The sequence below is a fragment of the Paralichthys olivaceus genome, chromosome 1 (genome assembly GCF_024713975.1).
Source record: "Paralichthys olivaceus isolate ysfri-2021 chromosome 1, ASM2471397v2, whole genome shotgun sequence".
In the NCBI taxonomy this organism is placed as follows: Eukaryota; Metazoa; Chordata; class Actinopteri; order Pleuronectiformes; family Paralichthyidae; genus Paralichthys; species Paralichthys olivaceus.
In genome coordinates, this window is record NC_091093.1 from 27,763,933 (window position 1) to 27,908,111 (window position 144,179).

At 41.7% G+C, this 144,179-nt stretch overlaps 4 protein-coding genes and 1 long non-coding RNA gene across 11 annotated transcripts; 1 reads left to right on the plus strand and 4 right to left on the minus strand.

Moving 5' to 3' along the window:
• Positions 1-40,017: 40,017 nt before the first annotated feature.
• Positions 40,018-46,046, minus strand: LOC109637219 (N-acetyllactosaminide alpha-1,3-galactosyltransferase-like). Of its 3 annotated transcripts, XM_069526861.1 has the most exons (7): positions 45,290-46,043; positions 44,935-45,029; positions 44,083-44,151; positions 43,141-43,224; positions 42,937-43,017; positions 42,150-42,287; positions 40,018-41,971 (listed from the first exon to the last, which is right to left on the minus strand). In XM_069526861.1, exons 3-7 carry the CDS (start codon positions 44,103-44,105, stop codon positions 41,287-41,289), a joined length of 1,011 nt encoding a protein of 336 aa, XP_069382962.1. In that variant the 5' UTR covers positions 44,106-44,151; positions 44,935-45,029; positions 45,290-46,043; the 3' UTR covers positions 40,018-41,286. The 3 variants fall into 3 exon arrangements, with proteins under 3 accessions (XP_069382962.1, XP_019954994.2, XP_069382953.1); XM_020099435.2 differs by having other exon boundaries at positions 42,937-43,224; positions 45,290-46,046; XM_069526852.1 differs by lacking the exon at positions 44,935-45,029 and having other exon boundaries at positions 45,290-46,042.
• Positions 46,047-46,150: 104 nt separating this feature from the next.
• On the plus strand, positions 46,151-47,348 carry LOC138410509 (uncharacterized). Its single transcript, XR_011243219.1, has 3 exons — positions 46,151-46,603; positions 46,783-46,859; positions 47,160-47,348. It is a non-coding gene; the product is annotated as an uncharacterized lncRNA (long non-coding RNA).
• A 654-nt stretch (positions 47,349-48,002) lies between these two features.
• mapk8ip1b (mitogen-activated protein kinase 8 interacting protein 1b) lies at positions 48,003-83,178 on the minus strand. 5 transcript variants are annotated; one of them, XM_069526802.1, is made up of 12 exons: positions 82,998-83,178; positions 70,590-70,701; positions 62,580-62,837; positions 57,816-57,897; positions 55,496-56,617; positions 53,828-53,903; positions 52,648-52,829; positions 52,300-52,403; positions 51,712-51,828; positions 51,366-51,436; positions 51,097-51,195; positions 48,003-50,503 (listed from the first exon to the last, which is right to left on the minus strand). In XM_069526802.1, the coding sequence occupies exons 1-12, from the start codon at positions 83,072-83,074 to the stop codon at positions 50,431-50,433; spliced, it is 2,373 nt and encodes a 790-aa protein (XP_069382903.1). In that variant the 5' UTR covers positions 83,075-83,178; the 3' UTR covers positions 48,003-50,430. The 5 variants fall into 5 exon arrangements, with proteins under 5 accessions (XP_069382903.1, XP_069382893.1, XP_069382911.1 ...); XM_069526792.1 differs by having other exon boundaries at positions 53,828-53,910; positions 55,494-56,617; XM_069526810.1 differs by lacking the exon at positions 82,998-83,178 and adding an exon at positions 78,069-78,298 and having other exon boundaries at positions 53,828-53,910; positions 55,494-56,617.
• A 2,025-nt stretch (positions 83,179-85,203) lies between these two features.
• Positions 85,204-88,414, minus strand: LOC109637220 (guanylyl cyclase-activating protein 2-like). The gene is made up of 4 exons (XM_020099437.2): positions 88,026-88,414; positions 87,754-87,903; positions 87,306-87,417; positions 85,204-87,199 (listed from the first exon to the last, which is right to left on the minus strand). Exons 1-4 carry the CDS (start codon positions 88,410-88,412, stop codon positions 87,057-87,059), a joined length of 792 nt encoding a protein of 263 aa, XP_019954996.2. The 5' UTR covers positions 88,413-88,414; the 3' UTR covers positions 85,204-87,056.
• A 955-nt stretch (positions 88,415-89,369) lies between these two features.
• LOC109637237 (guanylyl cyclase-activating protein 2-like) lies at positions 89,370-91,728 on the minus strand. The gene is made up of 4 exons (XM_020099457.2): positions 91,378-91,728; positions 91,128-91,277; positions 90,134-90,242; positions 89,370-90,010 (listed from the first exon to the last, which is right to left on the minus strand). The coding sequence occupies exons 1-4, from the start codon at positions 91,573-91,575 to the stop codon at positions 89,883-89,885; spliced, it is 585 nt and encodes a 194-aa protein (XP_019955016.1). The 5' UTR covers positions 91,576-91,728; the 3' UTR covers positions 89,370-89,882.
• Positions 91,729-144,179: the final 52,451 nt, after the last annotated feature.

A 144,179-nucleotide genomic window follows, 5' to 3' on the forward strand; every position in this document is an offset into this window, starting at 1 on the left:
CGACTTAAAAAGCGAAGACAGAAAACAGCATATGTTACGTTTTAAACAGCAGGAAAACTCCTTATGAGTCGACAATGTTTTCTTTGTGTTGTTTGTTGATGGAAAACAAAGAAGACTCTCAAACTGTGAACCGGAGTGGGAATCGAGGCAATCTGATATATTGGTTTGGACCGAGTCATGTAAGACTTTATGAAAAACAAGTTCCAGGACGTTAAAATCGATGCTTCAGGAAAAAAGAAAAGCACTGAGAGGCAGCCAAAGCAGGTGTGATGTGATTATTGTGTTTTTGTCTTCGTCAGCAGAGGCTTTCAGCACAAGCTGTGCTCGGTGCATTGTCTTCTCCTCGTGGGCCGAGAGTGAGAAAAGAGAAGCACAGGCCGGCTTTGTTCGATTTCTTTTTATACATCCATCATCTACTATCAGGAAATAAGAAAGTCTCCATTGCAGGACTGAGATTACTTAAGATTATTGCCTCAACCAGTGCACATGCAACTCATAGCAAAACAAACAAATAAGTATATGTTTTAGATTCCATGGTATTAAAGTCATCTTTCATTCATCTCTGGTTTGAGTTGGCTTCTCGTTTTCATCCTGAGATATTTGTTTGACTCCAGTTTCACGTCTTGTCACACGTTAGAATGGACATTTTATTGAAAATGAACAGGGGCTCGCTCGGACATTTTACCAGAGGACGGGCAGGAAAATGTTTTCATTCCCGCTCACAGCCCATCCGGACAATATCAGGAAAACGTCCTCACTTTAATTCATACTTTAATTCTTCACTCATCTCATGAGTATCCCTGCTCACATTGCATTCACTCACTTGATCTACCGGTAATATCAGAATATCGACTAAGCAGCTTTGAGAAGTCTTTCAAATCTGAAAGTTTAACCTCGACCTTGAAAAAAATCACAGTTGCATTTTATTCTGTTTCGCATTAGAAGAATAAACACAATTTGAAGGAGACAGGGTTGAGTCACACATGAGCAACTTTAACTGACATGTTTTTAATTAACCTGCATTTGCTAAATAACCTCTGTTCTATACACAGCCGGGAACCTGCCCCTCAGGCCACAGAGAGATGCTAATTCACAGTAAAACTCACAGCATCTAACTCATCTTTTTCCAGCTAGTGTCAAACTTGAAACAGATGTTCAGCTCCAGTATTTCTCTGCTGCTTCGTGATGGATGGGAAATACGGCATGTGGAAAAAACACACAAAGTGGTGTTCGCCGCTTGCTTTCACCTGATCGTGTGCAGGAGGCAGAGCAGTCGGACGACACCAGAGACATTTCCACATCTCCTCTCAGCCCTGGGGAAAGAATGTTCAAGCACACAGCGAGATTTATTGTCTTCCTATAACTCGCGGTCTGAGTTTTGGCGAACAAGCTTCTGAAGCCTGACCAGAGTAAAGAGATCGGTTAAACAGGATCTACGAGAGGAGCGGCTCTGACCCCAGATCTTCTCAAGTCTCCCACACAGCAACTATCAGTCATCGTTAAGATTCAAATCCTGCAGCAGTGGATCAGATGCTGTGGTGTAGATGCACAAATACAAAAACATTAATAAAGATTCAGACCGACCACATTCTACTGTGTTGTATATTTAGTTGTACGTGGATATCTAGACTTAATAAAACATAGCGACAAAGTGAAAACATGTTTTCTGGATTTTCTTTACACTAGAAGCAGATTTACAAGGCTGACACATTATCTGAATCTGGCTCTTTCGCGACCCAAAATGCATCTTTCCACCAAGTTTTGTGGTCATTTTTGCATAATCTCGCAAACTAATACACAAAAATATAACCTCTTAAGCAGGTAATCAAAAACTGAAAACTGCCACTTGATTTATTGCAGGGTTTTAATAATAGAGTTAGATTCAAACCACTGAACAATAATGGTGTTTTGGAGAAGTTTCTCAATGGAACTACTGTCAGAAGAGTAAATGGTCCCTGTGTAAAGTGAGGATGGGAATTAGTTTAAGGGTTCAAGGTTGAAACGTTGATTTAAAAAGGTGTTTTGAAGCTTTCAATTGCTCTTCAAGTATCAAGGGAACAAGGACGTTTGAATTGTCCCAGTGGGGTCATTTGTTGAATCGACAGCAGTATCCACACTCACCTATTAACACACACTCGAGTGAGTTGATGAACACGATGCAAAAATGCAAGAGAAAACAATCTTCATGTATCTCGGGATGAGAAAGTGGAGCCACACACACGTCGAAGACACAGACAGAGACGTCAACTGAGTTTGTGGTGCATGGAGCCGACACCGGTATCGATGTGCTGTAAACACGTGATCTCCACAATCAGAATCTGGAGTTCTAACGGAGGACAGCTCACGTAACAAGCAGTCTAACAGTAGATACACGGGATATATAAAACATAAACATTGACGGTGATTACGTTGTTCTGCCACTTATCACTTCATTAAAGGAAACTAAGGCACAAACGAAGCAGCTGACAACTGATCAGATGTCACGTAGCACAAACTGATTCACTTTTCTGCTTCTTCAAATCAAATCAAAATGTTCTCTCTCATCTGGTCTCTTACTCTGTCACACACACACACACACACACACACATGCAGAAGTATCGTCTTGCTGCAAGTAGTGGAATGAAAATGAACGTATGTGGGGGGGGTTGTTGGGTGGTTAAATCACTGGTTTACTTTCCCTGTACCCTGGTTGGCTAATGGCAGGTTTTAAAAAACAGAACTGGGGATTCGGAAAGAGTGGCCTGAAAGCCGATGCCGGGATGACATCACAAACTCCCGAAACGACACGGAGCTAAAAATGGACAAGGGCCTTTGAAGAACAACAGACTCCAGTAAAGATGATTACCTCCCTGTCCACGCTGATTTAAAGCTGGCTCCCTCCAACCCGATGACTCACGGTCCAGTAGTAGCGAGCAGAGGCTCCTCGTGTGAAACCCTGCCAAGATTCTTCCATCTTAATCGTCCGCAAAGTTGTGCAACGACCTCCAGTGACTCCGGTGCTCGCTGCTCAGCCGGACCAGGAAGTGAAATACGGAGGCAAAAATGATAATAACAAAGCCCTCGGCCAAATTGGTGTAGTTGTGGAAAGGAATTTATGACACATGTGCTAACAGGAGTCTAACCAGCCTCTGTTTTGTTTACGCAGTTCGTCTGCAGAATGACCTCATTGGTTACGACCCTGTTTGTGCCGCGGGGAAACTGCCTCTGATTCCTTCAGTCAATGCGAGGTGTAATAACACCCAGTGTGTTTATAGATTCAATAAAGCTGTTTGACTCTTTTTCCCCCTCATGTCTGCCTGTTTGCAGAGCCGGGGCTGCAACGCCTGTATTTCTCCGCGGTGCTTTTCTCTCGGGGATTCTGGGTGGTTCTGTTCTTAATGGGTGGCTGGGTTCCGCAAGTATATTATCACCATCTGGGCGCTGAGAGGTGACGTGAGGGCCAATGAGAGACAGCTGTCGTTATTGTGATCGCAACAGGCTACCGCTAACATGATGTCAGAAAACGACGGATCAATTACACATCAACATCCAGGAACATGCAGAAGACAGAAGAGCAAAGATCCGCACCACACGGTGAGATCTCAGGAGATAATTTGGTCTTTGGTAGTTGTCTCTAGCGTCCAACACGTTTTTTTTTTTAAACCCCTCTGGAACAGGGATATATCTGTGGAAGCTGGTTTTGTTGTGCAGCAGCGTGGACAGGTGCGGAATGAGTTTTCTGAACTTTTGTTTTGCCTTTATCTGTTTTTTTTTTGTTTGAAACAAGTTGTTTCCAGAGACAGAAAACCTCTCCTCATCACCTCGGAGGACGTTATTCAGCCGGTGCTCAGTGGTGCTCAAAGCTTGACTGTGCACTCCATTAAAACAGAAGTGGCAGTGTTCTCTGCTGGGATGTTGGTGAGGGGTCACGTCTTTGTTGCTGCTCTTGTGACTTCTTCTGGTTGTCATGGATGCCTGCATGGAGTGTGGTTGGATTTTTTTTTTTGGGGGGGGAGACAGAAAACACTGGAGTCATATTCTTTTAGGTTTTGTCCACACAACGTAGAATCCCTGAAAGAAAATGTTCTGACGTGACAATTCATCCTCTTTCCTCTTCCCAAATAATTTCTTAATTAGCCAAATCCTAACTACGAGACGCAACAAGTTTTTGTTTGTTTGGTGTCAAAATATTTTCCTTCAAAAAATCTAACAAAGCAACTAATTAGAAAATAAATACAACTTAAAATAGAAGTGTAACACAAGGGGATGAACTGTATCATACTTGGTCACACAAAATGCACACACTCATAATTATCAATACCCCAAATATGTCTGACTTTCATCAACACACATGAATCAGTCCCTGGGAAAATATCTATCTCATAATGTAAATATAAAGAATGGGGATAAAAGAAAGATTCCTGGTTCCTCCTCTTTGTCCAGATTTAAATGTCATATTTCTGAGCTCATGTCTCAGCCCATCCTTCCACCACGTTTCAGGGAAATCCATTTTTTAGTTTTTGCGTAATCCTGATAAACCAACAATCTTTAAGGGCACTTAGTAGAGTGCATACATCCAACAACCTGCAACAGTCCCCTCAATAAACCACTCCTTAATCTGCTACATCTGTATTTGGATTCGTACCAAATTTCACACACTCAGATATCCGTCCCCTAAATATGCCTGATTCTAATAATTAAGATCCATGAATTACTTCCAAGACATTTGATGAAAGTTGAGGAAATGTGGATGAAAGTGAAAAAATCTGGCCTTTTGTTCTGATGTTTTTGGTTTCAGTTATTTTGCAGCAGTAATCCTGCTGACAACACAACCTCCGTGGCTGTTTTATTCAAGATCAACTTACCTGCAACTTGGACTTTGTCGTGTCCATTTCCGAGAGTAAACAGAGTCAAAGAGGCAGGAAGTGGCAGGATAAGAAGACGATGAGATCAGTGGAGTCAGATGGGGAAAGTGGCTTCGTTTGTCCCCAGACTCATCATCTCTGAGATGGTTGGAAGATTAGATAAGTCCAGAGGAAAAGCAATTGAACAAGTTCGTCCTGTATCCCTCAATCAATTCCACCATCCCAGTCTGACGGAGGGGGGGGGGGGGGAAAGTGAAAACACGTCTGTTCTCAGTGAAAAACAAACACTTGGAGCAGATTCAGAAGATAAGTTTCATTATGCTATAAAGTTTTTTTGAACCATTATGGGTTGAGGTGCGGAGAATAATCACACATGATGCAGGAAAAAGGCATCTCAACGTCTGTGTGTGTGTGTGTGTGGGTGTGTGTGTGTGTGTGAGTGTGTGTGTGTGTGTTCTTTTTATGACGGTATAAAATGATAAAAAGGGTTTTATAGATACAGTAAAAAGAGCCATGATTAAAAGCTGGAAACACTCTGCAGCCATGACTCAATCATCCTCCTCTCTTCTTGGGCCAGATTGTTTCAATGAATCACTCACACACACACACACACACACACACACACACACACACTCACAGCAGCGTTGTCTCTTAGATTTATTGTTCTGCTCTGGCAAAGATTAAAAATTAACTGTTCACTTTCACTTCTCTTCACAAACATGTGTTTGATGTATCCACAGTGAAAGAACCGGGAACATTTCTCTTCGTGGACCGACAGGTGACTCATTCAGTGGACAGCTGGACAGGTGGCTGCACGTCCAGCATCATTAGTCCTAAATGGACCCGAGGGACAGAATCTGAAAGTGTGTTCATTCAATTATCAGAAGGTTGTTCACGATGAAAAGATCCAAATTCTAAAGATGAAGGCCTGAACATGGTTTCCATAAATCAACCTGTAACAAATGCACTTTTTACTTCTGTTAAGTGATTATATTATTGTAAAGGTATAGTGAAACATCTTAGGAACAAATGAGCGGACGCCCCAAAAAGACACTGACATGTTTGCATGTGCACGTGCACGTTGGCACCGTGCTGTCATAAATGTTGGTTACATTTATGACAGCACAGCTCAGTAAACGAGGACGGGGTAATAAGGTGTGAGTGGATTTGGGGGTCGAACAAAGGTCAGACAATATCAGCTGAAGAAGATGCATCACGAGGGTCGACTGGCTTCATAGAATGATCATAGAAATCTTCATCGTCTTCATCACGAGGTCTGGGGGTAGGAAGGATAAAGGTGTTCTAGACAGTCGTCTCCCCAGAGAGGCCTGTAGGATTTCCAGCTCTGTGGCCTGCAAGGAAAAACCTCCACTGCAAGGAGGCGTCCTGATGACGAACCACCTTAACTGGCTCCTTTCGACTACATCCGGATGTCCGAGCTCCTCATACCAACCTCAGGGACAAACACAGCCACCCTACAGCCAGCCCTTCTCACTATGCAGAATTTAAGGCCATAGACTGAAATCAAAACCTTTTCCTTGAGGCTTAATTGACCAAACTGCTCAGAAGCAAAACAAGATAATTTTCAGATGGAAACCAAAGAAGCTGGCAGTGAGTTACCCGTCCTACATGGACCAGACTGAACCACGAGGTTAAAAACACAAAAGGAACCAGACAATGGAATAAAGATAACGAGACAGCGAGAGACAATCACCTCAGTTTGAACAGTTCTGTAATCATGCTGTTGTAACTTCGTTCCTGGTGGTCCTCTGCCTCCGCGATGCTGTCCAGGAACAAAAACAGACCTTGAAACCTGAGTTAATCTGGCAGCCGAGCCGGAGACCTGCTCAGAGTTCCAGCCGCAGATCAATATTTTTACTGTAACTCCATCAACCATCGTTACGGCCACAGTTCGTCGTGTGGACGGAGAAATACAGCTACAGAGAGAAGCTGCGGAACAGTCGAAGACAATTTACAGACAGGCTGAGAGACGGAACCGAAAAAAACGTACAAAAGTACAAAGTTGAGAAAAAGAGAGAGAGTTTTCTTTTCTTTGAGCTAAACTGGGAAAAGTTCAGTTTATTGAATCTTGTACGTGCTCCCTTCCATTCCAAAAACTTCAGAAACTTTGGTTACAAAGCCAGACAGTGTCGTGTGTGAACAGGTCGCTTGTTCCGATGACTTTTTATCTCGTGAGATTACTGATTTTGGCGAAAGGACTCAGCTCAATTTTCCAAATGTCAATATCTATCTCTTGAGCAAATTTTACCAATGTAAGTCCTGAGATCTGTGGATGCTGAGACACAACCGGAGGTCCATAAACTACAGAGTTCGTGACTTCAGAGCAGACTTTGATTCAAAAGAAAGTCCTGCAGCTCGACTGTATAAAGCCAAACGTCCACCTTTGATTATACGTGTATTAAAGGGAACAATAGCAGTCTGACTCATGATGAGAGAAACCTTGAAAACAATGTTTCCAGAAAAACAAACAAGAAGCATCCAAATTGCAGCTGCACATCTTTCGAGGGGAGCTGCACGCGGGGAAGATAAGGCCCCAGTTTGTGCCTCTGCTGTAATCACTGTCATTCTGTGACACTTCAACGTCTACAATTACATTTGAGTCTGAGGAACGAGCGTCGGCTTCTGTCAAGGACCAAATGGAAGCAAAGGCAAGACACAGCTGGTTCTGTTTGTTGGTTCTTGTCCGGTTATCGAGATGCTGCCTCCTTAAAAAAAACTGGTGAGTGAGGAAACGGTTTATTTAAAGTATTCGCACCAACCTGAACTCAAAACTCTGCTTAATAGAGAATATGACGATTAAAATGCAAATAATGTTTCTACAGAGTCATAATCATTGACTGTAAGTATGAACGACACGACACCACTTCCTCCCACTGCACAAAAACAAAGCCACAATATTATGATTCATTTTTCTCAAAGATTATTTCTGTCATTTGAAGTTTCTGTTTGTTCAAGTGCGATGGTTTCCATTAAGTTTGGTTTTCATTAGGACCTCAACGATGCAACCTCACTCTGTTTACAGTGTATCTGCACTAATATGCCAGATGTACTATTCTCAGGGTGTTTTATTACAGAAATAAATAAAACATCAATCATGCTATTTATGAATTGTTACCGTTTAAATATTTGAAGTGTTTAATGATTGTGTTTGAATAAATAGAAAGATGATTAATATTCTAAATGAATCACAATGAGTCTAGCCTTTTGTTATTGACCAGTTTATTGTATCTTGCCGGTCCCAGTGTCAGGAAGTGAAAATCCAATCAGCCCATGACACACCTCATAAATCTTTTTAATAGCTTGTGTTCTTGAGAGGGAAAGGTGCAGTTTTAAAAACACCATAAACGTCACATTACTTCTCCTCGATCTTTGAAAGGTAGAGGAGAAATCCTGTGTGGGGCTGAAATGAAAAGTAACAGAGGCTGTCTTCGTTCCTGTTTGACAATAACTTTGACAGACAACAGCTGAGAGGCAGGCGGCCACACTCCATCTCATATTGATTTTAGCTCAGAACGGCTGCTGTGTGCAGACGGAAGGACGGCGGAAGGAAAACAGGGGGGAGAGGTGGCTGATGGGAAAGATGAGGGTGGGTGGAGTAAAGAAACAGAGCGCTGTGACTGACGGAGGGAATGAGGGCGAGCTGCAGACGAACGACGCACAGGGGAGAGATTTAGTGAAACGTGTTGATGTATTTCAATCCCATAAATGCAGCAATTTGTCATAATAACTTCAGGGGGAAAGAGATGGGATGGATATTTTCTGTGGTTACATTCCACTGCTGCTGCTCCTTAGTAACGCCACCCGCACACTCTTCAGTGAATCGATCAGCGTTTGATTGATCTGCTCAATCTAATCACTCTGTCGGTAATTAAAGTGAACCAGGAGCCGGAGCTCTAACTGATGATCTCCATTCAGATGGAAAAAAAAAAAAAAAAAAACGTCAGCATTTTACTGTTAACCAATAAAGAAAATACAGTTATTCATTATTTCATTCACCGAGGAGGTTTTTTATCCTTGTACGTGCTCCAGATTATGCAAAACTCACTAAACTGATTTTCTTGACGCTAATTTTCCAGGAATTATTGTTTGGATCTGGATGAAATAATAAAAAAAACAAAAAAACAGGCATATTTGTGGGACTGATATCCATCATGCTGCTTTTACCACTGGACAAAAAAAAATCCCACAAACATCTGGCTTTTGTGTGCAATGGGAATGGATTCAATCGGCATTCACTCCCAGGGTCAAGTGACTCTGCAGTAGACACGAGTTTCAACAGGCTCCATTCGGCAGCGATTGAAACGTGACATCCGAGTGAATGCGTTCGTTTTGCCAGACAGCCGGGTGTGAGAGCGCCTCAGTTTCCGTTCATGACGTCCAACATGACGCACTGGGGGGGGAAAAAAACTGAAAGACAAACTCCTCTGTGGGGTTAATCAACTTTTGTTAGCTGGTTTTTCTTTTTTCTTCTATATTTCTGCTATAAGAACGAGACAGTCATAGAGTAGGTTTGTTCAGCCTTTGCAGAAGTAGGCTACGTGCTCCACTGAGTGCTGTTCCAGTTTGGTTTCTGATCTGTGAACATCTAAGGCAGAAGTTTAGCACATTAAATGTCACTATCAATTATGTACGACGACCTACTGCTGCAACCTGACAGGGGATCATCAAAGTCAGGATCCATCCTCTGAGGCAGTGGTGAAATTTACGTGATGTGCTTATGTAACCACAACCTGCATACACACTAAGAGAAACCACTTGCACAAAGACACTGCAAACAAAAAAACAATCTACTCAGGTTTGATGCGGGAAATAGAACAAGAACTCAATTCATCGGAGGTAAACTGAAAAGACAAAGTGGGAAACACGAGGTTTAAATACTCAGACTAACAAGACACAGGTGAAAACAATGAGGCGGAGCAAACAATCAGCAGGGCGCAGGAAATACAGATACAGATGGGTAACAAAATAAAACAGGAAGTAAACTGAAAATGTGTAAAAACAAAAAAAAAAAGTCGAATGTAACGCTGACGCACACAAGGATCTCTTGCCAGAATGTCAGACCACACACTTTGTGGGTTTTAGGAAAGGATTTGCGATTCCAGAGAATTCTCACAGAAACCTTTCTTTATGGTGGTTGGCACCGTATGAACAGGGTGTGTATGGTAAATGAATTTATACAGCACCTTTTCTTTTCTAGTCTGTATATTTCACTTTTGATATTTTCCCATACACATTCACACAGTGCTACTAAATCCAGTGGTTTTCCTGTGACTCACTCCGTTCACAGCTGTAACGGAGAAGTGATATTAAACCTCATCTTGGAGCAGTGTGGACTCCCCTCCGCTCCAGGTCTGGTTGCTCATCTCCAGCAAACAGGCCCCCGAGAGGAGCCTCGGTCTCTGTCAAACCATCTCCCTCCTACGTTTCACGTTTTTGTTCTCGTTCACCAGCTTTTCTTCCCCTTGACTCCCACAGATTCTCAGCCACCGCGCCTCCCGTGGAGCGGCGCTGCGACACTTCATTAGCTTCCATCACCTCAGGCTGCGATAAACCGACAGGTAAGGCGAAGAAAAAGTGACAACGTGTGACAGATATTATTCCCCTTCTGGTGTGGGACCTGTTACACCAAGCAACAGCGTGCCGTCTATATTTAACTGCTCCTAAACAGGCAGAGAGGACGCACTGTCCCCCTTTGCTTTGCTTGATTTCCTTCTCGCGGTGCCTTATTAATCTCTAATGCGTCGCAGATGTGTCCTGCTGGGATCTATACGTCTGACATAACGCTCAGTTAGCTGCTCGTGTGTTCATATGCACAGTGCACGTTCCCACACGTGCTCAGACACACTTGTGGACACCAACTGGTGCAGGCTGCAACATTAAAGGGAATAAAATGAGCGAGGGATGAAAGTGAAGGGAGGAGAGGAATGGATTAAAGGAAAAGAGAAGGGCAGCAGAAGGAGGGAGGGCGTGTTGGGTTTATCTCAGGACAGGGTTTCATTATTTAGTGTGTCGCAGCATCACAAACCCACTTATTACGTCCTCGGCTCATTTTTGCTAAGAAAACACCTTTATCTCTGCTCTCAGGAATCAACAAGTTGTCCCCGTTTCAACACAAACACACATTTCTGCTGCTGAACCAACAACGAGAGGCTGTTTCCATTTTCTGCTGCGACCATGTGGTTCTTGGAAGTTGCTTATTTTTCAGCTGAAATGAAAGGAGAACGGTTTCCTCGGCCAGTGATCGGAGCTGAGATAAACACATGAGCTACATTTCCTCTGTGTTTGCAGCGGCTGGGTTTTAATCTTTGTTTTGACTTTTTTTCCCCCTTCTCCGTTAAAGTGAATTAAACTAATTGGATCAATATTTTTGACCGTGATCGATTGCCTTACACAACGACAAACCAAACAACTGGGCCCTCTGCATGAAGAAGACTTTTCTGGAGCATTGATAATCAATAACACGCCGACTTTAAGGATGCGTGGGAAGCTTGTTTGAGCTGATTTCTTTGTAGCAGCAGATATTGACAGAAAACACAACGGCACAGTGTCTAAGTCCAGTTTATAATTATCTATTGACGGAGATCTCAGCAGAAAGCATCTTGTGCTGATACCGAGGATCAAACGATCGACTGGCTGGTGGCTCTGTGGGAGGGACTGTGATGAATCAATTCATAACCAGTGTTCACTTTGTCACCATAGTTTCCTGAAGTCAAAGTTGTCAATCAAGCTTCTGTTTCATGCATCAGTTGAACACTGTTCAAAAGACGAGTTTTAATTTAATTTGAAGAATATTTTCCTGTTTGTTTGCTAATTCTCAACCGTTGCAGCTAATGTGTGAGTCTGTGATGAAAAAAACTGGTGGTGACATGAATTATTCTTCGAGGAACAAACAATATCATGAAAAATGCAAGTGTCATATGTTGAAAACTTTAAGATTAAGTTTAAAAAAGCTAACTTGATCTCCTTAAAAGTTATGTTCCTTTAGATAATTTGTTTAATAAGAAGATGCAAAAGCAAGAAAGTTGAAAAGGAAGGATAGAACTTGCTCTGTCTGTTCACCTCAACTTTCTTCCTGTGTCTCTCCGCCTCCTGTCAGCTTATGAGGACATGGAGATGACTAGTGATGAATAGTGATGAGCATATGGGACAAATATGTGTGTGTGTGTGTGTAGGGTTTTTAATGTGAAACCTGCAGCCCTCCTTAGTCTCTTTCCCCCCGCCTGACACTCCTGCATCCCTCTGGGAGGAGACATCCTGATTCTGTCAACAGCGCCGACTCCAAACCGTCGTCACCAGAGACTCGACCCCGCCTCCGAGGAGAGGAAGCAGGAGAGAAGGGCATCCAAAGACAAAGCAGGAGGAGAAAGATAAACCGATACAGAGATTTGGCGAAGCAATAAAGGAAAAATAAATTTAGATCGAGAGGGTGCAGAGAGGAGAAAAGCCAAAGGGGGGGAAGAAATATTCAGAACATCTTCAGTCCTGGTTCTCTGCAGTTAAACACAGTGCGTACTACCTTCAGGGGCTTTTGTTTTCCATAAGCTGCTCAGTGCAGCTGTAATTTGCAGTAAACAATGTCAGTGTGGCACTCCACCGATAAACAGATTTTCTGCGAGGCTCTTTTTGAGTCCAAACATTTTGCTTTTAGGATAACACTGCCTTATAAAGTCTCATCTGGGAGAGGATGAGACTTACGGCCCGAGTGCAGCTGGTGCTTTAGCAGCCGAGTGGGGAAATGATTTATAGGATTTCGTGAGATACATAAATCCAATCGGTTAAAAATATGCATGTTCGAGTATCTTGCTGCAGGTGTGTCACGTTTATTTAATGTCAAAGTTTTTTTTTGTGCATATTTCCTTTTTTTCTATGTTTTCTATGGTTGAAATTTGAATATTTTTAGCTCTGATTGTATCAAATTTAGTCTTTTTCTATTAATAATTAAGAAAGTCACTGTCCGAATAATAGTTTCAGGCCTCTGGAACTTTTTTTTTGAGTGTGTGTGTGTGTGTGAGCAGTCACTCCATCATGCTCCAGGCTCTACATGCAGGACTAGTCATACTGGATTAGGCACAAGGCTGAGATATCATTAGTTTCCAGTCACAGAGAAGGTTTTTGTATCAACAGCGCTCATGTTACATAAGCACAGTGAAGCCTTTCCAACTGAGAGGCTCTTTGTTTTTTATCGTAAGCTCGCCTGATTATAAGTGAATCCATTAATCCTCCATATGGACGTGTTGATCATCAGCCTAAATCAAATGCCTCAATTAAATGGTTTAGTGTTTCTCAGCAGGCCCCTTGTTCCTGTAAGTAGGACAGTCATACCTTTGTTTATCTGGATTACAAAGTTTGTGTTTTCGCTCTTGGGAAATGAAAACTCAATGTTTTTTTATTTATTTTTCTTGCAGCAGGATTCACTGTGTAAACACAACGAGATGCACGGAAGCTCAGCGATGAACTAACAAATTTGTGATACTGACATGAGGATTAACTTTTCCCAAAGCTCCAGGGAGCCGTTCCCTAAAATTTCAGCAATCCTCGTCTTTAAACCGATTCTAAACCTTTTCTGGATACAGAGCAAACGCCTCCGTTGTATTTGAAACACGACTCTGGAAAGTTTGTAGGTTGTTCTTTGTCATATAAGCAGCACTTTGGATTCAGAATAGACAGAGAGAATAGATCTGTTCCTCGTTCAGCAGCGATCAGCATGTTGCAAACGCCCAAATTATTTCATGTGGAAATTACTTAGCTGCTAAAGTTTGTCCTGTTAGGTTGCTTTTAACTGTGCACCTGTAAATATCCTGCATCTGTTTGGTGCGTTGGTTGTGCACGTCCTCAAAGATTAACGCCACATGTCTGCAAAATGCACATGAACCGTAGGGGGCAGTGTTGGCGCAAATACTCTCCGTCATCGTGGCTTTTTTGTTTTAACTACAATGGTAACCAGAGGCTGTAACCTCCACCAGCGTCGCCATATTCTTTATTTTATTTGTGGAAATTGTGGATTGAGTTATGTTGTGTGCCCTCTAGTAGAAAACATGTCTAAATAAAGTATAAAGCATAAAGTACAACTCTGACCTAAAGTATTAAATGCAAAGAAATGTAACAGCTAACCAGCAATGAGCAGGTCTCTGTCCAGAAAGAGAGTCTGTGTGTTTAACCATATTCTGTGTGTTTGTATGAACGGAGAAGTGAGAGATCAAGTAATAAATGGAAAATCTAAGTCAGGGAACACAATGAATGTTTTAGCTTTGTTAGGTTGCTGGCAGCAAACTATTTTAACAACCATTTCAGTACAAGAAAAGTTCTATTGTTTACAGGAAATTCCTCGGAAAACACCAAAACTATTTCACCGATACACAGCGAGTACAGAGAGAGGACTTCACTTAATTTACAGTTGGCAGTTTACGTAGAAAGATTATAGATCCCTCTCATTAAGTCATTAAGTACATCCCTGTCTGTACAAGTTAAGTTTTCTACCCTTTGGTCGTCACACATTGACAACAGACGTACCCCAGATAATTGTGGGATTGTTAATTATGGGAATGACAATAAAGTACCATTTAACTTAATTGTTTTAATCTGCTCAACAGACATAAATAAACAGGATTCAATATTTAAAGTGTTGATTTTAATCTGTTCTCTGTCATTTGGAGTATTGTTGTGTTCGGATTACGTTGAACTGTAGAAATCTTCCAAATGATTTAGATCTCACTGATTAAAGAAGAATCACTTCTTTAATTATGTTCGCTGTGATTAATTAACTCGCTCTCCGGTTGTTTTTCGTCCTCATCAAGAGCTTTTTTCTGAAAGCGGGAGTATAACGACTGTGTCTCGACTCTGGGGAGGTGAACCTGAACCATTGACACCTGTATTTCTCTTTAAAAAGAGCCGGTGCTTTACGCTCAGTGATCCATGACATGATGTGACATGACATTCTCTCTCCCTCACTAATAAAAGCCGCTCAGTGTTTTGTTACAGGTCAGTCCACACTTGAATAATCCACTTCCAGGGGAGATCCACCTTCTCCCACCCTCACCCTCCCTGTTCCTCTCAAGCAAAGAAAAACTACCAACTAAGCTTTGACAGCAGCCGCGGCCACTTCTTTTCAAATCAAGCATCCTAATTAGAGCCTTTAAGTAAATGCAGATCCGGCACAGCACCATATGCAGGACTGAATATTCATGTGGGCACTGAGCTGGCTGTCCCTGCTCCGGCCAAAACGCTGCGTTTTCCCTTGCCCTCATTATTTTGATGTGCTGACAAAGAGCAACAAGGCAAAGAACAAGAAGGAGAGAGCAAAGTCAGACTCTGGAAAAAGTTCACTGCAAACTTCACGACAGCGGGAACGAAGAAAAGAATTTATTTAATGTGCGAAGTGCCACTGATGTTGATGTTGGGCTGAAGTAGCCATTGCATAGATCTTTCTTTCTCTACGGCGGCAGCTACGGCTATAAGCAGTAACTGCAGTCAATTGTTTCTGGACGACACTTCCTGAAAGTTGGCACCTGAGCCACGCCTCCATGTGACACAGCATAAAACCCAAAAGGGACTTGAGACGATAGTTGAAGAAAAAATGTTTCTCATTAAAGTAACTTTCTACTGGTTACAGGTGCGTAATATATTTTTACAGTGCCCATGTGTGTGATATGCTTTTATTTATTCATTAATTATGAATGTGCACAGATGTGTGCACGAACGTGTTTAGAAATTTGTGCAGTGACAGTAAAGCTTTGTAATTAAAAGTTAAACACACATGAGGCTAATGTTAATGCTGCTGTTCCTCAAATAACCATTACATCAGAGTTAAGTGCAAACTGTGGTCGACTGTTTTAGTAGTTCATATATTTAAAAATGTTAGCGGTAGGCTAAAGCTTTACCTGATCTCTCTGGCACAAAGGTAACGACTGCTTCATTGAAATGCATTAATGACTGTCCGTGGTTTATTATTTCCCACGTGAAACTCACCCAGTTTGTTTTACTGTAAATGCAAAGACTTAATGAATGAATCTCCTCGGCGGGTTATTGGCCAATGACCTCATTTGAGTCCTCAAACATCTACTGGATGAAAATCTGTAGAAGCAACGAGCATCTCTCTGGATTACTTTAAATTGTTCTTATATCCTGGTGTAATTGCTGCAGGACCAAGAGTGGTTTTCATGTTTGAACTCATTATATACCTCTTAAAAAATACTCTTGTTTATATATCAAAGCACGCGTAAAGATGGATTTTCTATTCAGCAGAGTTTGGAAAATACGGCTCGTGCTATAAATCAAAAGAGTGCATCATATATGAGAAGAAAAGGTAACAACGATTCATGCTGCAAAACAGATTAAATTCAAGATTAACACTCAGCCGGCCATTACAATAAGTTTCTTAGTTCTAAACTTTTAACACAAAACGGAACTAGGTAAGAAAACAGACGATCAATGAGGTCAAAGGTCAATTTGAAAAAGTGGCAAATTTGACTCATTCTTCAAGGATGTGTTTTTTGTACAACTTGGACGTTAGTCTGGTAGTTTTGTTTCGTCTTTGTTATTTCTCACGATAACACTGAACACTGATAATGAGTTGTATCACGTTTGTAATCTAAATGACAAGAGCTGTAAATGACGCTGTGGCTCCATTACAACCGGTCTGATCGTTCCTCACAGACTTTGCTGTGATGCTGCAGGTGGGAGTAGATTGGTAGATTGTCGCCCACTGAATGTAGATGGTTCAATCCCAGCTCCCTCTTTCCTGGAGTATGACACTAAACCTTAATTAGCCTCCCCAAAGTAAGTTGCTCCGGATAAAAGCATTTGCCAAATGAATTAAATTTTTTCCTGGATCCCAACAGTTTTTTTTTTTTTTTGCTCCTGTTGTACAACAGCAAGCTGAACAAAGACTTCCTTTTATTTAAATTTTTGTGTTTGTGTCTATTTATAGTGAAGTAAAGCAGAAAGAAGCTAATGGCTGCAAAGGAAATCTATATAAATGACTGTTATTAAAGTGGTTGGCAGTACATGTGCAGGATTACTGAGGCATGTTGCTGCCACTTTGTGGGTTGAACGTGTCCAAACGTTGTTCATCTCTGAGAGCAAAAATGTTCATTATTATCAGGGCAGATTAATGTTGCTGTGTCACAACTGTCTTTATCATCAGGCAAATAATGAGACTCCACCTCGACTCCGCTATCACAAAAGAGGCCGCGGTGTATGACGGCCATTTTAATTGGTAGCCGGGAAGAAAAGTATGTTGTTAAGTGAAAAAGCTGCGGTCGACACTTTCTCGCGAACACGTCAGGGAGGAGAAGCAGCGGCGGCGGCGGCGGTAACAAGCGCTGGTGTGTGTGAGGGGGTGTGTGTGCATGTGTGGGTGAACGTAGGCTCAAAATAATTTGACGAGTGTCTCAACTGGAGGAGGAATGTGAGGTGAGGAATGAGGAGCAGAGCCGCTCCAGCGCTGACAGTGCTGCCCGTCCTTCACCTCGCTGCTCCGCTCAGTCTTCAACACCTCCAGCAGCCTCTCGCTTGGACGAGCTCCAAGTGCCGCCAAGGTCAAGAGAGCGTTGTCAGTCAACACCGCTGTCTGTGTGTGTGTGTGTGTGTGTGTGTGTGTGTGTGTGTGCGATGTTGGGGAGGGAGGGAGGGGGGGCGAGGGCAGGTGGTGCGGACATGTGTGCAAGAGCAAACACAAGCCTAGACGTGTGTGTTTGTGTATTAGTTGCTGTGGTAACTGCAACAGACAGTAACAATGGCTGCAGCTATGGAGTTTGTACTGTCTTTCTCCTTGTTTAACAGTGCGTGTGTGTATGTGTTTGTGTGTGTGTGTGTCTGTGTGTGTGTGTGTGTGTGTGTGTGTGTGTGTGTGTCACGTCAGAATATCCACCCCTCACAGCCCCACTACAGATCTGGATCGTCAGTCTGTCAAAACATCACGTCGATATCCTGAGCAACAGCCTCCCTGGCATTAAAATAAACAGTAATTATAATAATAGTAGGGTCTTTAGAGAAATCAAACATTTTTCTTAGATACAGGATGAGATAAGTTTTTATATTACAAAAAAAAAACAAACAAAAGAAGATATTTATATTACTGTTTTTCAGTGCTACTAAAATGTGATCGCGTGATCGTATTCCAGCGTTGCAATTTGACAACGTGGCCACCTTTCATTTTTTAAATGTTATTATTCGGTTGGAATATTTCGTATCTCAAATGCAGATGTGGATGACTGCTGTTCCGCTCCAGAACAAGAAGGTCGTAAAGAATCATTTAAACTCCCTGAAGAGTTTTGACCTTCTTTGTTGGCTGAACACTCTGTGTACAGAAAACCTGTCCGACCTTGCTTTTAGCGTTTCAGTTTGACCCGTGGGAGACTTTTCTTTCTTAGCGGGAATTCTGTCTGTTAAGGAATAGCTCAACGTTTTGGGAAAGACATATATATATATCCGTTTTTCTGGGAATTCGATGAGTTACCTTAGGATACCCTCGAATCTCTAACCACAACCGCCACACAGACACTGATCATATCGGGCCGTCGGAAATTGAGCGTCTCCATTTGAACGTCCGAAGAAAGTTCGACCAATTACACGCACTCTGATACCAGCTGAATTTAATCATCACTTTTATTTGAAGACTTTCTGTTTGTCCCAGATAAGAAGCTTCCTACTGTCGAGAATCCTGCCAAATAAACTCTGCTTCCTCCGTCTCCACCATAAACCCTCCGCCGTCTACACAGAGAGTTTGAGGAGACAGTGGTTTGGCAATGAGAAATGATCCTTCTGTTGACCGTCAGTCTGCTCCGCTCCTTTCCTGTCGTCACACTGGAGGGTCGAGTCGAAGAAATACTCACCTCCCTCGTTTCCTGTCTTTTCATAACTCTCCCTCGTCCTCTGGCTTTCTCCCTTCTCTGATTGTCACTCGTTTAAAGTCCACATTTGCTATTCTGAGTTCCTCTGGACTGAAGGCTGAAATTGTTCACATTCATTGATCGCTCGTTTCCCGTGTCTGAGAAGTTCCTCTCTGTCTGATTGTCTTTGTGGCTCTGCAGGAAGCATCTGTCCCTGTGGTGGTGTTCACAGTCTGATTGGATAATGAGGGGAAATGAGAGTTTATCTGCTTCAGAGACCGACGAGGCAGAGAAGAGTCAAACTTCTTCGACTCTGAGCAGGAAAACAAAGCTTAGTTTAACCGTTTCCTTGGGGGCTGCAGACAGATTACTGCTAATGAATGCACGGATTGTACCGCCGGGAAGCTCTGCTGCCTCCATGCAGAGAAATATAAAACTCAAATTAGTATTTCCATCGTTTGAGGAAGGAAATTGTGAGAAAAACAGCACCTTAGTGTTTTGACTCATTTGAGCACACGTCAGTCTAATGTCCGCTCTGTCTCTGACCTCCTCTGACCCCGAATAGATCACGTGTGACCCGGATCCGTCTCGTCCATGTCAGCCACCTTTTAAAAGCAGCTTCGTACTATGTCTGAACTTTTCTCACTTTCATTATCAGTGACAAGACACGCAGGATAAAATGTCCGATTAATTAGAAGACTGCCTCGTTTCACCTGCCTCCATTGTGCTTGTTTGGTTTACGCAGGAAGTCCTATTCTGTAAATCTGACAGTTAGAAATGAGGAAGAGCGAGTGGATTATAAATCTGAAACTTCTTCTCTGAAAACTCGACATGTTTCATGTTTTCACATTTGCTTCGTTGACCTGATTTCTCCTTCTGCCTTATGATCTTTCATGAGACAAAAAACCTTTACACCCACAGACCCGGCATAAAAACCCATTGACCCTACACTGATTTTTAAACAATAACGCCCGAGTGGCCGACAAATACTTGCACAGAAATTCAGCTTTGTCGCATCACAAAAGGGACCAATAAAGGACAAATGGAGTCACATTGAGTGGATCTTCAAATCATCTCCGCTGGTGGATTTACACTAAAAGAATAAGTGACTCTGCTTTGTGATGTGTAACACAGGCCTGATGTTATCCCTGCTCTTACTGACAATAATTCAATTGACGTGTTTACTTGCATACCAAACCAGTACACGCTGAATATTCCCGATTTCCTGCACTCTTGCATAATTTGATTATTGATTGAATGCAGATATGCATCTCCTTTAAAGTGGCTGCGCTCAAAGCCCCTGTTATGAATTTAAAATGATTTCAGCCCCCTGATATTTCAGTGCCTGTGTGCAGCTCCCACATTATTAATCCAGGGGAGGAAATCCGTGCCAACTGTCAACGTTAAATCTCTTCAGTACAGAACGAATGACGTTTAAACGTGCAAACGGTAAATTGTGTTTCATTGAAATGGATGTGATTTGAAAATAAAATGAGATGAGGATGAAAATGAAATGTCAGATGCTCTGTTAAAGGTCCAGTGTGTAAGATTTAGGTGGAAGGGATCTATTAGCATAAATTGAACGTGGAATAATCCTCATGATGTTTTCGTTTCATCTAAATTGTATGAATTGTAGTTTTTCTTTACCCCAGAAAAGGCCCTTTATATTTAAATACTTTAGATTTACATCTAATCTACACATTCTACCTTTAAATTTTGTATCATTCTTTTATATATATATATATAATCTAACAGGAGCCGGTGCCTCAGCTGCAGCCGAGCACAGTGATTTCTGGGTATATTTCCAGGGATATAACCTGAGCAGGAGGTTAGGAAATCAATATATAAAATATGTCAGAAGAGCCAACAGGAGCATGAAGCTTCAATATTGTGTTTGGATTTCCAGGATGATGACATTTCAGGACGATATGTGCGATTTATTCTCAACCTCAGTGCCACAGCTGGAGCGTTTCTGCCGTCAGCGCAGAGAGAAACACACAAATAACTTGCACGGTTTCCTGTTTTACCCTTTTTACTCTCAGTATTTGTATTTGTCTTCTTTCTTGTTTATTCATATTTCTACACGTTTATACTCCTTTCAAGTTTGTATCTGTTTGTCTTTGTAGATATGGTTTATTCATAGGCCTCTCCCTTTTTCTGTTGTGCCGTCATTAATAATGATAATTTGCTGTTGCAGTTGTTTGCTGTTAATGCTAACTCAACACATCCTGCGTCTGTTCCACATTAAAATCCTTCCATCAGTTCAAGGACTGTTTCCCAACTGAATCCTGTCAGAGTGTGTGTGTGTGTAGATCTTAAATGATTCTATTCTACAATTGCACATAATGATGTTATGAGTTAATACATGACAGAATGTTATAAATATCTTTTGCAACATAAATCACGAGGCCCATGTTTATCTTGTATAAACCTGTTTTTTATATTTTACCCTGAATGTGTTGAGTACGATACTGCAGCTCTGTTTCAGAGTAATTACACGTATGGTCTCATTTATTTGATATATTTATTTTTTTGTGAATTAAGTGCTACATTCTTATGCTCGGTTGTCATGAAGGTCGTAGACATGTTGGCTCGGGTGGAGGGCTTTTGGATTTATAATTTCAATTTTATACTTTCTAACATCTGTCCAATGACTGCAGATGAAAAACAGCTTCTTGGCTGATGCTGGTGGATTTACAGCTATATTTAATAATGCGCACTGTCCCCGTTTCATAAATCAAGACATGGATGGTGGACTACAAAGAATTTTCAACTTCGGTCGTTCTAGTGAGTGTTTTCCATGGATCCTCCGACACAGTACAGTTTATCTACTTTCTCCTTGCTTTATATTAGTTTGAGGAGTCTAGCAAACATTTTGGAAGCTTGAATATAAAACAAAGGACACAGCAGAAGATGTAGGTATTATCGTGTGAGATGAAAGATAATATTCATCATCCTCTTGCCTCCTTAACGTCACTCATTGCCCAATTTCCAGCGTTAGAATGAAGCCCAGTGGAGCGTAGAGCGGTTCCTCGGCGAATCGGCTTCAAACAACACTACCCTGTTCATCACAGCTCGGCCCTCAGCTGTCAACACATCACCCAGAGAGGAGGAATAAATAAGTAATCGGGGGGCGTGTTTGGCTGAGATGTTTTCCTCCTTGACGAAGCCTTGGGGCATCGCAGCAAACCCAACCTGCTCTGGACTTCCCCTAATCAGCCGCTGTCCATCACGCCTGCCCCCGCTCCGCTGCGGAGGAGTCAGGCCGATGCGGAGAACAGGTACAGTAGCCGCCCACCCGCCTCCACCAAACTGCTGCCTCTGAATATACACAAATTAGCTGCGTTAGCGAGGCATGCTCCAGGGCAACATTTAATTGGCTGACACTGAATGACATCCCTCAGCTCTGCTTGTTCCTCATCTGGCAGCAGAGGGGGGAAATGTTTGGAAGTCACCTTGACTCAGACCAGGAGCTTCCATCCGACACCATGTGTTCTTGTATATATTTTCATTTATTTTTCATTCATGAACAGCATCTACACGTCCTCACTTCAGGCTGTCTATTTAACCACAAGGGCCTGATGTATAAAATACTGAAAATCTATCTACGTGTCCATGCTCTCTCCCTTACGTATTTCAAGGGTTCGGGTTCTGGCTGTCTTGCTTCTGTACATCGTTGATTTACTGGTTGTGTTAATGTTAAAGCAAAACTTTTCAAAAGAGAACATAACGTACACAATGAAATAATGTATATATTCTCTAAATACAGTGTCGTTTACCGAAATCATTAAATCTCAGTATTTTCACGTTCAGATATCGTAATTTACGACTTAAAAATATTTCTTTGTCGAGTGAAAGTTGTTTTACGAGCGTCTAGCATGAACAGGACCAGACCAGAAGAGCAGGACAGACAAGGAGCCTGGAGAATGGGGCGTCCTCGAGACAAATGAAATACCTCGGTCAAAGCTAACGCCCTCTCTCACCATGCAAATAAATCCTGGATCCACCCATTTATCCGGATCTTCTTCAAAATTGAATGGGTTCTTCCTCGGCTCAAGTCCACAGACAAAGCTTCTCCATTGCTCCTCAGTGGCTGGCTGCAGTAAAGATCATAAATTCAGCCATGTTAATGGATGGGAATAAAAAAACCAAATCTAAATACACGTGAAATGTATTCGACAGGACCTTCACTCCACGTTCACCAGATTCTGGCTTCGAACACGCAACATGGCTTCATTTCTGGACAGTGGGAGGAAGTGGAGACATGAACACTTAGTCTCTATTTGTCAACCCAGTGATGAAGTGCTGACCTGTCTCTCAGCTAATGTCCTTCTCACCCTCAGAGGATAGATAATGGATGAACATTTGCTATGATGGTATTAGATCTACGCTGTATTTAGTATTTTGGGGTATCTGCAGCTTTTTACTTCCTTGTTTTCGTTCTTAGCTTCTTCTGCCTCAGTGCATTTTGAATTCAATACTTACCTTTGTCACCAGGAGCTTTGGGCTTTCACAGCAGCTCTTTATTTCCTCAGCTGTTGTGGTTCATTTGTTCTCACTGCAGCTTTGTGTTTGTGTCTTCTCAGGAAAACACTGTGTATCACTCACGTCTTAAAAGCGCACTGCATCGTGGGACGACTGTGGAGAATCCAGATGCCACCGGGACGGAAAAGACAAACGCATCGAATGAACTGAGCCAAATTGTTAACACCTGAAAACTGCTCCTGGTAAAGATTCTCTATAGTTCTCAGTTGTGACCTCTACGTCCGTGTGGTTAAAGTCTGACCACCTGTCATGGCTTGACGAGCTAATTAAGAGGCCGTTAGCTGATTGTGCGAGCCGCGGAGTAGACGAGTAGCCAGATCAGGGATTGTGCTCTGCTATTAGCCGATAAGGGTTCACTGACTTTACACAATGTGACCATGGACGGAACTGTCCTTTATCCAGAGAGAGGAGGAGAAGACGCCACATTAATGGAGGTGGAGGATTCTCTTTCTTCCCGCCAGTTCATCGCTCCGTCCCTCTCTCATTACTCGTCTGTGGAGTCCCTCATTTGTTTCACATGCTCTTCATAAGAAACAATAAACTGACCCCCTTCTCCTCACCCTGAGGTGCTTCCTTTGGAGGCGACGGAGGGGCCTCTGAAAGACGGGGAGAGCGAGTGTGTGTGACGCATTGTGAGAGAGTGTATTACTGTGAGGGTCTGAGTAATTAAGTGTGTGTGTGTGTGTGTGAGTGTGTGTGTGAGTGTGTATCTGTGTGGTGGCCTGGCCTTGGTCTGTGTGCGTGATTGCACGTGTAAATGTGATCACAAGTGTGTGAGTGTGTGTGTGTGTGTGATCTGTTTTCAATTAGCCCTCTTGTGTCCCCGGTAGCCTGGAGGCATGACTAATGTCTTGGTGGGCTGGAGCCACAGCTGATGTGGCTGAAAGGACCCCCATCTGCTGCAGGAGCATCACAATGAGGAGCTGGATGGTCGGAGACAGAGGAGCACGACGGGGACTAAAGGCAGCGAGCGTCATGGGAATGATGGCGAGGGGGGGAAAGAAGCCATTAGGGACAAATTGTGCTTAGGGGAGTGGGGGGGGGGGGGGGGGGGGGGGGGGGGGGGGGGCACCCTCACAGATACATGGTGCAGGGAGCAATTAGAACTGTCCGACATCCAACGGCTGGAGCGTGATCACAAGGAGGAACTGTCACGCAAACATGTATGAGCTCAAAAGTTTGTCTTAATAAAAACATTCAAACTATCTGCACTAAGGCCCAACAGTCCAAACCAGCCTTGTAAATTCTGCAGCTAATCCGTCATTCGGACAAAGATCTAAAAATACTGAAGATGCATGTAATTAGTTGGAACATCGTCTAGGTCTGCTAGATCCAGATTTTCTTTTTGGATCTGCACCAAACTGCACACGCTAAGATATCAGTCAGATTATTATCATCACGCTCCGTGAATTATTCCCTGGAAAAAGCTGCCTGAGGAAGCGATAGTTGGGCCGTTTTTTGGCCGGTGTTCCGTCTTTCCACCAAGGTTTGTGGGAATCTGTTCAGCAGTGAAAACACGACCCTCCTCATTAAACTTTCTTTTGAGTTATTTTAAATTTTTGGTGTTGTTTTTATTTCAGACCTGCTTCATGTGAAGGTCTGATCCTCGCTAATCATCTCGCACCCAGAGGAGCAATGTTTAAAACCACGTAGCCTCGCAGATGTGACTGAACACATCCACGTCTCTTATTTGTTTCTTCTGGAAAACATTTTTTTGCAGCAACGTTGACACAGTAAGCTCACACGCAACAAATAGACCATAGAAAAATAAAATTTAGTTTCTCTTTTGTAGTTAAAATAAGACGATGGCATATTCAAATATCAGAAATGTTCATTTATTATGATACGAGCGCAGGAATCCCAGCTCACGCAGACGTATCAGTACCTGAGTCAGATGAGTCATCAGTGTTTATTCAAAGATCTTCCGCTCTTCCAAAGAAAAGAAAACTCTTTTATCCTGATCAAGAAGAAAATCTTGTATTTTTAGCAGATTTGCCAAAGAAAGCTTAATAGATAATTCAGTCCTTTTTTTCAAAGCGGTGCTGTGTGTTCTGTTTTCACGACACCTTGTTTCCAACTGCAATAACTGCAGAACGAGAGATTTGGACCGAATGCTTCATTTCTCCCTCTAACACCCTGTCAATCCCCCCCGACTTTGGAGGATTGTGTTTGCAGAGGAAAAAAAAAAGGATTTGGTTGGCAGAGTGTCGGCCTGTTCCACACTGTACTCACTGATTCATAACACACACACACACACACACAGAAAATCACAGTGTGATCTAATCAGTGGTCTGTTATTGTGATGGTTGATGAATTACTCAGATGCTCGGCAGCAGCCTCGGGCACAAGCTGCATGTTCACAGTTAGAATCATTGAGATGGGACCAGCACACACACACACACACACACACACACACACACACACACACACACACACACAGCGAGGTGTGGTTGAAGGCGGGGGATGATGTGGGGCTCTAAAATGATTTAATAATCTAATAAAACTTTTTATTAAAAAAAAGGAAATGTGCATATAATCAAGAACCAGCCAGATCATCCAATTTTAATAATTCCAACCCTGAAATAAAAAGTTTTATTAGCTCCGTACAAACTTTTATTATAACCAAACCCTTGGATAAAAATAATTTCATAGCTTTTTAAGAGTTGGTAAATTTATTTTAATCAAACTTTTTCTACCATAGACTGTAAAAATCAAAGGACGCAGGCTCCAGGTCCAGTAGATGCCTGAAACCTGCAATATCTCAAATGACCAGCAGAGATGCTGTTTAATTGACAGTTAGTATTATCCAATGGGCGCAAGTCGCAGGTGTGGGTGGGTGTGCAGTGTCATCAAGCTTTCAATCAGGCTCCACCCCCTGCTCCATATATGGTTACTTCTGCCGAGATGCCAAGATGGCGCTGTACGAAGTAAATGCTTGAGTCTCAATTATTATTTGTTGTTAGTGACCAAGACAGACATCATCTTTGAGAAAAATGTATTTGACGTGTACTTTGACATTTCAATGTGGTCCATGTCCCATCTGCTAACATGGAGGAGGCAGGGTTTATGACATATACTGCAGCCAGCCACCAGGTGGTCGTTTCGTCCATCTTAATACAGTCGATGTTCCTCGTGCCGGACGAAAACAGCAGTAACACAAATATATATTTTGAACCAATGTAAAGTTAAGTCAATTGATATAAATACATTTATTTGAAAGAACAATAAGGAGATTGTCGAGGTTTGTTTTGTAGAAATGTGTCACTGCGAATACATTAATTATTGATGAAGGTTTTTGGAAACAACCATGACCTTCATCTTAACTTTCTAATAAGTGGTTTGGAGAACTTGTGCTCTGTGTGTGTGTGTGTGTGTGTGTGTGTGTGAAGAAGCCAGCAGCCTGACAGTGATTGATAGATGCCCTCGAGAGCTTTTTGTGATGAGGGATCTGCTGATGTTTTGGGAAATAAACACAGACACACAAAAACACACAAACACACACAGAGCATATGATCCAGACAATTTTTCGGACTCATCAAAGCGTTCAGTGACCTCCTGCGCCCTGCATGGAAGCATAAACACTCACTGTGTTTCTTCTCATTAATGCTGGTGTTTCCACAGACACACACACAGCATGTGTAAGAAAGAGGAAAATGCCACATCCACGTAATTTAACATCTTGTTTTTATATTGTTTATATCGTGACTTTTTCAATTCTCTTTATTTGTCAGATGACAGAAAACCAGATCTTCATCTGTATCTGACTTTTGGTTCCATATTTAAAATAAACAACTATTTTTAAGTCCTCAACTGTCTGAGGCAGCGTTCAAGATCGCTCTGAGGTCACTCACCACCGCAGGACGTTCACATCGCTTCAGGTTTGCTTCGTCACGTCACTTTATTCAGCCGTCAACAACTGAGTTTACTAAATAAATTTTGGAGGCTCGCGATGCCAATGGAAAGTCAGAGTGATCCCAGGAGCAAACGTTTTTTTCTCAGATGAACGTGAACTCTCAGGATGAAATGTAGACATTCATGTTCAGGTTCCACATGGTTGCAAATCTCTTTTTCTCCACGTACAGTTGTTCCAGCTGCCCCTCCGCAGAGGCCCCAGATCTCAGTGTCATTCTGGACTCCACCCTCTCACATCGAATCCATCATTAAATCCAGGCTCTGTTTCCAGGCTCCAGGCAAACGGGACCTTCCCCTCACCCAAGAAACACATGATACCAAACCACATCATTCCAATCTGCAAACAATTCTTTCACTATTAAATTGATGAACAAAGTGAATTCTGTGGAAGCTTATTAATTAAGGTAACTAACACCTCTGCAATGTTGAGGCTTGTGGCTGAGAGTGGCCAGGGGTCTCATTGGGGGAGTTTACGATTGTTGTGTCTTTCTTCCGTTTAATTTAATTTCTGGGGCCTCAGAAAATTGCCTGCTTTGTCCACCCTGTTTAAACGCTCCTGAGTATCTGGACACTTTCAACAAACTTCTCAAAACCCACATCTTCACAAAGGCTTTTGAACATTAGTCAAACTTTTCTACGTTATCTAATTATTTTCTGTTCTTCGTTTGTGTTAGTTTGATCTTCTTTGAGTTTTTACCTTGAAAGGCGATATATACAAATGCAAGTTATTGTTATTCAAGTTATATCAAGTGCTCACTTTGATAAAGGGTGCAACAACAGCATCAAGGAGTGTATCTTTAAAAGAAAATGGAGAGTGAAATGAAAGATGAAGGTGAGAACAGCAATGATAATAGATCTGTTTGGACCAGAGAGACACCTCAGGCCTTGAAACTCAGCAGAAACAGAGAGCTTTGCTTTTGCAGAGTCTTTTGTGTTTGTCCCAGGGACTCGAGAGGTCGTCATGTCTGTCTGAGCGCTTGAACTTCCAGGGACACGTGGGAATGTTTCTCCCAGGTTTCATGCTGCAGGACAAAACTACCGACATCTTCATGCTGCGGCCGACTGCCACCACGGCACAGCCCCCCCCCCCCCGCTGAGCCGAGAGAAGCTCGGAGTAAACAAGACCGAGAGAAGAGAAGTGAGACAGAAACAAAACGAGACTTTCACAACACCTTCAGTGAGTTTTATTTCCTCTGTTGGTTCGTCTTTGGGGCAGCTGCTTTCATTCCATGCTGCTATAATTCTTTCATGTGCTCGTTTTAAAAGAAGACACTTTTCTTTTAGCTCAGCGTGTCGTAGGGACCAGCGCTGCAGCTACGCTTCAAATCCTCTTCAAGGTGTTAAACAACACGCCGTGATTCCACTGATTCCTGATGTCAGGCATCATATGTACACCTGATCAGTTTTCACTATGGAACCGCATGAACACAGCACTTTGAGAAGCTTCAAAAGACCCGGAGCTCTAGCTTAAACCTCTGTGGTTCACACACACACACACACACAGACGCTGATAGATTCTCTTCGCTGATGCAACAACCTGTAAATTGTTAAAACCATGCAGGAGGTATAGATGGATATCCCAGCTGTGAAAGCAGATTTACAGTTTGGAAAAAGCTTGTGGACACGTCTCGGACTCTGAGAAACACGATTATGGATGGATGGAGGTCTGGAGCGAGGGTTATTCCTTCTCTGGGGGACACAAACGAGGCTCGAGTGGACGGACTTCCCAGACACGTTACGGTGCACACGTCCACCGGTGCCCTGCTGGTCACCTGAGAACCTTAAAAAGCAGCCAGGAAATACGTTATTCGTTCTTCGCTGGAGTTGTCAGCAGTGTGCTGTGAAACACATTTACCTCGGTGTAGCGTTACAGTTTATGCAGCGCGAGTGTGTTAAGTGGCTGAGTGTGAGTCTAACAGACAATATTGTCAAGGTTGTTTTGTGTTTAGTGTCCAATGTCGTGTTTATTCATCTTGACAGCAACAGTGTTCGGGGAGAAATTCATGTCAGAAGTTGGAGGAATGAATTTCAACACCTTCACGACTCGAAATAACAAAATGCTTTGCAGCCAGATGTGAAGTTAAAGCTGCTACAATCAATTAATCAATTTAATCTTGTTAACAGTGGGTGAAATGCATGTGAAAGCTGGTGCTCATACCCAGACAGAATTATCACCTGTTTCATATTTTAGCTTCTTTCAGATATTTGATTTAATATTTAGTTTTGTTTTTTTGTGCAAATTTACTACTAATATTCACATTGACCATTGTTATCGCTGTAATATCCACCATCTTGTGTTTTTGATGTCATACCATCAAATAAAAACCAAACTTTCTTGAAACATTCATAAAACGCACAATTTGGCTTTTTAGTTTGGTCCATGTCCCATCCACTCACATGGAGGAGGCAGGGTTTAAGAGCTATTCTGCACCCATCCACCAGAGGGTGGTCAAGATGCATTGGTTTCACTTTTGGGGGGGGGGGGCTTTCAATTCGTTCATCTTTATATACAGTCAATCAATGACGGCAAATTTACCATCATGAGTGTCTGTGGTCAGACAACTGAGTAGAAATGAATTTTAACAAACAGGCCACTGTTTGTGTACGTTTCACATCTGAACTCAGAAGGTGATAATGTGTCAGCTTTGTGTTTCCAGCTTGTTTTCCAGCTGCTGTCTCACATGTGACCTCCATCCATTAATTAACTTTAGAAAAGAAACAGACAGGATTCTGTAAAATCACACACGGAGACATAAACCAGAGCCGAGCTGCAGAAAGTGAGAAGGTTCGTGAACTTTAGCAGAGCGAGGTGAACTCCAGCTGACCCCCGGCTCTGCACTGCAACATGGATGAAGTCGATTATAAAATAATAATCTGTGACTCACAGGCGCTCGGCTCTGTTTTCCAGTGTGCTGGATGGATGTGTCAGTGAGCAGCAGGTTTACAGCAGAGATTTGCTAAAAGACACTTTCACCAACTCCCTTTAGGAAACAGAAGTCTTCAGCGAGGTCCCACCCATCCATTAACTCGACCAATCGTGAGTCGGTCTCAGGTGTCAATCACGACATTTTCCCCCTGTTTTTATAGCATCAAATATCTGATCAAGAACAAACTTACAGGAAATGAACACTTGAACCAACATCAGTGTGATAAGACTGTATTTAAATGACATGAGCATCAAGTATCTTAACTTTTTGTTTTGGTCCCTGTCCCATTCACAAACATGGAGGAGGCGGGATTTATGACCTGTACTGATTGTACATTGAGATGCTTTGGCTTCACTTTGGGGAGCTGTGACATCATGTATCGTCATATATATATTTAGAACTGAATGGTTTAACTAAAATAATATTAATTATTTTCAATGTTGTTTCTAGATGTGGAACTTGAGAAAAAACAATTTCATTCATGAATTTACTTTTATTCTCAAACTTGACTGATATTAACACTTGGTGTGAAGCTCAAACACACGACTAACAACACACACTAAGACAAAGACAGATGAGAGGCCTGTCGGTGATTGTGATACAGAGTGATGCCTCTGGTTTGTGTGTGCAGCCTGGCGTGCACTTTTTAACAATTTCAGTTTTTTCTTGTAAATTTTGTTCCGCAGGACGGTCCAGCAAGTACCCGCTGACACAGACGCACACATACACACATGCACAGAGTCACACACACTCGCAGAAAAACACACACACACACCAGCCTACATAATCCTGCTCCATCCACCAGCCGTCGGGTCGGGCCAATTACGGGGACCACCCACTGCGGCAGCGTCTTTTATCCCTCTGAGGAGGTGTCAAGACTGACAAAAATTAAAGCATCCACACATCAGGACGATGGAGATTTAGGACTGTTATGTTTCTTTAACCTAACATTTTGGAAACTTTTGAATCTGCAGTAACTTTTCTCCCAAAACTCAGGAAACAACAGTTCAAACATGGAATATTTTATATGTGGACTCTTTGTGTGAACTCACAGTTCACATGTGAGGTTCTCCAACTGGTGGATGATGATGTCGTTGATGACGCAGTATAAATAACAGCAGTACGTAATATAATATCCATAATATACATACATAGGTATATATAGGCCAGGCAATATCATGATATGTTCACAAGCAGGTATAAAATCAGGACATTATAGACTTCAGATGCTTCAAAGCCGGAGATATATTTGCTTTTAACTGTACGTACGTCTTTTTGGTGCATTAATTCCATACATTCACAAAAATACGCACGTTGATGTTAGGGGTGGTTTAGAAGTAGATACTCGCTGTTGAGTCTGCCGTGTTGTCAGAAGTACGTAGGCTAACCTCCTCCAGTGCTCTCTCGTGAAATACTCCAGTAACATGTATAGTACACATGTAGTACATATAGTTTAGGCACATGACACATCTGGTTCTCTCAGTGAACATGTGGATAAAAAGAGCGGAGAAACAAAAGAACTGCAGCAAAACATGGGATTTATGGATGACTAGCGTTTAGATTGCTTTTCAGAGTAACTGTGAAAATGTAAATAATGCAAACCTGCTAACTGTGGAGTTCTTTTCTCAGTAACTGGCATAAGTAAAGAAATTGCTCGGTGCATTAATCCGTTGCAAACCTCAGCAAAGCCGACAGTGTATTGACATTAATCTTGCAGCCGCACATTCAACAACCCCGTTTACAATAATTAGCCATATGAGGACGCTTTAATAAAATATTAAACCCCAACGTCAGCTGTCAAACACCTGTGGTGCAACCATGATGACACGTTTTGGCACCGAGGCCGTAAATGCAACACCCCCGAGCTGCCGTCTCTGACGTACGGCGATTTTATACAAACAATGAAGAAAGGGAACGTTTAATTCTGTTCATTTATCGAGCATGTGTTGCACGTGTAAAACTGCAGGAATCTTGATGGAAGAACAGTTTTAAACTTTTATTCCTTCCTCCGCAGCAACGTTTTTCACATTTATTTCCATTTCCTCTGCAACGTATACAGATGCAGATGTGTCGGCACTGATGTTGTGTATATTTGTGTGTGCCGTTTCCCTGGCAGCACCGTAAACACAGATGTAGCTCTGGTAAATACGGCAGAGGAGGTCTGAAGTCAGAGTTCGGCCACCGTCGGGTCAAAGACACCCAGCAGGGCTGATTCTGTGGTTCAGCACACACTGTGTCAGGTACTACACACAGCGGTAAATGGATTGTGTTTACGTAAAGCTCCTCCAGTCTTATTGACGACTACACTACGAGCCACACTCAGCCATTCACACACATTCATACATTCATCAGGGGCAAACTTTGAACCTCCGACCTTCTGGGTAGAAGATGACCAGCTCTTTCTTGTTTGAAACGTTGGAGCGCTGCTGTCACTTTCATCTGGGAATGAATCATTTGCAGTCCTCATTTTTCATAGTTTCATCATGTTGCCACACTTGAAAATAGAAAGTTAGAAAAAGCCACAAATTCAACACAATAAGCTTTTTGTCCGACTGAGTTCTTCTTCTTCTTCTTTTTCTTTGAAGGCTGCATTTTTACATTGCACTTATCTAGGCTTAACAACCACTTCCTTCGCAGAGCATGTGGACTGGAGGAGCCAGGGATCAAACCACCGACCTCCTGGTGAGTGGATGACCCGCTCTTCCTCCTGGGTTCTCAGCCGCCCACGATGTTTGAGTCTGATTTATTACATTTAATGGTACAACCACATAAAATAGTTCCCACACAAATTTTCAGAGGACGTGGAATTTGACTTTAAGAGAAGAGGGAAGATGATTTACTACAACTGTCAGGACCTCTGTGCCAATATTTAAATAATACTTTTATAAAACTTGACATCAGTATCATCATCAACATCACTGAAAATTACAACTACATTCTGGCATATTTTAGAGTGAACGTACTGCATACTCAAAAAACTGTTGACAAATACATGTACTTGTATCAGAGACTGTGAAGTGACTGTGTCATTTGGGGATAAGGGGTCATAAAGGATCAAAAGGCAAAACCCTGGGGCCCTGTAAGGAATATTGATGTTCTGTCGGACTCCATGGATGTATTAGAGTTTTTTGTGGTGAACTGTACATTATGAATGTGACCACAGACAGAGAGGAAACCATTTAATCAATGAGTTTGCCATGCAGTGCTTTCCTTGTGCCGCATTCTGTGGACGTGTGTGTGCTTGTGCGCCTGCGTACGTGTGTCATGACTGGTGGTTTGTGGACTTTCCGACTGTGGCCTTCCCGAAGCCCAGCTGACTCTATAAATACTGTGCGGAGCTTTACATAAGTGTGGTTGTCATTAATGTGGCAGCCTCTCCTCCTCTGCAGCACCAACACACACTTAGTGTCGCTCACAAATAGCTGCTTCTCAAGTTACGGCCCATCCACCGTCACTGGTCCTCACCAGTGAGGTTTTATTTAAAGAAGCACAATTATGGGAAATAAAATGTTCCAGTATTTACAGATGATAAATGCAGACACACTCTCGACTGTGTTCGACTGGTCACATTTAAAGTTGGTAAACTGGTTTTCCAGACACATTCAGTCAAACTCCAGGTAATGAATCACCGAAGAAGTGAAGACGATCACAACTCGAGGAAGTTAGTCATTGTTTCTAAATTTAGGGAAAACATGCACTCTCACAACTGCTGGATTGCACAGGGGGCGCTCAGGAGCTAGTCCAGAATGAATGGGGGCCTATGGAGCTGTAGCCCCGAAGCGTAAAGTTTATGGCAACTCGAGCTGCTTCCAGAGAAATGAAGGCTGAATTTAGGTAGAGAAGTAATGACACACTCACGTTCACCCTTTTGTTAATCACATGTTCTCTGTCTTAAAGCATTGGGTCCAAATGAATTGGACGAAGGAGGTCATGTTTGTGTCTTAGTTGTTTGAAAGATTACACAAAATCCACTGGGAAGAATCTAGTTCGTTTTGGTTTGAATCTGGATCAGGGGACGTAAGTTTTTTCACTTTTAAAATCAATGTTTCAACATTTTGGTGGATTTCTCAAAGAACAAGTCATGGATACTGATAACATACAAGTTTAAGGGACTGATATTTATAAGTGCGTGCAATTTTCTGCAGATACGTCATTATAGTCTTGTTAATAGAAAAATATTGATTGCAACAGTTCAATGTCTCGGCATGCACGCATCGATGACACGATACATTCTACGGTGGAAAAGACCAAAAGGTGAAGAAAACTTAGAAGTAAGGAAAAATAAAAGAAGAGTGAGCGCAGCAGGCAGCAGAGAGATACAGCAAAAAGAAAGGAGACACATGAAAGAGGAGGAGGCCATGATGGAGGAGGCCCCAGGGGGGAGAGGCAATGAAACACCTCTCACACGCTGAACGCGCCTGTCACTCACACGTCAGAGAGGAGGGCAAACCCCTGCTGCAGATTAATTACTCAGAGCCATTCACAGAGGGAATTTGGGGATTTTTCTCCCTCGTCCTGTTTGACGGACACACACCTCTGCCCCGGGGACGCTCGAATCTGTGGGAGCAGCTCTACCCACCCCCCCCCCAAAAAAAACGCTCACTGTGTCTGTTAGAGTGTTAACGGGATGAAGAGAAAATAACTTCTCGCTGGCTTTGAACTCGAGCTCATGAAGAAAAGCTGTTGTTGCCTCAAGGACACGAGGGACACACGTTTGACAGTTTGCAGTGCCAAAGACATTTTTAGTTATAGGCTACTTTTAGGTAATTACTTTTTCCTATTGGTTTCCTTTCCCCCCTCAGAACTACCGGATGAATTTCCACAAAACTTGGAAGGATGGGACTTGAGCCAAGACAGACCTCGTTAAATGGGTCTGTAGATCCAGACAATGAGCCAGGGCATGTTTTTTTATTTTACATTTTCACTGATTTCCCAGATAATAATTCAAGGGGACTGATACCTATCTCACGTTTTCAAATTACGTGACTTTTGGGCCCCGTCTGCTAACATGGAGGAGAGGGGGTTTATGACACATACTGCAGCCAGCCACCAGGGGGCTTTAAGCACAGCCTAAACAGTACAATGAACCCTGAATATTTGAAAGAGGAAACACTGAGCTCCATCTTCTTTACATGATAAAAACAATATTTAATCGTCATAGAGATATTGAGGAAAAACTTTTGAATCAATTGTTCCTTGTTGAAAAAAATCCAAATATGAATAGGTTATAATGCCGCGATTATAATTTATGTAAAAGATAAAGTGTTCTGAAGACGTGAGCTCAGCGGTTCATGAGTAAAGAACTGACAGGTACACACACACACACACACACACACACAGCTCAGTGCATGTCCCCTTCACGGGTCACATGACATAAGAGGAACACTATATCAAGGCTCATCCCCCTCCTCCTCCTACTCCTCCTCCTCTCTTCTTCTCTCCTCATCTTTTGAAGTTAACACCTCCTCTCTGTACAGTGGAGAATCACTTACAGGTGTATTAAAACTGTCAGCCTATAACTCTGCACAATGGAGGTGGCCCAAGGCCAAACGTGCATGTGTGTGTGTGTGTATGCGTGTCGTAGCTTATGGGCTAGGTAGCAGCGAGGATATGAGTCAGATCCAGTTCGGTACAATGGTGCTTTGTGAGCGTGTCAGACAGGAATGTGTATGATGGGAAGGATGAACCGTGCCAGATGGTGCTGTGTGTCGGTAACTCTGGTTTTCCTCTCGCTCTTTTCTCTGTGCTCACTGCTTTTTTCATCCTCCTCTTCAACTCTTCTCCTTCACTTTCCTCCTCCTCCTCCTCCTCCTCTCACGTCGGTGAATCCTTTCACATGTCCTCCACCGTCACAGAGGAATGTGACCCGAGCAGAGTCAAAGTGATACTTTGGAGTATGATGTTCCAGCTTTGACATGTATCCTCAGATGGGTATGCAAGGGTGTGTGTGTGTGTGTGTGTGTGTGTGTGTGTGTGGGTGGGGGGGTCCATTGTGTTTAAGGCTCTGTGAAAGCAACATTCAAAGATTAGTGTGAGAGTCAAAACCTCCAAAAATCTGCCCCTCATTTCACCAAAGAAAGCTTTTATATTAACTTTACATGTGGACGATAATCCACAGGAATTTCTGTGGGCCACTGTGGAAATCTCAGACAATAACTGAGGTCGATTCTTGAAAGTTTTCTGTCCTGAGAAAAGCCTCTTAAAAAAAACGACTTTTTACAACACATTAGAAGAAGACGTTTCTGTCCCCCGATGAGAAGAGGAGCCCACAAATGAGGTTTTATTAATGTTACACAGCAAACAATAAAAATAATCGTGATGGCTTTAATACGTCATTTGAAGTTAAAGCAGAGACACAATTAAAAGGCGAGAAAAATGAATAACAACTCGGGATTCCTCTCTCCCACTACCAGTCTGACCTGGAATCCATAATGGAACCAGTATTTGAAGCCAACCGTTATCGTTTGTCACACACATTAATATTTGCAACACTTCCTGTTTCAAACCCGGTGTAAGGAGTTATTTTTCTACGGTATTAATTTTGCCAATGTTTGGTATCTTTCACATTGCCTTTATGACCAGGTAATCCATTTTTCACTTTGAGGTATATATATTTTTATAACAGTGATTGGAAACTCCACAGGGTTTCGTTCACTGCGTCTTTGCGTGAGCAAACTTTTTAAAATGCAGCCTCTTCAGGGTGGTGAGGGTCTGTTTGTGGCGCAGGGCGCAGAGAAGCAGGACATTTCTGCAAACATGACGTGCATGTGCCAAACTACCAGTGACGAATCCAGATGCACATTCGCTTGGTGCTGACTTCATATTCACCACGATGTGCATGTGCCAGTGGTTTTTTTTTTTTGTTCACCTCCATATTTTCATAGCTGCGTTTCAACATAGATGTCACCTCTTGTAAAACACGAAAGGGAAATGATGTCAGCGTGTCCCAAACCGCTGCTTCCAAACCTGTTGAAGAAATGAGCAGCCTCTCTGGGTGAGAACACTCAACACTATTCAACAACTCAGTGAGGGAGTTTGATTACGGCACAGCTTAAACCAACATGGGACCTTTTTCTTTTTTACCTTTTTCATCGGGTGGCTGTTTTTCTGCTGCTGCGGTTTGGCCCACAATTTTCTATCTGAACTCGTCCAAGCCTGAGACAAAAACCTAAAACTAAACTAGCCCGGCCTAAAACCAACGGGCATTCTATTGTCTGTGTCCGAACCGGATCCAAGCCCAATGTTTTCCACTTTTTTCAGGCAACGTGATCTAAGACTCATTAGTTTATCCATGTCCCAACGTCTAACATGGAGGAGGTGGGGTTCATGGCCTATATTGCGGCCAACCACCAGGGGGCTATTAAGATGATATGCCTTCAGAGCAGTGACATGTCATATATCTTTATTTACAAACTTTCATCAGTGCTCAGATTTCTCGGCTACCTCAAACCTCCCTGAATAAAATGTGTTGTTGCTTTTTTGTGTATTATTAATTAAGTTATTGTTATAGTGAAATTTTGATTTTGTTTCCCACCTGCAATGAATCTGTAATTGTCGTACCCTTCGTATCTTTCCACCAGAATAAAAGTTGTGAACTAGTTTTGACGTGATTTAGCAGAGAGGATTTGTTTGAATTACAACAACAGCAGGTTCAGCGTCTGCCACCGTCTCCCTGTTTGAGCTGCGTCTCTCTCTGACACACAGACTGTACTAAACACAAACAGCCATCACAAAGGAACTAAGCTGAGGATTTATTGTGCTGGTGCGGTTGGAGGAACTTACATGAAAACTCTGTGATCCATGGATTCTCCAGTTGCCGCCCTCCCTCTGCCGCTATAATTCTCATACCAGCAGCTGAAGTCACCGTATTTAGCTGCGATTACTCAGTCTGCTCATCATGTGTTTTCAGCAGCACACGTTGGGATAGGCTAGTTCTTCCCTTCATATTTAAAAATGCATTTGAGTTTCATTCTATAGCTTTTCCATCTGTCAAAATACAAAAATAATGACAAAATAGGTGGAGGTACTTTTGCAGTCCTGGATTCTGGATTTTTTGCATATGTTCAGATTCAAGCAATTCCAAACCTTGGATGGACATGAAATTCTCCTGGTGTATAATCTAATATATAATCATCTGCAATAATGCTGCATTTGGTTCTTCGATAAAAAACAACAACATGTAATTATGAAACCCAGTTAAATCATGAAAAAGCAGAACAAGTGACAGGATTTTACTACAATGTGTTTCACAGACATGTTGTCAAACTCCGATGGGTTCGGTTCCCAAAATGACTCGGCATAAACTCATCATCAATAATCAAGTAATATGTAAAACTAAATGTATCGTAAATATGAACACCTGAACAAATAAAAATAACAGAAACTATGTTTGGGAGTCCCATCTGCTAACATGGAGAACTAGGATTTATGACCCGTACTGCACCCAGCCACCAGGTGGCGATTGTCACCTTTATATCATCATATAAAGTCTATGGTTTATATTCAATACATTTTAAGATCTTAAACAGCGCCCCCCAGAGGTCAGTCATTGTGTGTAGTGAATGAAACAATCCGTGGTCGACGTGGCTCAGGTGAGGTTTACGTCTTTTGATCAAGCACAATCAGAAGAACTTGTTTCTCGCTCATACATGCTGTTAGAAATGTTTCTCCTCCCTCAGTGGCGGTTCTAAAATACCTGCTGGTGTGAAAGTGAACGCTTGTTTGAACGTCGGCCCTGCGACACACCGGCGACCTCTCTCGCCCGATGTCAGCTGTGATTGGCTCCAGCGCCTCCACGACCCTCAAAGGATTGGCAGCGCAGATAATGGACGGGTGGACTAATGATTTCATCACATCTGACATATTTGCACACATGCTAATCAGAGGGCATGGCCAGGTATTGCACCAGCCTCACCGCACATTGTAAACAGAGCTGTGTGCGTTCACTTAGTGTCCTCGTTCAAACGCACACAGCGACTGTGACGTGCAGAAACAGGTGATGTCATGTAGGAACAGCACCGGCTCCGGTCCACAGCCTGAGACTGATCGCTTTTAACTTCATTATTGACATTTGTGTTTGTCTTATGGGGACATGTCAAAATATCCGCTGTGAAAATTGAAACCACACATTGGGATCGGTGACGGATTCTCTCAGTGGAAGAAAGAAATTCCTTGTCATGTGTTGTCAGATCTTTCTGTTGCTGTTTATCTGTGATTTAACTGAGATTTTGTCTTCCTGTGACTGGAGACTTGTTAGTCCTCCTTCTGTGACTGTATTCTTTGTGTATTGAGCACCACCTTGTGGAGAGTTTGTGCAGGTTGGATGTTCCCATTTGGTGTTTGGTGCAGCTTATTATACAGAGCATCACATATCACATGTTCTGTTTTATTGTCCAATCATAAGTTCAATTTTTACGATTCAACCATTTTTACAGGACAAGTCACATTCACCCACTAACACACGTTCATAAAGTGCTTACATACGCAGCATTTTCCATCTTACACCATTTACACACTGTCGTACAGCCATCAGGAGCAATTTGAGGTTCAGTATGCAGACCGGAGGAGCCAGGGATCAAACCACCAACCATAGTGGACAACCCTCTGGTTCACAGCCTCCTGGTATTTATGATACAGATACAGAATAAATCAGATCACACAAGATAAATCAGCACAAGAGTCAAGAAAAATTATTTCATTTGAAAAATGTTTCAAATCAAGTTAGAACTTAAAATTGTATTTTAGATTCTCAGACCAGAATAATAAACAAACAGGTATCGTCAATCCTGTCAGAGCCAATTTACTGCAACTCAACCGGCGAGCGTTTGACTCTTCAGATCATCTTCGATGGTGAAGATTATCAGAAGTGATAGAAAGAAAGGAAGCAATGAGGAACGTCTATCGAACTGTAGAACAATCAGTTGAAAGAAGAAACACAAATCCATTATTTTCTTATTTATTTGTTTTTTTGATGCAATGTGGAAAATGTATTTGCTGACAGAAGCTGTTGTTACATTCCCTTAAACTCCAGAGGAAGTGGGAAGTAACACAATTATCTTACTAACATGAACAAAAATGAATTAATTGATTCAACTGATTCCACAGAGGCCGATCACACACACACACACACACACACACACACACACACACACACACACACACACACACACACACACACACACACACACACACACACACACACACACACACAGCTGAGATGTAATGAGGAACAGGCAGCAAAGAGCACTTCCTCCAGATCTTTAAACTCTGCATTGTGATGAGATGAGTGGATGCAGGTGTGATCCGATCCCCTGGTGTGGGACAGACACACACACACACACACACACACACACAGTCATTTTACAATACTTTACAAGTATTTTATGGCTAAATTGCACTAAACTGGATCCTATTTCTTCTTTCCAGGCATTTGATCTTTGCACAGCAGACTGAGACGCTGCGCTGCACAATCTACTCAAACTAAAAATGCCTTCACTGTCTTCAGCTGTACAGTTGTCCCTTAATAACTGTCCAATGTGTTGTCCAATTACAAAAAAATGATCCAGACCTGAAATACCTCTCAACTATAAGTCTCTGAAGAATGTCCTGTCCTCTTCCTGCCAGCACGTCTTTGACAGTGTGAGTGCTGGAGCGCGGCACCGTGCATGGTGGGCCAGATGGTGGCGGTCTATGAATAATGCATCGCTGCCCTCAGTCAGGACAGGTCCGAGCTGATCTGAGGTCAGTTGAATGACACAGGTGGCTGCTGCACAGTTCACGTCGAGTGGTGGGGCAGGGGGTGGGAGGGGCTTTATATTTAAATATAAAGTATTTAAATATAAAGGGCCTTTTCTGGGGAAAATAAAACTACAATTCATACAATTTAGATTAAATGAACTAGTGCAAACATCATGAGGATTATTCTAAATTAAATACCTGACAATAGTTCCCTTTCACGTAAACCTTACACACTGGAGCTTTGAAGGTTGATGGTTGTTGTTTTTTTCAAATTTGGCACAAACGAATTCTTGGATTCGAAAAAGAACTGGTTCGATTTTGTGATCTCACATTTTGTGAATGTCAAGATAAGGAAATGTTATTACATCTGGCAAGATTGTTCACTAATTTACTAACATTCACTAATGACCTGATTAGAATCTGATGGTCAAAGGTCAAAGTTTCAAGTCAGAGTGACTCATCTTGTCACAGTTATTCAGTTCTGAGTGTGTCGTAATGTTTTGGCGCCCATTCCAAGCGGACGAGGCGTATGTCGCTCATGTCAGCAATCTGCCAGTCCCAGCAGTACTCGGGGGAGAGCAGCTTGCTGGGTTTGTTCAACCAAAAGTACTTGTTCAGGTGACTTTCATCATGCCACAGAGCCTCAACATCATTCGATTTGTCCTGTGTGATGCTCAGGTAGCAGGCATCTGTCAGATTCTTGACATTTTTCCACGATCCTCCAAAGATGGCGGCATGGTAGTAGAAATCTCCAGTTGCCATGAAGGCTTGGGATTTGGGGTTTTTGTCATAGGTGAACATGTGCGATGGTTTTTTGTAATAATGAGCGTGGAGCAAAGCCACAGAATCCCCCAAAGCCTCCGAGCCGAACCTCCCTTTAAACACTTGATCCACATCGAAGCAGAAGACGTAGGTGAAGCTGTGAGCGATCTCCGACTCTATGATTTCTGATATCATCCTCATGCGCATCATAGAGATGTCCTGCCACCTGGTGTACCTTTCCACCTGGATAACCTTGAGGCTTCGCTCGGGACCAAGCTTGATTGTCGGTACCTGCTTTGGTGAATCCGTAAACACGTAATATGTCACTGGTAATCCCAACATAAAGTGTTTTTCTGCTGAGGTAAGGAAATTCTTGCAGTAGACATCCAGGTACCTTAGAAAGAGACAACAAAACAAAAACTGACCCTATTAGAGAGCTTTTATTTCATTTTTTTCCCCATTTGTACTTAGTTCAGTTGGAAAAAGTGTATTTTACCAAATCCTCTGACTGAACTGCTTCAGTGTGAAAATGCCAGCATCTCAGCACCCATAATATTTATGGGGCAACATACCTGCCCACAGCAAACACAGTGAGGGCCACAGACGACCGGAGTTGGATGTGCAGCTTGTCATAAAAATGTACGTCAAACATCCCCTCCCACATGATCGGTGCTTTCCAGGGCGCAGTTGTTTGAACATGCGGTCTGGCCCTGGGAAAAGATTCACATCAGTCAATGATCAACCTGTCTTTTTCATTGTGGAAAACAATTTGGGCCATTTTCAACGATGCGACAAGTTGATGGAGGCGTGAAACCACAAAACTATTTTGTTTTTCTTCAAATGCCTCTATTCACAGGTGCACTGTTTCCTAATTGTAAGGAAAGGCTAAATGTTATGAATGATCATACAGCAAACCTGCACTACTGGTTTGTCAGAGAGTGTGTGTGTACAGCCATGGACAAAAGCTGCTTTCAACCATGCACTGCAACTCTGCATTTTGTTGACATAGACATGTGCTCATGTAAGTTCTGAACTTCAACTGAACTGCCACTCCAAAGTCTGTGAGAGGGTTCATCAGCTGGACAAGAACCTTAACCCTCAGATAAAAGGCTCATTGATGACACTGAGATCTCAGATGAACATGTTCAGGAGAGGCAGGATGGTTTGCATTCCACAGAACTGACACCATGGATGTGTAGTATTTTTAGACGCTCAGGGAAACCAAAGAAACAAACTGCTTCCTCTCGCTGATCTGTTTTGCTATATTGTATCATATAAAAGAAAATAAAGGGATTCTAACTCCGCCAAAGTGGTCACCGTGTCACCCCTGGACCAAAACTGAAGGGTCAGGTCTCTTACTCGTAGTTAAGCCGATCATCTATGTGCCTCCTCAGGTGTTTCTCTCTGGCCACCAACAGGTTTGGTTCATGGGTATCATTTCTGAAAAAAAAAGGGAAAAAAAAGCCACCTTCATCGTGACAGTGAAGTAAAACAGGTTTGAGGTGATTACATCTCACACAGAATGTTCTGCAAGTGCTCAGCAAGAGCATGAAGTATTTTCACCTGTAGTATAAGATGGTCAAGCTGGTCACACACAGCATAAGAGCGCAGAGGATTCCAAATCTCTTCATAGAATAATGTAGCCGACTGGAATGATAGAGAAGCAGGAAATAAGTAAAATAATCTGAATTTGAATTTCAGTTCAATTTAGTTTCTATTGCACCGAAACACCACTTGCATTCTCTCAAGGCATTTTACAAAGTAATGAACAACTATAAAATCAGGATTGTTCTTGCATTCTTTTATTTGCTTTGCTGAAGTGATATGACTAAATTGTAATGATAGAGAAGAACCACTGTGATAAAAAATAATGTTCTTTCATTTAGTTTTTTATTTGCCTGGAAAGAGGAATACAACTTTACAACTCATCTACTTCTGTCAGAGCCACCATCACAGAACTGCACCAAATCTACCTGCCAGCTTCGCACCGTGTACCCTGTATAACACTCCGCTCAAATACCGGAACTTTTACTTCCTACTGATAGGTGTTAATATTAACCGTACTGATATTACATATCATCTTTTTGCACATTGTGTTTACATATTCATATTCATAGTATATTATCTGTTGTGTGTATATCGCGTATAATCAAGTATTTATATGCATAAATTATACCTATACTATATATCATATTATATCATATCTTCTGTATATATATATATATATATATATATATATATATATACACATAATTGCAGTTATGTACGTATGCACACCTTGCACAGGCCAAATATAAGACACATTTCTATGTATATATTATTATTACTATTACTATTATTATTATTATATACTGTTATTTTTATTATATTTTAATTGACCAATTTAAAAAAGTGGCACAGAGGTTTGATGTTTTTAAAACGAATAATAATCTCTCAGTGTGCTCGGCCATGAAACAATATTTGTTTGTGGTTTGGTTGAACATAGCTTCCATTGTGTCACGTTACCTTATGTGTGTGAAACCTGTCATCCTTAATGTCCAAACAAACTCGGGGCCTCAGTGAGTGAAACTGCACCTTCAAGGAAACAATAACTTAAATCAGCAGTTTAACCAGTTACATGGATCACTTTTCATCATTCACAGTTTTTTTGTTCATTGACAAACTCAGAGCCCTGGATTCATGGCTCTGAGTATGGGCATGGCTCTATTCTATTACAGTGATATATAGAAAAGGTAACACTGAGATTGTTGGGAAAAAGATTTTCTTTTCATTTCTTTGCAGGAATCTTTTACTCCATGTCACTCATAAAAACAAAAGTCCTAGTTGCTTGTACAGGATTCATGATCTTTCTATTTTTTATAAAACCTAGAACTACATAACTAATGTTTGGTTAACACTGTGTTCCTGCCAAGTCAGTAGGGGAAGAGAGGAAAATTACCAGTGCATGAAAAGGCTTCTACAAACATATCAGTAGGAAAATATTCGGCACAACACAAAAAGGTCAACAGAGCAAGTAACACGTATCCATATGCATCACATCCACGACTGCAACACCACTGCTAATACTGCCGGAAGCAGCAGTCATCCCCACAATAACAAGTTTATTTCCATTTAATGACCAAAAGGAAACAACAAAAGAACAATGACAATTAAGCTAAAGGAAAGTAATTAATGTTTTGGAAAAATAGCTAAGAATTTAACTATTTTGTAGTTGAAAAATAACTTTTATATTCCTATCTGAGATCTTTATGACCTTTCTATTGCTTTATGACTATGCAAGGAATTATTATTAATCATTATATATTATTATTATCTTTAAAGGAAACTTATACAGATACGTTTCCTGTGACTTAATACCTGTCTCAAACTGTGCCTGCAGAACCAGTCTGAACCAGAATCAGCACTCTGAGATCCCTGTGACTCTCTGTGTTAATCCTTTCCTCAGAAAGCCCCTAGTAAATACACAAAGACAGATTTGGTGAACCAGCCTCTTGTATTTTCAGATTTCCATCACATCAACTTTACGGTTAAATGAAGCCGCCTTGTTGTTTTGATTTAAGAGAAAACAAATAAAGATTCAAAGACCTGGTTTTCATCGTGAAAGCACAACGGACGGCAATGTAAACTAAATATTAGCATGAAATTTGGTTTAAGAGTAAATGATTTGCTGTGCATATACCATGTAACCAAACTCTGAGACGTGATTACCTACCTGTGTGGTCACCGGAGTGAAATTGAACAGTTAAAGCTGGTCCTCAAGCTGAGTTTGAATTTTCCTCTGGTGTAATGTTCCAAATGGCAAAAAACAGTGTGTAGGAGTCCAGGACTTTATCGTTCTATCCCTGACAAACATCTAATATGTTGCAGTGAGCTTCTCCCTGTTTTTTTGATACCTGCGTAAAGGTGTGGTTTCTTTAAATGAGGGTTAGTGAATCAGTGTCATCACTATGCAACGGCCCTCCCCGTTTCCCCAGGGTGTGACACAAAGGATAGGCAATGAAACAATATCAGATAAAGACTTTCCAACATCAAGTATAAATTCTGCTGTGCACATCACTGGTCCATCTCATCGTGTTTACACCTCCAGCACCAGCTCAGCACCAGTATCAGTTAAATCATGTTGCAGTGATGAACGATCATTGCAAACATTGTAAACTGTCGAAACTGTTTGTGGCATCACTGTTGTAAAGATGGGCGACGGGTCAACACTTCCTCCCACCGCCCACAAACCCTTTTTCAATTTCATTGGGTCTTACAGCTCAGCCAACAAAGCAATGGACAGCATGAAACCACAACCTCCATTGTGGAAAACTGATGTAGCCTAGCAACAGCCCCTTGCATTATTTTCTAGAAAGTCTGTCTCAGAAATCCTCCCATGTAGAAATGATGAATATAGAGATTCAAAATTCCTGCATCTGCCCCTGTCATTAAAAAGTTTCATTGAAATTTGTTCAGTAGTTTTCACTAAAGACACTTGAGAAAAACTACTGTTAAGATTTTAAAAACAAACTTAGCGTCGGTCTGACTGTGCTGATGTGTTGCTGCAGATTACGGTGAGAGGCCGCTCGGTCCTCCTCTGCCCTCATCCTCACATGTTGGGTTCACTCAGACATTTTATTAGGGGACTGGCAGGAAAAGTAACTGACTCAGACACACACAGCTTCTCGTGCAGGTCCGACAGCGGATATGTTTAAATATGTTAAATTAAATATTGAGTTTGATGTTATTGTTCTTTGTAGTGGTTTGCAATATGACAGGGTTTACATAGCAGACTGAGCCTCATTGAGCTGAGGTGGTGTGCACACATTTTAAGAGTAAACATGTTTGCATTCAAAATTAAGGAAATGATTGACGCAAGTAATCATTCCAAAACCTCAGGAGGTTTGTTTTGATTCAATGCTGCAGTTTGCTCTGGGTGCTCTCATTAACAACGTGGCCAAACAAAATACAGGAAAGACATGTTTGCTGTCCTCGTGCTTGCATGCCTCACTCTCAGGGCAGGTCTGTCTGCACCTGTGCTGAGCAGGTAGGTCGTCATCACACGCTTCACATACTAGGGTGTGTAATCTAAGTAAACAGGGAATCCTGAATCCCAGCTCAGCACCGGTAACGGTTAAATCATGTCGTGGGGATGATGATCACTGCAAAAATTGTAAACTGTCGAAACTGTGTGTGGCATCATCATCTCGTGTCGTACTTCTGCAGAGACGGTGAAGGCCCTGCAGAGCTGGAGCTGCTCTTTGTCCCGAACTTCCTCAAACAGCATGCTCGCCTCACTGACGGTGAGGCACACACTTATCAGGTTATTAATGCCAATAAAGATGGGCCAAGGGTCAACTCTTCCTCCTACTGTCAAGCTCAGCCAACAAAACAATGCATAGCATGAAACCACAACCTCCATTGTGTAAAACGGATGTAGCCTAGCATCAGCCCATGCAAGAAAGTCAGTCTCAGAAATCCTCCTCCCATGTAGAAATGATGAATATAGAGATTCATCATTCATCTGCCCCTGTCATTAAAAAGTTTAATTGAAATTTGAAAACTACTGATAAGAATTTGATCGTGCTGATGTGTTGCTGCAGATTACGGTGAGAGGCCGTTCCCCCCTCCTCTTCCGCCTGACGTGGAAAATCCTTATCAGCCAAACCTGGAGGATGAATACTACTGAGCAGAAACATGACGGATCCTGACGTAAAGAAGAGAAGCTGTCCTGCACGGCGCCTCCAACAAAAACAACAGCATGTTAAAATAAAAACAATGTTCCACCTTAATCCCCTGGAGATAAATTCATCTTACTGAACTATCCAGAGTGAGTTTTGATCTAATTAAAATAACAGGTCATTTTCAGAGTTTAGGTTTAAACACTGGCCATTTCAGCAGCAGGTCCTGGATGAGGTTAGCACATTTTCATAAATCACAATTTGTCCTCATGGTGTTTAATAAGGTACGACATCATCTGTTCTTAAAAAAACAAAACAAAATGAAATATAGACATCTCAGAGTGAGTGTCATTTAGATTTCTCTCCCAGGCAAACGGGAGTGCAATAGATGTCTCCAGTGACGGAGCACATCGGCAAAACATTCATGAGAAACAACAGTGACTAATGAATTTATGAACATATTAATGAATGCATCAACGTTTAAAGTTATAGTGTTATCGTCTATAATAGTATTTGAGTGGGCATTTTGTATATCTGAGGAATTTAGGTGTAACCGTAATCCACGATCCAGATGTGGCTGCACCAGCCTCGGTCCTGGATCTGGATCTGATGAACCACTGCAAGGACTCAGGGACGAAGTCAAGTCAGTAACGTGTAATAACGAGACGTTAATGTGATGAAGAGGAGGAGACAGTGGCTCCATGTGTCCTGTGTGCGTGTGTTCATACTTTGATGCCGACACAATAATGACAGGACACTAAGAGATCAGCATTAAAATTTTTAAATAAAGAATTCACACCTAAAAAAAAGAAAAATCCAAAATAAAGAGAAATTTCACAAACTACATGTTGAATCAATACAATGTCATATTTATAATTACAGATATTAAAGTATTTATTTATATATGGCATGTCTGTACAACTTTTGTATAGCCCCCCCCCCCCCCCACCCCCACACACACTACAGTACATTATTCCTACGGTCCACCTGATTGGCTCTTGAGAAGGGAACTCCATATAAAAGTCAGTATTGATATGTTGATGCGATGCCAGGGATTAGAAATAACTCTTCTTCTTTTTTTTTTTTAAAGGACAAACACAAAAGATGCAGGAGACACATTTTCAGTTTGTTTCTCACCGCAGAGCATCTGTACCTGCGCTGCACCACAATGATTCCGAAAGACACTGAAATCCTTTGTCAGCTCACTGACCGGAAATATCAAAAGTGTTTCTGTCCTTTTAGGTGGTTCTTATCAAACTTGATCTGTTTCATGAGTTAACGATTCTCAAAAGTTACGTTTAATCAATAACTTGCTGCTTTAAAGCAGGGTGAAGGGTCGTGATTTATTCAATCAATGGGAACTTTATAGTGGGTTATGTATTGAATTTTAACTCAGGTAAAATATAACTAAACAAATATATTGGTTTGACTTTTTAGTGAATAATTAATGGATCTTGTTGAAACAGCATATTTAATGGGACTAGTTCTACTTTTATCAAGTCATTTTTCTGTCAATCATCAGTTCAATGAAACTTTTAACTGTTTCCTTGTTTATTAAGCCAGTTTAGCCTGGATCTCTGGGTCTTCTCTGTTTAACGTATTACTCTCAGACATCAGGCTCAGTATGAGCTCAGTTTCATTTTACGCTACATGGTCTAAGCCTAATATGGCAAGAAAAATAAAGAGAAAACAGCTCAGGTACAGTTCAGTCAGTGGAGGAAAAAAGTGCAAAACATCCTCCTGCAATTCAGTCTGCATTCAAACTCTTAAATTCAACTCACACTCAATGGCAATCCCTTAAAATGTTGTGATAATGGTCAGTGAGCGAGGTGGAAATGATGCGATGAGAAAGAGGCACTACTCGTGAAGATCTGAGGACGCCAGAGAGCATTTCTTATTTCTGACGTACGGGGAGAAAGACTCCAGCGCGGCACACACAGGATGTTCCATGTATCCGTGCACGTCTTCTATACCGACAACGTACCCAGATGTAGAAATGGGCCCGTATGAGCATTTCACCGATATATCAGCATCTGTGTTTTACGTTTGCTGAAAAGGCAAAAACTTAAGAATCCAGAATTAATAATGCAGAAAAGATATATATCTGTGATTTATTTGTATTTATTACTTAAAATAAACTTTAAGCTGTAACATTAACTATTAATTTATGAAGGTTTGATGAAAACAAACATATATAAACGGTTTGATATATCGGTGTCGGAAAGTTTTTAACCCCTAATATCAGAATATTGGTTGGGCTCTTTTTTGTTGTTAAACATCCTCGTCACTGATTTCATACCGTATTAGAACACACGGTAAAGAATCAGTGCATCTCGCATTAGACTAGAAATTCAGGCTTACTGGGAAAATCGTGGGGGTCTCTTTATCTTAGCACTTCATCTTAGAGCACGACCGTATCAATAGAAGCTGCTGAGAGGGGTGAAAGTAAAATCCACCTTTTTAAATCACAGGTGATGCTCAGTGCATTTCGGGAGATTTTTCCGATTCAGTGTAGAAACCTCATCTGTTTTTACTTTTAAGGAATTTCGACATTTGACCGGCAGCAGATTAGCTTTTCATCTGTGTCACCTGAGCAACTTTCAAGGGCTAACGAAGATCTGAGAGGACCCACAAATGCAAAGAACATCACCTACGGCATGTTTTTTTTTTTTAAACATCGTGGATCAGGTGGAATTTAGAACAACATGAATCACCTCTTTATATCAGGAATGCTAAAAGGATAAAGTGTTCCGACAGCACAGTGTGAGGATGTTCAGTAAATGCACACGTCCCTCAGTTTTAGACTGTAAATATTTGCAGTCAAAGCAGCCGTCGTTTTCTCACCAAAGCTCGAATGCTGTTGTTCTCTCTCCTGGGCTTTCAGCGTCACACCTGCCGGGACAATGCTACACGCTAACTAGCGCTGCCGTGTGTTTGTGCTTTCCATGTGCAGCCTGTGATCGCTCATCTCATCACCGACTCCATCTTGCATATTTCATTTTCTCAAAAAGTCCCGTTTGTCTCCCCTCCGTGCTGCACAAAGGTTTCACCACTGCTCCAATACATCCTTCCTTTTCCTGCTCGTTGGTCAGTAATTTTTATTTATCTTAAATTAGATTATTTCTGTCCCTCATGCAACGTTAAGGTATGATACAGGGTAATGTACAGAGCTGTGGCTGAAGGCAGGGCAGTGCTATTCCAAGTAGATGTCCTCTGTCGGGCACGATAACTCCACAAATTCTTTATAGTACAACTGGAAGGCTTTCCTGAAAAACAGAAAACAAGAAACAGTAACATAAATTCAAACATTAATACTTAATACTAATATCAATCATCAATAGCAATGCTTCTGACTAATTAGATTTATTTCATTCTTTATTATCTTTATTTCTTTTTAAATGCTTATTTTTGTATCGTCATACATGTCATTTACGTGACGCCTTTTATATTTGATGTTTAGCACTTTGTAGTACACGGTTGGTTCATGTGGGATCTTGTTTATTTGTCACTTTGCCTCACGCTAGTAAAGAGTAAGGTACACAGTGAAGTACACAATGCTAAGTCTTTTACATCTGTACTGACATTGCAAATGAATGTGTTTTGAATATTTTACAATCGAGATGGATCTAGATCTGGATAAAAATGTGCGTTAGACGCGTCTCCCATATGTTAATGCAAAAAGTGGCTTCATAAAAAAATGGTGCAGCACTGACAAAAGATTTATATTTAGAATGATTGTAATGTTTATTTTTTAATAATCTTTTCCAGATAATCTTCCAGGTAATGTTCCGGTCTGTCTGCCGGGCGTAGACATCCTAGATTTTATTTTATTTTATTTTTTTTAAACAGTTCAACTCACCCCACTGACTCTGCCAGGGGTTTGGTGGAGTTTTCAGACACAAACACATGGCAGGCAAATCTCTGGTCTGCTGGATGTTTTGTGATGAAACCGAAATACCTGCAGAGAGGACGGAGGAAAAAGATTCAAGAATATTAATATAATCAGCATCTCATTCATTCTCTGATCATTGTGTCCTGGTAATAATAAAATGCACATATTAATGAACGGTCCAGTCTGTATCTTTCAGTTTGGGTCTTGACTTGTTAATCCCTGACACTGTGACTCACTTGCTGTTTTTGGGGTGATAGCCGCAGAAGGAGACGTTCTTTAACTGGAAGAAGTGACTGCACTCGTTACTCTGTGAAAACAACATCGAACACAAGAATCGATCTTGAGAAACTTCACATGAACAATGTTTTTATAAATAGGTTTCTGGGTCTTTTCCGGGGGGGGGGGGGGGGGGGGGGGGGGCGGCGGCTAGATAACGAGGAGATAATAAGTCCTCAAAAGTGAACATCATTTTCTGTACTGTCCATTAGCAGCCACATGGGGGCGACATGCCTCAATCGTTCAATGGGTTTCTGGTGTGAAGAGGAACTTTGAGTTTAACAACACATCACAGAGTCGTCTTACTCTGTCACAAGCGTAAAAATCCTCTTGAACCGCGAGTTTGACGCCTTTCACGCTGATCTCCAGGATGCAGGAGGACGGTGGGTTGTACTTGACGGTCATCCTTCTGTTGGTGGCAATCTGGGAAACACATTATGATGATTAACTCTGAAACACAGACAGCTCCATCTGTAACTCGTTTATATATATTACAATAATATGATTTTGTGAAAGTAACATTTGGAATAGGCTGATGTTTGTATGTGATTGTATTTTTGTTTTGATGTTGCACGTTCTATGTAAACTTCTCCTGGGCGACAGCGACCTCTGCAGGCAAAGTGGTAATGAACTCTTTGTTTTTTTAATACTGCATGGTCCCGCTAACTGAACTGAAACACAGCCGACGCAAACAAACTCTGGAATTCTGGATATTTTAAAACATTTCTGGCTGAATTGTGGATTTGTGAAATCGGTTTTTGAATGACTCTTTAACTGATCTACATCAACTCTGCATTGCTTTATAACTTGTCTGGCCTCATTCCAACAGTTTAACCTACTGACATCGATCAAGGTTCAACAGCTGCATGATGTTGCTCTGCTATAGTCTCGTACCTTCTGCATGGCGGCACACAGAACATCATTTCCTTTGTGGTACGGGACTTGGACCGAGCCCAGGAACTTCAGCCGGTATCTGTCCATCCACTCACTGCTCTTCACTGCACAGAAACAGAATGATGGAATGGGAAATAACAAGAAAACAAAAATGATTCATTCAATTCAGATTTTATTGTGAATTAAAAAGCCTAGCTTACATATATTTATCATGAGGGTTTGAAAACAGCATTTTAGGAATCACTGTCATCTTAACCTGAATCAGAATTTCTTGACTCTGAAATATTGGTATCGACATTAGCCCCCAAAAGTTCATATCAATAAATAATAATCTTTCAGTGTCGTTACCTTCAGTTCCTTTGTAGCTCTCTGTGTCCTTGGTCACTTCTATAGCATAGTAAGCCGGGAAGATCCCACGGGCTCCCGTTCGCATGTTGTAGCCCTCGTACCAGTAATCCTCCGCCTGGACCTCCACCAGCAACGGGTCGTCCACCTCCAGCTCCAACTCGTCGTCGTGTCGAGGGACAAATCTGTGGAGGACAGATTCAGACATGCGGCTGATCGATAGAGACCTATCAGGCTGTTTATGAGCTGGATGACCACGTTACACATTATCTGCACCGCAAAAACATCTCAGGTTCCGTCAGCTGGAACGTTTGGTTCATTTAAAGTAATGATTAAAATGGCTCTGACAAAACTGTAATTAGCTTTGATTCACCTTTAATTTCAACGGCAAACAAGTTTTGCACACAGGAAACTTCCGAAATGACTGATGATGATGATGATGATGATGATAATTCTCTTTTCTCTTAATTTTTACTTTAGCAATTTCACTGAACAACAAACAAACTTTGGAATGAATTCAAAAAAGAATTTCAATATTCGGTTTAATTGTCGCACAATGGGAGGAAGCAGAGACATGTGGAGTCTATGATGCAAACACAGAAACCCATATTATTAAAGGCAAACTGTAACGAGCCTCCTGCTTTCAGCTATGCATTGATAATATCCAGCATCATCACATGATCCGTTCACACAGAGATGCTGCTGTTCACATGACTGCTCTGCTGAGGTTTCTCCCGCCTCCACCGCGCATGTATCGGCCCGAGGTTATCGACAACAGCTGTAAGTCTGTGCCGACAGCTGGAGTCGGACTGTTACCGTGGAAACATATATTAAGTTGATGTTTTTTTTTTGCTCTAAAACCAATTTAAGAACACAAAATAACAGATGGCGATGAGCAATTGAATGAAAATACCACTTTCTGATATGATTCTGGGCAGTCAGGGGAAGGGGTTTGCTCACTGTGCTTAAATATCTGGGAAAGTCGACAACATGTCTCCATTAAATGTCTTTATATTAAAGCCATTATCTCTGTTTATTATGTGTCCAATCATTTTAAAATTAACTCAAAGCTGCTACATGTAAATGCAAGAACTCAGTGATTCATCTCTAAATATCCATGAACTGTGTTTTGTCTTGTTTGAGTTTTATATGGGCTGATGATGAGGGTGGAGTTCTTCCTCACCTGTAGACGGCTCTGTGGCTCTGGTCCTTCTCCTCACCGTTTATGACACATGAGTATAAACCAAAGGACTCTGCACCTTCAACACCAACAAAACAGAAAACACGAGGGAAACGATATAAAAAGAGAAAGAAACTGTGTCAAAAGACGGATGACAGCGTCAAACTGCAGAAGAAGTTCATCCTTAACAAATAACAAACATGGTGTTTCCTCTAAAGCACGCGTGGATTCTTTACGACCTATGAATCACACTTTAATTAAGCGTGTAACAGCTGAGCTTTGTGTATATCTATTTACTTTCCCCCAGAGACATCAGGTATTTAGATGAACTGCTGTGGTGTTTCTAATGAGTCCGTAAAAACATGGACGCCGTCCAAGTGGACAACAAGGACCATTAGAGGAAATGACCACTTATGCATTACAGACAAATCACTCTCTCATATGAATCCTCTCTCACAACGCAATGTGGGTCAGTCTGTGATTGATATTGGTGACAAAAGGGCTAACGAAGGTAAATCCTACGATCCTCCATCACAGGTCCGTCGACAGTATGTTCTAGGTAAGCTGCGGAACTGGACTGACGGATTGAAATTGTCGCTCAAAGCACATCGAGCGAATAGTGTGAAACTATCATGAGATGATAAACAATGACGATCACAATCGTGACTCGAAGCAGCTAAATACAAACGATGGCGATTAAACCTTCCGCAGATTTTGCTGAGAAACAAAACAGAAAAACGATATAATTTGTAAAACCACTTATCGACGAACGTTGTTTCAATGCCCAGAATAAAAGCTCAGACCCTGTTTGTGAATGTGATAAATGTTTTTGGCTCCCCCCCCCGCCGGCAGCCATTTTAATGCCCAGCTGGGTTTCTGCTCTGAACACGCTGCTGTCACTCTGCTGATAAAGATTTTAACAAGGCAGAGACTTACAAGCTGAGCCGGGTGATACGGCCTCAATTAGAACAACTTTCAAGTAAATCACATTGTGAAACGAGTTAATATTCATCTTTAGAACACTGGTATTTCTAATATGATCTCTCAGTAATGGTACAGTATTGCTCTTTAAACGTTGAATCATAATTTTAACCTTCAAATTTTTTTTTTTTACCATTTTCTGAATAAAAACCTAATTCAGACCTGGAGTCAGAGCGTCCAGATAACAACCAGTCATGTGGATGATGATCGGAGCTGTACGGGAATATTCCAGCTTCATCATCGGCCACGTCACTAAGACTTTTCCACCACGCTGCCGATTCATCCAGACAGCGCTCAGTGCTGTGTGACTGAGTTCACAGGGAAGAACGCAGAACAGCAGCCTGCAGTGCATTTTATAGGGACTTGATTTGTATTGTGATAATTAAATAAAATCACGTCTCTGACCTGGATGACTGAGAATCCTCTGAAACGATAGATCGCTTAGTCTTTGTCTTACAGAATAAAAAGACTTAAACTTAAAAGCTTGTGTTATCTTTGAGTTTGCTTGGAATAATTCTTATGTTTGATATTATTACAATCTAATTCCAGCAGAATCTCAATTAAGGATAATTTCATTTAAACTACAACCACGGTGTTAGAGTTAAACAGCCTGAACACAAAGACCACTGTCTTTTCCAAAACATCATATACTGATGGAAATAACTGTCTGTTACCGTGGTAATGACTTACTGGAGGAGCTGGAGCGTCCGTTCATGAAGACATTGAGGAACTTCTTGGAGAAGTGCAGGTCGGCCTCTGGAGTGGAGTCTTCAGACAGACAAGCTGTGGCCTCTCTCCTGACTCCTCCTGTCCGAGCCCCGTCCTCGTCCTCGTCATCCTCCTCATACTCCTCCCCGATGGCCGACTCGTAGGGCGAGGAGACGCAGTTGTCGTAGATGGTGGCCGTGTCGCTGTCGTCACTGTACCCTTGGTAACACTGACGGAGACTGACCAGCTCGAGCTGAGCGTGCTCATCCACCACCAGCGTGTATTTGACTGAGTCATACGAAAGGCCGCTGGCCTCCGAGTTCATGGAAGTCCTTTGCGGGGCGGATCTGCCGCCACTGCCTTTTCCTACGCCCTTCCTCATTCGTCCGTCCATTATTATCCTGTCCACATCCTCGTCCTCTCCGCAGTAGCTTTCATCTGTGGCGTCCACATATTCCACCGATGACCCTGCTCTCAGTACGGCCCCGGCCCCCGTTCCTGCCCCCTTCAAGCTGAGGTCCAGAGCGAGGGAGGAGCGAGCTGAGAGAGCCATGCTGGGCGGCGTGATGAGGGACTCTACGCAGGAAGCATATGAGGGTGGGGGGACGTAGACCTCTTCCTCCTCGTAGATGGAGGGGTTTGTCCGATCTGGGAGGGGCTGGTACGGAGGCGGGCCCTCAGTGTCGGAGCTGATGGACATACGGCCCTGCTCAGTCTGCTGGGAGAGATAAGGCCGGTCCTGAGCGATGGGGGGTTCGAGGGGGTCGGCAGAACGCTGCACAGGAGTCAGATAGATCTCCTCTGTAGGCTCCACATGAACGTCCGTGTGGTAGCGGATCCTCTCCCGGTGGGTCCCACTTCCATCTACCTTCCCTGCTGGATACAGAGGAGCTGGTGTGTAGTTCTGCGGTGGCGGGGGAGCGGGTGGCTTCTCCTGAAGTTTGGAGCGTGTCACCGCTGCCGTAGACGAGCCGTGCGAGTGTCCGGAGCCGTGTCTGCAGGGGCCGTCAGTGGAGGTCCCCCGGTCTTTGGTCTGCGCTCCGCCGCCCTGCACCTTGTCCTCGTCGCTCAGGCAGCTGTGCTCGTGCGGAGGGGTGAGCTCACCTAGAGAAACATCCGACGCAAACAACAACACGCACACGGCCGCACAAACACACAGGCACACACAGAGGCCAGACACGCACACGGAGTAAACATACATGACGCAGAATCGCAGACATGACCGAGAAGCAAATGCATGAGCAGACGCGAAGGCAGGCATGGCAGCAAATGCACAGGGATAAAGTAAAACACAGACAAGAGAGAGAAGTAGAAACGATTAGGTAACAGATGTGAGGATTATGCAGCTAAATCCTCATTACTCATCAAATTCACAGCGCAGCCAAGAGGAGGTGATTGACGCGTTATGTCATAATCCAGTGCCAGGAAATCCAGGCATTATTTTTTTTCCCCTGTGGATGATGAAGAGGTGACGTCAGAAGATACAGGAAAACAAAACGACTCTGGACATTTCATCATTTATGGAGCAGGATTCCCAATTATAAATTAAAAGTGTGAAGTATTTTAAATAGTTTAACGTTCAACAATTACGATATAGTTTCAACTATTCTTTGTTGTGGAAGCAGAACTTCTGCTTTCCTTTGTCTGTGGGGCCGTATGATGTCATTTGCGAATCTGCATGTGAATAGCAACAGTTTTGTTCATTATTAAATTAACACAACTCAGCAAAGGGAGATTAGAATTCTATAGTTTCAATCATTTAATTAAATAAATGTTTATTACTTTAATTAAGTTAATTAATTTTGAATTAACATTTGGCTCCACATCGATTTATCTGGAGTGGATTGGTGTAACTGTGCTTGATGATATTTTTGTGTGTGTGTTTGAGAACATAGGTCATTTATCACTTTTTCCTGCAGCGCTGAGTTGTAGGCAGTGAGTTTGGTTGGTCTCCCTTCACATGCTGAAAAGAGCTGTAGCAATGAGCCACGACAGCTCCCGGCTGGCTAAGCCCCAAGCTGGATAAAACACACACACATGCACGCACGCACACACACACATGCACAGGATACACCATCCCCTCAGCTAGCTACACTTAGCCCAGCATAGCTAATCCAAGCTTTAACACTGTCCCCCGGGGATCAGACACACACACGTCCTGCCAGAATCAATGCAGATCACATGCACACGTTCAGCTGCTGTGTTCGTATCACAAGGATGAATATCGTCAACGACAACAGTCTCATCTCTGCACGATTCAACTAAAACCTCAGCTTCGTGGTGAGAAAAAGGGAAAACTCACCTGTTTTCAGAGGCGACGACGAGCCTGAAACCTTCTCCTGCCAACTGTACTTCTTCCCGAAGGAGTTGTTGTTTAACGTGTCCTGTGAAGATGCAGAGAGAGAGAGAGAGAGAGAGAGAGGGAGAGAAGAAGAAGGGAGTCGTGGGAAAGAAAAATAGACAGAGTAAAGAAGGAAAAGAGAGGAGAGGGAGGTTCGGTCACTGAGTTCTGGATCCTGACGCTCAATGTACACAACTTTTTGTCTCTCTCTCTCTTTCTGTTAGTTTACACACACACACACAGACACACACACACACACACACACACACAAAGCTTTCATTCATTTGAATGAGCAGGATTCTTTTGTCCGTGCTCCGTGGTGTGCATTTAAAGGGGAACTAGACCTTTTACCCAAGCGACTGGGAAACACAGACACGCACACACACACACACACGCACACAGACACACACACACACACACACACACACACACATAGACATACACAGACACTCTACTTTAAAGTGTCATTTCACTCTAATCACAAGAACTTCTTTCTCCTTAGTTTTGTGTCTCATTTGAAAAATGTTAGTGAACAAAAGTGTCTCACTTTCCTTTGGGTTTTTCTGAAATACAGAAAAATAAAAGAAACTAAAAAACAATGGCTGAAGAGTAAGATTGGTTGAAAACCTTGAATGTGCCTTCACTTGTTAATTCTTCGCCTGGTGGCCGTGATGTAGAAGAGTAAGAGCGACAAGCCCACTCCTGACCACACCCAGTCAGAGGAGGAAGAGACTCGAAACAACCAGGAAAGCAAAGTGTTTCTCTCCAGCCTCGCTCTTCCTCGATCACGCATCATCACATGATCAAAACTTTAACGACTAGAACGTTAAAACAAACCTGGTGAAAACTTTAACTAAACTTTGAAGCAGCTTTAAATAAGTGACACAGACGAGAACAAAGATAAGGTCTGATGTTTGATGTCATAGACTAGGCCCCTGGTCGCCCCCTGGTGGCTGGCTGCACTATGTCATAAACCCTGCTCCATGTTCGCAGATGGGACATGAACCAAACTAAAAAAGTTCACATCAAATTTCTTAAAAAAGTTCGTTATTTGATGCTATAAAAACAGGGGGAAACATTAAACGTGATCGATCGAGACACGTCATCCATCTTTATTTGCTGCCGCAGGTTAAGTTTGATGTTTGAAGTCTCAGAGGCAGAGACACACGTGGTTGAGGGAGATTTTTTAACAGATGGAAGCAGAACTGGAAACTCCGGTGACGATGACGCGTCGACCAAAATAAGATGGTGTCCTCCCCCTCTGTCCACCCACTGCGTGACTCACGCCTCCTATTACAGTCCAGGCGAAGACAGAGCTGTTGCCGTGGTTACGACTGCATCAGCAGGTGGGAGACAGGTTTGTCTCGTAAAAAGAGATTCTCTCTCTCACACACACACACACACACTGAAAGATGGAAGTGAATGTTTAAAACTCCCTTCCATTATTTTTGTATGACTTAAGAGTGTATTGTGTCCCACACACACACACACACACACAAACACACACTTGAACATAAGGAGCGTGCTGCAGCCAGATGAGGGATTAGACTCGGACTCGGATTATGGTGGAAGAATCCTCGCTGAGATAAAAGTCGGTCGAATCATTGAACTTCAAAATCTGTTATTGTCTCTTTAAAAACAGCTGAAAATAAATCAAGCCTGAAACAAATACAGCTTCAGAGTCTGATGACAGTTTTGAAGCGTCAGAGGATTTTTCACCTTGTAAATTCTCTGGCGCTGAATTTGGCTCTTGGCGAATTGTTGCATCTAAAAATAAAGCGTCACCTTGATTCATATTCAGAGTCGCTGCTGTTCAACCAAACGATGCAGAACTAACTCCGCGTTTTGCATCTCCGCTGATCCACTGACCTGGAAACAGAAACCCCAGCCTGTCTTCTCTTTCTGTTCTCTGCAGTTCTCAGTCTGACTTAAACTGTCAAGGTGTCTTCAGCGCTCACTTAATCACAGTTTTCACCGTCAGCTTTGTTCGAGCTCGTAAAGCTGCAGTCTCAGTTGTTGGTGTGCAGGGAAAACAAGTCAGCCATAAATCACTTTGGTAATCAGAATCAGAATCAGATATACTTTATTAATCCCCGTAGGGAAATTCAAATGTCACAGAGCTCCTGATAAAGAGGTGAAAGATTAAAAAGCAGTTATTAGCATTTCAGGATTTGAGGGTAAGAGTGAGACTAAACATCGGTTAACGTGTGAGGCTGAAAGAAGTCACTTTGCTTAGGTAAGAAATCTGTGGAGGACGAGTGAATCGACCGATTTCTTCATCCACAGTCGCAAGAAATAGACCAGAATGCAATGCAACCACAGAAGTGAATTCAGCTCAACAACTCACTGGTTGTGTCCGTCCCACATTCGTGATATTAAAGAGAAATGACTGAGAAGCCATCTTGTGTCAAGGCCACGTGGAAGTTGACGTTTGTTAGCAGGTGGTTTTAGTGAATCTTGGTGGAAGGTTATAAACGAGCCCAGGACGAACTTCAATGAAGGAAACAGATCCACAGATTTTATACCACAGGAAGATAAGGTGTCAGAGATGAATTAAGATTTGTCGTACTGCAGCTGCTTAAAACTTTTGTTTTATTTGTCGAAGTCTTAAAACTTAACATCAATTTAAACAAAAGTTATTATTCGCCAATTCTTGACTTTCAGCTGAAAATTTGAAATATTGAAATATTGCAGTTGTAACAAACATCAAAACTTAATACAAAATGATCCCAGATCTGCTGCTGGTGGATGTTATGTTAATGAGATTGTGTTGCTGCACGTCTTCAAGATTCAAAGGTCACTTTCAGGAAGATTTCCCTCATTTAACGATGAGATATTTAAAATCAGATTTGTGTGAGTCTGTGTGTGAAGAGCGAGCGAGACCCTCTGAGAACAAATGTTTCAAAGCAATTATTTCCTTTATGCTTTCCAGTTCTGACAGTTTACACACACACACACACACAGAGAAGAAAGGCACAGCAGCGTGTACAGTGGGCTCGTTTCCACCTCATAAGCAGAGACACATATAGTGCTGCATGGGTTGATCGTGCTGACAGGGTGCATTGTGGGGGAGTGTGTGTATTGAGTCACTATCCTTATACATTATACTGTATACATTGCAAAGCTTCACCATGCAGGCCCTCACATTTCTGTGGAACCTGGCGCGTATGAAAGAAAACATTTTCTGAAACATTTAATCGAAACCCGAAAAATCATTTCACTGATCGTTGCCTTGAGTTTATAATTTAACACCCTTCAATTACTCCGCAGCTTTAAAGAGCTTTGAGTGCAATGATTTCCTGCAGATATGATAAACCTGCTGCACCCACAACCAAACATCAGACAGACAACAGATTCTCCTCAGGAGCTGATGCTGAGAGGGAAGATCGATCGTTGCCTGCGGAGACGTAACGTCAAAGGAATGTTAATGCAGGGCGTTAATAATTCTTGACTTAATTAACTGGCGGCTCATGTTCGTTGCTCTGCTGGACTTTGATGTAGTTGTAGAAGCCGTATTGATTCTTGAGGGGAATGTCATTCAGTGGTATATCTAGTTTGAACCGTTGACTGTAGATGGACATGTCTCCACGTTGTGCAAAGAGGAAACTAAAACATCACATTTATAGCTGCAACTCTTTTGTGCTTCAGCCACAGAAGTGGTCACGGTGTGGAGCGGTAGTGTCGCGGGTTCATTTAGTCTCAGCCGCCAATCATGACGTTCCGCCCCGTTATTTAAAGCTTCATATAATGAATCTAAACCAAACTTACCAGAAAAATAAACATGTGAAATTCTATGTGATGTAGAAGTCTGGGTTTATGACCTATACTGCAGCCAGCCACCAGGGGGGTTGTAGGTTCAGGTGTCAACCAACTAAATCAGAGATAAAATATCTTGGACTGTTTGTTTCCACTTGCGGACGTCGCTGGTTTTTGAGGCGTGACCCACAATCGTTCTCTAATCTTAAACTTATCGTCGTCACAGGATTAAAATTTAACCTGAACAATAACATTTACCATTTTGTGCCTTAACCCAAACAAACCTTGAAACATAGCGTTGTCACGTAATCAGACGGATTCAATGGATTTATAATATGACTCCAGACAAACAGCGTCATCCTGCTGATCAGAAATCTTCAATGAGAGTTTATACAAAATACTTAAAATCACCCACACACACACACACACACTGTTGCGTCATCATCACCTACAAGCATGAGCATGTGTGTTTGGGTGAGGCTGTGCGTGACAGTGCAGGTATGAGTGTGTCTGTTCTTATGAGGACCCTCACTGACACTGTACCTTCTGCAGCTCAGCGTCAACTTAACCCAGACCTGATTGTGTGAAGCTTAAAAGAAGCTTTCACAACAAAATGAAGACAAAATGTCTTCCATCCAAAACACACACACACACACAAACAAACACACACACACACACACACACACACAGAGTCACAAGCTCGGGCAGCATTGGAACACAGACAGAGACGGGCACCGATCTATCGTGACAACTGAGGCTATTGTTCAGTCCAGTAAACAAATCCTGTCAGAGGAGGAATGGTGATGAAGCCGGTGGTGATGTCACGCAGGTCGTCCATTCACAGCTCTGTTTGTAAATCTCATATTTATTTCTCCACTGAAACGTTCCCTCCGCTCCGACTGGATGTGGATCAATTTCCATCTGCCACAAACTGTGTGTGTGTGTGTATTAGATTAATGCAGGCTTTACCTGTGTGCGTGGCACAATTGGGAAGAGGTTAAGGGTCGTGGGTCTCTTGGGCCGGTAGGTATCCATGGTAACAGGTGCTGCAGGGTCCTTGGTAGCCGGAGGGGGTGCGATGGCAGACGCCTTCAGTGTCTCGGTGTCACCGCGGTAACCGTCAGCACCGTCTATGAGGTCCAAATGCAGCATCTCTGCCTGGAGCTGGCCGACGGCGCCGAGCTCTGCCCTCCCCGACGTGTGATTGGTTCCTCGCCTCACATGGCCCTGCAGGGATTGGAGGAAACACTCCGTCAGTCAAGGCAGTGAGAGAGAGAGAGGGAGAGGGGGAGAGAGAGAGAGAGTGTGGATGTGATGTGGATGAGGAGACTGAGCCGGCCAATTGGAAGCAGCTCTGACTTCAGGCTGTAACACTGTCGCTGCCAACACCGAGCAGCTTAAAGCAGAGACGGAGAGGAGCCTCTCCACAGGACAACATTTACCTACTGACAGTAAACGAGAACGTTAACCTCCTCTGATTGGTTCAGGGTCACAGATCCCTTGATAAGGGTCGCCTTAGTATTTAAGTGTTTGGTGTTTGAACAACGATTAAACACCAAACACAAGATCTGCCGTGGAGGTTTTTTGTTTCTCAGGTTTATAGAAGAAATATTTCAAAGTTGTTGTTTTTTCACAACGTTCCGTGGAGCTGTGTCAGTCCTGTTTGTGTTTACTCCCATTTTACTGATTATTTACAGCCTAAAATATTTATATGCACACTAGAGGCAAATACCTGATCTTCAATACGTGGTTGTTTACGCTCAGAAACACAAGTGGCCTTGTTGACAGATGGGAAACCACGGAGGGAATCCCTGCAGCTGCCACAGGACTCAAGCAGATTTTATCAAGGACAACAGTCAACAAGGTTTTACCAACAGAAAGAAAAATAATATATTGCAAATCCCAATTCTTAAGAATAATAAATACAAAATAATGGATGACAATCTCATAATTATGAGCTTGTATTTGATGAAGCAACATTACTTCCTAGTTATTTCTTGCTGTTAAAAGTTTGTCAGTTTTGTCTGTTAAGATCTGCAACATTTGGATTAAATGTGAAATTTCACACTCCTCTCTCCACGTGATCTTTTTTTCTTTTGGCCCAAAACTTTAAGGCATCAGAGAAGCTGCGCTGAGATTTGTCTGTGAATGTAATTTAACATCGACACTGACAATGAACCCAAGTGACGTGAGCACTGCTGGGAGACGGTAAGTCAGAGGCCAGTGGGCCGGTCCAACAGTCTGCTTTAGTCACCATCACTGCAGCCACACACACTCACGCAGACGCACACACACACACACACACACACACACACACACACACACACACACACACACACTGAGTCAGTTAAGCTTATTACTGTCTTTAGCTCCCTCATTGCTTCACATAAACAAACAGAACACTATCACACAAAAAAACACAAGAGACACAAACATATTCCATGTACACAACACAACACAACAAGAGTTTGCATGCAGATCAAATAACGATGAAGCATAATGCAAAACTGTGACGATGCAGCCGACAGAATCCCCACAGACTCAATTAATTACAGATTTATTTTCACGTTATTATGTCTAGTCTTTAAGTCTTATCTTACCCAGACAATCCCTGATCATGTATCACCCTGTTCTTCCAAATGAGTCAGATAATTGGGGAGAGAATTAGCAGAGAAACTGCAAAACAAAACTCGTGGAGACGTAATAAATCAGCCCAGAATCCCAATCTGCTCGGTTCGAATGAGTCTGTGGGGTTTTATCAGCTCCGAATCCAATCGGCAGTGATGGAGACGTGACACTTGTGTGTGAACACGATAATTCTACCACCTGCGTTCAAAAAAACCTGCGTATTTATTTATACACCTGCTAATTTTGTTTTAATGTGATGTCAAGAAAAATGGCGACAAAGAAAAAAACAATGTGCTCCTTTAAGAGCAGACAGAACAGTCAGACTGTTGTGTAAACACTCAGTCGCCATGGGAACCACGTTCACCACCATCTATTTCAGGGGATAATTACAAAGAGTGAAACAAACTTTGAAATTGAGCCACATGTTCCGATCATTCAAATCAATAATCTCTAGGAATAAAACCGATGCCTCCCTGTTGGCTGTTCATTACACACGACTGTATCATGAAGATAATTGCGTGTGCTTTCTTTGCAAAAGTAGCACAGTGGGTATTAGCATGTGTTTGTGCTGCTGCAGATGGAGCGAGTGAACTCACAGAGTGTGAATGGAATAGAGGTTAATCCGACCCCACCGGCTAAGTGTTTCCTTCCAGCACATTTGTATGCAGCAAGACGCCAATCGCAGATATTCGAAAGTCTCTGTCTAAAGAAAGAAAAGAGGATTGTGTGTGTGTGTGCGTGCGTGCGTGTGTGTGTGTGTGTGCGTGCGTGTGTGTGTGTGTCATATCAGTCCCTTTGTATTGGGGCTAAAATGGAAATTGTGCGTAGCTGCTTTTCTATTCAGTGATCATCGTCCTTGAAAGTCCACATTTTTCAGTTTTATAGCGATAAAAACATCTTGTTGATTTTCAAATGTAGCTTTTTTTTCAACAACGGTTTCAGGCCGTCCGGAAATATCACATGACATATGTTGAATTTAGCAGTTCTCTAAGTCACGACTCTATCATGTGACCGGCACCAGAGAAAATGCCACGGGCAGGGACTCGACGTCCGACACTGTTTGAATGAAAATGTTAAACTTTCTCTGGAAAGTACAGACATAAACGAAAGTCGATAATTGTCAGGATCCAGATTTGATGTGTTTCTGGTGTTTATGGTTCCTGGAGTTTCACAGCTCACTCTTCACAGTGTCAGAGTTTGATTTTACTTTTACAAGAGTTTACAATTAAAACAAACTCCCATTGATGTGGAGGATTTGATCAAATCCATCTGTTTATACATCCATCTGTCCATTCACAAATCCATCCATCCATTTCTCAATGATCCATGCATCCATCCATCCATCGTCCTTTACTTTTAATTTCTCAATGATCCATCCTTCCATCCATGTTCATATCTTAATGATCCGTTCATCAATAATTTATCCGCCCATCTCTCATTCAACTACCCATCCATCATCACCCATAACTCCCTCTGTTTTCTGATGAGCTGTCAGAAGAGGCTCCTCTCACACTTCTTTCCTGCTCCTCATATATTTTCACCTCAGCCACATCATATCTGTTTCTGTGTCTGTGATAAAAAGACAACCGTTCTCCTGCCAACATTTTCTCTTCCAGTCTCTTCTTCCATCGAACTTTACACCTGCTGAAGATCGATACCTGCTGATGCAGCGAGTTACTGGTCTTCCGCCTTTCACACAGTCGGACCTTCACTTTTTTATTTATTTATTTTTTTTAACTTGCGGCTTTAAGAGAGCCCAGCCCTTGTTGCTAGGAGACAGGGGGCTCAGTGTGGATGAGGAGGCTGAGGAGGCTGAGGAGATGCTGCTGTGACGCTCGTCTCTGGACCAATCAGAGCAGCCGGAGAAGGGGAATCACACAGGCAACACGTCAAACACAACAACACAGGGACGAAAAAAGGGCTGAAAGTTTTAAATCGCTCAAAACGTTGTTGTAAAAAATCTGAATACAATTAATACAAATAAACACAATAAGAGAAAAGTATTAACATCTGGCTACAGACATCAGATTCCTTGACATGACTTTATTAGAATATTGAATGATTTAAGGTTTAAACTGCAAAAATCTGAAAGTACACGTTGAATAAAATAAATATGACGAGATGGTATCCTTTTGTATTTAACACGTGAGCGTCAAATTATCATTGACATCATTCTCTTCTCACACAACGTGATGATTATGAAAGGTTCCACGTGTTCTACTGCCTCAAAGTTAATAATAAAACATGTTTACAGCTGTTATGTTAACTTTGAATGAAACAGTGGTGAAGATCGGCACGCTGCCGATGGTACTGATTAATCCCAGGAAACACGGCGCTGGTGTCTCTGTGAAAGATGCATGAATTAGGGGAAACAGCTGAATATCAGTAAACAGCCTGTAAACAGCAGCGAGCAGGTTCCTCTCTGCTGTTACCATGTGGAAGAGATGACGTGAGCAGTATCCATGGGGGAAGTGTGTGTGTGTGTGTGTGTGTGTGTGTGTGTGCATCAACAGTGCATGTATTTTCAGCTCCGACACATGCAGTAGGTGAGAGAAACACTGTTGCCATGGATATAGCCCTCCCTCTCCTCTTTTGAGTGTTTTCTGTGAACCCCTCCTCCCTCTCTCACTCTCCGCTCTCTTTCTCTCTCTCTCTCTCTCTCTCGCTCTGTAACTGAAATCTGCGTGTAGTGTAGCACTGTCGCTAAAGTGCTTTCAATCAATCGTCTTTACCGATAGGAAAGTTTTTAAACAATGTTAACAAAGCCCTGAAGTTTGATGCAGATATAAATCATTTAAAACTAATTTGATATTTTAAGGATTTATGTATTTGGTCCTGATTAGATTAGGTCCTGATAAAATGTCCAAACTGTAATGAAATGCAGGTACTGAACAAATATTTGAGCTGAAATTCCTTTAAGTTTTAAATGTGTACAATCGTGTGTATTCGGAGCGTTTGAGTGAAGTTATATTTTGGACAATAAGTTCAAAGTTTGAATGTATGTTATGAGGTTCAGACAGGTAGCAGTGTAAGGGTTGGGGGGGTTGTCATGCACACCCTGAATGACGTGCTGGTAAAAGAGAGGGCTGGTAAAAACCTGATGGATCTTTAGACGTCCACATTATTATGGATGTGAATTAGATTCATTTCCTCAGGCCTTTTATTTGAACGTGCTCCAGAACCTCTTCAGATTGACCCGACCCATTTTAAACTCTTTCAGTCTCAGGTCTAAATGACGGACATCCTATAAAATTAATTATTATAATAATAATAATAATAACAATAATAATAAAATACATTGCATCAAACAACAAATACAGTCTGCTTTTAATTGATGTTAATTAAATGCAAAGACAATAACAATGTTTTGCTAATGTGAGGTCTAACTTTTCTTTATGTCTCTTTATCTAATGCTTTGGGACAAAGACAGAATAACAAGCCCTGAATGTTCTCTTTGTATGATATGTCTGTGTGTGTGTGTGTGTGTGTGTATGAGAGTGTGTGTGTGTGTGCGTGTTCTAGAGTCACTTAAATGTAATTGCCTGTTCTATCTCACCCCACCCTGACACATGACTTTTCCAACCACCCACACAAAACAAATGGCTGCTAATCTAATCCATTCATCCCCTCACACGCACGCACACACACACACACACACACACACACACACACACACTTCGTGATAATGCACACAGTCATTTCATGTCGCTGAGGATCATTAAATCTCTTTAAGTCCAGAATGAGACATTAATTCTTCATGAGAACAGCCATGAAATTCAATTCAGATGAAAATCAATATCTTTGTCGTGTTTGTGTTTCCACCACAGACATTCAGTTAAATAAGGCTGAGAAAAGCCTGAAAACATATTTATGAGACAAAATCTAAGAATAAACTTCTCGTTGTCAATCACTCAGGTCTGTTTTTGGAAAAGTAAATAAATGTATGCAAAAAAACATGAATGTGTCTAAAACAATTATCTGCTTATTCGTCCTCCTCATTACAATTAGCAAGTTCAATTATGCTTCATTGTTTCCACTACTTGTTGCTCTTTTTCACTCTGAACAACTTTAATATAATTCAGTAAAATTGAAGCCAGTAACATTTAGAACCGCTAATTCAATAGTTCCTGTGAGAAGATACGAGCCCCAGAACAAGAACATTTCAGGACCGACCGAGTAAATGTTGGACCTTAAACATTTCAGGTTAAAGAATATGATTTGACTTCTGCAACCTGCGACAGGCGCCATGAAAGACGTCCTGCACTCATGTCTATCACGAGGGTGAACACAGTCACACCCCCAGCCCTCCCCCCCGTAGAGGGAGACACCACGCCCGTCTGCGGTGTGTGATGCTCCCTCCGTGTGACCGTCCATTATTGATGAGACTAGATCCATTCTGAGGCTCCCCCGGGATGATGAGCTCACTGATGAGGTCACCTCTCTGTGGGTGAACATAGAGTGAGAGGGGCTTCTACAGTAAAGTGTCCAGGGTCCATCACCACTTTCTCCCCCAAATGTCCTGCAGCTGCACCGCCTCCGCATGCATCTTTTAACAGGCCGAGCCTCCATCGAACAATGTGCCGATGTCACATCTTTCAGTTTTGTGTGAACGCATGACATTAGAGGTTTAAAATGAAAAACTCTGTGATGTCATTTGTTGTGGGTTTTCTGGCTTTGTGTTTAAGGCTCGTCCGTCTGCTGCGGATTAGTAATCGCTAACGAAACAAAACACAATCAGGATTGGCATACTGTCAAATCGTCAAGAGCCGGGAAACATGGAGGAAAAACATTATTGAGACCAACCAGCAGAGCCTGCTCTTTCCCTACGAAGCAGAATTCAGTGAAATGTTCTGTAAACTGTCCACATGTACAGAAGCCAAACAAACACGGCTGTGTTGCTCATCCCGAGTAACGAGACTGTAACACATATGGTTTGTTGTAGTTGCTAATCTGCAAATATGAGCCATTTTGGATTGTGCTCTCTGGGAGAGGATGAGGCATTGGTGCAAGCACGCGCACGTACACGCACACACACACACAGTATATGTGAGCACACACACCTCCAGCAGAGAGCTTTCCCGTTCAATAATCTGGGCCATAATTAGCTCCCTGGGTAAAAAGCCAAGAAAACGCAAACAGAGGGGAAAAAAAATGGCTTTTAAACCTAAAAATATCTCAGGAACTACGTAGCATTGCAGCAAATTTCCCATCTTTCATTATCAGAGTCACTGAAACAAACAAATACGAGTCATGGTGGAAGGAAATCTCTCACCTGCTCGTATAAGTGACAGAAAGGAGCCCCAGGACCCTCCTGTTGCCTTGGTTACGGGAGAAAAGATGAATGAAGGAGGAGGTGATGATGGTTTTAGTGGAGACGGAGCCAGAGAGATCTGACAGAATGACAAATTTACCTCTGGCTCATTTTCTCCCCCTGTGCCTCCCCACATCTCTCGCTCTCTCGCTCTCTCTCTCTCTCTCTCTCACCGCTGCAATTCCACATTCGCTCCAGTTTCCAGATAAATAACGACCCGCTTGTTTCTGAGGCAACAACACTTCAGAGGACCAGAGTGTAGATGGTGCTCAACACAGACACAAACAAAAAATAAATACAACTCTCCATTCCAGCAAAAAGTTTCTGAAGGTTCTGAAGAAGAAAAAACGCCTCAGAGAAAATTATCACCCAGAATGCAGCAGGGCAATCATATGCAATCTAGGTATTTATAGAGCGTCTGTCGGGCCTCTCTGCCTCTGGCCTCGGTCCTCTGCTGGCAGGAAGCTGGACGCAGCAGCTGCTCGGGACAAAACGCCACCGAGAAGAGAGTCCGGACGTGTACAACACTGAATGACGGCAGCACGTCCGACAAGATCTGACTCAGTGAGCATGTGAATTAAGAATGGAGGCCATGTTTCAATGCAGGGCCTCAGTTACAGTTATTTATAAATAACTTTCAAGCACAATCAGCTTCGTTTTCTCCTTTTCTCTCTTTCATCCACTTTAATGTGTCAAATACTTGGCGTCCAATATTATTTTTGTTATATTTCATTTATGCATAAAGACATAAATACGCATCTCCACTTCCTCACACATACATCCGTGTGAGACAGAAACCATCTTTAAGAAAAAGGTATTTGACACATGTTGACTTTTTGATTTGGTCCATTTCCCATCAGCGACCTGGAGGAGGAGGGGTTTATGACCTGACCTAAAGGGACCCACCAGGGGGCGATCAAAACAATTTGGCTTTACTCTTGGGATGATCTATTTTTTTTATACAGTCTTTTCCAGTAAGACCAGGGAGGGATGACCCCTAAGACAACAGCTCTCAGTAAGTAATACAAAGGGCAGCTCACCTTTATGTCCGGGCCGTTGCAGTTGAGGCTCAGCCCGCACTCGTCTGTGATCTCTGTAATCTCCGACAGGTCGTCATCCTCAAACTCATCCAGGCTGATGTCATGGGTCAACCTGGTTGAAGGGTGGGATTAGGGTGATAAGAGAAAGAAGAGGGTGAAGGAAAAGAAAAAAAAAAAAATTACGTTATAATCCTTCAGCACTCATCCGCAGCCTCGGAACATCTCAAAATCTCTTGTTGACCGAATTTAACCGGGTGAAAACTCTGAGCCAAAATCCTATGACACATGAATGTGGGTCACAAGCTCTGGTCACAAATGTCAACATGGAAAAGTCTATTTCATATGATATAGTTTAAAATACAAACACAGCTTTTAATTAATGATGTATCTTTGATTTCTAGTCATTTGCCTTTTTTGTTTCCTTTTTATCCAAGTTTCTATCACCAAAACTCTTATTTTGGTGCATTTCCTTTATATCAGCTACTTCTTAAAAAAGAATTTCAAGTTTCCCTTCAGCTGCACACAGAGAATCACAAAACCAGCCACTGGCAGCACATTCTCATCACAAGCAGACGCCATTGTTACACCCCTGGTCAGTGAAAACAGCAGACACCGGACGAGGGGGTGGGTACGTGGTGGGGTGCAGACTGTTCATGTGGCTGCTGGTTAAGCTTTAGCAGCGCGGACAAAGCTGCACACCCACAGTGATGAGGAGACTGAATCATAGCGATAGTGGAGTGGAAGGGAAACGCGTGATCGCAGACGACAGCTCAGTCTGAGGGTTTATTGTAGCTGAAATCACATCAGAGCAGACTGAACTGATCCCGACTAAAACTTAAAGTTTCAGGAGTTGCTTGACCAAAGAGCCACAGTTTTAAAATAATCTTCTAAATCCTGTGAGGGGAAAGTAATTCTATAGGTTCACAATAGAATGTGTGGTCAGCAACCTTCATAGAAATCCAGCCACGTTGTGTAAAACAGTATCTCAGGCAAAAGAGGTTCGGTGTCTGGGAACCATGAATATGCTCAGTGAATTTCAGGGGATGTTTTGGAAATGTTGACATGAGGAATCATAAGGATGTCCTGGTTATTGAGCCAAACGGACATGTTGATAAGTCCTGATATGAAAACTGTTATTTTACAGAATAAACATTGCAGAAAATATCTTTTGATAATAATTGAGTTTCTATAGATTTAGTCGTATTTAAAAGCTTCATATTCATATTTATTTATACATATCTGTATATTAACTTTATGGTTGAACAATAAAACATCAATGACCTCTTAGGAATCATTGTAAAATGTTTTGATCATTACAAAGCTTCAACCTCTGCGTCAGTTTAATACAAGCACATCGACCTAGCGCAGCAGTGCACGTGGAGGCGAGCATCTTCTGAGTTTACTGGACTTCCAAAAGTCCATTGACATTGAAAAAAAACAACTAACAATAATAAACAAATAGAAAAACCCATTTATTTTGCAGAGAAGAGCAGAAGGTCTTAAAGTCTCCTGCAGCGACCCAGGACATCACTCCAGATTCAAGCAGGGAAATGTCCTGCTGCTGTAGCAGGATTCAATTAGCTGCCTGTAAACAATGCATCAGTTTCGCCCATCTGTAATTATGTCCGCCTGTTATCCCTTTACCCAGCAGCCTCCTGGGCATGACAGAGAGAGACAGGGCAGGGAAATGTTATTAGCGGGAGGAAAGAGAAGGAGCAGTGAGCTGTCAAAGAGACCTGGTGAACCTGGAGAGCTATGAGCCCCCCTGCTGCTGCATGATGCTAATGTCATTTCTGACCACACAGACACTGCAGCTGTCTCCTCCCGCAAACGTACACGCAGCTGCGACCGTCTTCAGCCATCGCGTGTCAGCGGACGGGAGTTAAATAGCCCGAGAAGAAGCATCTGTTTAGCTCTATAAGGAGGCAGCAGTGAAGAGCTGATGGATGGAGAGGAAGAGAAGGAATGAAAGAGACGGAAGATGAAGAGTTAGTGTGAATCCTGAAAACTGTGGGGAGAGAATAAAGGATCCCTGATGAGGATACATCTGAAGAAATCAGCCAGTGGAGTACAATCATTCACCTTCATTCAACAATCCTTTAACTAAGAAGCTGCAGCATCACTGTGAGTTTAGGTTTGAGAGATTGTACTGATTAAAGTAAAACACCTTCTCCTGATCCAAGGTTGATTTTTTTCTACCTTGAAATCTAAATGCAACAGTTGGGGAGTGAGGATGAAAAATGTAAAGTTGGGATGAGGCTGGTGATTATCTAAAGTTTTATTTCATAAAAATAAAAACAATGAATTGATCCTGCACGTTTCGCCATCGTAACAAAGCCTGATGCAGCTCGTCCCTAAAATAACAGAGTTTAACCCCATGATCCTAACACTAATTTTTACTCCCACTCTGATTTATGTCTCCATCGACTCTGAGAATCAGCAGGTCGAGCCATAAGACTCGACCATGGGCTCCACGTGCAGCTGTAGAACCAAAACAATGAGCTACAAGAGGCTAAATACAGTGTGGGGCTGCAGGGCTGGTGTTCCATACTTGATTTCGGAGCTTTAACAACAGTGTTTTCTGCTTAAGTCTAAGCAACGAAATACATTTTGAATAAACAAGGTGAACAGAGCTCTGTAGCAGCAGCAGCTGGAACGCAACAACACGAGTCGGGTCACTGATACCGACAAATATTTAGTCACAACAACGGCACCAGAAACTGAAACTCAATTTCAAGGTTCTGCAAACTGAGCCGTCACTTCTGAGCTTTGAGCAAACAGACGAACAGTAGTGCACCCCCCACCCCCCCATGCCTGTAATATATCTCCAGCTCTTCAACATGCTCAACTCACAACCTGTGGTTTCAGATGCCATCCCAACTTCAATTTGACCGAGGCGTCGTTCAGGGGAACCTCCTCTGCTTTAGAAACTCAAGAACTGTGCACTTATCAGTTCACTACTAATGTAATTTGTTACAGCACAGACAGCTGCTTGGGAAAGGAACAAAATCAATACCCTCCTCGGTGTCCCCCCCGTTATCAGCCTCACTTACAGGAAGGAGCAGAAGGGCGGACGAGGGGGGGGGGACATAAATATGTCACGTTATTTTGACCGTGAATTGCAGGATTTTGACCCTTAATTGCGGCTTCAGAAGGACTGAGAGAGGAAGGGAGCGCAGAGAGTGGAACAAAGAGGTGATGTCGTGACTGTAGATCAAACCCTGAGGAAAGAGGCGGTGGACAGTGAGAGGATGGAGAGAGTCATAAGGACAAAAAGGGAATGGTAGGAGGGAGGAGGGGAATTAAGTGCTGGGAGATAAACCACCAGGACTGGACAGGGTGACCTCCCTGCTGCAGCGAGTTGAGGGTAAAGAGGGATGAGGACACTGGAGAAAACCAACAGAGTGCGTATTACAGAGCAAATTACATTGTCACACATCAAGGCTCAGACATCACAGGGTGGCGTGAAATGTTGAGCACGCCTGACGATCAAACAGGCTGCACGGTCGCATCCCAGTCAAAACCTGAAAACATCCTGTTACAGATTTGGGGGGATATTTTCTTCTCTCAAGGATGAGAGGATTCATTTATCTCAGAGATCTGTAAAAGCAGAGCCGTTGTTCTGTGGACGTATTTTATCCCTGACAGCATCATTAAGGCGTAACAGCATACTCAACAAGACACTGCACCCACACCACTCAGAGCTGTGTTCAAACAGCTTCCAGCTACATGAGAAACGATGGATTGAACCCTGGGTTTGAACATATATATATATAGTCTTGATAGATGCTTTTCATATTATATTATGTGCTTAGTTTGCACATCTGAATATCAGTTTAAAAATGTGGATCAACCTTTTTACTCTCAGAGAATTTGAAATATTGATATTGGAATACTGCTTCTTCACTGATTCAAGTTTTAAGCAGCAGCAATTAGGCTAGTTGATTTATTTCTATAGTTAATTGCTAAAAGAAAATCAATTTTAGCTCAGTTTTTTGTTTTTTGTTTAATTCAGAGAATACATTCAGGACACTTCACGGTTGAACAAAATGAGAGAAAGCTGTTCAGACCACGAGTAAACACTTTGTAGAGAAAATAAAAAAATCTGATCTGCAACAATTCAGATAATCAGTTCTTAGCGTGTCATCAGGTATCAGAAAGAAAATATCCACAACTCCTTAAAATTGTATTAAATTTGCTATTTTTCTCCCATTTTCATAAAGGTGAACTGGTGTTCTTTGGTTTTGGGGTTACTGCTCAAGCAAAACAAGAAATTAGAAAGTGTCCCCTTGGAGAGAGCTTGATTTATCATTAATGACATTCTCAATGTGAGGGTGAATGGTTTTCTCACCTTCTGATATTACCTGTCCAAGGTGGAGCCTACCTCTCGCCTCGTGTCAGCTGGGATCGACTCCAGCCCTGCACAACCCTCAAAACATAAGCGATATAGATAATGAACGGACGGACTATTGACGTTCTGAACGTGAGCATGACTGATGGTCTGTCTCTACGCGTCAGCTCTGCGATATTACCTGTCTACCTCTCGCCTAATGTCAGCTGTTATTGGTTCAAGCCCCCCCCATGACCCTCAGAGAACAAGTGATGCAGATAATGAAAGGACGGACTATTGACGTTCTGACATTTTAATGGTTTCATCGAGAAGCCCAGAAAGAAATCAGGGGTCTAACTCGTGGTGACGATAAACGTTACAGAGCAACAGAGCTCGCTGGAGGAGAGTAAAGATCAGGAAGAATGGATCAGCTGAGCTCGACAGCAGAGTCATTAGCACCTGAAAGTCCCCTGATAAAAAAAAAACATTTTCATTTCAAGCCTGAACACAACCTGAAAATCCTCACAAATGAGGCAATGTGCCTGTAACTCTGGAAGAACACGATAAAGATACTCACAGGAAATGTGAGAATGACACACCTGACCCAACACAAGCATCACATGGTCTTATCAATCACTTGAATCTTGAAATAAGATCTAGATTAAAATCCAGAGGCCTACATACAGTACATATCCTCTCTGGGGTTGTGTTCCTGAACTCACAACACCCTCAGTGATCAATGTGCGCTGACGCAGCAGACTGACGCTGCTGTTCGGGTTCAGAGACGCCTGTGAGACAGCTACTCTGTCATCATCCAGGAAAGCGAGACGCGGCAAATCGGCGGCTGTAGTAAACGTCGAGCTGACACCGACGTCGTCACTGTGACACACGATTAGCTCACGGGACCCCGAAAAGCATCCGACCACCTGGAGGGAGCTGCTGAAAGATATGAAATGATGACACCTGTTGGGAAAATGTCAAGAATGATCAAATCTGAGAGCTCACTCTCTGCAAACTGATCAAGAACTGGGAGAATTTATATTCTCTGGACGGAGGGACATTTTCAAGAAAGAATAGTCATCGGATGCAAAATGAGTTGAAACAGTTGAACCGATTTTAAGATAATTGACTGAGCTTTTTATGTAAAATAATATATATTAGTTTTCTTTAAATAAATAAAGACATAAATGAACCATTACCGAATGGACACGGGATTAAAACTGGGTTAATGCATTTTTCATTTTTTCAGGAAAATCCATTTGGGTTAAATGTCAAACTCAACTTTTAATTTTTTTCAAGTCAGTAGTTGACCTTTTCAAAATAAAGTCAAAGCCAACAAACACATAAACAGAAAATCTTCCTTCAGTTGCCACAAGTGGAAAACCTCCAAGAACCAGCTGGATGAAAACCAGCCACTTATGAGGAAGAGGACATTGCTGTTGTCAGCTGTTGTTGTGGCTCCTTCTATTTTTACAAGTGATATAAATACACTCGGATGCAGTGAATAAGGCAACTGAAAAACTTATGTTAAAGTTTTTGCAACGGTTTAAGCTCCTGAAGACGTATCAGCTGGTATCAGCTCCAGAGAATCTAAATCTGCTCCCAAAAGATTCCAAACGTCTCATGAAATATGAATTTCTTTCCACAGGATGTCAGAGTCTCATAAGTCAGTTTTACTTCTAATGTATCTTAAGCCTCGAGTCCATCTCTCTGGGGGAGATTTTAATATTTCATGTGATATTTAGTCATTTTGATCCCGTTCTCAGACTGTATGATCTGTCCTCCACTATTCCAGTATTAATAACCATTAATATGATTTTAATTCGGCTCTGTGATCCCCCGCAGATGTAAAGTCATGCTCAGGTGCACTCACACAGCCTGTGTGTTTCAAAGGTGCATCGCTAACTTACGCTCTGTATTTAAAGGCTTAAAGACGCACGTGTCGGGTTTTAAAACGCAGCTGTGTGTCACTTCTCAACTACAAACTTCTGCACACACTCAGATTTTCTAGATCCAAATAAAACAGAAGCAGGTGAAGAAAGTTCTGATTTCAAAATGTCCCAGCTGAGATGAAACGTGACGACACTATGTCGTAAAGAGGGCAACGACGCTGCGGGAGGGACGCTAAGAATTTGGGCTGAACTCCTGCGTTATTCTGCGTCCTGCTGGTGTGTTTGTTCCTCGTTAATGAAGGACAGCATGACCCTGCACGCTCTGGCCGTGTTGGGCCTCATTAGTCTTTATCTGAATCCAGGTCTGACCCTGATGCCGACAGCACTGAATTAAAGTGCTGCCTGGTTGCACATATTGACTGCAGGTTTTTCTCCAGGTCAAATATCCTTACACGATGGCTCATCATCAGATTTCCACTGAAAACATTAGTTCTTCCTTATTTTCATCAGGTCCTAAAGACCCTCACATTATGCAAGAACGTACTTCTTTGGCTTATTATCGACCTAAATTGCCATGTGTCTGATTTCCATCTTGTATCATTGATTTACTGCAATATTGGCTAATGCATCAGCAGAAGCGGGGCGGTCGCGTTACCTTGTCCTAGCATCTGTGTGGAGCTGTTTTGGTTCAGTCTTACTTTCCACACACATGCACAGATGCGTGCACACCTGTTTAGCCCCAATGATTCACACATTTAGCCTCCCACTGAGAGGTTACAAGGCTGCACGCTGAACGTCATTCTTCAGCTTTGCCCTCCTGCAAGGACAGGACCAGGACAAGGACCCCGATCGGGACCGTCCCATCGGATTCACCACATACAGCGAAAAAAAAAAAAAAAAAACCTTCATCAACAACAAACTCTGAAAACACAAATGCATCCACGCAGTGCATCTGCTACACCACCGTTTCTGTCATGCAACAACATTAAGTGTGTTGTGTGTTCGCCCCTCTGGTTTTATTTTTGGTCAACGTAAACCAGCAACACCTGCTGTGCACGCTACCTCTCCTCTGAAGACACAAATGTACACACTCTCCTTCAAGGGCATGGCTGTCCCTGAGCTTTAAGGTGCAAGGAGACGACACGTAGCAGGAAGAACATGTTAGCAGACACACACAAGGTCACACACACGCACAGAGCCATGTTTGCTGCATGCTGATAAAAAAAGATAGAAGAAGAAACGCAAGACGTGCCCTACCATTTCTCCCACTGGTCCTCCATCCAGCCCTCTTCTCCTTCCCCTCCTGAGTCCATACTGTAAGTGAGGAGAGCATCCACAGCCGAGAGAAGAGGAGGAGGAGGAGGAGAAGGAGCAAGGGGGTATCAAAGTGATGGAGGGAGGGAGAGAGGGAGGAGTGAGCAGGAAGAGAGCCGGAGGAGAGGGAGGAGGGGTGCAGCTTGTCCGGGTCGATGGATTCAGAGCCCTACTGCTGCCGCCACCGCTGCTGCTGCTGCTCATCCGGAGGAGTGGGAGAGAGATAGAGGGGGGGGGATTTTTTTTAAAGCAGAGGAGCTGAATATGCCGGAGAGGAGCGTAGTGTTATATAATCTACTCTCTCTTTCTCTCTGATGTTTACTCTGTCCTGCGTGCATCATATTTACTATACGCCACTGCAGGGAACTGCTGATGTTAGCAAAACATCCAACGCCACAGGAAGCACAAACAAGAGAAACATCAGCACAGGAGGACACTCCTCTTTCTCTCTCTCTCTCTCTCTCTCTCTGAAAAACACTGCCCTGCTCAATTATTCATAAGAACCATTAAACCTAATTTTCCCATCTCTCCTTTATCTTTAGTCTTCCTCTTAGCGGAAAATTCCACCAAGTTCGTTTAAAAAATAAAGAAAATCTGAATAATCTTTGATCATAGTATATAAAGATGGATGACTTGACAGCCCCCTACAAGTGAAGCCAAAGCATCTATATCGCCACCTGGTGGCTGTTTGCAGCAGTCGGTCATAAAACAACACCGAGGCATCGAAGAGTTTCCCTGCGTTGTCCATCTTTGTGTGTTTATGAACAGATTGTTTCTATTTTTGCATCTTTTAAGTTTTTGTTTTACAGCTTTAACAGACATCTTTCTAAAAAGTCAAGGACACTGAATCCGGGTTCCTCTGCACTGAGATACCGACATGCAGCCATATGGACATAGCAAGACCTTGGTAACTGGCCAGACCCTATGGAGCTCACACACAGGCTTCACACACTTCAACACAGGGATATCACAGAGCGGACTGTACAGGTCGAGTTACATTATTGTGTGTGATGTTTAATCCCACATCAAATAAAGAGCGAGTCTCTGAGGGTCAAAACAGAAAACCCAGTTCATCTCATGACTCCAGGAGGTTCGTTACCAAAGAGCTGAAACCATCAAGTCTGTTTGTTTGATCTGAATAATTTTGATCATTTACATAAAAATAATCCTTCGTTCTGTTCACTTATGCTTCCAACTGAACTTTGTGAGGAGAAGAAAAAATCTGCACACAGGGGCTTTGCAGCAGCGTAGACTTGAACTGACTGGGGCCCCCGGGCTGGGAGAGGGCCCCACTGAGAACAGCTGATTATATTCGTCCACAGCAACAGTAATTGTGCAGGGCCCCCCAGTTTCCATTTGCCTGGGGCTCACAAAATCCCTTGAAACACCCCTGTCTGCATACTAAATATTCCAATGCTGTGAAATGGAAAAAAATCTTTATAAACCACAGATTACTCTCTGTGTGTGTGTGTGTGTGTGTGTGTGTGTGTGTGTGTGTGTGTGTGTGTGTGTGTGTGTGGAGCCAAGACTTCATAATCAATCAAATATCAACTATGTCCAAATTTTTATTGGAGAGACTTTACGAGTTACAGGTGTTTGGGACCAACAGCCTTTTTTTTTTTTGTTTTGCTTCTGTTGTTGTAGGAAGTTGTTGTTGTTGTCAATAGAAGGTGATGCCCTCTAGTGGATGTATTGCTTAGCAACCATGCCAATGTAAAGGACGCGGACGTACCTCTTTTTGTTCGTAAAGGCAGCATAAACAAACCTCATCACTGGCAAAGCAGTACGATTTGTAAGAGAGAGAGACTGAGATATATATATATATATATATATATATTATAGAGAGAGAGAGACACACACACACACACAGAGAGACAAAGAGAGAGATATGGAGAGAGAGAGAGAGACAGATAAAGAGTGAGAGAAGGAGAGAGAGATCTCACTGTATAAGCAGAGGGGAGGTGCCAAAAGATGGAACGTGCCTTGTCAGCACAATCGTGCTACAGCAGTAAATCATCAGCAAGGGGGGGTCGACGACGGCAACCGGAGCAGTGACTGTCCACTGTGTCAGCTTCTGAAATTCAAATCAGCCTGATTCTCTCCTTTCTCTGGACACAAAAAAAGCTCATCCTGTTGAAAACCTTTTACTTTTTCCTCAAGAAAACGTCAAAGTCAATAACGGATGGATGTGAGCGGATCAGAGAAACCGACACTTGAATAATTCTCCTTAACCTCCCTCTGTTTCTCTCACCACCCCTCACCCCTTTCTCTCTCATCCCCGTCACATCCCACAGCCTGGGAATCCGTCTGCCTGAGCGGATCTCGTCAGCAGAGTCAGTTCAGTCGCAGCAGTGAAGGGATGAAAGAAAAATTAGAGGGTAAGTCAATGACTTAGAGAAAGAAATTAGATCATGGACACACTATACTTTCATTTTCATTACGCACTGATGCGTTCATCTTAAAGCACGTCAGAAATGTGTCTGATGTATTTTAGGTATTTTTATTTTCTGAAAGACTCCTGGGTTCACCTTCTAAGTCTGTGGTTATAATAATAATAATAATAATAATATAACAAAACTAAATCTGTTCTGTGAAACCTTATGTTCAAAGTGTTTTATCTTGTAAACGCCAACTTGACACAATCCCAATTGACGAGCGATGAAAATTTTAGATTCCTCATAAGTGGGTCACATCCGCTGCTCGTGCATCTCGAGTCGGTGAATCTCTCCACACTCGTCTGTTCTCCAACAGCAGCAGGTTGAAGAGAGACGGAGGATTTGACCACAGGCAGGAGGAGGTGACGGAGGAAATCAAGCCAACATATGGCCGCTCTGGGCCTGCGCCAAACCCAAGTGGATTATCAGGCTTCCTCTCTCGAGTCAACTACAACCATCAATGAATACAGTTCAGCTGTGATGAGAAAAACAAGCTGGAGTTTGAAGCACTGATCTAAAGCAAAGAATACATTCTCTTTTTAATTCATCAATTCAAACGGTTGATATCTGCAATCGATTTTTAAATCAATCTTAATTTCTTTTTTCACCACGTACATTACACATCCACCTACATGAGGAGTTTGACATGAATTATGAATGACGGATTAAATAGCTCCAGAGTTTCGGTTTCATGTTTTGTCTTTTTGAATTTGGGTGATGATACAACTCTTCAGTTTGGAGCATCTTTATTCGTTGGGCTGCTGAAACCGTTTCTGTGTCCCTGATGATTTGATGTTTGTGTAACTCCGAGGCACTTTTCCTTTTAAGGCTTATTTATATATTTTTGTGTCACATGAATCAAACTGATGATCTGAGGGAGGATGGTTGTCTCACTGTATATTGATCATTGATCTACAAACACCACTGAACAATCACAGCCTCTCCTCAGGCACCATTATAAGGGTCTCTCTCTCTCTCTCTCTCTCTTTCTCTCTCTGTTCATTTGATTTGAATCGTTGGAAAAAGCTTCACTGTGACTCTGCAACACTATCATCATCAACTAAATTCCACAATCAATTGTGCTTTCATGCAATTCATTACTAATGAATTACTAAGGCTAAATTTATAATCTCAACTTCCCAGAGCCTGAAGTGAATCTTCAAACTTATTTGTTTCACTCCGAGAACCAAGAGGGATTTAATCTGGGCCAAAAAAAACCTCAGCGACAATCCACCAGCGGTCCCAGTAATGAATAATTATTGTATTTCAAACTTGACTAATCCGTGGCCAGAATATGAACTTTTTTTCCCACTTAATTATACAAGCAAAGCAATTTCTGTATCAGACAAGTACACAGTTCATTTTCTTCAATTAAAACAAATGAAATGAAAAACAAAGCTGTAAAATGGTAGCTGTGACACGTTCAGGTTTAAAACCGCAAAGACTAAGAAAACTAAAACTACCTTTATCCGCAGTTTCAAAAGTCTATAATGCATTTATTAACTTTACTTATACTGTTATAATTTTATGAATTATCTCTTTTATACCAATCTATAACTTTTATTGAAGACGATATGATACGAGATACATGGCCTGCGATTACAATAATATCACGACAACGTGATTCTGCGATAATCTGTATAATAAAAGAATATCTAAGATATATATATATAATATAAGATGTAACTGAAGAATAAAAATATCACTGAGGAGGTAAAGTGCAGGATTGCTGTATTCATTCACTTATATATAAACTTGCAAAAGTGCAAACCATACAAACTAAATAAGTAAATCAATCTTTTGGCTCCAGTGTATTGATATTTGCATCTTATGAGTCAGGACGATTATATATTGCTGTATTGATGTTTCGTCCCACCCCTTATTAGTAATATGGAATAATAATATATAACAATACTATATTACAAAGGTTTAAACTTTATAGGATGTTAATACTCGTGTTAACTCAACAATACAGTGACTGGAGATGAATATGTCAGTTCATTAAATCACTAATGTGCAGAAGTATGTGGATATTAAAACGACTGTAACTGTATATTTATAAGAAAACAAGCTCATGATGGTCACAGGAGGAAAACATCATGTGATGTCAAATGTGATGGGACATATTAAGGCCACACTGGAAGTCACACAGCCGCTGTGCGAGCTCTGCTGGTCGGTGCATGATCAGCCAAAAAGTACGCGTCGCATTTTAAACTGCATGTTTCCAGCGGATGCTCTGGAGGTGCACACGGTTCCTCTCGGTCCCTGGGGAGCAGACACGCCCAAACACGAGCAACCCTCCCCGCAGAGCTGAGCGGAGCCAAACCGCAGCTGCAGCGGCTCCCAGCAGCTCACGCAGCCGGCCGTCAGCAGCCCGAGCCCCGCAGGGCCTCCTCCACCGGGGCTCCCTCCTCCTCCTCCTCCTCCTCTCTCTTACCTGAAGCTGGCCGGGGAGTTCACCTGGACGCCGCGGCCGGACGGAGGGCTGGCTTTCCGTTTGTCTCTGTCCGCCATGCCGCCTCGGTATCAATCCTCCATTGGCTCCGATGTGCAGTTTGCAGCTTCCCCGGTTCAGACACCTGAAGGTCCGCTGCTGCTGCTGCTGCTGCTGCGATGCTGCGCTGCCTTTGAGGGCTGTGGGGAAAGTCACAACTCAGCTGAACTGTGCAGGCGCGGGCAAACCAACTGAGCTGGTGATTAAGGGACTGTTCTGTTTTTAAAAGCTGTGTGTCATTTATTCATTATAATAAATAAAAAAGTACTTAGAAAACCACCGTTTCTAAAGAAATCATCTAAGAAAACAAGCAAAAATAATACATTAGATGAAGCTGAAGCAAAGTGTCTGAAGCAAAAAGTAGCCCGAAGCATAATGAAAAAAGATCAGAGACAACGGAAAATGACCGACCATTAGACCTGTGGAAGAAGAAGAAGAAGAAGAATCTCTAAAAACAGTTCAGGCCGAGCAGGGAAGAGGAGGTGGCCACCCGCCAACAAATCAAGCAGAAGAAGACGTAGGAATTAGCAGGTAGTCACCCGCCGATGGACTGAGCGGGGAAGAAGTAGAAGTAGGATATTGAAACACAAGTGGATGGTGGTAATGCATCTTGACATTGGTTAACGCCAATAAACCGAACAAAGAGGAAGAAGAAAAACAGCAGAAAATTCAAGAGCATTTAACGGCAGAGGAAAAATAGAAGGAACACGAGTTGAAACTAAACCGATCAAGTCAAAGACGTTGAGTAAAAGTACGTTTTGAGAGATTATTTAAAGAAACACGGTGATGTTTCAAGTCAGAGTTGGATTGTACGATTACTGCCAAATAGAGGATTCAGTATGTTAGAGAGTGAGAATGGAAAAACTTCAAAATAGTATTTGGAATAGGTAGTATGTATGCACCATTATCTGAAAGAGACTGGATTGGACAAAAGAATTTATGAGCTAGATAACTCTGATTCCCACTCATCACAGTAGGTGGAGGTGATGCACCTTGATGTTCGTTGCCACTCAAACTGGGATATTCTGACAAAAGGTCAAATAACACTAAGATAATCAGAAGAGTTTGTTGCTGATCCCCTGAGCTTTGTTAACCACTAACACATTGTTACAGGAATACATTTCTTAATTTCCTGAAGTTTATTGTACTTACCCATGGAGTTGCTTCCTGATCTGGTACCAAAGGACCCGAGCACAGGGTCAGGTTGTCTTTGTAAGTGCCTGAGTGGAGCCTCCCCTGATGTTTTCCTACAACGTGTAGGAAATGAGAACGTATATAAAAAATGTTTTGGCCAAATAGTGACAGACTAAAAATATCCCTGACTATAAAAATAAGACTTGCGTTGAGCAAACAAAACCCAATGTAAACCTTTAAATCCCATTTGCAATGAGAGCTGATGATTTTCCTTTTTATTGATTGTTTTAGTTCAAATTGTGGAGTTTTAAATATTCTGCAAACATCTGGAGTGGGTCTGTTTGGTCGGCCATCATTTACACATCTCACAAAATAGCTTTGACAGTGAATATTAAGAGGCGTATGCTTTTAGGTGTATATTTGTTTGTTTGCTAGTTTATTAAAAAAACATTAAAGCAATGATATTATTATTTAAACATACAGCCCATTGCTCGCATTGCTGTAGCTGGAGTTTACGATGAGACTCTGAATGCAGCAGCACAGCTCCCACAGAACAGCTTTAAGTGGATGAAAAATCAGAGGCTAAGAAAAAGAGAGGTGGATTTCAGTCAGTATCAAACTGGATTAATGTGAGGAATGTGACCCACTCTCTTTCTCACATTTAAATAACTAGTCTGAATGTAACAGTTGATTTTCCTGCAGATCCACAAACTTTAAGTGGTTTAATCCAGAGAGAAAATGTGTTTGGAATAAATAAACGCTTTGATTTGTCTTTACTCTGATAACCAAAGAAAACACACACACACACACACACACACACACACACACACACTGGAGACAGTCTGTTGACATGTCATTAGACCTGGGACTATTAGGGAGTAATGTTAGAGAAAATCCAACAGAGGGCGCTAGTTTACTTTTCACAGAACAACACTGTTGTTCATAGAAAAACAGGATTCTGTGATGTTACTGATTTCATAAGAACATGTTTCTTTAAATGTAGTGCTTCAGACTGGGGCTTCTAGTACCACTGGGATAATACACTTCCACTGTGCTACTAATTATAAAACGCGTGGTTGATTTAAAATGTTGAGCAATTTTTAATTCACGTTTCACTTTTTTAACACAAAAAAAAGATATCACATCTATATTCCACGCTGCTCAGCCCAATTATCTGGATTCATTAATGAATTAATGAATCAGGCACATTGATATTCACTCCGGCATGAGCCTGTTAAATCTATTTCTATCAGGGTATTAGCATCATTGCTTTTCTCAATCTACTTGCAGCTCTTTTTGTGACTTGTGCTGCAATTATTAATCTGTGTCGTCTGACCGGTGCTTAACGGAACAGTGTGTAGAATTTAGTGATGTCTTGTGTAGACATTGCATGTTGCAGCTGATCACCCCTCACCTCACCCTCTATCTCCAAACATGAAAAATAAACTGCTGAAGCCTTTAATTGTCATAAAAACTCCAAAGGTGTTTAGTTTGTTCAGTCTGGACTAATGTAAAAAACACGACGGCCTCAGCAGAGAGGGTCTCCTCCATGCAAATATAAAGTATTTAAATATAAAGGGCCTTTTCTGGGGTAAAGAAAACTACAATTCATACAACTTAGATGAAACAAACTAGTGGAAACATCATGAGGATTATTCTACATTAAATGCCAATAGTTCCTTACCTAAATCTTACACACTGGACCTTTAAATACAGTGAGTGACAATGATAAATCAAAGATAATTCTGGGACCAGGTGTCACATATTTCTGTTTAAAGGGAATTTTATTTATTGTAACATTTTTGCTTATGAGGTAAACTACGATAGACATGAGAATTAACAGAGCATCTTTATCGGCAAACCCAAGTTTCTTACATTACTCACAACTTCCCTTCCCCTCACACAACAAGTTGTCGTAAAGGGAAATAAAAGTGGCTCAGAAACACAACACGAAACACAACTAATAAATGAATGAACTGTGTGAAAGAGATTTTTGACGTGACTGTCTGTAGATCAACACACACATTCAGAGGGAGTGTGATTTCAGCTTCTGCCAGAAATTAGACTCCATACAAAAATTAGCATAGACTCCAGGTCTACAACCCAAGTGCCTGAAGCCTGTATTTTCTCGAATGACCAGGTGGGGGCGACTCCACTTGTTGCAAAAGTTAATCAGTTTCTATTAGGAAATGATCCGTTTATACTAGTTTCAAGTTTATAAATATTCAAAAGAAGATGAAGCACTGTGTGCAGTGGGGCAGGGATACCATGTGAGTGACAGCTAGTACCATCCAATGGGTGCAGGTTGTAGGTGCAGGGGCGTGCACTGTCCTCGAGCTCTCAGTCAGCTCCACCCCCTGCTCCTCCAAATATGGTGACTTCTGGTTTCAGATAACCAAGAAACCTGAGGTTCCAAAACCAATGTTGTCATGGTGGGTTGTCACTTTGCTCAGGACGCCATTACTCCAGTGTATCTTTATACAGAAAGCTGTTGGCTGCTATATGCAAGTTTAAAATCATGTAAAAACAACTGAACACACATTTAATCACGATTTATAAAATAGTTCATGAAGTTATAATCGGTGAGTCCACAGATTATATTTTTATTCCCTGTGTCATAAAACACATTTCTGAAAAAAAGAGGATTGTTTTCCTGAATGTCAACATGTTCATCGTCTCCAGGTCCAGAACGTGAACACACTAAATAATTCACTTATATTCACCGTAAAGCTGGTTTGCACTGTAGCACAGTGAAGACAGGAGGAGTCTTGTCTCACACCGCCCATCAAAGTATTTTTGATTTTCCCAGAAAGTTCACATTGAGGCTCCTTTCCATCGTGCAGGCTGGTCTGAATATACTGAACTCCTTCAGGAATCCTTGGCACTCATGAGTTTCCTGTCGGACAAGTACCTCTGGACCCATCCACAAGGATTGACGTCGAGATGTAGGAAGCTCTGCAGCCACGGACTTCTCTGAGATCCTTCCACAAACTCCTCCAGTGTAATTTCACCTGCAGCACGAACAGAGGAGCTTTGAGTCAAATAGCATTGGAAACCTTTTTTTTTTTTGTTTTGTTTTCAGCGATATTGCTGATTTTAAGTGTGCAATCAACTCACCGTCATTGTCCACATCGACCTCTCGAAAGATGAGATCACACGCCTCCTCCGCAGTGAGTTTTTCTTTTCCCATTTCGTCAGACACAGAGCCTTTCTTTATCTTGTAGATTATCTGAAAGAAAAATCCAGCAATAAGACTTTGTCTTTGTCCATCATCTCATACCCAAATTCTACCACTTTGGTCTGAAATATCTCAACACATATTATATGGCGACCGATCATCAAACTCCTTTGGTCCCAAGAGGATCAGCTGCTAACCACTCAACACCAAACATTGATGAACGGTAGAACATTGTATTACAGCTGGATCTGATACTTTAAAACACAGTTAATAAGATAAAATAAAAATGTAAAGATGGTCTTTTGAAAAACAACTAAAAACCAACAACCATCCAACAGACAGGGGGGGGTTTAGTGGATGTGACTGACTTTTGTCAAGACCTCTTACCTTTACAATCTTGTGTATTTCGCTTCTGTCTAGACGACCGTTGTCATCGCTGTCGAACACCTTGAAAGACCATCGCAGCTTGTCTTCAAGTCTTCCACGCAGGACAAGATGAAGTGCGGCCACGTACTCGATGAAATCCATCGTGTTGTCCTGAAAAAACAGGGGAAACACCAAACGTGGGACATTTACTTGGTTAGATAACCAGAGGAGATTTGTTTGCTTGAGCCTTTTTTTGAAGAGGATTTTACTTCAAAAGCAGCTTTGTGACTCACATGATTCATGTCAAATGCTCGGAAGATGTTGTCCATGTACTGGGATTCAGGAGTACCATGCTGTACTCCAAACATCCTCTTGAACTCGTGCAGGTACAATGATCCACTCGGACACTCCATGATGAATGACTTGTAGAGGTCCTGGATGCTGTCTAACTCCAGCTCTTTCTCCTGCATTTGTATCTGCTGATTCTGACCCATGCTGTATCCAAACTCTGCCACTGCAGGGAAAACTACGAATTTCTTTATTTGTGTAAAAAATAAAAGCAGATTCTTCAGTAGATTAATATCCTGAAAACTCCTTGCAGTGAATTCTTCAGCGTCCGCTTCATGGCTGCTGTCGAAGGTCTCTTCAACAGCTCTGTGGTCTAGAACAGAGTTGAGCATAATAACTCATTCATGTGATCCTTGACCCCAACCAAGAGGCTTATTTTTAGCCCGAGGCCTCGACAGTTTGGGGCCGAGTTTAAAACAATAATCCTGATCCTATCTTGAACCTCTGATGACCCAGTGTCACTGATACACTTAATACTACTTACTGGAATTACTGCTCCTTTTCACTACAGATGGTAAAGTTGCCAGATAACTGCTCTGACAACCTTGATTTTAACTTCTCTGCTGCAACCACATAAAATATCTAGGTATGCTTCCATCTTGAACTCATAGAGGATTATGCTCCTTCTTGCACACTGCTCCCTGCCACTACTACTCCCCTGGAGTAAAATCATCTAGCAAATGCTGTCAGAGCAGGGCCCTCCCTCTCTACCTCCAAGAATCCCCGACAGAGTCTTTTATTGTGAAGGACGGAGGTTTCTGGAGATGGATTATGTATTTATGGCCAATATAAAATGCATCGGGGAGACTGAGAGATTAACGGAGCAGACGTTAACAATTTAATAGTTGTATTGCAATCACCAAAACTGAGCTCCCCTTGAAAGAAAGGGGCATATTAAACCTATAAGGTACTTTTAAATTAATTTGGGACTTTCTCTACACCCTATGTGGAGTGTCAGGTTGTCGTTGCGGCCTCCCTCCACACCTCAGCCCAAAAATAAAGAAACAAAGAAACCTCCTAATGGGTCATAACCCTCCATGAAGTTGCTCCCTACTTTATTTGGCCCCCAGACTCAACTCTGGGTCTCATAGAAACTTCCAAAGAGGAAAGTTAACTTTTAGTTATAACACAAATCTGATGTTTAAACTTATATTTATAGATTATAATTTATGTTCGGTGTCATGCTTGAGTAAAAGAAGCCATAAGTCAATGCCTGAACATGATACAAAACAAGAACTGGGCCTGGATGTCAGGTCTAAAAAAAACTGATGTTCATACGCATGTGAAACAGATCAAAACTTTTCATGTTGTTATTTATTGAACCTCAATTGACAACAAGCCTTTAGCATCACTAACATTACATGAGCTTAAATAAATGGGCTTTGCTCATTATTCACAGTGAAAAGGCTCAAAGCAAAAAAATAGAAAAGCAGACATTATAATAATTCACAATTTACAAAATGACATTTCTTAAAATAAGAGGAGGAGCTGTGACTTAAGTTAGTGAACAGTGTGTATAAATTACAGGAAGAAACTGAAGCAACAAATATCATAGTAGATAGTAGAGGTAGTTGATTTATATTTCTCCCTGTTCATAGTACTGAGATTCAAGGTGCAATTGTTGATTGGCCCGAACCTCAAACGTTGGCCGGCTCTGGAAAACCATCTTTCACACATGGTTTTGAAGATGACTCCTGATTTTACTTGTGAGTAAGTTTAGTGAGTTTAATACATTTCATAGATATAATATAAGGCTTATTCTTCTTCTGTGCACATTGGGAAGGCAAATCCATGTTGATATTTCAGAAGTGTGCGCTCCGTCTCCTCTGCTCCATCACCCATCCAGCTGGGTTCATGTCCAACTTCAACATGTTGAGCACCCAGGGGTCCTGCTGTGCACCTCTGATGAACTCCTCCATGTTAATATGACCTGTCCCAAGACAAAGAAAAAGAAATTGAAAGCAGGGTTGATGTTCTCTGCTGATACAACAAGATATTTGACTTGTCTTTTGTTGTTTCCTGTGTAATTGTGACGTGTGACATAAATGCTCACCATCTCCGTCACTGTCGACTGCCTGCAACAGTCGATCCACAGCCTCGTCCACGGAGGGCTGTGGACCGCTCATGTCCGTCCTTGAGCCTTTTTTAATCCTGTAAATGCTCTAGATATAAAACAGAAAGGGACATTGTGTTGTGTTTCTTGTAAACTCAAACAATGTTTGGGATAATTCTGGACACACTCAGTGACTGATGATTGATTTATAGCAGCAATGTAATTGGAAAACTGAGGATTGTGAACTGTTAATCTTGCTCTCCTATAAATCCTGAATTTATTTGACCATTTGAAGCACTGCTCTTTTTGATAGATTTCACTGTTAATACTGATTGAATTCAAATGAAAAACTATTCCCCATTCTTAATGCACATACTTATCTATTTTACATTTGTTTTATTCACGTTTTTTAACTATCATGTTTTATCTCAATGAAAGTGAGGATTCTAAATCCAGTGGAAAAATACTGCAAATAAACATGAACTTGAGAAAGCTGCTCTATCAGAAGGCACATTTTCACATTTGCTGTCAGATCTGCATCTAGCTACACTGATGAGAGTGCAGCTACAGTGAATACCAACTCAATAAGTTAATTTGCCCACTTCAGTATGAAGACGTCGCCCTTAAAGCTCTGTGCGCATACAAATCATTGTATGACTCACAAAGAAATCTACTTACTATATACCAAAAATATTACATGAATATTTTATTCCTATAGACTTCCTATTCGTTTTCTCCTGGCTTTATATTCTTTGGCTTAAAAACTGGAACAACTGAAGTATAAATGAAAAGGGCAATAGGCATAGAACTAGATTATGACACATTTATTCAAGGATGAAATTTTAACAAATATATAAAAAATGCAACAAAAAAGAAAGTACTGTGATGTGGTTTTGGCACAGAGGGTGACAGTGAGCGGAAAATCTAATTTCTCAAACACAGTATCTTAGCTGAATGCAACATCACCAAAAATACTTTTAGTTGAGTAACTTACACCAATTATTGACCGCAGCTCATCCCTGTCCACGTAGCCATTGCTGTCTTTGTCATACACCTTGAACGACCAACGCAGTTTATGCTCCAGGTCGCCTCGGAAAACGAGATTGAGAGCTGCCACAAACTCAAGGAAATCGATGGTGTTGTCCTGAATAAAAATAAATCAATGAGATGAGAACAACTGGGTCACAGTTTAAAGTAAAGGTGTTGTACAGTGAACCAGGATGTAAAAGCTTTTACTGTCTCACCCCGTTTCTGTCAAAGGCTCGAAACATGTTTTCTGCATAGTCGGACGCCTCTCCCGTTGGGTCCACGCCAAAGAAGCGCTTGAACTCGTGCAGGAAAAGAAGTCCGCTCGGGCACTCCATGACAAACTTTTTATACATGTCCTGAAGTGCTTTGACGTCGATCTCCTCACTGTTCTCTGTTTGCTGTGTCTGCCCCATGGCTGACGTGTTATTCAACCGTCCATAGTCCGGCAGCCGTGCGGGTTTATACTCAGCGGAGTGGCCGGACTCGGAGTGGGCATCTCCGTCTTAGGGTTTCGTTGTATAACCGCGTGGAATCCCAAAGCTCCAGTTTACTTTAAAGTCAGGTGATTAGTGTGGCTTCGGGATTACTATAGTATTACGTTGGTGGGGTTTCCTTCGCTGAGTTAATCAGGTTTGCAGCTAAATGTGGTTTTCAGCCAAACACAGAGGAGTGGAAGGTGTTATTCAAACAAAAGGTCCAGTAGCGTGGAATGTAAAATAAATTCAAAGGTAATTTAAAAGCAGTAAATCAGGAATTAATTATATCCAAACCTGAGTTTTCTTATAGCTGTTGCTTCCCACCAACTCGAAATACAAATGTCTGACTCCTGAACTGTGAGATATTCCACATTCCTTAACCAGCTCGTTACTAAATTTGAATTTTATAGACTTGGTCTGATGACTTGGGTTAGTTGTCTGAAATTGCTGCTTGTTGTTTCTGGAGACGTGGTTGTTAATGAGATTAGGAAAAAAAAACCTGTCAATACATTCACACCGATCAGAAAACCCTCAACACTACTAAGAGGAATTTAACATATCTGGACTTCGCCCGTTCCTTTTTGCACAATCCTGCTGAATAACAGACAAACACAGAAGAAATCATAACCTCGGCGGAGGTAACAAGGGCGGAGTTGCATCAAACACTAGAAAACCAAAGAGCCCTCGGAGTCTTGCTGTTTATCTTTCATGTACGTGTGAATGAATAAACTCATCTTTTGAAAATACATCAACATAATCTCCTGTCATTTTTTTCTTATCATCATCCAGGGCAATCTTAGTTTTGTAAATTTTGTGATCTTCATAAAAAAAAGTTAGATTATTCGGACTCTAAATATTCCCATTAGCCTCAAGCTGCACTGTGTTTTGAACTAATTAATTCCTAACGTGCTGAACAGGGACAGGTCCACACCAGCATGCTAACATTAGCATTTAGCTCAAAACAGGCCTGTCAATCAAGCCTGCATGCTGACGCAATGACTCTTATACAGAAGAAAAGTTTTCATCCTGTTAATTGACTGCAACTTCAAATACGTGTAGGGCAGCGAGTCATCAGCCTGAGTAGATGGAGTTGACGTTTTAATTTAAGCCCAGTTTTAGAGCTCTCTCATTCAGACACATGAAAGTCCTCTGCTGTCCCTAATCAGTCTCACTGTTGTTTGTCTCTCCAGAACCGAGAAGCTAACGGACTAAGACGCTCTAGGTCACGCTAATTTAGAATTGGTGTATCAATCTCTTTTAATCAGATTGTGAAAGCTCTGCTGACATAGGCACAAATCCCTCAGAAGTAGTAGAGTGAGTGGATCCCTCAAGGTGTCCAAGTTAACCCCGAGAGTCCAACAACTTTATGAGGTCTCTTGTTGGTTAATGTTTAATTTTACTTAATTATCCATCATCCAAACTTAGTAGATGTTTATCATCCAGAAACTTAGCTGGATATCTTAAAGTCCAGAAAGCAGAGGGAATAATAAGTCAACCTTGAAATCACAATGTCCGTTGATCACTTGTTGTCACTGGCATGTTGATGTTTGATCGTTGCTGCTTGTTTATATGTTTTCTGTATTTATTCACCATACATGAATGTGATACACGGCAGAAATGAATAAACTCATAATAAAGTTTGAATCTGAATCTGAAGTCGTTCCAGGTCAATTTCCTCAAACTTAAGGACGCAACACGACCTCGTCAGAAATCCTGATAAATTACTTTAACGACACAAAGAGTTTTCAAAATGTGAACCGATTTTTACAGGAGATCATAGAGAAGTGAAACAAAGGGTTCCACTGTGTGAACTCTTCTCAGATCTTGCCAGACTGTGTGATGTATTTTCTTCTCCAACACGTTACAGCAACATATGAACTGAGCAGTAGAAAAAAACTACATGTTGAAGTGCTGAGAAATGGCAGCGGTACAACAACATTTCATTGGAGGAGGAATTGTGATGTAATCAACAATCAAGATGCAGGTGCATTATCACTTAAATATCACATGATCTGTGTTCTGGTGATAAATTGATTAAAAAGAACAACCCACTGTTCAAACTGAGTTTAATCTATTTCAAGTTGTATATTTAAAAAAAACAAAGAAAAGAAAAGAAACAACTATGTGATCTTGATATTTATGTAAAATATGTGGTGAGACTTAAATTAAATTACGTCTGTGTTTGGGTTCAGGATTTGTTAATAACTATGTTTAACCCAACAGAGAGAAACAAGCCTAACAGGATTAACGTCTTGACGGGAGGATTCTCCTCTCAGGGGTCTTACCTCCACTTCCTCACTGACAGTGTCAACAAACACTGAACATTAGAGTCAGTCACGTGCACTTTGCTAAAGGTCAACAGATGCAGAGAAGGAATTACTCTAATTTAATTTAGTTTATCAAAAACTTTCAGTAATTTCAGCATATTTCAGAATGATATGAAATTAGATTTTCTCCTTTCTGATTTTGAATTCATGTATTTCACAAAACTGGGTCATCCAGGTCATATTCATGAATTTATTTGAATTTGTGTTGATGAAAACAGATCAACTCATGATTGAAAAAAAGAAACAGTGAATATTATCTTATGTCCACTAGATGGTAATGTTGGGCTGCACACAAGTATAACTTACTTCATAACGCAGGCTGGAAAACTATTGAAATACATCACATGATTCTGTGCATCCCATAAAAATACACACATTACAGGAATCACCAAATTCAGAATGTAGGGAATTTTTACATTTTAATATATACTCATAAAGTACACACTTTCATAGTGTGCTATTACTCTGAGATGTACCTACATAGATTTATTACACATACAAATCCATTTCTTTTATTTTTCTTGTTTGCCTCATTCTGATCCCCAGTGTGTGGATCAATTAAGTTTTATCATATCTTAGCTGTAAAATAAAAGTTTCCATATTGCCTCATGTCTTTGTGTGAAACGTTATACGTATAAATCAATCGGGCTGTAGTCTCGTTAGCATCATCATTTGCTCTGTAATGAAACAAACATAATCCACAAGGTGCGTTGAATGAGGTATAGTGAGGAATAAGAATTTGTTTCCTCTGTAAGATACAGCTCATGTACAGTTTTACATACAGGCGCTGCCTCCAAGGCCAATTATTTAATCATGTGAGCTGTTCATGGACTAAGCTGAACGTTGTGAGTGAAGCTGCTGCTGAAATGCACCGATCTCAACGCACGTGCTCCACTGGGTGGTGACAGGAGATCACGTCAGCGGCCGCAGCACCGACGCTCCATTAATCAAACCTTTTTCATCTATTACTCAAATCCTACAAGAGCTCTCTGCTACTTCCTCCATCCATTACCTTCTGTCAATACAGAGGGAAGCTCTTTCCCCTTAAAGCTTCAGATGATGAATATCGTGCTGTGATTTTTTATACACACACAAGCTTTCAATGTGTCTTATATCACCTATATAGACAAACAATGATGCTTCGTATGAATCATTGTATGAACATCACAAACACACACACACACAATAAAGTCGAACCTGTATTGTTTGAGTTAATTGAAAGAAGATGGCCAGTGACAAAGTCGTCTCTGTGGATCTGTGGAGACACAACTTTCACTAATCAGGAAAATAATAAATATTACTCCATGCATGACGTAAAAATTCATTTGCATTTGAACATAGAAATATTTAACCTTAGGGGGTATCGCTTAATTTCTTTGTCTTTCATGTACAGACGTGAATGAATTGAGAATGAAGATGTATAATAGAACTCAGCTCAACTCAGGGTCAACTTGTTCCATCCAACTTGTAGCCTGAAATTCGTATTTCGTCAAAGTTTTGGGTTGTTGTCGCTGCAATCGTCAATGTAGAGAAAGTTTACGAAATGACGAACTTACAACAACAATGATTTACACTTGTATAACTGAGATTTCCCAAAACCCATTAAATTGCCAATGGGTGCCCTGCAAATTAAAAGCAAACTGTTTCTGGAATTTTCTTGTTCAATATCGTGCTTCAGTCTTTATAATTGTAAATCTGGCGTTATAATCAGAAATTGTACATTTGTTTACTTAGCTTTGAGGGTAAAAATGTCTGTTTCAGTCTCTGGATTTCATTTGTTTATTTTTCTGTTATTGGATGAAGACACAAGCCGACACTGAGTTGTGTTGAATTTCATTGTGCGTCTTCATTCGATGTGACAGTGATGCAGACAAATGTTAACTGGGTTCAAATATCGTCTGTCGGACGATAAGAACACTCCCATCATGATTCATTAACACTTGTGCATGAAAGACAACATGTTTTTGGAAACACCTCCTATATAACACCTTATATATAAATGATCCTTCATGTCGAACAGTTGTTAAATTCATATGTTGCCACCTGTTGTTCTCTCTTGTGCATTCAATTCCAGTCTCTTGTTGAAGACAGATTTCCGCCTCGAAGTGTGAGGGTCATTTATTCATTTGGTTTCTTCGCAGCATTAATGGTTGGGGTCACTGGTGTTTTGGGAGGTAGATCTTTAAGAGGCTTTTCATATTTTCCAGAGCTCTTATTCCTCAGTGTGAGAGACATCATTCACAGAACACAAGCACCCTGTTCAGACGCACTCCAACCTAAGAGACCATGAAATCCTCCATATCCGAAAGCTGTTAATCTATAACCATCCATTAAAGGCGCAGCTCATCCATATACTTTATTTAAATTTAAATCACATTCAACAACCTCACTATCTCGTTCATTTGTCAGCGCTGTAATCTGAACGTAAAGGGTTTTTCCACTGGTTATTCATTTACAAGAAATGATTTTAGTTGAACATGACATTTGACATAATGTACAAATAGAGACAATAATGATATGATGAAAACCACAGTTAAACCTACACAAAGCTATTGGAGAAATGCACTTAATGCAGAATCTCAAAGTGGAACTATAACAGAGTCAGCAGGTGAAGACCAAATGGCTCATGGAAAAAACATGGAGATGTAAAAAAGGCAATTACAGTGCAAAATGGCTGTTTTTCCTTAATTGGCACATTACAGAGAGAGACGGATAGTGTTCTGAAGCCCTAACGAGAAACAACTGAAAGCGTGGAGGACCTCACCCGGGATGATCAGCAGCCTTGCAGCGCTCCAACGTGTCCATTAAGTCTCACAGTTCAGTGCAATGGTCAGATTTTAGAGCTACCGACCTTGTTGTCCGTTGGCCAGAAACTGTTAAAATGTGTTAAACGATTTTCTGGACACTGGGCGAAAGCAGGAAGGTGCAAATGAGGATAAACATGCACACGGGTTCTGTGAGAGGTAGAAACCGAAAGTCCAAACTCAAGCATGAGGTGAACAAACATGAGGTAAGACTGGAGAAACAAGCAGACGAACCAACGATGTAAGAATTGATTTCCTGTGATGGAAACCTAAAGATTTATGTGCTCACGCTGTTCGTACCCACACGCTGCCTTGACCACATGTGCCGACTATTATCTCCTGTATGTTCGTCGAGGAGGAGGAGGAGAAATTGAACAGGCATGTGTTTTTGATTTCTGTCCTTGTCCTGGTTTTGCTTTACCACAATTCAATGGTCAGTCACTACTCCATGTACACAACATGACAACGAGGCTCAAGTTCAACTTCTACATCTTGGAAACAGGGTAAAAAAAAATAAAGAGGCAAGAGGCACACACGAGTCGGTAGAGTCAAACAGATAATAATAATAATTACAAACAGCGATCACAAACAGTTGTAAAAGTCACTCATTGAGTCCTTTATGGAGGCAGAAGCCAACAGAAACACCAGTTTAAATAAACGCCGTGTGGCTTTGTGTCGGCTGAATGTGTCAATTGAAGAATGCAAAATGAGAATTTTGTGAAGCCACGGCAGATTAGATCTTTGATTGTGACATTGTGTCGCTCGCCCCGGAGCATCATCGTCATCAGTGTTGTCAGAGTTTCCATTGTTGCACAGACAGAAACAGATAGAATCCTATTCTGTGTTACAGAACAGAGTTCTTATCCCCTTTCTATGAATCGTCCTTGAATCGGACATCCTGACCTCAGGAAGAGCAGGTGTTTAAATCTGCGAGGATGAGAGACTGTTTATTATTTTTATGGTTTGGTTTCAATACAGATAATGGTTGATGATTAATGATTTTTCACTTAATGGCCAGTTTCATCAATCATTTAAGAAAAAAAAAAACCATAACATAAATAAATAAGTAATTACACAAGGTCGATGCAGTGTTTCTGGGGACTTTCCTTCCTCTGGCAGCTCCTGATGAACAGTCTGCGGAGGTCACCGGTCGCCACTGCATGTGATGAAAGAGAAGAAAAGCACAGGTGATATAAGAACGTATTGATTTGTAATTTCTCCCTCTGTACAATGCTGTCAACATATGGTCCTCATGCTTCCTTATGCTTGTCTTAGCCCACACACACACACACACACACACAGGTCTAAAGTATTCCAAGGACACGGTGGATGAATTCTCTTGCTGGGTTAACAACATTGTTTCCTTCGTCCTCTCTTCGTTCCATCACAGCAGGTGACATTGAACAACACACTTAATAAACTTCACTCTTTACTGAGACGTGTTCTCCTGAGATACTGTCGGTAATGTGCCACTAAACATGAAATTACCAAACTTTAAAGGTTAAAAAAGGAAATACAATAGTGTATAAATCTTAGGCTCGTACGTACAAGCACTCAGCAGACTTTAGCCTCTCATCAAGGCCTAATAATGTTGGCCATTACACTCGCTGTCAACTTTGTCTGATTATGTGACAGAAAGAACAAAAATCAATGGGTGTGCTTCTCCCGGGAAAGTGTGCACAGCACGGTTTGTGTCTTTATGAGTAATGACTGAGGGAGATGCATTCATTAGAAAACAGCTGGCGGCGGAAGAGGAAAAGTCTTATTGATTACAGAGCTTTGACTTAAAGGTAAGAGATTAACAAAAAGACATGCAGTAACTTTGGTTAAACCCATACTTAAAGCACTGCCCAAAAAAAAAAAAAAACAGCATGACCAAGCAGATCGTTTCAGTTTTTTACGTGCCAAGGTTTTGAGATATTTTCCTGTTGGCACCTCCCTAGTTCGATGAAGAAGAATAGAATTTACCATTTGTTAAATCCTGCCCCAAACTGTGACCATCCGCTCATAGCAGCAGTAATTAGACACGGCAGGCTGGTCAAGCTATGGATTTGCCCACATGGGGCATTAATGAGAGTTTGTGGGGACAACAACAGCATAACGGATTAAGTTTATAAAGTTTACTGCACATTTTCACTTTATATCAAATTCAGTTATTGCCACAGGGTTTAATTTTGGTATAATGTTCATATTCAGAATCATAAGTTAATGTTTTGTTATTGCATGCAAAAGGTTTACATGCTCTAATGTTCAGAAAACGCAGGACTTTGCTTATACTCAGTTTTTTTTGTTGAGCCTGTCTGAAACTCTTGTTTTAGCTCCTGGTTCAGTGTGTAGAATTTAGTGACATCCAGTGGTGAGGTTTCACATTGCAGCTGAATACCCCTCACCTCACCCTACTCTTCCAAACATGAGAGAGAACCTGTGGAAACCTTCAGTTTGAGCTACTGTCACAAACATGGCAGATATTAAAATATAAAGAGCCCATTCTAGAGTAAAGAATACAACAATTCATACATTTAGATGATTGAACACTGGTTAAAACATCACTAGGATTATTTTATAATCAAACCAATAGATCCATTTCACCTAAATCTTACACACTGGACCTTTAATGATTTTCTATACACAACAATATTAAAAGTTTTTGGAGAAGCAGACGTTCTGCAGCAGCGAGGGAGGCTGGGGTTCATTGACGCAAGCGACGCCATCGATCGCGTCAATGGTGACTACACCGACTCACTGTGTACTGGGTCACCCAACGCTAACAGCTCTTGTTCGCAGCGGCGGGGACGCAGACTGACTCCAGCTTGACCTCACTCAATACTACAGGTTAACTTTACTGTTCAAGAAACATGCAACCAGCAACACCACCGGCAGATTCAGACCAGGCATGTGCAGACAAGACACTGCGCTACTTTTCTTCAAACACCTGCAAGATCCTGTGAGATACCTCCTAAGTTGTGAATGCAGTTATTTTCGGTTGGGGCTGAGTGTCATTGTGTTTATGTGGCTTTTGTCCTCAGGTTGCTGGGGGAGTAACAGTCATGGTTTATAGGAAATTCTGAATCATTTATACAATTTGATCCAGGCAGCACTGCTGAACTAAAGCAGGATAAACAGCCATAGGTGTGTGGAGGAGGCTGCGGGGAAACAAATCAAACTAAAAAGAGCAGAAACAATGGCCAGTGTCGAACCATATCCTCCTTTGCTGTAGGACAACACGTCCACATCTTACATTTGAGTTAAATTGATTTATTCTGCAGAAACGCCCACTCAGGATTTCACTTCACATCTCTATATGTATTAGTCACTCAGTCAAACTGTATATGGGAGAAATCCCAGATTAACACCAGAGTTTAATTAGTTGTTTCTTCTCCCATACGTCTGCTTGACTTCCCTGACAGTGATTTGGAGATATCACAGTGACAGATGGAAACTAATTAAAGGGTTAGAGGAGATAAATCTAACGTAAATCTGGAAATTTGTGATCAAACCCATGATGAGTCTACAGAAGTTCAAAAGTTTACTCATAAAAAAATAAATGAATCAATGTGGAATTATTCTAAAGGAACATAAAGTGGAGAAGTTCGTGGTTGTTCCCTGTTAATCGCCTCAGGGCATCTGTATGTAATCATGTGCACAAATTGGGGTGTTAGAATAGTTCCCTTTGCTGTAATCCATCTTGGAAGGCTCGTACCTATTCACTTAGTGCCGAACATTTCTTTGTTAAAGGAAGAGCAAAGATCAACACTGAAAACTTTACTCGACGTAAAGAATTCTTTCACTTTTCTCAACTAGCCTCGGTAACTGCTGACAGATACAGATGGTTCCTCCAATCACCTGCCAAGTGTTTATTGAAACGCCTGCCCTCTTCCAATTCCCAGCAAAGCCTCCCCGTATGGCTCAGTGTGACAAACCATCTGTCACACCAGGTTATTGTTCCCTCATTCTCCTCAAGAATAGTGAAAGACTTGCGACTGTCATTTATGTCCCACGTTTGATACCAGAAGCAAATCCAGTTTTGATAATCCTTATTCTACAGACATTTGTTGTCTTCCCTGACATCTGGTCACGTAGGTTCCATCCTGCTGCACACCACTCATGTTAAGCTTTGGAAATTTGTGAATAAAAGATCCAACATACTTGTTGAACTGACGTTCTAGACCCGTCTGTTTGGAAAGGGCTGTTTGTTTGGCCCGTGGTGATGCTGGTGGCAGCTTTCTCTCTGAAACTGTAAAAGTGACCTGGAGTAATTGAGCCAACGCCAATAAAGAGCGGCTGCTGTACCCAGTCCACAGAACCCTGGAGCTGCACCACCGCTGCAAAGCATGATGGTAGTAGAAGTAGTAGAAGTAGTAAAAGTGTACTCTAGTAAGTAGTAACAAATTAATTGTTTGGTTGATAGATGATGCCATGTGTCTTTTAAATGAGGGAACCTGGATTTCTAGGTATGTTTGGGTGCAGAAACAGAGATTCCCCTCTCAGCACTCCTGCCATGAAACTGTTGGAACTTATTCCGATTTAAAATGTTTTTATTACTGAAGCGATGTGACTGGCTCAACATGCAGCTTTCAGCTGGCAGCTCTCAGACCAGCTGTGTGGCTTGCTTCGAATCGAGGGCTGCCAACTCTCACGCTTTCAGGCTCTGTCTCACATACTCACACTGTCCAGACAAATCTCACTCCACATGAGAGCGAGCAACAGAAGCCCCTCTGTAATGAAAAATACTGTGAAGGCTGGTCAAGTCAAATTTTATTTATATGGCCCAAAACCACAAATATGCCTCATGCTATTTACTATATGGCCTCGTCTGTCTGCAGATCCCTGGAACTGGTCTGGGAAAATCCTGTTAGCAGGTGTGAAAATGTAGAACAAAGATAACAAAGATGAGATTTAAATTTGTATTTAAAAGGATCAGCACTGTTCAGGTTTGTACGATTATCTGGACCAGAAGTGCAGAGAGCGTTCAGAGCAGGTTGGTGCAGTGAAGAATATTTAATACCTCAGGCAACAGTCTCTGTAGTCAGGGTTAGAATCCACAAACTCAAGGCTCAGGCAGGAAACAGACAAAATTCATGGACAGGAAACACAATGGTAACAAAAGAGAACTGAATCACAAGTGGATTAACAAAAACACACTTTTAAGACAACTGACAACACAGAAGACAAATTTAGTCTAAAGGGCCCAGACTTTATTTTCATAAAACTGTTTTCAAATGCTTGGAAATTGTCTGCTGCCTTTTAAAGTTAGTAAAGTTATATTTGACCATTTAACTTTTATCACTAACATTAACACATTTGCATTATTAGAAGACTGAACTGTTCCGTTCCTCAGGCCATGTTTAGAACCTCCACTATATCAACACCCATTATTTTAAAGAAAACCAACAGTTGGTCGTTAAGAGTTTAAAAAATCTGCGTTATTTTCACCGCGGGACACAAAGTGCAGGGATGTTCAAACCAACGTTAGATAATTCGACAAAGAGTTTAATGGAGGCAGAGCAAAGAAATTAGGAGTATGACATTAAATGACCATGCCCGCACGTATTTTCCAAACCTGCCACTGATGTATCATTTCCTCCCTCCGACTCTATCTCGCTAATTCTCGCTCACCATGAGTGAACCGCGCGAAGCCGTGAGCCAAATGTAAGCCTTTGTTGATGGGATGTGGAGTAGAAAAGCGATTTTCTGCAGCAAATTTTCTCTTCAGCGACAGAAGCAGAGAGCAGTTAAAGAGGATTAAAGGCATCTAACCCGATTCTGCTTCCACTGTCACCCCAGGAGATATTGATGCTCAGATATATGAATCTATTTCCATCCACTATGACACTGGAATGAAAAGCAACCACGTCACCAGACTGTGACCTGGCGACCGTTGAACCGTCCGAGCCTCCGTTCATCTCAGACATTTTTGGGGCGAACCCACACAGCAACATCCCGTCCAACAGCCCTCCACCTGTTTTTATTCTTCACTTACTATTTGCACAAACTGCACACAGGGGAGGGAGGTTTTGCCCTTTACCCCATCATTAACCTTTGTCTCCCTTCCCAAGACACAATGAAATGCACCAGTGAATATCGACCTCAAGCAGACAGGGAGGCCAGTAGTGTGTGTGTGTGTGTGTGTGTGTGCGTGCCCATTGGCGGTTTTCTGTAGCTCACCTCTTTTGTCTCCAGACACAATGTGTGGGTCAATGATCAAGGTCACAGACAAAGTTGAGCTTCAGTTTACTGGAAACACAGAGTCTTGGATTCCACGGTGAAATTCACTTAAAAACAAAATCATGGGGGAAACGGTCAAGTGGTCTGTGAGTCATTAGTGTTTTTATCACCAACAACATGTATGAACGCTCGCCTCTACTTAATTTTTCCGATGAGTCTTTTGGTGTTTTACATTAAAAACATCCCAAAATATCTGGCAAGAGACTTTTTAATTAATATTTGTTGGGTTTTTGTTGTTGAATTTGTCTAAACATGATTGAATCTATACATCCAACTTTATTCTATTACTTATACTCTATTTTGCAAATATTTGTTTGGTATGTTACAGCTATTTTCTTTTAATACTAGTGGAGTATTGTTTCATGTATTTGTAAATTGCTTTACTTTTATTATGATTTTATTTCACATCATATCTTTACAAATATCGAACCAACATTTAAACATTGTTGTGATATAATTCTGTCTGTTCAAAATATTTTGTAGGAGATTTAACTTTTTCAGATCATTAACTGATGCTTATCACTTATATTAATAATAGTTTTGCTTGTACTTTTCTTTTTACAAACTGTTTTCTTTGCACTACCTTATTGAACATAAAATATTTAGGCATCTCGTTTGTTGTCATTGAGGCTTCAGAACAGGCTCTTTGTGTGATTCACTAAAAGATAATATTTGCGATCTGCTGTTTCACAGAAGCCGCTGTATTCCTGTCCGCTGCCTTTTTTCTTTGGGAGGACGTTAATACAGAACAATTCTCTTATCTGGCTTCGTCCAGAAGCTTCAAAGCTCCAGAAACATTTTGTTTTTCTAATTACTGCCACGAGAAGTGGTCCAGAAGAAGAGGGAGAGGGGGGGTGGATAATAAACAGCAAAGAGCAGAGGGGCCACAACATGTTGTTGTTTTATCAACATGAGGGATGAATACAGTTCTTTCAGTGAACCTAGTTTTCTCTTTACAAAACAACAGCTGATACAGAACTTATTTTTCGTCCCTGTGTGAAAATAAACTTTGTACATCTGTGTTTCTTCGCTTCTCTTTGACACAGCACGATGAAGATTAGAGATATGAAAACAAAACGTGATTTTACTGCACTGACTTCAAATTAGTTCGATTTTCATTTTTCCTATTTTATGCTCGAGCACGTGAAAAATACAGCAAATGTTCCATTTGAACTGATCATGAAACAGCTCTGCTGAATGTTAATGATCACATTACACACATTAATATTCCTTGACCTTTTTACTAACAATAAAGCACAAGAGTAGAGCTTCGAAAATCATAGTGAACTGAAATGTCTCGGTTATTGTTAATGCACTAGTCTCCTTATTTACATCTGAAATTGGGGTCAACAACTGCAACAACTTAAAATAAAGATGTCTGTGTAAATAGTTTATTACCAGTGTTATTGTTGTTGTTAATATTTGTTAATACATGTTTATTTATTCCCTGAAAACACTTCTGATGTTTTCATTGAGACCAAGAATGAGCAGTTTAATCAAACCTCTGGGAATCATGAATATTTTGTATTTTACTTGATTTGGCATCTCGTCATCTCGTCCATCTTTACATATGTATATACAATCTGAATACGTTGGCATTCCCATGTACACAGCCTCACTCCCAGTGTGGATTAAAACCCTCAATTCCCTAAATTTCAGTGGCGCTGCTCAGTGACCTACATATACTGTATATTTCCTCTGCCTGCCAACTTTCTATCGGTTAACTAAACACACATAACAGGGGCGGGGAGCTGTCTTTGTAATCCTGGGTGTTTACAGAGCTGAAGACTGCAGTCGTTCTGAGGAGATATTCATCGTTTCAGTTTACTGTGTTAAAACTGAATAAGTGTTAATGTTTCAGATACATTGGAAAAACCCTTCATTTTTCTAAAATCTGCAATTAAAATATTAATAAACTGTGTAAAGGGTGTGATGATCCAAAAGAACTGAAAACAGCATCATTTAAAAGGTTTATTAGATTGAGAAGTGAAAAATCTAATCAAATTTATCTTCGCTGTGTTCCACATGCAGTGTTCTGGCATACATTACACTTCCTGTTAGCGCCCCACACAGCCAAAACATCACCTGATGTCTGCCGGGCCCGCAGCAGTGTGACGCACTTGCATTGCACTCGTAAAAATAGGCACACTCACTCTAAGCAGGGGGGGGGGGGAGCAGGAGCTTGAATGCACCACACGTGCACTCACAGCATCGTAGTAGGAACAAATGTTTGTGTGCCTCCTGTCACTTCTCCTGCTGCATCCGGGGATATTTCATTTCATTGAGTATAATTGTTGAGGACACATTGCGTTTAATGTGAAACCCAAATACTGTGCAGCCTCCCTCCTTCCATTTACTCACTTTGTTATCAGGGAACCCTGCTCTATCCTCACTGACTTCGCTCCATGAATACATTTAAAATCTTTTTTGGAAATGTCATTTATCTAATTATACAGCAGCAGCATATGAAAAAGAGTCAAAATATGCATTTGTAATATTGTTGTTATAATAAAACAACAAACTCCTTGCGTTGACCTCAAATGTCCGAGCTTCAGGACAACAGTTTGGTAAAAGCCCACAATTTGGCGACAGAGGATTCTAGCAGATGCAGCTATGGTCAGAGCACTGGCAGCTCGTGTTGTTACACCAACCAAATCACCATGGTAATCACAGTAATTATAAACTGGATAAAAGGATCAATTTTATTTGAGGCTGAGTTTATGTTCCACTTTACAAACCTCGTTTATAACGTTTATATTGTTTGCTTAAAGATATTATGTTGTATGCTCACATCTTTGTATTTCTGTTGTTTAATATGTTTAAGGGATCAGCTTATACACACACACGCGGAGGAATTTGTTATTTAGCTCTTTCTGTCTGTAAAAGAAGATCGGCTGCATATATCGATGGTCTGGGCCTTTTCTTCACAATGCACACACCTCAGATTCCTGTGAATGGCTGACAGAAGTGAATCCTAACATGGTTTTCTGCCGTTGTAGCCCGACCGCCTGAAAACCCGGACGTGCCGTGCATTCTGAGATGTTCACCACGGTTGTAAAAGCGGTTGTCTGAGTTATCGTGGGCATTTCTGTTACCTCAAACCAGGCGGATATTCTCCTTTGACCTCTCTCCCCAAGAACATGTTTTTCACTCACAGGATGTTTTTTTTGGTTTCAGCTTTCAAGGACTCCGAGCATCTACAAGCCAAATAGAAGCATAAATGTCCAGCTGCACTTATTCGATCAGCCAATGACGTGGCTGCAGTGTAAGTTACAGAGTCATGCAGATGCAGGTCAGGAGTACAGACTGGACGTAAAGTCTGGAAAGTGAAGTGCTTGAAACCTGTTTTCTCTCTGTTTTCTGTACAACTTTATGAGAAAATGACATCAGTCAACATTTTCCTAAGGAGTTTAGGGTCTGAAAAACTATTTTCAAGTCTTTGTTATTACAGCACAATGTTCATTTTGAAAATGATGGTCCCATGTAGAGTGAAATAGATGATAAAGCATGGTATGCATTAGGATGTGGCTACCGTGTGATTGATGGCTTGTGCAAACCAGTGGGTTTCGATGCTATTGCCACTTTGTCAGGAGCGAAGTTAACTCTAGAAATATTCAACCCAGCCTGTCTGAAACTCTGAAAATCACATTTTTCCACATTCTGAGTCTTGCATCTGCGGGATTTCATACCCCACACGGCTGACACATGATTGGCTGATGGGATAATTGCATGGATAAGCAGGTGTGCAATTTTGCTTCTGCTCTATTTGGCTTGAAGAAGATCAGACCCATTGAAGCTGTCTGGTTTAGGGAGATTTTCCATTATCTCCGATTTAAAGGTTAAAGACCACATTTCTGGTAATTTGTGCATCAAGATGAGATATTGAGTGTGTGCGATTATGATAAGACGTGATGTTTAGTGTGCGGCTTTGTATTAATCTGCTATCTAACTCCGGCAGGTATCTTATCTGCGCACAAAAACCTTTTTACAACGATGCAATTTTAATATGCAATAAGAGATTAGCTATTTTCTGAACAATGAAGTTAAAAGTTCCTTTTCCCACTCAATTGGTGCACAGCTGCTGCTGCTGTTAGTAGCAACATTTTTCAAACAGTCTTTTGAGATTTTGTTGAGATGTGGTTATGAAATATACATACAACTTAAGTAATACTAACAAAATACCATACATGTCCTTGAGGGAAATCCTGACAAGCGTCAGCAGAAAAATGAGCTGGATGCTGGATGTTCTCCAGACAGACGCTGGAGTGAGAGGATGTCAAACTTGTCACATTGGAACAAATTGTTAGGAGAAAATCTATCTTTGGATAAGAACGACCTGTTTTCGTTTCCAATCAGGATCATTGTCAAAGCCTGGGAAGTCAGCGGCTAAAAAACAAGCACACACCAAAACTAACAAGGTGCAAGATATGGAGCCAATAACAAAAATAAGAAAATAAAATCCGCACATCCAAAGTTGCCCTCAAGGCAAATCACTGAGCGAACAACCGTCGCAATATTTCAAGCTCAAGCCTCATTATCATAGAACAAATGAATACCACAGCGCCAGTGAACGTCCAGAATGTCTTTCCTGAGACGCCTGGTAGTCCGAGTCGGTTCAGGATGCTATGGAGAACGTGTGGCCAGTCCGTGGGGAGCATCGTGGCCTGAGGGTCGTTTGGGCCTGACACCAACAGTCAACCTGAGCAGTGTTAATGCAACAAACAGGAACTGACTGTCAGGCCTGTCCATGTCCATGATTCTCTCTCGAGTCTTCTATCGTCTTTTCAGTTTTAAATCCGTTGCATGTTAGAGACATCGTCCTCCTGCTCGGAAAAAAACCCACATAATCCGATCTAATACATTTTTGGACGTGGGAGCAACTTTTTGCATCGTACTCCTGCTCTCAAATCAAAAAAAGCAATTTCATACAGCTTCAGTTCTATTTTTCCTGATAAAAGCAAAGAGAGAAAGAATTAGCTTTGAGTATGCGGAGATGAACACGGGATATGGAACTAATGAACTTTGTAATAAGACTGGAACACGACACCTCTCTGTTGAACTCTGTTGAAATGAGTCATCGTGAGCTTTGGGAGGTTTTGCAGCTGAGCCGGCGTGGGAGGCGATGGCTGGCAGGTGAGTTGGCACAGGAGGTAACTGATTAGAAGAAGGCACGAAGGGAATCAGAAGAAATGCTCAAAATAACTGGACAGGTTAGGAGAGTCCTGGCCACAACACACAGACACACACAAATACAAACAGAGGAGGGGGGGGGAAACAGAAACTCAAGGGAGAAGAGCCAGGACAGCGCTGCTGTTGTGTTACATTTAAAATGAAATGACAAGTTGACCTTGAGTGTTGTTAGTGGGCGGGAAGCAAACTGCAGTTTCCAGTCTCCAGTGGGACCAGACACTGCAAACAAAGATGGACGACGTGACAGCTTCACAACAGAGACGTCAAATCATTTTGAAAGCCTCACTAAATAATAAATCCCACCTCCTCCATGTTATCAGATGGGATCTAGATCAAACTAAAAAAGTCAATGCTCGCTCATTCGACGCTGAAGAAACGTGGCGAAACAACAAAGATGGCGTCACCCGAGAGTTTAGTGTCAGTGTGAGGAAGTGGAGACGGATTGTCTGACGACTGTATGTAATGATGACGGTTCCCCAAAACTGAAGCCAAAGTGCTTCGGTTGCCCCCTGGTGGCTCGCTGTATTACTTTCCCTCCTCCGTGTTAGAAGTTGGCACATGGACCAAACTTAAAAGTAAATATATTTTTCTCGATGATGGTTTCTGGCATTTAAGTTTTTTTTAATCACACTACTTCATGTTCAAGAGTTCATGGTACAGGTTAGTTCAGTTGAAATTGGCACTAGACACGTGGGGGTGGGGACATTATGACCAACAGCTCAAACTGACTCACGATTGGTCGGACACACGTATCAGTGGGATCTCAATACTGCAGCTCCACACTCCGATAATTTCTGACTCTGGCTCCAAATGACTGGTAATCAAATATATTAGCTTCATTTTGTACAAATGGGGAAAGTGGAGATTGAGAATCCATCTTTATTTACAGTCTATGATAGGTATGAGACGTTATACTGCATAATCACAATACCCCAGTGTTTTATTTCTAAAATACTAGACCAAGCTTTGTGTGTTTGTGCAATATCAACTTCATGTTTTTAAACATGGAGATACTTTAAAATCCTGACATTTTGCTAAAAAATCCTGGAAAAATAGAGACAGTTTTGACAGTTTCCTGCACAGAAGACAACCTCATTAGAGGCAGAAAAATATGCTGCAGGGGATCAGTCACCAATCGACTGTGACTGTCTCCTCCTCACACACACTAGTCAACATTTGAATTTCTGCTGCTTTAGCCTGCTGAGACAGTGGGTGCCACCAAAAGCCTATGAAAACAGATTTTCCACAAATGATTACTCACCTCGCCCTCCTGATCCAATCTAATAATTGCATCTGAAAATGAGCCAGAGCCAACACCTGCGGCTGCGAAGCCCCCATCCATTTTAAAATAGAAAAATTAATTTGCTTCCACACATTGTACAATCACCACGGCCGGTCTAATGCCCGATGAATGAAAAGGTGAACTGAATGTGTTTGGGATCTGAAACATTCTCGTGTCCTGGACTCTGCGTCAGTGAGAATCCTTTCAGACAATATATCAAGGCTGTCCTTAAAAAGATGAGTTGTGCTCAGGAGAATGCCGGACGCAGGACCCGGGCGGCTCTCAGCTCTTAGAGGCTACTGGGCAGACACGCAGCGGCAGTGAATCAGGCAGCTGTAGATCATCCTTGGCGAGCAGACGCTCCTTTCGCCTTGGGGTCCACAGCAAACACATGACAGTGTGATTCATGCTAATGCATTACAGGCTGAACAGAGACCTTCCTAATGTTTTCATAAAATCTGCATAAAAGACACAAAAGAGATTTGCTTCCAGAGCCGGATGATTTGGTTTATGAATCCTCTGCTATGAGTGACAACAAATTGATTATTGATATTATGATTGCTATTTTAACACATGGTTATATAACTGTATGGAACAATATATTTTATTCACCACTTTGGATCAGAAGGAAATAATAGTAGGTGGATTTTTATAGGATTCATGAATCTCCTTTTTTTCAAAGATAGTTTTTGGGGCATTTTGCTTTTATTGAATTGTTCCCAAGTATGAAAGGAGGAGAGAGAATGAATGAAGACGAACCCATGGCCACTGCACGAGGACTCAAGCCTAAATGAATGATGGTGCAGTGTCGTCTCACGGCAACAAGGTTCTTGGATCGAAAGGCATTTTCTCCCCCGTGTCTACATGGGTTTTCTCAGGGAACCTGACATCAACATCCACGTTAGTAGTTGGGACACATCAAATACGAATCACATCAAATACATGTTGTCCAAAGATGTTTTCTGTCATTTTACATAGCTCTTACCACATTCTCTTAGAAGTTAGTTATGCGATTATTATAGTTATGAGTTATTTGATGCTATAAAAACAAGGTGAAACATCAGGACTGACTCCAGATCGGTCGAGCGCTCGTATCGGCCGGATCTCAATACCGTGACGTCCATCAGGGCAAGACGGCAGCACACGTATCCCGGATATTTTGGCTTCCTCTTTTCCACACGGGGGGGAAGCGGAGCTGTGTCGACCATCGGATACTTGTATTTTACAGCACCATTACATTACCGTGTACTGCACTGATTCCGCTGATGGTGCAGAGTCACTTCTAACAGGCTTGCATGTAGCTTTGGTTCATTTTAGCGCTTCTTGCTCTTCTGTACAGATTCGTCCCTGCATGTGTGTTTTCAGATCTGGTGCCTGTGGTGTCCTCATGCCTCCCACCTCCACCGACAGATTTGCTCAGATCTGGATTCTCTTGAACTCAAATAATTTAAAAAATGAAATTGTTATATTTTTGTCTTCCCACGCCACATTTATCCTCTCCTATTCTTTTCATTTTGACAGATCTGATATCACACATATCATCACACCACCTGGTTTCAAAGGGCATATAAAGCCACCACTCCAGCCTACTTCATCCTTCTGTCCTACCTGTGACAGCTTTCAGGAGAGCGGCATCTTGCAATAAGAGGTTTTATCACCTCAAATATTTACCTGCGTCATTAGTCTCTCACACACACACACCATACAACAGATTAATCATTAAAGATAACTCAACTTTATTCTCAATATTGCAAGTCTTTCTCTTGTTTGTTTCGATCATTAGAAATGCTTTGATAGTTCTACAGTGTTAAAAGAGTCCAGGAACGCCACAGCCCTTCATCATCGCTTCCACAGGCTCATTAGTGCACGTGAAGCATCTGCAATGACAGCTGCAAAGTTCCAAGTTCATCACATTTTCATTTACACTTCATCGGTGCTGCATAATTACTGGAGGAGCTGCGGAGAGCTGCAAACTCCAGGAGCGAACGAGATGGTGAGATTCGATTGGATGGATAATGATAAATAGTGAAAATAGGCTGTACATTTCATAAATAGCAGTGTTAGGCTTTAATAAATAATTGATGTGAGATACGCAGAGGGAAATAACACAAGCTCTCTGCTTTGAAGTGTGTTATTGCTGCAGGACAGTTTGATGGCATCAATTGAGATTTTGTGTTATTTTCAATAAACAAGAACAATGATGATTAAATGTGAAACACGTTCAAAAGAAAAGCAACTTGTGTAGATAACAGAAATATCAGCTGTCGATAAACGAATAGGTCAAACATATGTAGTTTTAAATTAGTAGTAGTGTGATGGTTTTAAGAAGGGATTGAGTTGAGTCGAGCGAACGGAAAGTGGCGGAGATGTCAAAGTAAAATGAGGAGATCACAAATGCAAAATTGAAATAATGCAATGAAGACAGGCAGAGATATCCAGCTGTTGTTTTAAATAAAGCGTGAGAAACAGAAACCTACATTTATTTGCAACACAATAAGAAAACTGAAATGGCATCCGATTGATCTGCACCAAATTTCACTCATAAATACCAGTGGCCTAAATATTCTTGATTACTTTCATCAAGATCCAAGTTATTCTCTGAGTGATCAAAACGTCATATTTCACAATGTTAAAGAAAGTTTAAAAAAAAACTTTCCCATCCTATTCTTCATAGTACATTTTTCTTGCAATAACCATAAAGACTGAAGTCTGATTAGATGATGATATTCTGATATTTTAGAGATGAATACAAACCAGTCTTTGACAATGACTCCAGCCTTTGCACAGATGTCATATAATCCACCTTTAAAACAGCAGAATTTGTTTTTCTCACCTTTTTTTACTTCACTATTTACTCCGGCTCGCTCCCTTTTCCAATTCCACCCCTTTTTCTCGCTCCAGTCCTCGACTGTCATCCTCCCCTCCCTCTCCGCCTGCGCTCTCTTCCCCGCTGTCAGCGTGTGACAGATCGATGCTGTATCCTCTCGGCTTCCCTTTGCAACTGTATTCTCCTGGTAATTGAGCTCAGCTGGTCTCCCAGGGGGCCCCTGATTTTCACAGGCGCCTCCAGAAGCTCACTCTCACCATCGAAATCATCTCCTGCTCCCTCCATCCAGCCTCGTTTTTTTGTCTGCCATCTTTTCGGCCCTGCTCACTACCTGCGAAACCCCTAAAACCAATACTTCAGAGCTGTAATGGCTTTGATTTCTACCTGCCGTGTTGTTTTTCTCACCCTATAGCGCCTGCTGAGTGTGGCCGTACAATACCACACGCTCAAACAAACACATTATCCCCTTTACAAATCCACACTTTGGGATGAGGGAACGTGAAGCAATGAACTGTCAGCATTTCCAATTTAATGTATCAAAGCTTTGACGGTCAATAAGAGATGAGAGTTCATGGTGAATCTGTGCCAGATCCATATTGTAAAGCATGACATCGACATTGCAGATAGATTTCGATCTACTGCTGAGTTTTTCGTTAGACTTCGGAGTGTTGAGATCTTTCAGCCGACTCATTCCGCTCGTATTGATAATCTTCTGATGCTGGAATTGTTAATGGACTCAGTGCTGGTGATCTCCAGGAGTCTTTCATGGACTCGTGTAGATGCATGACCAAAAGAGAGACAGACAGACAGATTGTGCTCGGAGATGTCGAGATGCTGCTACAAACCCACAGTCACACGTTAGAAAGACAGTACGGCCCCAGGAACGGACCCTGATGTAAGCTGTACTCGCTGGTCCCTCAGAGAGGATTCTGGGAAGTGCGTGTGTCCGTGAAGGTGTTAATGAGATGAGCTGCAGAATGATGTTATTCTCTCTGTTTCATTTGCAGGTGTGAAAAAACGGCACCTATTCTTATTATAGTGTGTCAACAATATGTTTATTCATTTAACATGTATGAACCTCAATGCGCTACGATCCCTCTGTGTCATTTTGCTCGAACACACGTGTTGTTCTCATTATGCTGCTGATCCATGGCGTGGTAATATACCCTGCATGCATTTATGGCTGTGCCCGGGATGGACAATAAAACTCAAGGAGGGAAATAAAGGAATTGGTGGTGGGTTTGATTTATTCGCACGATGCATCGCAATTATCTTTTGATTGCACATGCTAACGAAACAAGCAGAGCCACGAACTGGACAGTGATTCGAGCAGTGCAGTGGATGCATCAGTGCGTATGGAGAAAATCTATTAAATTAAACTTTTATTCATATACTCCACCAAGGAGGTTGTGTTGTCGTCTGTGTTGGATTGTTTGTTTGTTAGCAGGATTGTGCAAAAAACGACTGAAACTATTTTCTCTCTCACATTGACATATTTTGTGTCACTCAATGAAACTGTAAAGTTTATTTCTCTTGAGCAAAATACAGAATAAAATAAAAATGATATATAAAAATATAAAATGTAACGTTGGTATTCATGTCCACTGTTTAAAACAAATAATATTGCTAAAAGTATTTATGTTATATAAACTACGACAATCACGTGTAGGATTGTTCGGCAGAGGTTCGTGAGTTTTATTCTGGTTTATTTACTGTTGTTTGGGATCCTTGATATTAATCAGCTCTTCTTCTCCTCTTCTTCTTCTGTCATATTTGTTGGTTAGTGATAGCAAAAAGGAAAAATAAAAAGTCATGTCCCGTAATTCATCCCTCAGCCTCGTCCTTGTCTTGTGCTGACCTAAAATCATGTTGTGCTGTGTTGTCGGGTGTTTTTGTAAGTTTGAAATGAACTCAGTTAATCCTGGTATATTCTGCCTCTAGGAAGGAGCAATATTCTTGTTCTCTGACGTCCGACACTGAAAACATATTTTTGACCTTCTCCCTCATATCCTGCAGCCATATCAAAGGATTGATCAAAGTCTGAGAGACTGTTAGAAACTCATTGTGGGACTGTGTGGCACAGTTCAGTTTGCTTTAAGCAGTGCAGGTGGTGACTGACGTGTTTTCCCCTCTGGACTTGTCGTAGCTGCCTTTGCTCGCTGCAGAAACTGTTTGGTTCTACACACCCGTACAAGCCTGTTTACTCGACTTGACTGTATCTGATACCAGCTCTCCTGCAGACTCGCAGCCCTCGGCACTTCGCTAACGTTCTGAACGGAACGCCTCTACGCAAAAGAGAACGCTCAGGGGGTTCGAGGTTGAGGCCCTGTTGGGTTTGTTCATGTACCAGAGTCAGAGAGGGGGATATTAACTCCTGATTCCTGAGGACTGTGGAGAGACGCGCCTCTGCCGACCCATATGGATTTTTATCTGCTGATGCTGATACCGATATCACACCTGGGCCGCACCGGCTGCCAGAGTGCTGACTGCTCAAATTATCAGGTTAGAACGTGACTCACAACAAAATATGCAGTTTAGATTATCCCGTTAGTTGCCGTAGTTCATGAAACCGTGCTGTAAACATTTGCAGAACGAATATCTTGGAAATCCAAACCTCCAACATAACCTTGAGAAGCAGGTGTGTCATACCCAGGCTGCTTTCTGTTCGTGTCCTTCTTTCTAAAGCAGAGGAAGCAGCTCTCAGGAATAAAAGAGGGAGCCGAGGGTGGGGGGGCAGATTATCGTCAGCCACCATTGTTACTACTGACAATTTCGTCAGAACAAATTAATGGCACCTGGTGTTGCATGTTCCTCGTCTGCATTCAACACCATCCATATTTCATGAGATTCTATTTACGACTCTCCAGACATGTCAGCGGCTGCCAGCGGCAGCGAATCTTGGAATTAAAACACAACCCTAAGTTTTTAGGCCAGTTTTGTTTTATGCATGATGAGAAGTGTATGTTTACCTTAAAACATTTCTATCTTTCTTAATTTTTAACTCTTTCTCCTACTATTCACTACTCTCATCATAACAGAAACCTAAAGTAATGCTGCAGCCATGTTCTCCAGTGTCCCACAGAGACGTTTCTTATTTGCTGATGTGCAGTGAAAGAGTTTTATCTTTGACTTTCCTCAGTTACAAAGAACTCTTCACGTTGGTTTTTATAGAAACTCAGCGAAGGGAATTATGCTGCAGGACTTCATCTCCAGATGCAATATAATGTGAACAATAAGACTGAGGTTAGAGGTGCTAAAGACTTTTCTGTTTTAGTCTTCACACTTGAAATTGTTCATGAACAAGATTAAAATTGTGTCTATTTACAAACAAATGAATCCTTAACGATCAGTCCATTGCTGCAGCTCCTCCTTTCAGCCTCTGTCTGAAACACTTGGTTTTTTATCGGTCGATTGCTTCCAATTGTGTGTGGAAAATGTCGGCCTCGGAAAACCTTTACAACATCTGCACGAGAGGAAAGAACAAGCGTGAATAAAAACACACATGGAAGCAAAGGCTACTGTCGTAAAAAGCAGCAAAATGCCACAAATCGTACAAATGAGGTTAAAGAGCACAAACGTTCTCTGTCATCACATGAATGTGTGAAGTTGTTACGTGAATAATTGAAAACGAGTTCTTGAGAGAGAAGTTTACATTTCCAACATCACACCTCTGGCCAGTCTCTCTGCAAAGTGTGTGCGTGTGTGTGTGTGTGTGTGTGTGTGTGTGTGTGTGTATTGGATTGTCTGAAATTGCACTGGCCTGAGTTGTGACTTTGGGAAGGTGAGGGAGGGAGGACATTTCAAATGTGATTTTTCCAACAAATAAGCATTTCCTTTGAAGCATACTGAACTTTCAAAGTTTAAATTGGGTTTGTGCACCACACACAGGCCTGCTCGTGTTTGTTGGAGCACACACACACACACACACACACACACTCAGACAGATTGCATATTGTTCATGTCACCTGGACACATGCAGCTAAAATGACCGAACACAGTCGGTGAGGAACTGTTCAGATGGAATGCAAACCGTTCCTTATTTTATAACTTTTCTTTCTTCTGTCCTTTGTTTGGCTTGTTGTTCATCTTTTGAAGACATTCTAATGTGTTTTTTATTGTATTTGCCTCGTGTCTATTATACACTTGCCTTGCCCGACTGACCCTAATAGGAGTCATCAATTACTTTAGTTCCTAGTTCGCTTGGGCTAGTTTGAACCTGCAGGACTTTCTGAAATCTCACCAACATTTGTTAAATGAATTCAAGTCCCTTAACGTCTTTACTGCGGAAATAAACCAGGAGGAAAATCTGTGAAAAGGTGGAAACTACGGCTGTCACAGATGACGAGCTCAGAAAGACTGAAAAATGTGTCAGAGGAAATAATTACGTGACTAGAGTTGAGTCGCTGTAGTAACTCCGTCAGCTGAGCTGTGGCCCGGGGACACTGAGCTGTCTGCAGACGCCCCGACCCAACAAAACGTTTGGTCAGCAGCCAAAAGCTTATACGCTGTTCAATGATTATAGGATGATGAGAAAACTGAGTCAGAATTCATTCACAATGTCTTGTTGTACTAATGTTACTGTGGATGGTGCGCAGTGTGATCACTCAGAGAAATGTGAAGGGCTAAAGGATGTAGTGCTCACTCACGGACTCATTTCATCAGGGTGAGTGTTTGTTTTGCTTTTCTTCTCCCCGACGTTGAGGTGGACTGTGAAAAACTACCTGCGTTGTATTTTCTAGATGTACAAATTGAAAATGATTAAAAATGCAGTTACAATACACAGCGTCTGAAGAACCCTCGTTCCAAATCAGCATCTTAACATTTTAAAAACCTCAGAAAAACCAATCAGTGAGAGCGTCTAATAAGAGAAACACTGATAGTAGGATCTGTTCTTTTGTCCATTATCTTGAAGACAAATCTGCAGATCAGCAAAACCGTTTGGTTCAGTGGAGGATATTCATGGCGTTCCCCTCGTGTTCTCTCATCTTGTCTCGCAGTTTGCTAAACTATCTTGTTGTGCTGCATTTTGGAGGCTTCTTACAGGCAGAACACGCCACATCTGGAACATCTGTGCTGCATCCATTGTCTTCTGAGCTGATGGATTCTGCAAAGATTTGAAGATCAAAACCTCTGTGAACAGGCTGAAAAGCACGAGAAAATCAATGTGTAAATAATGCAGCACAGACGTACATCATTTATAGAAACACAAATGTTTCCAATAGCTTGCACGGTTCAATTCAATATGTAAGTGAGCAATATCTTCTTGCCTTACATATTTCATTGTCTTGTTTTTACCCCCAACTCTGTTCCATAACATCACGAGGTCATCTGCATTGTTACTGACAGATCCTTCGGTTTAATGCAAGTGCTGGATAAATAATAGACGGAGGGAAACATCTCCTTCAGACCAATCATTGTCAAGACAGGTCAACTCAGCTGACGTTATCATTTGATAAGAAGCCAGCAACTCTGCTCCGATGTTGTGTGAACCTTGTGTGTATGCAGCTAACAAATCATTCTTCAGGTAAAAGTTAAACTTCAAACTAAATTTACTAGAGAGCAACTTTAAGCACTTTTTTTCCCCAATAAATTGAATTGCTATACGTGACAGGTATATAAAAAAATCTAATATATAATTTAAATTGTATGTAACCTTTGTAAACAGAAGCTTCTTCCATGTATTTATTTATACTCGAGATACATAGTCAGCTGTAAGTCGAGTTTTAGGCCTTCAACATGAAACCTAGATTACAAATAAGACAAATTATGTGTCTAAATGCTCAGTGTGAACTTTTGATTTTATGCAGACTCCACTTTGAACATTTAAAGTTTAAAACTGTGTTGTTAGCATGAGAGGGAGCTTCTCATCTTAATTCGTAAACTGGAGAGTCTCTATAAAGACTACACATTTACAAGGGACGCATTTAACCTGCTCGTGCTTGACTGTCGGGGTTTATTAGATACTACAGACCAGGGCCGGGTCTAGACAGGCATGTATGAGGGGGCAGCCACAAATCTTGAGGGGGCATTGTGCGAAACATGACATGAGAAACAACTTGATATATTTTATATTTGAGGGGGCAAGCAAGACATTAAGACATTAAGAACATGAAGAAGAAATAAAAAATATATGAAATTTAATATATTTTGGGGGATTTAGTTTGAGGGGGCACAACATTTATTTGAGGGGGCCAGGACCCCAGAGTTGAGGTGAATCAGTCTGTTGAGCTGAGGGTTAGCATCAAATTCAAGCGGCGTCCAGGAAGAGATTTACCGGATTAGCACGACCTGATAGAAAGTAAACACATGGGATAAATTGCATTTTGGGAAAAAAACTCTGTGACGCCCATTGCATTAGGAGATTTTAAATTTAAGCCTCATTCTTGTTCTTTTCTCTTCACACAAGAAGTGATGTAGTTCCACATTAACTATAAGCTTCGAAGGAGGCTAACGTTGGCGTTTATCGTTTGTCTGTTTGTTAGCACTATAGCCCAAAGACTAGTATAAGTATTTTGTGAAGTACTTTGTAACTTTGTTTAGATAAGTGCAAATAAAGGAGGTGCACCTTATTGAACATTGTGAGAATGGTCGACTTCATCTTTTTCTCAGAGAATAATCCATGGAGCGAGATGAAACCCGGCATCAGGTATGTAGAGGACTGATATCTGTACAATTTAGCCTGATTGAATTTAAGGGGTCTGTTGGGCCGTGGCGATGGCACTCGCTCTTCTGAGTGCTTTCTACTTTAAAAATGGAATTGTGTTGCTGGTGCAGGGCGGCAAGACATTTGTTCTGCTTCCAATAAAGGCAGTCCGTAAATTTGTGGAATAAAACCACCTGACACTTTTATTAGGTCATTGACATTAGGACACTGTCTCCACCCTTTAGCTGAGGGTTGTCTGATGTGATTTATCCTCTATGGTCTGTTTAAAAGACACATTTTTTTCTCTGATCTTAAGTCGAGCCAAAATATAAATGCACTCTCTGGTGATTTGCTTTCTGGCTCATCAGTACTTTTATCTCCCATGAATGGAATGATAATAGAGGGACGAAATGAGAAGCGAATATTGAATGACAACTCTACGTCTGAGGTGAGCGACAGCAGCTTTACGTGCTAACTTATAAATGACGAAGTTTTGACCGGCGCTCCGTGTGATGTGACAGCAGCGGCAACCGAACCCGAAGACAATCTGTGACACAGCTCAGCTCACACGTCCAGTCAAAGCCAATTGGCGAGTTCAGGTATGAACTTTGTGATTGGACCAAACATGTCACACTTCCACGTCAAGTGAGGGTTTGATTTTAGAAATGATGACATTGCTAGAGTTGAATTCAAGCTTCGACAGGGAGGGATTGTCCTGAGTCATTAGCCGGTTGAGCGTTTCACACTATGGTGACATGAATTAGAAGAAAAACATGCCGACAGCTGTCACATCAAGATTCCTGTTAACTCATCAAACCTGATGGTGTCACACTAACCCTGCAATTACACCACTAGACTCCATTTAAACCATCACAAATAACTATTATGCTCCTGTAAATGACACAACAAACACAGGTCAACTTATTACCCTGAAGGAGGGTGTGTTTTCATCAGCATTTCTTTATTTGTTGGTTTGATTTTAAGTAAAGTTGCACAAAAACCACTGAACAGATTTCCACAAAACTCAGTGGAAGGATGCAGTTTGGGTCGAGGAAGAACCCGTAACACGAACTTGATTGAATTTAAGGGGTTGTTGATGGAGGTGTGTGCCATTCTACTTAAGGTGTGTGATTTTTAAAAAAAGATTGTTGTCTCCTCTGTCTTCTGGATCAGTTTGGAACTTGCTGATTTTAAACATTACGCAAGTGGATTAACATCACTGGCGAATGAACGCAGCCCTTATTCTGAATTAATTGCCCCAAGTCTAATAAATAAGTAGAAAAACATCATGATTGACACTGAGACTGACTCGTGACTGATCAAGAGCTTCTCTTCAGTGGGACCTCACAGATTCTTTCTGCTGCTCAGAAACAAATTATTGCATCGCATTGGTATCTGGGATATTTTGGCTTCATTTCTGTGGTACAAATATTTCCAAACATGCGGACACAAGTTTGAAATATATCACTCAGGGGCTCATGTTGACATAACCTCAATTATAATCCTTACTTTAATTGTTTTTATCCACAAATGAGAAGTACGTACTAATAATGTAACACTACTATGGAATTTCATGAATTACTTGCAAGTACCCACAACCAATATATATAACAAATATATATATATATACACACTGGGTCTTCCAGGGTTTCTGGGTCGGGTGTTGAAATGATGTCGATGCAGCAGCTTTTCCAGATAACTGCTTCCTCATAAGAGGGAGATATGTTTTAAATAAACAGACTCACAAGGAAAATGTTAAAGAGGGTGTGTGGAAAGTCTCATCTTCAAGTAGATGTATTTGAATAATATGAAATTACAATAACAAACTACTGTGTTACTACATGTGGTCAAGATAACAACAACAACAACAACTTAACAATTCATCTTTCTTCTGACACAAAAAACTAAAAACACAGCTAATAAACATCAGTGTTGGGACCAGATTCCAGTGAATCCTTTCAGATGAAGACACCCAGAGCTTTGTGTAGGAGAGTTGTTCACTTCCACATCAGTGACCACCTCTAGTTTTCTGAGAATACCTGGCACGGACATCGACACACGTGTACACAGAGCGTTTTTTCTTTAACTGCAAAACTGGGGAATATCAGAGGGAGCAAGTCCTGTGGCACCTTCCCCGTGATCCTCTCAGATTGTGGAACATGACCAGGCCAAAGCGGCCAATCGGAGAGGGAACGGAGTGACCTCCCGAGCCCCAGCTGAGGCACTTTGGTGATGGCAGGTGCTGAAGGAGTAATTGAATGTCACTACAGTTGACAGGCCTTGTGAAAACTTGGAAAATCACCTGATGGTGAGACATGTCTTGAAATGAGGATTTCTGAGAGGAGAACGAAACAGGCAATCCCTGTCAGGTTGTGGTGTTAGGTTGTAAAAACCCTTTTGAGCATAAATCCTGTAATCCTTCTCTGAGCAGAAATGAAAACCGAGCCACGTAGTGAAATATACATCAAAATACACATATGAAGATTTCCTGGGGAGGGCATGAGGAAAATCTAGTTCAGAGCGTATATCATTTATTAGGGGTGTAAACAATAAAAGTGCTCGTACTCCCATCGCAGTGTCAAGTTCTGTGTCAAGGAGTCTGCATGAAGCTGTTGCTGTGAGAATATTAAGAGTGGATCACCTGGGTTAAGTGGATACAGTGAATGAATGTGTGCAGGCTTTGATGTGAGTGATTTGACTCGAGTGAAACTCATTGATGCAGAAATCCTTATATTCCCCAGTTCGCTGAAACCAAAAGATACACATCTGCTGTCATTTGCATGTGTAATTGACTTATTTCCATAATTGAGATCTAATCAGTGGTGTTTTAAGCCTCTTACTCACACACAGACTTTCCAAACAAAGAATATGTGCATTTCTTATTTTCTCTCTCAAAATCAGAGCTCATACTTAATAATTATCAATACTTGCTCCTTTGCACCTCCGCTTTTTTGCGATTCTTGTTTTTAGCTGTTTTCTGCATATTTATGATTAGTTTTCTTCTGCCCTGTCTTCATGAGCAATCACGGCCACACGCAACGTTTTAAAAAATACCAACGTCCAAAAACTGAGCCGGCTCCATAACCCTGTAATCACCAATCAACACATATCTTTGTTAGAATTAGGCTGACATGGTTTCTAAGAAATCAGGTCAGTCAGTTTTTGTTTGTGTTGAGCAGCACGGAGACATGATGCTAATCGTATCCGCTGTTCCTCTCTCATCTCCATTTCCTTCCTTCTTTCTTTTTCTCTCCGTCATCTTGTCCTGCATAATCTTTTTTCTGCCCAAACCTGAGCTTTGACCAGTGAAGTCCTTTCGTCTCTCCTTCGCTACGACAATCTTGTGATGAGAGTAAAAACACAGGCCTGGCCTCAATTGCACAAAGGGAATGAAAGTTCATCCGGACATCAAGAACGTGTCCGTTCATGCGATGTCTGACATGTGATGGACGGAACTGCTGTTGACTAGCTCGCGAGTTGATCCACTCAAGTGAAACTAACTTCCCGACATCACCATGGACGACCCCTGTTTAATGTAGCGTGACAACACAATGTATAATCTTCAGATCAAATCTGGAGCTGAGAGGCAGTGAACTACAAACTGGTAAAAGTCTGTAGTCACCTGCATCTCAGCTGCCTGTTCGATAAGAGCCACCATTTTGAGTCAAGATTAGATCTTTCGCTTCATCCTTTCACACACGCAAGCAAAGATGAGGGTGATCAGATGAGACGGTCGGGTATCTTGGCCCCGTAGAAGATCTTTGCAGTGATTTTAAAATAAAATATGTCACAACTTTTATGTTATACACCTCAGGAAAAAAAGAGAGTCCAGGACTTCTTGTATCGTCAGTGATGGGAACAGCGATCGATAACTGACAACAGTGAATGAATCACATCGAATCACTTACAGGGTCTCTCACTACCTGCTCTGACGTGCTTGTCCTGTGTGGCTGGCCGGTTATTGCCTTGCTCTGTCAACACTCCAGGGACCCCAAATAAACAAACATGGGAAGGTTCTGCAGAGCAGCGACTGCGATCAATACAGAGTAGTGATATGTGCTGTTGGTTCAGCGCCACCTTCCAGTCAAAGGCCATTTCCCCTGGAATCAATAGTCGCGTGGCACAGTTGCAACAGGAACACAAGCACTGATGATCGGCATGACAACAGTCTTTCAACTCCACCTCAGGATGCGAGCGGCCACTCGGCGGCACGAACGGCCCGATTATCTATAAAAATAGCAGTAGTCATCTAAGCTCACCGAGAATTGTTGGGAAAAAAACCCTGAAACAAAACAGCCCTCGAACGTTAAAATCATCTCAGTCTTGAACTCTGCAGGTTTGAGTGGTCCTGCAGTGTAAATGCAGCAATGTAAGATGCCCGCGTCGCTGATTCATAGTCGAAGCACGAGCTGCAATTAAGTAGTCTAAAGAGGGGAAGTCAAGGTGATGCAATGGCAATAACACAGCGAGCCAGCCAGCAGTGTTTTGTAGCTCTCCGGAGCTGAATATGATGAGTGTGTTGTCTGCCTTATTCAAACGAGCCAATCTGAGGAACATCGGAGATGCTAACACGCCGTATGCGGCAAGAACAGCACAGCCCATATCTGATGAAACTCACAGGAAATCGCAGACTATGTGGGACAGAACCCGTTTGAAGTTCACGGGCGCCAAAACACTCTTGTCACTGACTGCTACAGAAGAGAGTCCAGGGTTCTGAATGTATATTCATGATTGAAAATCCCTTTTCAATAATTGTGCTGATCTTTATCGGCCGAGGCGTTTCCTGCTGCTTGGTGCTTGTGAGTTAAAGAACTTCAAACAGACCGCTGGCTCTCACACACACGCGTCCTCACTTTTAATTACACTGTTCCAAGTGTTTTGATTACAAGGCAGGCAGCTCCGCTTCAAGACTACATCAGCAGATTAATTGTTATGATGCTGGTTGTAAGGGAAAGAACAATTCGCCCTTGAACAATGATAATGGACAATAATACTTTCAGCGCACACATATAGATATTGTATACTGGCAGAATTCTGCAAATGTGAACCAACAGTGTTGACAAAGCCATTGTCTCTCCTTGATTCTATAGTTTTGGCTCATTGTAGATACATTCACATTAATATCGGAGCCTGTCTGTTTGGCTGAGAGCTCAACACACTGCAAATCAAGAAAACACATGAAAATTTAGATAAACAACTTAATCAATTTCAGGACACGTGCGCAGAAAAATCTCCCAAAACATGCAAATACAGAAACGTGCAGCAAAAAAGCAGAAAGCATTGAACTACAACCTGGTTCATCACTTTCTTGGGTCCCCTGAAAAACGTTTCCGTATTATTGGCTTTTTGCAGCGTGTTTCTCTATTTGCGTGTGTTTTCTTTATTTGTAGTGCTTGAACTCTCTTAAATACACATATATAACATGATTGTTATTTATATATATATATATATATATATACCTTTTAAAGTTTTTAACATTTTTAACGCACACGTACAAATTATCAAAGGTGTTGGTATTCAACTGAATATGATGATGTATCTAATCAGAAATATATAATGTCTGTAATAATTTTTCAACTCGCAAAGACTTTTCTAATATATACCGCCGACGATTATTAAAGTTAAAATGCCAGTGAGAAAGTATTCTTTCAAAGTTATAATAAAACTGATAATCCGTTCTCAGCAAAGTCCTAATCAGTTCAACTGCTCTTAAAACAGTTCTAATCACAGCTAAATCAAATGACGCTGTACCCAGAAGCACATCATCCACGCGAAGCTATAAAGCCATCGTCTGATGTGCCGCAGGAGCTGAGAGAATAATTACCCATAGGTCTCTGCTTCACAGCGAGAAGCAGAGGTGGTCTAACGACAGGTAATTTAACCTGCCTCCCTTAAAGCTGAAATCTGAAAGTCACGAAATTGGCTTTAAAATATATAAAGAAAACTCTCGCACAGATGTCCCATAAAAACATTATTAATATGGGCTTAATGTACACGGGCACTGAATGAAATTGGAACATTAGGGATGATGTGTTTATTTGTGTATCCAGCTTTCCCTCTGCCTGCCTCCTAGACTTCTAGCTCGGTTAATAGCCTGCTATCAAAATGACTTTAAACAATGCCCAGAGAACAGGTGCAACTGTTTCATGTGTACTCAGAGAGAAAAAGGAACGCTGAAGAGGATAATGTGCTCATTACTGCATTTGTTTTGAGGGTTGTAACGTGTGCACATTTCAAAAAAATCCTAATTACTTAAATTCTTCCTTATGTCCTTTCTGCAATAAAGTCATGCAGATGTATCTTCCATCCAAACATAAACACAGTCATGCTAGCAGCTCTGTGATGATGATATTCTGTGCTATTTGCATTTTCTTTGCACGCTATTAATTTACTAATTAGCACTAAGCACAAATTACAGCTGAAGCGGGTATAGCTCATTCGTTTTGCATTCACCAATGTATTGGACACCAGTGATGACGCGAGATGAAAACTTCACAAATAACAAATCGCAAACACGTTTCACAAAACATCCTGAAGTGGGTTGGTTCAAATTCAGTGGCAATAACTCCAACAGTCGTAAAGATGTTCCACTCAAAATCTCAAACGGTGAAACCTCACGGTGACACTTCAGAATAAATCTGCTAATTACTGTATTTCATAGAAATTCAGTGAAACACTGAACAATAAAATGCATCGAGTACATGTTCTTGCGCTCTCAAAGATGGACAAACACTTCAGTTTTATTTTCCACGACCGTACAGGAGGTCACTTCTCTTGTTCTCTGCCTCGTGTTTGTTTTCAACAGTTCCCGCTCGTCCTTCGTCTTTATTTACTTCCGTAAACATATATATTCCTGTTTTAAACCAGCGCAGCGTATTCAACAGAATACCTAAAGCTGTTGATGAGGGCATGACGACGCAAAGGGAAACGATCAGGAGCTTATTTTGTGCCGGCTTGGTTGTAAAAGCCTGCTACACTTGTAAAGACAGGATCGCTACAGTGAAGCAAAAAATCGTCTGTCTTGTGCAGAGAAGAGGAGTCAGACTCTACCCTCCCCCTCTTCCTCTGTCCCCGTCTTCCGCTCCCTTCATCACACGCTGTTATTTTTGCAGGTGCATCTGCAGTGATCTATTTTTCTCCTCACATCTTTTAATGATTCATGCTTTGGGGTTTCTCGCCCCCTCATTCTAAAAGCTTAGTGAACACAGAGAGAAAGAAATAGAGAGAGAGAGAGAGAGAGAGAGAGAGAGAATAAGGGGGAGGGCTGATCAGAGGAATAAGTGAGCAATCATACGGGCGTTAGGGAAAAAAAAGTGTAGGATTAGAAACACAAAGAGTGAAGAGGAGCAAAATATTATTTCAAAAAGAGACTTCGAAAAAGGACGAGGTGTTTGCTGGAAATAGTTGCTGAGCACTGAAGTATTTTCCCTGATATGTTCAGAGTGTCTGTGATTCATCGAGGGGGAAAAAATGAAATATCAGCACAAACGACAAAGTCAATAGTGACTGTCTTCATGTCTGTATCAGGGCAAATCGATTAGCAAACAGCGGATTAGCGTCCCAGGGCTTTGGGCCTTGTCGTGTTAAAGCCTGTAGAAGGAGCACCGCACTGTAACCAGCAAGAAGAACTTACATTAGGAGATTATGAATAAATCGTTTTTTTGACATTTCTCAAAATCAAATCTTCACCATATGACGCAGGTTATGACACAGTATTATATGTGTATACAGCTGGATCATCAGCATATAGCTGTACTGAGATCTGCTGGAAATTATATTAGTTAAATACAACAACAAGTAACAAATGTGCTGCAGCTTCATCAACGTTAAGATGATGAGTCCTCCAACTTTGCTCAAATTATGAGGCGAACTTTACAAACTGTGACACTGGTGTTTGTATCTTTGGGGTCGTTTTAAATGATATAATTTGAGCACGTGTCAATACACAGTTAAAAAAAAATATAGTCCCCAATCAGATCTTCTTCAGTCTGCTGCTGCTTTATATCCAGTCACATGCAGATCTAATTGGTCCACGGCAGCTTGGTTTGGCAACAGCCCTCTGACGATTAAAACGCAGATCATGTTGCGGTTCTTCAACTTCAACTTTATTATCCCCGCAAGGGAAATTTGTTTTGCAGCCAGGCAAATACGCAGACCGTGGCACAAGATAGAAAGACATTAAAATACATAAATAAGCGGACACATCAAATTACAACAGAAAAGCAAGAGCTTGTAAAACCATCAATAAAACAAATAATAGGACCCTAATCAGGAGTGAACAGGAAATGTTTAATCAGGGCATCATTAGATTTTAAAGTTTGATGGACTGAGTTAGAAAATATTTTTTTAAACCTGCTGGTAATCTGTATTTTCTGCCTGAGGGCTGAAGCTCAAATTCAGGTCAGGTCATTTACCATCTTGCAGGAAACATGAATGATGTGTTGCAGCTTATTCTTTTGAAGAATGACACAATATCCTGAAGAGACCATCCAGTTTATAGAGCGATGATGAACTCCAATGTTGTTACTCAACATTGTAAAAATGAAGGCCTGTATTTTTCAAGGTATGAAGCAATGAGGCTCATATTGCTTCTTAATATTGCCGCTGAAGCTTTTTCTTTGGCTGCAGCCTTTCTCTGAACCATTCAGAGCACATTGGTTACACTTGGAGGAGCAATTTATTTCAAGGTTCACATGAGGAGGTTAAGCTAGTTCTGTGTATGAATAAGTAGCCCAGTCAGTCAGACTCAAGTTTGGATGCACTTTCTGAGGGTTTCTATCTTTCACACAGTCTTTTGCCAGCATGAATACACCGTGTTCAAACTCTTAGCCGACTCAACTGTACACACGCACTTCTAATACTGTCTTTGTGAGGACACTCACTGACATAGTGAATTCCTCAGTTCCTAATTTGACCATGACACCCATCTTCGTCATTCTCACAAAGTCAAAGAGCCACTCGAGTTGGTGAGGACCAGTTACAATAGCCTTATTCCTTAATTTCTATATATTCAAACAATAGATGATTACAACACACACACACACACACAGGCTTGTTTGGGGATCGTATTTGAATTACTTTTTTAGTTTTAGTTCCTTTTAACAAATGTAAAGTTTGGTTTTATTCATAAATAACAAAGCTGAAAACAGACATGGGCTAATTATAAATAAATAAGCAAAGTCAATCATGACTTATTTTTGAGGATGATGAGTGGACCATGGTGCATTGTGGGAGCATATGTGGGAAAGACGAAGCATCTAAATCGTAACCCAAACTAAAAAAACAAGTCTTAAACCTCAAACAGCCATTAGAAGTTATGAAGACCAACCAAAACCTTCTTACTGGTCGACATGTTCACATGCTATCAGGTCTAATGTGAGACTGGTAGTATCAAAGATAGAAGTACAAGTACACACACTTGTCTCATGGTTGTTGTAAAGACTTAAATAGACACCTATAACACTCTGACATAATCCAGTCCCCAGCTCTTTACCCAGAGCTTAACCAGCGTAATTTAAATTAAATTAAACTTAATCTTAAAGCTAAAATAAACTCAACTTTAACTTTAAACCAATGCGTGTCATCACATGTGAGCAGCAGCAGTTTTATGTGATCTAGACTCTTAAGTCTACCTTCTCCTCCCTTCATCTTCTAATGAATGATTCCACAAAATTAGAGTCAATCCTCGATGAAAGATAAAGAAATACCTTGCAAATGATTTTAAATGGGAAACAATCATTCTCCTGTCCCTCTGTGCTCAGGTAAAGAACGAAAAACAAAACAAAAATCAGTTTGCAAAGAATCCCAACCACAAAGAGTTTGGTTTTATCAATAGCTGCCTGTACAGTTTTTCAAATTAATAATAACATGCTGTTGAAAGGCCCGTATTTGAAGTGGTCTTATTATATTGATGGTCTGTCTAGACAAATCAGGTAATTTGGGATGGACTGTGCCTCCCTGCTCTATGAGTCACTGGTCAGTTCTGTTCCAACCCTCAGTACAAGGGAATAACAGCCCTGATGAGGGACGACAGGAAAGGAAAGCACTTTACCTACAAAAAATATTAACAACGCAATTATGAAAATTGCAGAAAGAGCAATTTGAATTGCGTAGAATGAGTTTACATGATTAACAACATCTGATGTGAATACAAATATAAGCCCATTGCTGTGGATGATTAAATGTAAAATGACTATATGTAGGATATAGGAGCAGTCACTGCAAACGACAACCTCAGTAACCCTCCATCTCAAAACATTGGACACAACATTTGATGACTGCTGGCTGGCCGGGGGTCTCCACTCACTGTCTGTTTTGATGAAGCTGAGCAGCAGGAGCTGGGTGCATTCAATAAAACTGTCCTTGAGTGTGTTCAGCTCCGAATATGTTTTAATTGATGTGACTTGCCATTGAAAACACACAGAGAGACACAGAGAGTGAGAAGAGAGAAATATCTGTGAATAGGAAAAACTGGTAGTCGAGCAGAATAGGAAACGAAAGGAGGGAGGGTTGTAAAAGAACCTGTTGGGTTTCATGTGGTGGTCGGGAGTGTTGTAGGCTACATACAAAATGAAACTGTAAAACGATAGACCTGTGGGTGTAGATGACGTTTTTCATTCTTCATTTAATAATTGAATTAAGCAAAACAAGAACATTTAATATTTAAATACAAATATCTCTTCAAACTGAGGAGGCGCTTAGCATTGCAGGACTATTGTCAGATTGAACTTGCAGAGCGGTTGTGCACTATAGCATTTAAATAACATCCGTACATGCACAAACATGCAGGATTTGTAGATGCATATTTCACGAACAGTGTTGATACCAACACCAAAGTGAGTTGTCATGTTTTTCAGTGCAAATCTTTGGCCTATTCACGCGGATTGTGCAATTATTCATGTGATAAATGTATCGTACATATGTGAAATTGCAAGAAAATGAGTTTGACGGAATAAACTTTGATAAAACATACTTTAATCTTGAACTGCCAGAGAATGGGATCACGTAAAGGAAGAACAACAGTAGTTTACCCTAGTAGGTTTAGTGTTAAAGGTGGTGCTTGTTGACAATGAGCCGATGAAAAAGTATTATAATAGGAACAGTTTTACCATTTTATATCAATATGTGTTATCTTCACAGTAAACTGAAAGCTTTGAATTGCTCATGAAACAACACACGACCTTTGCACAATGTACTGTAGGTCAGGATGATGAAAACTGAAAAATGCTTAGTTATAACATGACAATGATTTAAGAAATTAGTCATATGACATTTGACACCAGGTTTAATGGACATGCATGTAAAGAAAATGTGTGCAACCAAGAACAAGTACTTCATTTGCAGATTTACTTTGTGTATCCTCCGCATCAATTCTCTAAAACTGACATTCAAGCTGAAGCTGGGGGATCAGGCAGTGAGTGGTGTTGAAACAGTTTGAAGTGGCACTTTTTACGCCCAAAGCTTGCCCGCAGCCACTGACAACAGGTGAGAGTGTTGACAGCAGCATCTGCCACGTTCTGCTCCTCCAGGGTCACGTGGGCTGAATGAAATGACGAAGTAGACGTGTGGATGTCCCGTCAGTTTTCTTTCATTCTGACAAAAACAATGTGTCACAGCAACACAATGAAATCGTACATTATGAGCAATATTAACCTGATGCTTCGTGAAGCAATTTTTGAAAATCGTGGAGGTTTTTCCTGGTAGTAAAAACCTTTAGTTCATTGATGAACTAGCTGAAAAAGAAAGACCCTAGAACAGAGCCATGAGGAATACCAATCAAATATTAATCTACTCCAACTCTTTCCGTGCATGAGGTCATTTGACAGCTGTCTTCTCTTCACCTCTCCAGTAAAAACCAAACACACAGGGAGCAGCTTTTAGTTTTTTATGGTACCGGCAAACTTGCATTAAGAGCCGAGCAATGCCCACAGCAGTTATTTTTAATGTGTTTTTGAAAACAATAGGAGCTTGTGTGCCGTTGCTCCTGGGAGTTAAAGGTTCTGTCTGTCTTGTAAACACAGGTTGCAGTGTTGCTGCCTCCTCTCAGGCTCATGCTCAATACATGGACCACACCACGGTGCAGCAGCGGTACCGCACAGTGAAAACAGCATTAACAATGATCAAAATATTAAAATAATTCAAATTGAAATAAGCAATTTTTAGTTTGTGATTAGATTTTCAGTTTTATGTCTGATGGTAATTTGATTTATGTACATTTAACAAACTCCATTGAGAGAATAGCCCCCAGTGGAGCCTCTGCCAAAAACCCAACAGTCCGATGATGGAACCAAATTGAATGAATTTAAAATGGATTTTAAATTGGTCCGACACCCAATTGCACTGACTCATGAATACCAGACCCCTAACCATGCCTGTTTTTTGTTTTTTTTAAAAGCAAGATCCATAAATGATTATCGGAGGAATCAAGGACTCGCCATGATCACAAAAGCAGAAAAAAAAAATATCCTGGATCCGACTCCAGATACCAAAATTTGACTGGGTTCCTCCCTGACCCACACCACATGTGTAACATGCTCATCCACTCCTCTAACCTTCACCGTCCATTACGCTGCAGAAACCTCACGTTCTGAATGTCTGGTGATATTGTTCCAATCTGGTGACATTTCAGGAGACTAAGATAAATATTAGCCGACATAATTGCTTTAACTTTTTCCTCCTCTTTTTTTGGTCAAAATAAACCATAAACCAAAAACTCGTCAACTACAAAAGGTCAAAGTACATAAAACCATTTTTAATATGCTGCAATAAACCATCACAATCAAAATAAAGATAAACTGAGTGAAACGCCAGCCAGGATGGAAGCTGAGGCCTGTGAGGCTGCCCGGGCAGCAGCAGGGTGAGTGAAGCCACAGAATGCTGAAGGTTGGCCCGGTGTTGTGGTTTGGGATTGTAAACGAGGGAAGGATAGTGATGCATGCTGCAGATAACCACTAAATCAGAATCACTCGCTTTGAGCAGGTCCCATCAGACACAACAGCCGCAAGGCCAGGCAATGAGTTTAATACCGCCTTTGTGTACTGGTGGCAACAAATGCACAGGGGAATAAATTAATGCATGCACACACACACACACACAATAAATTCTTCACAGCCACCATCACATAACAAGTCTTCATTGCTTAAAATAGGTTATTTGTCAGCGCGTGGTGCAGATGCAGTGTTGGGCTACTGGAGTATTCACACAGAGGTGCAGATTGGAGTTTGGTTAACTGGAGACTCTCATATTGTTCCGTAGGTGTGAAGGGTTGTTTGTTTGTGTATGTTGGCCCCAACGATACACTGGTGACCTGATCGTATTTCCAGCGATGCTCCATTACTTTGACATTTTTCAGGGTTTGGCTTGTTAACAGGAGTTTAAAGTAAGGATTGGTTTTATGTCTCTGTGGCTATGTCCCGAAATGTCTGTAAGTGAGTGAGTGAATGATAATGTTGAGTTGGTGTTTAAGTTGCGTCATTTATCATCTGAACTCTACATGACTGACTGAAGTTACACTAATGGTCAACAGCGAGTTTCTCCATTGGAAATAAATTCGTTTAAACCGTTTCTGTGATCTGAAACGTAGCTGCAAATCTGGAGAAACTTCAGAAGAGACTCCTCTCTGTCTCTCTCTCTGTCTGTCTCTCTGTCTGTCTCTCTGTCTGTCTCTCTGTCTGTCTGTGTGTGAAGTGAGTGGCTGAGAGCTGGAGCAGCAGTTTGTTGCCCAGACAGAGGTTGTGCATTATGTGACAGAAGCTTTCAGACCTGTTTCAGACCGGCACTGCAGCCCTGAGCCTGAACTGAACCTTACTGGACAACACCCAGAGGAGCTGTATGTATGGACACACATGTCCAAACCAGTTGAACTCAACATTTCCCCAGGAACAACGTCCACGTCGGGTCAGATTGAGTCAACGTACAAAGAGATGAAGGAGTGAAACAGGCAGACAGTGACTCATATCGTGACGTGATGATTAATGCAACAGCTCATCTAAGCAGTAAGAAAGTGTAATTACTTTTTTAAATTAGTGATAAATAAGATTTTCAAGATCCATAACTGCCTTAATGAGCTTTTTATTGATGTGGATGCTTCATCGTTCAGTGTTTAATTATGAAGCACATGTTGTAGAAATTGTAGAGGGAGCTTTAGTACAGTGGTGTAACACTGCAACGCTGGTGTTAGGGTTATCACATTTCAAATCAATGAGACGTGTGTGTTACTATGTCACTCAGAGTCATGAGTCATGTACACCAGTCTGTCAGCCCAAAGTTTACAGTCACAACAACCTCCTCATCCGTCGAATACCTGGATTAAGAGTTTTCTTTCCTTTTTGTTTGCATGTAGAAGTCAATAACATGTATTTATGTGGAGAGAGAGATTATTGCCTTGATTCTTTCTACTTACAATTATTAATGTGACTCTAAAGTAATTAAAGATAAATTACCATTTTCCATTTTCTCCCGTAGCTCAAATCACCCACGAAGCTAAAAGTTCCAGGTACGTGTTCTGCCATTGTGCACTTTTGACGCCATGTGGAGACAGATTCTTCCACGATGTCGAGGTGCCATGGATACAAGCCCTCGACCAAATAAGAGTCGGTCTAAGCTGTCAATCGTGATGTTTCACAATATGGTCATAGCACGAAATGATGTGATGTCATTTGGAGTCTTTTTTTGTCTTTGTTCGGTTTATTGGCGGTTGGCAACCAACATCAAGGTGCGTTACTGCCATGTACATTTTAAATATTGAATCTGCGTTATGCATCGAATTATGGTTGTAATGATGTTTCTTCTTTTTTTTAAATCATAAGGGACTGCTGTAAAAATAATCTCGCTTTACTTGTAACATTTTGTGTCTTTGGTTTGTTCCCTGCAGTCGCTGTTGTGATGTTCTCGTTCCTGACAAACTGCACTTCTGGGAGGACAGAGACCAGAGCTTGAATATCATTGTTCCTACCTGCCGAAACAAAATGAGTGTACACTAGAGAGTCAGCAGCCAAACGCACTTATGATATAAATGTTCCCTCCTCTCCTGTCTGGACTATAGGAGGCAGCACGAGGACCATTGTTTTTCAGCCAGTCATTAAAAAAATGATAAATATAGGGATCCGTCGCTGCTTCACAATGGTTCTCACTGTATTTTGGATTTAGTTCATTATAAATCAGCCGTCCCATCACTCAGGGGTGACTTTTAGTTCAGCTTGGTATTTCTTTCTCCGGGTAAGTTTCTTCAAAGGAGGAGCATTTTTCAACATTTAATGCAGTGCATCAAATAAATGTCAGGTCTCTGTGTCAGCCCCTCAGACCAAACTCTCCCTGCTCTCCAGAAAAAGTCATTCTGCACCTACGCTGAACCGTCATAAAAGCAGAAATCCACAATAGACGAGACAGAGATGACAGTTCCTCCGCTGACAGTAACCTCAATAGACCAGACTGCACTGCAGCCGCCACAAGACATGTTTTCATTATAGGTGTGACTGTTCCTCTTTCTCTCGCTGAAAACTCACTCGGACCAGTTTCATCTCTGCCTCGGTTGCTGCCTCCACCTACACACAATAACCCGACTGCAGCAAGTCCACCAAGCAGCCCCTGGGATCCATAATCACAGCGGAGAGTCTCTAACGGGTGCAATCATTTCATTCTTCTGGTATCGTAATGAGCGGCACGACCAGCATCACTTCTAGTACTGTGATAACTACACTTTCTTAAACTTGTCACTCACCACAGGTAGACACCGCACATTTCTGAAATGTCATACTTGACACTCATTTAGCGTCTGAAAATAATAAAATCACATACATCCTGCTCTTTCCTCAAAATATACCAGACACCAAACATCTGCCAGATGTGCAAAACGAGACAGCTGCAGTGTAAACAAGCAGTAGAGCTTCACTCCTGACAAACTGTGTCAATACAGGATTAGTCAGACCTATCTCCTCAGCCCGGTTGTCTTTGGTGGCACTGAGGCCAGGATGCACTGCCCCTGCAAAATGATGTTTTCCCATGGGGACAACAGGCCAGAAGTGCAGTGCCGCAGGAGACAGGCGGCCATTTGCAGGCTTACGCCCTGTCCACACCGGCTTTATAAGCACCTCTGCCTGTCCTGGGCGTCTGTTAACACAGGCGTCGTGTCTGCTGCCTTGTGAGGTATTTCCTTCAATTAAAGTTAAGCTATATACACAATTAAATGCCAAGACTCTATAGCATGAAGCTGTGTACCCAAATGAAAAGCAAGATGTTCTACACGCCTCACTAAGTTAGCCAGTTGGGCCCAGGTATTAAACCTGCAGCCTGCGTACACTGAGTCAAACTAATACAGGGTTTATTCAGTGTGAGCCTCACAGGATCATTATAAAGAGACTCTGTCCTTTTATTACATATTTTATTCTCATAACAATGTGGCACATTATTCCATTTAAACCATCAGACGGCTTCTTTATTCTCTGGAGCCCAAGAATCCAGTGAGTGTAAGTCTTTACTTAAAACACAGCTCTGGCCACGTAGCTGGAGCTAACGGCTAACGCTGCACTATTAAAACGCCGGATTTCCTCTTGGAGTTTTGTGTAACATAGTATTTTTTTTCCACTCTGCGATTTGTGCAGTTGCAAAAACAACTCTTCATGTCTACGTCCTCTCGAGCTCTCAATTAGTGTCATAGTCATTCAAAAGGAACAAATCATTGGTGAACAGAATCACTTCCTGAAACAATCCAATCATTTCCCAGTTCAGTTGATCTCTCACTCAGCTGTGACCAAACATGCTGTTATACACACTGAGGTATAAAGATATTTTTGGCGGGGCGTTCTGTGTTTACAGAACATGCAGCACAGCCAGGTTGAAACCGAGCCTGCAGCCCCTGCAGGAGGACTTCTTCGTCTTGCAGGAGAGCTATCAGGGCTCGTTGGTCATGGTTGATCATTCTGAACTTTCCCAGTCAGTGTTAGATAATAAATGGCCTCAACAATTCCCCAATACCTCACATGGTTATACCTACGAAGCCCCATGGGACACAAATGTACACCTTTGTTGTACGAGCACTGTTGAAGAAGTTTGACCAGTGTGAGAGGTTTTGCTGCAGCTGCAATGAGTGCGTTGAAGTGATGCCAAAAAGTAAATATAGATAGAATGTGAAAAATAAGAAAAACATCATAGACAATACTCACTTATTTTCAGATTGTTCCCAAGTGACTGAGTCATTAAACAAAATGAATATAATTGGTTCTGCTGTTTGCATTGTCCTGATTTGTACATAACAGACAATGAGGATTATTATAGAACAACCTGCGCCTTCAAACAACCGTTGTATCTGTACGTGGTGCTGCCATGCACAACTAAACCCATCATTCTACCATGTGTATCCATGTCTCAGCTGCCGTTATGATAATTCCTCCAAGTTGTGGGGTGGTACATACAACTAGCAGTAATCGACTCTTCTCTACTCTCAAGCAAAAGATCTCACGACGATGCGAGGAAGTAATTATCTTCAGCGTTGATCAGGTAAGAGACAAAACTGTCTTGATAAATAAGGTAAAAGGAAAATCAAACGCTATCATCATCTGATCTTGTTTCGCTCATCATCAGTGGTTTGTTTCTTCGTAGGAGGAACAGTGTCTCTGTCGTTCATCGGGGGGTCAGCAGGTGGGTCAGTGCAAGCCACCTAATCTCTGAGTCACAAGTCTCCTCTGTGCTCCGGCTATTAATAACAGCAGAGGAAGGCGAGAGCGAGCGGAGGAAGCGGAGAGGTCTAAGTGAGGAGGCATTAATCAGATGTGGTGAGGACTGTGAGCCAGGAAAGTCTTATCAGGAACAAGAGGGAAGAAGCAGATACTTTGCAGCAGCATTGAGTTTAACAAGAATATGTGGACGTTTCAATTACACTCATATTATCATTCAAAGATTAGGGTCATTGATTTACTTATAAATCAAAGCGCTATAAATAAGATTCTGGAACCTGGCTAAAGTGATTTACTCCTATTCAACTGTCGGACACTGAAGTTATGCAATAATAAATAGTTCACAATCTAATCTCCTCCTGAGCAGCCCAGTCAAAAGTTGGCACAACAAACTTTGAAATCCACTTCAAACTTTACTTTGAGAGAAGATTCCGATGTTGACAAAGTAAAGGTCTCCAAGTGAAGGTCGCCGCAAAGTTGGAAGCAAACTATTGGACCTGTTGATCGAGTGCAAAGATGGATAACGCGTCTCTAGATCCACCTCAAGAAATTGAGTAAAAATATCCTGGATATGAATGCTGCCATCTTCCATCAGTTACATAATTAGAAGGTTCACAGTGGTGATCTTTTTAGTTTGGTCCATGTCCCATCCACTAACATGGAGGAGATACAGTCTATTTTGTATAGAAGCAAAATAACAACTCAATAATAAAATGGTAAACACGATGACAACTCTGACATATTATGTTATCGAAAGTGAATTTAAGTCTGAAGTTGGCAAACATCGAGTCTAAACAATCATAAAAGATTGGAAACAAAAAACTGGACATCTGGACATACACTGTGTGATTTCTGTTCAAGTCAGCACTGGAAACCAAAAGCTGACAATTCGTGTGCTTGCGCTGTCGGGTCCGATAGTCCACACACAATGTACCCATCGGCCCCACCAGACTGCCGGGACCATATGTTCCCATCTGTGTGCCGAAACATCCAGAAAGAGCTGCCATCATCTCTCTGGTATGTTGGTCGTGATAGGAGGAGGAAGAAACAGTGAACAGGCAGGTTTCTTGTTGCCACAGCCTGACGTCCATGTTTTCTGTCCACAGTTCGTGTGGTGTTGCCAGGGCCTGGTTTCATTTTCACCATGTTTTGCCATTTTGCACAGACATATGTGCCAAAATTTCAGAAATGTCAACTTTATTTACAAAGCAACACGTCAAACGGAATATATCTCAACTGGAGTAGAAGGCTAAAGAGAAGAGATGTGTTTTTAATGTGATTTAAGCTGTTCCACATGTTCGGGGCAGAGTCGAGATTTATCCGACTGACGTCTGATTGCTCCTCGCTGCCCTCGCTGCCCTCTGTGCAATGACCGTTAAACGGTGCATGACATTACAAAAATTATTCTAAAATGAGTCGTGTGTCTCTGAAATGAAGGTTAAAAAAAACAAGCTCAGTTTGTACAGTGTATTGAGGAATCACATACTTTATATGATATTTCAGTTCTTCTTCCAACACCATATTTTGAGAAATGATGCAGTTTTCTGTAGTGAACAGATGCACTGCTGCGATTTTCCATTGCACGAGAAGCACTTGCTCTGAGTTCATGCTATGCTTTAAAAATTCAGAACAGAAAATCCTCTTTTCCAGAGCATGAGATTCAATCCTGGTCTCGATCTACGGCATCACTGCAGATGTGAAGTAACACCCCGGCCTATTGTACATCATCCACCCACTAAAGCATGAAATGTGGAAAAGAAATGTGACTACAGTTATTACAAGCGGAGAGTCAACAATGTGCACCCCACTACTGCCCAGGGATGTTTGAACATCGAGTAACTGAACCATCTGCTCTCTCACTCACTCTCTCTCTCACGCACACATTTATTTCTTCAAGACCATCTCTCCTTGGGGAGCATATGCGACGCAGCGATCCAACACTAATTCTACTGCCTCTGCTTCAGTATAATGCAATCTGCTCTATAGTGGGGAAACAGAGGAGGAGGCACAAAAAGGAGAAGAGGCCCCACAAACAAATAAATTACTTGTCTTTCTGACAGCTGCAGCAGATTTTAGATTTCCTTCCACATATATTCCTCCTGATGTTATTTCACCGAACGTACTTGTGAGGTTAAGCCGGCTGCAACCACAATAAGCTCGGCCGATAGACTGTATAAATCAGATGCTATCCTTAGATAAAGCAGAAACAGAATTACAGATTGGAACTGCGCTTCATTTTTAGAGTGTAATGGTTTTAAAATGCAGGCAGCTCGATCCCCCCCCCCCCCCCCACCAGAAGAACATGAATATTTCACCCTCTGCAAATGAGGGCTCATCGGAGAAATGTTTCGATGGCAGTGATTATGCCGCGGTAATTAGCAAAGTGATTATGTGATGATGGCTGTCATTACTGCACCCTCATTGAAGGTTGTCAATCTCGTGTGAAGGTTGTAGGTATGATAAGAAAAAAGGCATTTACCATTTATAAAGAAGCGAAGCACTCTCCAGAGAATAGTTGTGTTGTTATTCAGGGGCCTTCAAGCACCGTGTGGACTGAACCGATATGAGGGGGTTTGGTCTACGGAGGATTTCTGTTTTGCGTCACCAGCTTCTCCTGCCTAGCAACAGAGCTGCAGAAACTTTTAATGTCCCTTGGTTTTTTAACATTTATACAATTAGCTTTGAGTTCTGAGTTGAAGCCTGATACTTGTAAGTGTGTGTGTGTGTGTGTGTGTGTGTGTTTGTTGCTCACACAGGGAGTGTGTCTTCTGCGTGTTTGCTGCAGAGCTGCCACATGAGGTTTCTGTTATGATGATGTATTTTTCTCTAACAAACGTACCTCCAGGTACTCCAGACCAAGCATCTTCCGGTCGTGCAAATGTTTCACAATAAATACCTTGTTAAAACAAATGAATGGAATCAGAAGTCAGAGTGCTTTTACTTTGAAACGGTTCAAAAAAAAGTGCCAAAACCAAAAGAGTCTAGTTTGTCCCCGACACACTTGGTCTTGTCGCTTGCCGCAGCTTTGAGAAACAATTGCTCAGTGAATGAAAGAGGAGGAGCCTTCGGATATGGAACAACAGCCTATTGTGCTGTTGTGACGCAATCGCTCTTCAAATGCAGCCTCAGAAAAATTGAGACAGAGCTATGTCATGTAATGCGTCAGTAATATAAATGAACGATTGTGGATATTTTATTTCTGTGGCCGTTCCCTGCTGGTGTAAATTCAAATCCTCCACATGTATCCAGGTTGATGATTTTCATGATAAACTGGGCCATTAAACAAACGTGTGCAGTGAAAAGGACTGAGACTCCTGAACAGAGGACGACCACGGATTGTACCTGGCTGCACAGTTAGTCAGGACAACTCCAATACCCCAGCGTCGAGTTCAAAAGATTCATATTTTCTGTTCAAACCAGAAACTCTTTATACAATTGCATGAAAGCGCTTGATCCCAGGGAGTTGTGAAAAATGTCAGGACAGTGAAATTCTTCTCCGGCAGAAGTAGCGGTCAGTGAAATTAGTGGAGGAGGATGAGTAAAGCTCTTTTCTAGGGCAGATTTTACAGTGAACATTTTCTCTCTGCCTCTCTAATATTTCCATTAACCAGTCCGACTCCCAGCCTTTCCTCTGCAGACTCCCACATCGCTCTGTTCAGCTCTCTTTCCTTGAAAAATTTAAGTCACACACCAAGCAGATTCCTGAAAAGCAGGGGGTGGCAGGGGAGAGAAATACCTCCGTGGATTAGTAACTAATCCGGGCTTTGGTCTGGGAGCCTCTGGCCTCTTCCTCCTGTCCCTCAAACACTGGGAGCTCTGTTGGCAGGGTCACCACTAATGGGTGGGGGCTTCAGGGGTTTACAAGGCAGGAGTGATGGGGTGCTCGTTAGCAGGCCACAGGGGTATTAGCTGCTTGTGTTACTTAGTGAGGATCGGCTGCTGCTGCTGCTGGAGTGGATGTGCGGAGGAGTAGCAGGACTGGCAGGTTTGATCTAAGAGTCAGGGTCATCAAATCAGGGGACACTTGAAACTGAAAGACAATAAAACTAGACAAGAGTGTTGTCTAAGTGAGATTCATTGATGTTTTAAACTACAAATGATAAAATATCTCATTTGAAAATCTCAGACTGTTGCAAATGTAAAAAAGCTTTTAATTTTCAAGAAATCGTTTGGTAACAAGCGAGGTCCGCTGCTCTGGGGCCGGTTCCCTGTGATGATGACAGCGACACTCACACTGAAATTACACTTGCTGTCAAGATCATATGAAAGACTCTGAGCTGTTGCAGCATTTATCTGATCCCTGGTCAGTTCATTTACTGAGTGATTACCGTGAAGATGAGGACGAGGTGTGGAGAAGAGACCATGAAGGTGACAGAACTGTAGTCTGGCTTCACACATATGATTCATCCAGTGTTTGTGTTTCCCTGACATAGTGCTGTCCACTGTCCCGAGGACAGATGTGGGGATCTGCTCAACAGAACAGAGGAATATAATTCTGGAAGATTTGAGATGGAAGAAAGGCAGGAAGTGACAAACACGGCTGTTCACTGTGGAGATGTGAGTTCAGAATAGAACCCTAACGGCACGAGGTTTGAGAGAAAGAGCCTCCTGTTGAATCTGATTTAAAAAGAAGGAGACGAGGAGGAAGGCGGCTGATGACTTGATGGGAGTTACGTGACTTGATTCAAGCAAACGAAAGGAAACAAAAACTATTTTTGAAGCTCACAATTAAGTGTGCAGTATATTCTCCGCTCTTTGGTCCAGGTAAGACATGTTATTGGTTATTGTTGCTGTCAAAACAGTAAAAACTAAAGGTCACTGTCCACTGGTCCATAAACTAAAGTTTTCAATATCCTGGGTTAAAACTTAAGTTGAGGAATTTACTAGAAAAGAAAGTTATTGTCTACGTTGCAACAATATATATATATATATAATATATATAACCTCGAAAGGCCAATACAAGAAACAAAGGAATATAGAGTGTCTCCTCCACAAAGCTAGTTCTGATTCAGGAGCTCCTCCTACACATCACGGCCCTGCATGGTTTCCTGCTGGACTCTTCTGACACACACCCACTCAAAACATGATGGGAAGAACGTTGAAAATGTGATGGAGGTCGATGTAAGATGACAATTAAGTAAATCGGAAATCCTGAAGAGAATACAAACATAACTCAGAAATTTGAACTCCAGGTCCTGTGATTTTGAATTCAATGTGCTGCAGAAACAACATATATCTGTCCTTTCTTTACTGCATCGTATATATATACTATATATATATATATACTACTAGGTTATACTGTAGTTAGTGTGGTGCTCCAGGTAAATTGGGACAGAGGAACCCTGGACTCTGGATCACACAGTCTAAAATTGCACCTATAATGAAGAAACAGAAGAAATAAATTATACTGTAAATATAAATGTTTTATTTCAGATTTCCCCCTGGTGACATCGTAACAAACACTCTGACCACTTATCCCACCGGCGTTTGGCCTTTTCTTCATTGTTTCTGTCATAAATGAGTCAGCGCTCAGCAGATGCTCTCCTCTCTCAGAACATAATTAAAGACTGATGTGTGTGGACAAGCAGAGAAGTGCCATTCTGTCACACTGTCAATCACACGGCTGCACCGGGAACGAGTGGGCAAGTCTCTGCTTTCAAAGTTTGATTGATAGTGAAATTAAAAAAACTGCCCAATCAACAGCAGGTCTGCTCCCCACATAGCAAGCAGGAGAAAAGACTTTGGAACAATCACAAGTGGATGAGGTAAAATGGCATCAATGAACAGACAGAGAGGAATTGAGTTTTGGGATCTGTACTAGATTTTACAGCATGTTTGGAATCGGACCTGACATCTCTGTGAAGAAACTGATTCTCAAAGTTTGCGAGTGGAAGGAGAGCGTCTTGACGTTTGAGGTCAGAGTTTTGAAAAGCTTCGGAAAGAGCCTCAGAAATAATTGGATTGTGCCATTTTGTTTTTGCAGCAACTGTTCAGGTACAAGCCAACTACACTTCCTGTGCGTGAATGTGATGCTCAGCACGAGAGACGACAAAAGAAAAACAACAAAACAACAAAATATTTGAATACTAGAGCCTCGGGTCACAAATGTATTTCCGTTAATGATGTGCTCCATAAAACTCTTAATCAAAGACCCACCAGAGTGTTTTCATCCTCCTGCTTTTACAGTGAATTAGGAATCATTCCCAGATGTGTAGGAAAGGAACTAACATCTGTAACTGGAACAACAATGATAAACAACAACTAAACATTGTCTAAACTAATCTGGTGCATTGTGGGTAAGGGAAGAATACATTAAATCAAGGTATTCTTTTTCATTTCCCATAACATTGTGAGATCCAGCATTTTTTGCGACACTCTTAATTATTTCCCAGAAAATAATTTATGGATCTTGATGAAAAAACATCAAGCTTGGTGCAGATCCCAAAAAAAAAAAAAAATCTGGAGTGAAGGTGGTTTCCTTGGCGGAGGTGTGCGCTCTCTGGCTGACCTTCCAGTTAATCTTCAGCTTGGTGTTTTGTGGCACCAGTTACATGAGCTTCCATCGTCGCTGAAATAAAAAAACTATTTCGAAAAGAAGTCCTGGGGTCGTGCAGTGTAGTGTCAACGTGTGTATTTTGACAAACTGTTTGTCTGCATGCTACAGCCGCTGATGTCAACAGTGAGTGAAATGTCCATTTATTTTGACTGTGCTGAAGGGTATAACTGGGAAGACTCGTCGGCCTGAACTAGCTCTGCGGGCTTTGCTCCATTTGTCTATTGTGTAAGATGTGGGTAGGACTTAATGTGAGCTCTCTGAGGAAGAGAGGCCATCATAAACCCCTGCTGACATGCCAAGCTATTTTTATTTCCCTCTCGAATTGCACCGCTGCTCTGCACAGCGTGAGCTCTGCAATGCTCTGTCTCGAAACTGTAGAAACACAAAAGAATCCCGCAAAAATTAAGAGAGGGAAATACAGAGAGAAGACAGTGAGGACTAAATAAAGGAATCTGCATGATGGGATGTCATTACGTGTCAAAAAAAAAAAAAAAAAAAAAGGTTAGATAAATGGATGATGTCTAACCGAGGTGAGGAAAATGCGAGAAATAAGAAACCAAGAACAAATTGCAAGTATTCAAATTACAGCCTTTTAACTCTGCAAAAAAATATACTTACTGCTGCTCCGCTCCTCTCAGGGAAACGAGAACAGATTCGGACGACACCAAAACAGAAGTCACCGTCGTTCGCAGGCCTTTCTGTCCTGCAGGGGGAGCTGTCCCCAGGGGAGAACCTCATCCTTTAAGACTCTGCCGGGTTGGAGGGCGAGAGTGGGGGAGGAGGGTGATGGGCGAAAGAGGTCTCCAGCTACAAAAAAGAGTGATGGGTGCTGTCAGGAGGGTGCAGTCAAGCACACGCAGCCCCTGGCTCTGCTGGGACATCCGGTTCAACGCGTCAGTGGCGAGATGTGTCTGAAGAGATACAGCCCTCACGCTGCGTTCAGGTGGAGGGTTCGTTCTTTTGTTACAGCAGTTTACAACTGACTACATGTCTCCAAGTGTGTCGCTGAAGGCCGAGA

Coding starts and splice junctions, on each gene's coding strand:
- LOC109637219 (XM_020099435.2), bottom strand. CDS start 43,127: ATGCTCTTGCTGAGCACTTGCAGAACATTCTGTGTGAGATGTAATCAC. Junction 42,288..42,936: donor GATGATCGGCTTAACTACGA/GTAAGAGACCTG, acceptor ATCTTTTCCCAG/GGCCAGACCGCATGTTCAAA. Junction 41,972..42,149: donor ACTGTGTTTGCTGTGGGCAG/GTATGTTGCCCC, acceptor TCTCTTTCTAAG/GTACCTGGATGTCTACTGCA.
- mapk8ip1b (XM_069526792.1), bottom strand. CDS start 83,074: ATGGCGGACAGAGACAAACGGAAAGCCAGCCCTCCGTCCGGCCGCGGC. Junction 52,830..53,827: donor AGCCACAGAGCCGTCTACAG/GTGAGGAAGAAC, acceptor TGTCCTCCACAG/ATTTGTCCCTCGACACGACG. Junction 50,504..51,096: donor CCCCTGGCAGAGTCAGTGGG/GTGAGTTGAACT, acceptor TCTGTTTTTCAG/GAAAGCCTTCCAGTTGTACT.
- LOC109637220 (XM_020099437.2), bottom strand. CDS start 88,412: ATGCTCAACTCTGTTCTAGACCACAGAGCTGTTGAAGAGACCTTCGAC. Junction 87,418..87,753: donor AAATACACAAGATTGTAAAG/GTAAGAGGTCTT, acceptor TTTTTCTTTCAG/ATAATCTACAAGATAAAGAA. Junction 87,200..87,305: donor GGTCGATGTGGACAATGACG/GTGAGTTGATTG, acceptor TTCGTGCTGCAG/GTGAAATTACACTGGAGGAG.
- LOC109637237 (XM_020099457.2), bottom strand. CDS start 91,575: ATGGGGCAGACACAGCAAACAGAGAACAGTGAGGAGATCGACGTCAAA. Junction 91,278..91,377: donor GAGCCTTTGACAGAAACGGG/GTGAGACAGTAA, acceptor ATTTTTATTCAG/GACAACACCATCGATTTCCT. Junction 90,243..91,127: donor AGCTGCGGTCAATAATTGGT/GTAAGTTACTCA, acceptor TTTTATATCTAG/AGCATTTACAGGATTAAAAA.